Source organism: Mesocricetus auratus, unplaced genomic scaffold (genome assembly GCF_017639785.1).
Source record: "Mesocricetus auratus isolate SY011 unplaced genomic scaffold, BCM_Maur_2.0 Super-Scaffold_100020, whole genome shotgun sequence".
Taxonomy (NCBI): domain Eukaryota; kingdom Metazoa; phylum Chordata; class Mammalia; order Rodentia; family Cricetidae; genus Mesocricetus; species Mesocricetus auratus.
Genome location: NW_024429201.1, coordinates 1,005,734 through 1,149,912, shown reverse-complemented (window position 1 = coordinate 1,149,912; position 144,179 = coordinate 1,005,734). Strand labels below are relative to the sequence as shown.

Genomic DNA, 144,179 nt, shown 5'->3' with positions numbered 1-144,179 from the left:
ATGATAGCGCTTACAAGTTACTTAAGCATGAAAGGAAGGCACTGGTTACAAAACAAAACAACATGCATTTACTCAAGAGCCAAACAAAATTTCAGTGACTCATTCTATATAGATTATTGAACAACAGTGGAAAATTAACCCTTGGGGAATTCCAATGTGCTTTTGGTTTGGAATGAATCACAGTAGATAGATAGGACTTTTGCCAGCAATAGACCTAGGAATGAGCAGGATGTCAAGAGCTGAAACCACAACATTCACTTGGTACTATTAGTAACACAAAGCAAAGTTCTGGCTGCTGTAGATTGAGCTCACCAAATTCCAGGACAATTTCAATCTTTCCAAAAGAAGATTTTTCTGTTTGGCCCTACTTCCTACCCTAAATGAGTTGTATGCCTCAGATGTAAAAGAATTTAACACAGTATAACATGAATTGTTTGAAGTTATCACCAAAATATGTTTTCTAAAAGCTGATAAACACTTCTAATACTATCAAAACCAAGGATGAACCTCTGAGAATAACCACATCATCAAAATAAACTGTTGCTATAGGGATGGATGGTAGTATCAAATTATAAACTTGTTTCAATGTTACAAACATTGTTACAATGATGTATCAGTCTATCTTTCACTAGTTTGGATACACAAGTCCTCTGCAAACTATGTTTAGTTACAATGTATATCTAGAGGCTAGGGTAATGGCTCCGGGGTAAGAGGACAAGCTGGTTTTGCAGAAGAGCCAAGTTCAGTTCACAGCACCCATGTCAGATGGCTCACAACTGCCTGTAGCAGCAGCTGTGGGGAATCCAGTGCTCTTTGCGGGTTGGAAGGTTTTTGTATTACTAAATAGCAATAAATGCTCAAATGAAGAAACCATGACCTTTTTCAATACCCAAGATTATATATATATATTTGCATTAAACCATTCTATCAATGTTCCACAGTTCCACTGAACTTTAAGCAGAAAGTGTTATAATCATATATGCCTAAAAAGTGTATTTTATTAACAAAGGAGATTTCATTTAAACACAACTCTATTATACTTAATTTACATAATGGATTGGGAATAAATTAGTAACAGACACAGATTTGTTTTGGAACACTTAATGCTCCCCCTTCATAATAAAACCATGACCTTTATTATATTCATTTATGCACATATTTAATTTTGGGGGAGGGGGCACATATGATCAAAATACATGGTATATATACATTAAATTCTCAAAGAATAATAAATAAAACAAAATAAAATGCAACTAAAATGTATGCCCTGAATAAGCTTAAATTATATTTAATCTCACATTTTAATTGAATTCACTTGAAGTATTTACATGTAAGATAATGTTTTTTTATAATAGATTTTTTCCCCTACAGAAACGATAGTTGGAGGGAAATGGATGGCTCATGAGATAGAAGGGTGAACTAAAATAAATAAATAAAATAAAATAGGTCACTAAGTAGCAATCCACAACAAATTTTATTGCTTGAATAAACTTAAGCCTAGAAAAGAAAATCTGAGGCAATTGTTCAATGCAGCAGAGATAACCACACAACCCTTAATTTTTCAAATCCTTACTGTGGTAGCAAGTCTTTTGAAGTTGGCAAACTGAAATTGTAGATGGGTCTTGTATTATTTATACTTATGTTATCTCAACAAAATATAAGACTCAAAGTTAAAAGTTATTTAAAATTTTTAGAAATAAAATGTAAATGGCATCATTTCTTAAATCAAATAATTACCTAAATTCTCTGGACATTGTTTTTAGAGAGAATTTAAATACGATATTATGGCTACACAGTCAAAACTATTCTTTCTCATTCAATTTCAAAAATGGTAAACATAGATATATTGGAAGTAGGGACAGAATTTCAGACCTTTACAAGAACTTAGAAACATCTAATAAAAGTCAAAGATTTTATAAACTATTGTACTACATACATACTGGCCAGAATATTCCTTTAGCATATACACTTGAACACTGATAAACTATTACAATGCCCTCTGTCTCCTATTCTAACCCTTGAGAAGAAAAAAGGACAAGAAGAAGAGGAGAAGAAGAAAAACAAAACAATGAATTTGTTCCATAGCCTTCTCAAATTCTTATAATCAGTGTTATCCTAAATGTTTTGCAGACTGGGGTGTACTTATGCTTGACCTACCAAATGTATTATCCAACATTCATGTCTTTACCCTTATTTTCTCCACCTAGAGTCATAATACATGTTTGATGATAGTATTTTATAGTCTACAGAGATCATTATCACAAGACCTATCAGAGACAGATAGGTGTACACTAATTTGTAAAGGGCAACAGAGCAAGAACAGAAAGGAGTAATTGCTATGATGAAATCACAAGTAGACACCATCCCTAACTGCTCCAGTCAAATTACTAAAAACAAAACTGCAGCACTAAACCAACATGATGCCAGCTTCATTCAGGTCAGTGGCTGCCATGTTACAATTTTTAGTCGCCATCACTGTTTCTAGACACTAGTTACCCAATAGATTGACCACATAAATAAAAACAAAATACTATTGTGCAACTCAGTCTTCCCCCAGAAAGCTAGATAAAATGATCCAGTGTGGTTCTCATGGAATAAATATTTTTTAACTACTTCTTTAGGTGATAATTCTGTCAAAGTTGAAAACCTCTGATATAAATAAAGATATGTGAATACTGTCATATGCAAATGATTTGTTTTCCCTACTAAAAGCAAATAGATAATGGTGAGGAACAGGCTACTAGTTGAGAGATATACCAAAGGCAAATCACTCAGGTGTTTTTCAAGTGCTTATACTACTTTGGGTCAGGTATTTACTTGTGAGAAAAAGTGGGGCATACAAGTTAATTTTAGAGCTTAACATTTATAACTATATGTGTTAAAGATTTTAAAAAGACAATAGCAAAATCAACTATGTGTGTATGTGTGTGTGTGTACACGTATGTGTGTATCTATTCAAAGAGGTGAAATCTGTAACTGTGAGAGCAGGTATGTTCAAATGCTTCAAGGTAGACCATCAGTCTGGAGACCTAGGACAAGAGTGACATGGTAGTTTCAGTCTAAGGTCTGTCTGGAGGCAGAATTTCCTCCTTCCCACAAGATTTCCTTCTTTCTTCTCTTAAATTCTTCAACTGACTGGATTATTGTCATTCACATTGTTAAGAGTTTAAGGGGTGTCTACTGATTTAAATTTTAATCTCACCTTAAGAATTACAGAAATATGGGGAGAAATGCCTATTTATTTGTCCCATGTTCTTAGGGCAGTCTAGATGAGAAGATTGAACTTGTGGCAGGGATTCTGAGCATCTCCCAGAGTCCTCAGAGCTATTACTCCTCTACTCCATATAGCATATTGGATGAAGAATACAGCAACCAGAAAAAAAGAGGGAGATCATCAAAAGATGATTACTAGGTGTGTCTCCTGACCCTTAACTATGGAATGGAGAAGCCCATTACAAAAGTGAATATACCCAGGCTTATCACAGAAGACTACAAGAAACAACTTCCTGTGACCTTTGGGAGTGTCGTTGACATAAAGGGAAATCATTCAGTAAGCAATATTTCCTTATTTATCAACTCACTGAACCTCACCTATGATGGCATGATGACTACAAATCAGAGAAGTCTGGAAGACAGCTTCTTGAGAACTATTCCTGGAATCATATCCATAGAAAGAAGCTGTGTCTCTGGTAAGCATGTGAGAATTCCTGAACATAATGGAAATGCATGATGGTAAGTACCACTTCATCTATGGGGAACCTGGGGAATTTCTCACCAGAAATTTGACTAACAAAATTACCTGAAGTATCATCACATTCCTGAGAATCATCCTCCATGCTATGAATTCTTGTAGGGTCCAAGAACCTACTCTAAAATCACCAGGATGAAAGTTGCTGGATTTTTGGTCAAGGTTACATGAAAGGATCCAATTTATTTTGCTCTCTTCTGTGGTGAGGTTCTCAGAAACAAGGAAGAGAAAACCTGGGTCAGAAGGGTCTCGTGAATTAGTACCATGCTGACAGAAGACTAGGGGAAGCAGCTTTTCTGACACAGAAGGCCTCTGTTAGAATCCATCTACTTGTCCTAGGAGGGTGGTCAAAATTCTAAGGTTATGCTGGGAGAACACAGTGTATGGCAGCTTTGTGTTCTGTATCTAGATGATGCTAAGCTGTTTCATCATTTTCCTTTTGGGTAATTTCTCCATTGTTGATCTTTGGAATTGAAGGTGTATTACTGTCACAATATAAGTTTATGATTACTTGTGTATTTTTTTTCTGTCTCATCAGGATTTTGGGAAATTTAGGGAGAGTATTCAGTGTTTAATTATTGGATTCCTTTAGTCTCATTAGTTAGATCTGCAATGCATGCCTAGATTGGTTTGGTTAATTTAAGAAAATAGGAAATTGTAGTAAATCTTAATTATTTAAAAATATTGCAACATCAGAATGATAATTCTAACTCTATAGAAGCTGATTTATATGTGTAGACTTTGATTCTGACTAAACATGCTGAGTAATGTTTTTATTTGAAAGTTCTTTATAATAAAAGTTATATTTAACAAAATACAGCAATATTTAGGCTATCATATTAATTATTTAAGTTTGATGATCTGACAAAGTTGATACACAAAGCTAACATTATAATCTACTAGCTACCACCCAATCAAAGGATGCCTGTGCCATTTGTCTTTTATGAAACAATACTTAATTCTCTTACTTATCAATTAAAACTCCTACCTGCCTATATTTTATTAGTTAAACTAAAGACCTTAAAATATTCTGTTTTATGAATGACCTACTCCATACCATGAAGAGAAGATTTTAGTTTCACTTGGATTTCTCATCTACAGAAACCCATACCATTATTTTAACATAGTCAGTTTGGAGACAGCTGACCCAATAAAATTAGACCAGTTAGTAGTCAAGACAAAAGTCTTTTACCTTTAATTAAGTGTGAGAGTGAATATGAGCAAAGCTAATGTATAATAAAGGCTGTCTTAGAAAGAAATCTTCTCTAAAAAGGCCTGCAGGTTGGCGATCAACATCATATTCTGATACCTACTTAACAGGTCTGCTTTGAAGTAAGGGAGACATTTCATGAAATAAATGTTCAAAGAACTTTTTTGTGTTAATCATGGTCCATTCCCAAGTTGTGATGCCATAAACTGAGGGTGTCCCTGTCTTCTGCCACTTCAGCAGAAGGGGTGGGGGGGCACTACTTGGCTCATCTGGGTTACTTGTTTGGTATCTTGTGAGTAATTTCTACAATAAATACTTAGTTTTACTTTCAGTAAGTGTGTCGCTTATCGTTACAGCATCATTTGGAGCATCACTGGAAGAGAATAAAGCGCATAGCCATCTGAACTAGCTAGGGTAGATTCATAGTTACACCAAGTAGAGCTCAAAGTGTGTTTTTTATTATGTGACATTATAAGGTCAGAGTATAGGTTAGTATGGTAGCCATCCCCTAAACTGATTGTGGCTTTATCATCTTCACCATTAACTTATAAAGTTACTTGGGAGAAGTTTGCAATATAAGCAACAAAACATAAAAGAAAGCATTGAAAGTTGGGTAGGAATTTAAGAGGATGGCTGTGGAAGGTCACCATCTGTTCCTATCATGCTACTAAAGGAGCTCAGCCACATGCTAACAGCCCAGAAATGTATGCAACACCCACCTAGGAAATCATTTCCCAATGAAAGTTGACAGACTATTGCTGCACATTTGCCTGTGCCTGCCATGGCTGTCAAACAATTCACGTGCAGACTTTGTGTCCCCAGATCTTCACGTTTCTAGAAAAGATGTATTTGTGCAGATTCTGAGACTTGCCACCACACTATGCCCAGGATTGCCATCCCATCTCATTATCACTCACCATGCCTTGAATTCCCATTCATTGCTATCATTACTCGGTGCTGCTGAATCTGCAAACTTCTGCAAGAATTCACCACTCTCCTGTTTGTGGCTCAATTAGCACATCTGTGGCATCTCAGCTGTTGCATCTCAGTCTTATATCACCATGGAAACTCTTCACCTAAAAAAATTACTGGGAGAAAGCATACTTCCCAATAGCAATGTTCTCCCTTAAACCACCTGTCAGTTCCACCGATACTTCATTTTAAACCATCCTGGTGTCCTTGTTATGAATTTCAGATGAGCCAGGATAGTCTATGTAATTTATGTTAGCTGTACTGAAAAATAAAAAAAAACAAGAATTTCAGCAAGGTAAAATTTGAGCAAAGGCAAACATGAAATAATTCACTCATCATATACACACACATATAAAATTGAGATTCAGCAAAAGAAAATGACTTTCTGAGTTATTGCCAGTTAAACTATCATACATCGTATGCTGTTTGGTCTTTTAGTGATCTTACTTGGAATGATTACAAGTCTTAGTTAACTAAATTTTAACACACTCCTTGAGTTCAAATACCTGGATGCTTCATATCCTGATTTTATTAATAATCTTTTAACATAGATCTCAGGTCACATTAGAATAAGTGAAATAGGTCATAAGCATTTTCTTTTTTAAAATTATATTTTATTTATTCTCTCATCTTCCTCTGTGTGTGTGTGTGTGTGTGTGTGTGTGTGTGTGTGTGTGTGTATACCATGGCATGTGGGTGCAGGTCAGAGGGAGATCTGCAGGAGATAGTTCTCTCCTTCCAAAGTGGGCTCCCAAGAAACTCAGGCTGTCACATTTGGTGGCAGGTGCCTTTACCCACTGAGGCATCTTTCTGGCCCCTATAGGTACTTTAAAGATAACAGCAGGAAGAAGCAGCTAAAACTAAGGCCAATAGTAAATACATTTAAGAACAGGTCAATTGTCAGAGATTAAGATTTAGGAGCATTCCATCCTAAATGTGATGGCTTTATCAAGTCCCTCTCCTATAGGCTCAAATAATCTGTGTGGAAGAGGAGGGGGAAATTAGTGTAAGAGCCAGAGGCTGTGAAGGAAACAGTGTCTTCCAGACACAACAGGACCAATGTAGATAAGAATTTGTGGAGAGTGTAAGAAGATGTGCAAGACCTGTGCGTGTTCGAGTCTAACAGAATCCAGGCACTGAAAATGGGATGGGAAAACCAAACCCCAACCCTGAACAGGAAGTTGTTTGCAATTGATATCTCCTGGGAGATAGTTTTCTTCAGTGGAGTGTCATTTGGTATATCAACCACACTCAAGGGCAGGCTCCATGCCCAGAAATAGCCAACACAAAGTGAATTCTTGATTTTTTTGGAGGGGAGATTAGTTTCATTTTTGTGAGCTTTTTTTTTTTTTGAGTTTTTCTTGTTTTTTATTTTCATCTTTTTTGGGGGGGTTTATATGGGAGGAGAGAGGGAGGAGGGGGAGGGAGAGAAAAGAAGGTTGAGTAAATAGGGAGGTGGGGAGGATCTGAGGGAAGTTGGGAGAGGGAGAAACACGATCAAAATATATTTCATGCAGGAGAAAATAATACAAGACTTTGAACAGGAAAGAATCCAGTTTTCATAAAGCTTGTCTTCAAAACACTCAGTAATTAGTGACATTGAGAAAGTCAGTAAGCAGCAACTCTCCAATCCTCAGTTCCTGAAGGAAAGTTGGAGTATGTGGCCTCAGTGGCTGGAGTTTTAAGGCCAGCTGTCTCACAAGGTAGAAGCACTTCTTGTTGCATCTATAATGCACAGCGCCAGAGTTTAAATACCGCTGCATATTCCAAAGAGAGGTGCCAAGGGTCAACTTGCAGAAATGTGTCCAAATGTGCTGTTGAAACCCTGGGAACCAAAACAAAGACAGCCCTGATCCAGGAAAGCACACAGAGAAACCATGGGTCAGAACTTGGAACTGGGAGGTAGTGAGCACGAATCTCTCTCCTTTCAATACTTTCAAATAAACAATTTAAGTTGCTGGTTTTTATTTTTAATATCTCTACCCATATTTGATAAAAATTCTTACATAAATAACACACTAAAATATTACTAATTCATATTAAAATTTGTACTTGTATTCCTGTGTTCTTTTCTTTCCTGTCTTAGCACATTTTTATTAACCAAGGAGAGAGTTTTATTTATAGCACAAATTGTCTGGAAACTTACAGCCATCCTCCTATCTCAGCCTTCTAAGTGCTGGGAAGGCAGGTCTAAGCAATCACTCCTGAATGTCAGTGTCTTCTTCCTAAAGGATGGCTTCCTAGAACTTGAACTTCTGGGGTAAACATATAAATTTTTAAATTTTAAGAAGGTAAAAAGAAATGTAGCCAATGGCCCAGTTTTCCATTTTATTACAAAGACAGGTGCAACCAGAATCAAGGTTTTTTTGTTTTGTTATTTTGTTTTATTTTTAAAATTAAATTAGAAACAAGGTTGCTTTACATGTCAATCCCAGGTTTCTCTCCTTTTCCCTCCCCTCCTCCCATGCCCTCCTACCAACCTCCCTAACTCCGCCTCCCCCAAACCCCACTCCTTTCCCCAGCCCTGCATGGGGGATTTCCAGTGTGTCTTTTCATCCAGGGCAGGGCCTAGTCCCTCCCCCAAGACTCCAGGCTGAGAGTGCATCTCTCATTGTGGGATGGGCACCCAAAATCCATTTGTATGCCAGGGATAAATACTGATCTACTACCCAAGGCCCCATAGATTGCCTAGGCCTCCTCACTTGCACCCACATTCAGGGGTTCTGCATCAGTCCCATACTGCCCTCCCAGCCATCAGTCTGGGATTCTAGAGCTCCCTCTTGTTCAGGTCAGCAATTTCTGAGGGTTAAACAAGCCCAGTCTTGACCCCTATGCTCATCAGTCCTCTGTCTCTGGGTTCCTTGAGTTCAGCTCAGTGTTTAGCTGTGGATGTCTGTCTCTGCTTCCAGCAGTCATTGGTTGAAGGTTCTGTTTCCCAGACTCTCTGGCAGTGGGATTATAGGCTGGCACTCCCCTGATCCATTTCTAAAATCCATATATGAGTGAGTACATACCATGTTTGTCTTTTTTGTGACTGGGTTACTTCACTCAGGATAGTTTCTTCTAGTACTGTCCATTTGCCTGCAAATTTCAAGATTCCATTTTTTTTTACGCTGAATAGTACTCCATTGTGTAAATGTACCACATTTTCTCTATCCACTCTTCAGTTGAGGGGCATCTAGGTTGATTCCAGGTTCTGTCTATTACAAATAATGCTGCTATGAACATAGTGGAACAGATGTCCTTGTTTTATGAATCTTTTGAATATACACCTAAGAGTGGAATTGCTGGGTCTTGTGGTGGGCTGATTCCCATTTTCCTGAGGAATCTCCGCACTGCTTTCCAAAGTTGCTGTACGAGTTGGCACTCCCACCAGCAGTGGAAGAGTGTTCCCCTTTCTTCATATCCTCTCCAGCATAAACTGTCATTGGTGTTTTTTATTTTAGCCATTCTGACAGGCGTAAGATGGTATCTCAGAGCTGTTTTGATTTGCATTTCCCTGATGGCTAGGGATATTAAGCACTTTCTCAAGTGCCTCTGAGCCATTTTAGACTCCTCTATTGAGCATTCGCTATTTAGTTCTGTAGCCCACTTGCCAATCAGATCCTTTGGTGTTTTGGAGACTTGCTTCATGAGTTCTTTGTAAATTATGGAGATCAGCCCTCTGTCAGATGTGGGGCTAGTGAATATCTTTTCCCAATCTGTGGGGAGACTTTTCATCTTGATGACTGTGTCCCTTGCCTTACAGAAGCTTCTCAGTTTCAGGAGGTCCCATGTATTAATTGTTGAACTGAGTGTCTGTGCTACTGGTGTTATGTTCAGGAAGCTGTCTCCTGTACCAATTCTTTCAAGGATATCTCTCCCTTTCTCTTCTAAGAGGTTCAGTGGGGCTGGATTTATGTTGAGGTCTTTGATCCATTTGAACTTAAGTTTTGTGCATGGAAATAGACATGGATCTATCTGCATTCTTCTACATGCCAGCATCCAGTTAGGCCAGCACCATTTGTTGAAGATGCTTTCTTTTTTCCATTGTATATTTTTAGCTTCTTTGTCAAAGATCAGATGTTTATACTTATATGGGTTCAATTTTTAAGTTTCCAGAATCTATAACCACATGCTAAGGCCTCTTGTGCACTGTAATTATCTCTCTGCTGATCCAATATCTCCATCTCTGTAATTGCCTCACCACCTCTGCCCGCTCAGGGACATCTCAACTTCAGCTTTTTCCTACTCTTTCTTAGTATCTTAAGGTAATTCAGTTGTTACAGTTCTCCAAGACAAAACCCAGTGCTGTTCCGGCCCTGATTCTTGCATACAAACAGCTCATCAGCACACCAAGCTCTTGACACTTTTATGGGTACCAAGGGTACAGGCACTCTCTAACACCTTTAGCGCCATCACCCCACCCTTTTTCTGCAGTGTGACTTGTTTTGTCAAAAATGATCTCTCTGTTTTTGTGCTTTATTCCCTTCAAGTCTGGCTTCCATACAATAGCCACGAAGACTCCATTTACCTTAAAATGGGTGCTGTCACTCTTCTGCGAAAAAATCGCATTAGTTTTGCTGACAGGAGATATCAGGTGTAATTCACATTTCCCTGATGGCTAATGATGTTGAACACCTTTTCATGTGTTTACTACCCTCTAATACTTTTAATCTCTTTCACAGCAATATAATAATTTTAATAGTTTTGTTTTTTGCTTATTAAGACATGAAACTCCTTCACATACCTACGTAACAATTTTTTTTCCAGATAAATAGCTTCAGTCTCTTTGCTCCGTATCTATACCCAGCCTCTTCTTTCCTTTAATTATTGTCTTGATAGGCCAAAAGTTTTAGTTTGGAAAAAAACTAAACATGATCACTTTTATACTTATCATTTATGAACCTAAGAAACACTCCCTTTTCTGAGCATCATGAGAAAGTCTTCCCATGCTTTTTTACAAAATATTTCATTATTTGAATTTTTACATTTAAATATTTGATTCATCGTCAGTTACTTTATAATAGTGACAGATAAAAGGTAAGCTTTTATATAATCAATTGAAATATGTTTTCTTTGTACACCACTTTCTGACAGTATTTGTAAGGGATTATCAGGATACCATTGTTTGATAATACTTGAAATATTAGAAACAACTCACCATTGAGGACATTGGCCTTGCAATTTTCTTTGAAGGTAAGGTTTATTAATTAAAATACAGTTTTTTTCACATAAGGACTTCCAAATTTTCTACTGGGGTGTAGCATTTACTTTATTTTGGTAAATTCACTCATTTTGTCTAAGTTGTCAAACTTATGCGATTGTACATGTTAATACTGTTACTATTTTTTTAAAGATTTATTTATTTCTTATGAATACAACATCCTGCCTCTATGTATGCACACCAGGAGAGGACAGCAGATCTCATTATGGATGGTTGTGAGCCACCATGTGGTTGCTGGGAATTGAACTCAGGACCTCTGGAAGAGCAGTCAGTGCTCTTAACTTGTGAGCCACCTCTCCAGCCTCTGTTACTAGTTTTTAATGTCCAAAATTCTCTTTGTCTATTCATAAATTTCATTTTTAGAAAGCTTTTAGATTCATACTAAATGAGGAGAAAACTCAGAGTTCCCATACGTCACATACACCTTTGCCCACTATCATCATCCCCCACCAGAAAACTATATCTATAATCATCAGTCAACCTGTACTGATGTATCATCACCCAATCCCAGTACCTACATAATGGCTACCTTCAGGGTTTTGTACTCTGTGGGTGTTTACAGATTAATAATGACATGTAACAACAGTTCTACTCTTATATACATTGCCCTAAAAATCTTCTGTACTCTGCCTATTTAACACCTACATCTCTTCCTAAGCCCGGGAATCCACTGCTTGTTAATGTCTCCATGGTTGTGCCTTTTCTGGAATGTCACATACTTGGAATCATGCAGGGTCTCCTCCTTTCCAATTGGCTTCATTCAGTTACTCATATTCATTATATCCTTCCCATCCTCACTGTCGCTTATTAGCTCGTTTAATTTTAGCACTGATTAACCTTCAAAAACTGAATGCAACAGTTTATTTATCCACTCATCTAATGAAGTATATCTTAGTTACTTCCAAGTTTTGGCAATTATGAATAAAGTTGCTATAACTATTTATGTAGAGCCTTTCGAGAAAGCATGGCTTTCTTGTTGATTTGAGACTCTTCCAAGGAGTGATTGCTGAATTATATGCTAGGAGTGTTGTTGCTTTTGTAAAAACCTGTCAAACTCTTCCAAAGTGAGTAATTTTCTATTCCTATCAGTGATGAAAAGACTATCTCTTCTTCCCATAATGCATTGTTCCTCATGAAAGTAGAGTTGTGAAAAATGATGTAAGTCTATTTCTGGAATCTGTATTTGCTATATTGATGCATTTTTCTGCTTTTTTTTTAACCAATACCATATTGTTTTAAATATTGTAACATTATAGGAAGCCTTGTTTTTTTTCTTTGGATGGTTGTTGCGTTTCTCTATAAAAAACTAAAGAATCAAGTTGAGAATATCGAAGGAACTATTTTGGAGGGGATATTGATTGAATTGCTTCGAAAATATACATTAAGTTGACAAGAACTGTCATCTTGATAATTTAGACTCCAAATCCTTGACTTTTGAATACCCTCCAGTTCAATTTCTATTTGTCTATTGCTCCCATATAGGGATTTTGTGGACTCACATTGTAGTCTACAACATTTGTGGACTCACATTGTAGTCTACAACATTTGTTGCAGTTGCCTATTATTGCGTTTGTCAGTTCCTAAGTATCTACATAGATGATCACATCATTTACAAAGACAGTTTATCTGCTTTGCATGCGTGCATGTGTGTGTGCGTGTGTGCGTGCGTGTGTGTGTGTATATGTGTGTGCAATTTTATCTTATTTTTGTCTGAGTTTGGACTTCCATAATAGTGTTTGAAAGCAGTGGTTAAAGAAGACACACTCATCTTGTTTCTAGTGCTAGTGGGAAAATTTCAAAAATTTCAATAGTACATTATGTCACCTGTAGTTGCCTTATCCAAGACTGGTTTTATCAAGATCACAGTTCATCTCTATTCCTAGTTTCATTAGAGTATTCATTGATCATGAATGAGTTTGAAACTTAGACCAGTGCTTGTGTCTTTATCTACTGGTTTGATGATGTGTTTTTTTTCCTTGCCTTCTTGATATAATTATTATGTTTATCTATTTAAAATACTGACTAGCCTTGAAGATCTGGGATAGATTCAATTTGGTCATGTTGTATAAATTTACTTGTGCATTGTTAGATTCAATTTGCAAAATTTATAGACGATATTTATGTCTATGTTAATGAGGTATACTGGTCTATAGTTTCATTGCTTTTAATATCATTACTGTGTTTTGTTATGTGATTAGTGATGGTGTTGTAGGAGCTAAGAAACATCCCTAATGTTTCTATCTTTTGAAGGAGAGTATGGACTACTAGTATAATTTTTTATTATTAAATACTTGATAGATCTGACCATTGAATACATCTGATCCTGCAATTTATATTTTGGAATGTTATTAGTTATTAATTAAGTTTCTTTAATAGAGGTAGGTCAATTCATATTGCCCTATTTGCCTTTGCCTGAGTTTTGACAGGTGATATCATTCAAAGAATTGACTTATTTCCATATAGGTTATCAAACTTATGAGCAAAACATTCTCTTACAGCTACTTTATTATCCTTGTGATATCCATATTACCTTTAATGATTCTTTTTTATTTCTGCTGTTAATAAAATACAGTTTTTCTTTTTCTTAGGCTTTTAGACACTTATCAATTTCATTAACTTTTTCAATGAATGATCTTTATATTTTATTGATTTCTTCGTTGATTTCCCTACTTTGATTTTACCAGTTTCTGCTGATGCTTCTTTTTCTGTGCTCACTCCGAATCCCACTTTCTTGAGATACATAATTTTAAGTGTTTTTTTCTAATATGTGTACTCAGTGCTTACAAATATTAACATGTTTTCATTTTTCATCATGCACAGGCTATAAAATTTTTATCTCTGTGTGTTATCTGATTTTAAAAAAATAGCATGGCATGCTGGATGAGGAGGACAGAGCCAAAGTCTCTTCCAAACATACATGTTTCAGTGGTTAGCCACATAATGGTCTAGAACACATGAAGGGAAACTGGAATTCCCATTCTCCAACTCATTTTTTTCTAAGATGAACTTCCAAATCCCAGCAGTCACAGCAGTTGCTGTGTTGTTTTGTGTATGAGGCCCCAAAAGTTATGATTGTTCAGTATAAGCTTCTCATGCTGCCTGGTCACTATCAGCATCTTCCTCAGGCAGTGCTAGGAAAAAAAATGCTTGAGGTACAGGAGGCCCTGAGTTTGATTCCCAGCCAAAAAACAGAGGGAGGAAAGAAGAGTGAGGTGATAGGGAAAGAGAAGCAAGGAAGGATGAAGGGAGAGAGAGGGGAAGAAGAAAATTGCAAATATATTTCTGGGATATAATATGCTCAGTTAGATTTAACAGATTTAATGTGATTTTTTTAAATCTGAGAACTCACATCTCTTTTTAAATATTTATTTATTTGCTATGTATACAGTCTTCTGCCTACATGCCAGCAGAGGGCACCAGATTTCATTCAAGGTGGTTGCAAGCCACCATGTGGTTGCTGGGAATTGAACTCAGGATGTCTGGAAGAACAGTCAGTGCTCTTAACATCTGAGCCATCTCTCCAGCCCTAATGTGATTTTTAATATGTTTTAAAATATTGTTACATATGACATTCTAGCTATTTTGGTCTCAGAAAAGATGTTGGTCTTTAGTATTTTTTTGTAATATCTTTTTCACACGTTCTCTTCATTTTATAACATAAAATGAGAAGTTCTCTATCTTCTTCATATTGAAATACACAGTATTGGGTTTTTTTCTTTATCAGTGTTAGAACTTGTCAGTGAAACAAGTAGGGACTACAGTTTTCTTCTGGTGAAATTTTCTATAAAATTTTGATTTCTTTAAGAAATACAGGACTTATTTACACAACTTTAAGTGTTAGTACACTTACACATGTCTATAAATTTTGTCTCTCACCTTGTTGCTATTGCCACAGATTGGTATTTTTCTCCTTTTGTTTATTATGAGTTATACTATTATGCCACAGGTCTTAAAAGTTTCTCTTCATTATTAAAGCCTTGTTCTCTCTATTTTTTAATTTTTATTTTCTATTTATTTATTTATTTATTTTTCTGTGTAACAGCCTTGGCTGTCCTGGAACTCACTATTTAGACCAGGCTGGCCTTGAACAGAGATCCACCCATCTCTGTTTCCCAGGTGCTGGGATTAAAGATATGTGCCACCACTAAAATGTATAATGGCCATTGAGTATTGAGTAAAGTTCAGTTTATAGACTCTTTCCTTTGAATGGTACTTTCTTTTTTTTTAAGATTTATTTATTTATTATGTATACAGTGTTCTGTTGGCATGTATTCCTGCAGGTCATAAGAGGCCACAGATGGTTGTGAGCCACCATGTGGTTGCTGGGAATTGAACTCAGGACCTCAGGAAGAGCAGCCAGTGCTCTTAACCTCTGAGCCATCTCTCCAGCCCCTGAACTCTGCTTTCTATTAAGAAAAATTTTAGGACACTGTATTTTTTTTCAGTGTTCTGTCATCCCTGCTCAATACTCAGTAGATATTGTGATCACATTTGCCTCAATACATCTGAATGAGCACAGCTTTTTAAAGTCTTTCTATGCTCACTCTTATAATGGGGTCATGTTGATGCTGGTATCAGTTGAATGTCCTGCTCTTGAGAAAGGGCCATGCATTCTTCTCCCTCATTTTTTATTTGTTGGGAACTTTCAGCTGCATTCTAGACATATCAAATGAATTTGTATATTCTATTGCAGTCCTCTAGTTGGTTAATTCGGCTGAACTCCCATCGTCAGCTTTGCATTCGCTCAAACCTCAGCTCAGGCTTTTCTTCTGCAGCTCAGGTCTCCTCTGCATACACACATCTCAGTGCTTAGCTAAAGAACTGTCTAGAGTGTATGGGGAGATATTGGAGAGCTCACTCTCTCTCTGGCTGTCTTCTTGCAAGATAGCCCCTTACTTTAAGTGTTCTGTGTTGCCATTCTGTCATTTTGTGTTGTAGACCAGAAAGCTGTGGTATTTCATCACAGATTTGCCATGCCACATGGCCTCTAACTGTGCTTGCCCTCAGGCTTCTCCCTTTATAGCCACAAACTCTCCCCAGCTCCATGGACCACATCTGCATATGACAATGGCTGGCATAAGAAAATAGGCATGTCTTTTGACTTATCAGTGAGGTTGCCAGAAACCTTCTTGTATGCCAGACCTGTGTCATATGTCTACCCTAAGACCAATCACCAGCAAAGACAAACAATGGTATGTTGTGTTTGGCTTATTGAGTTCTATGCATGAGAAGAAAAGCGGGGTTTCCAAATAAGTCAGTGGCTCTACCACAAAGGAAAAAGCTAGTAATGGGTCTGAGATAGACAGCCAACTGTGTCTGCTACAGAAACTGCTGCATTGCAAAATTTCAGGAGATGCTTTTCACACAGACCAGCACAGGGATTGTGGGACCCGAATTGTGCAACGTGGTGCAGCTAAAATTAATTATTAGATAATTTTATAAAAGTTGAGAAATTCATGAAGTGATGAATCAGTTTTAATTCCATCTAACGGTGGAATCTCTTAAAGAGGGTTATGAACAGAATTGTTCAAGAATTCATAAAGTCTATGACTAAGTGTGTGGCTAAGTTGGTAGAGAGCTTGTCAGCACCACATTAACCAGGTATGGTGACACAGGCCTGTAACTTCAGCATTCAGAAGGTGAATGTAGAAGGATAGGAAGTTAAAGGTCATTTGTATAGTTTAGTTGAAGAGCAGTCTGAAACACACTAGATCCTGTCTTTAAAAAAACCCACAGAAATTCAAGCTATAAATTCTCTAAGAATATGGATATATACATTCATGTATATCTGTGATGGCTTGAATGACAATGGCTCCCATAGGCTCACATATTTGAACATTTAGTTCTCAGTGGTTGGAAATATTCGAAAAGATTAGAGAAACATAACTTTGTTACACTTAGTGTGTTCCTGGGTTTGGACTTTGAAGTATCAAAATCCCATGTCATTCTCATTAATATGTGTAACATATATTAATTCTGACTAGTATAAAAGTAAGTTGTCTACATATTGAGCATGTCTGTGTGTGTGTGTGTGTGTGTGTGTGTGTATGTGTGTGTGTGTGTTGCTGAAGGTTGATCCAGGGCCTTCCCATGCTAGATAAGTGTTCTATCATTGACCTATATCTTCAGCCCTTATTATTTTCCACCAATTCCTGTTGATCTATAAGGCTGGTTTCTATTTGCTAGTTTGCTTGCTTTTTGCAGTACCAGAGGCTGAACCTAGAGTCTTGTACATGTTAGACATGTACTCTGCCACTTAGGACTGTGCCATTAGCCATGTGGTGCTCTAGATGTGCATATGGATGTGGTAATGAAAGGGCGGAACCGCGCCGCTAACCACACCCACTTTTGGCATGACTGGAGACAGGGCAGTGAACTACGCCACTAGCCAGGCCCACTTTTGGGCGTGGCTAGAGGCATGTACAGAGGTTCTTATAAAAGACTGCAGCAGAACCACAATCGGTCTCTTCTCCGCTTCAGGTTTGGTAGCAAAGGCTACTTGACTAATCTGGGTTGCCCGTTTTCTCTTGTAAGTAATTTCTACAATAAACAGTTCCTGGGCATTGGTAGCACACGCTTTTAATCAATCCCAGCACTAGGGAGACAGAGGCAGGTGGATCTCTGTGAGTTCGAGGCCAGCCTGTTCTATAGAGTGAGTTCCATGATGACCTCCAAAGCCACTGAGAAACCCTGTCTCGAAAAACCAAAAAAAAAAAAAAAGTAACCTATACCCTCAACAAGAAGTGTGCCGTTTATCGTTACAGCGACACAATATATGAGACAGGATCTTACTATCTTTCACAAGTTGACTTTAAACTTGTTCTTAACGCCACATAGGGCTTGAGCTTGTAATCTTCTTGCCACAGTCTATTCCTATTAACTGAAATTACAGATCAATGCCACCAGATCCAGCTTTAAAAGCCCACATATTAACAAGGCTCAAAGCAGGACTAGATGTCTAACTAGATATCATTGGAAGATTATATTGTATACGAAGTCTGTGTGTACACATTAGTGTATTGATAACTGGAATAAGAGAAATTCCCACAGTAAGCTTTTAATATGAAAAATAGAAATAAAATAGTACTCATGCATATTTTTTTACCCATAGCAAGTATAGTTGAAGTGGGGGGGCAGCTAAGTAAATTCTGCACTAATCCATTTACAAACGGACATGATTTCATTAGTTAAAGGCAAGAGTGCTTCTTTCTCATCAATGAACCAAAGGAACTAAAAGGAACTAAGGCCATTTTCCCTCACCAACAGAAATCTAGCATAGTGTCGCAACCCCCCACTAATTGCAATGGGAACACAGAAGCCAGGATTTACTAAAAATAATTATATATATACATATATTATATATGTATGTATATATATATACTCTCTCAGGCTACTGAAGCCTCCACTAACTTTAGTGGGAACATCGACCAAGGGTTTGTATTTAGTGGTGAAGGCAACAAAAAACCACTGAGCAGGTTCTTCAGCAGAAATGGGTTACAAAACCCACAGTTTTGAATTTCTGGGCTAATTGGGATACAAGAAACTCATCAAATTCCTAATTTAGTGATGGTTTAGTATATTCTCAGTCACAAAGCATGATCTTCTAAAGGTATGTACTTCCAAACTGGTATGGATTGGAACTTCCAAACTGGTGTGGTAAATCCTGGGTGGTGTCACATGTTCAAGCCCCTGAATTCTGGTGTGCCTTTCCTTTTGGCCTGCTTAGGAGCTCTGAAAGAGCATCTGCTATTCTGCAAGTGGATTCTGTCTTTGGTATGTGGAAGGCTGAAACCCTTTCCTGTTTGCTTATCTGGAATACACGAAGAAGAAGATTGCCACCAACCTGACTGCCTCAGACAATGCACTCACCTTTCCCAGACCCACCCTTTTTTTTATCCTGTAAAGTAGGGAGGGGCTGGAGGACAACAGGAAGTCAGTCCAGTCTTAAGCTGGCAGGGTGCTGGATGCATCTTTGTCTAGGACGGTAAAGCGAAAGCACAAATGCAAAGCATCATCTGCTCTGGGTTGTATCAGTTTCTGCGGACTCATTGGCTTGTGGAATTCCTGGAAGGACAATGACCAACAGCAATTATCTCCACGTGTTTTTCTTCTTGAGAGTTTTCCATGTGGAAACAGCTTTGCACCTATCCTTAAAAATCTAGATGTTACTACTTCTCCATCTTAAAGTAATTGTCTTCAGTTGAAAACCAAATATTCAAACAATAACCCCAAGTGTCCCAGAAAAGGACATAATTAGTTCCTATCCTTATTTTCTACAATAAACTATAGCTACATATTTTTAATTGCAAAAACAATTGCTTTAAAGATTTGTGTATTCATGCTAGCTATGAAATTTTTAAGATTTTCATAGTTAACTGGAAAGGAAACTAGTTTTTAAATATATATATATATATATTATTCTTTGACAGTTTCATACATAAACTGAATTTTACTTCACACACATGCACACACACACACACACACACACAACCACAGCAAAAGTAGAGCTTATTTTGTTTTGTTTTGTTTTGTTTGCAAGGCAGGGTTTTTGATACCTGTCCTGGAACTTGCTCTGTAGACCAGACTGGCCTCGAACTCACAGTTCTGTCTCTGCTGGGATTAAAGGCATGCATCACCACCTCCTAGAGGAAAAGCAGTTTTAATGTGGAGCATTTAACTACAGCTTTCTAGAAATGCATTTTGCTTACAGACATAACTTTAACTTTACTAAGCTGCTTTCATTTATATGAAAGTATTTTATCAAACCTGCAACAATCAAATAATTGGTCCTTTGAACCTTAAAGAAGCCTGGTAGTCCTCAATCTAAATGGAACCCACTACTACATATTTCACTAGGGTAAATGTCCCATATCATTATCTCTTCCTACAAAGAGTTCAGCACATCCCTGAGCAAACACTAGCTGTTTTACAATGGGCTTTGTGTTAAATTGATTTCCTTATAATCTCAAATAAACACAAAAACACATTATCGTAGACTGATTACTTACTGTGGAAGATGTGTATTCCAGTCTACAGTCTGCTTTTTCCTAACAAAGAAAAAAGTCATGTCAGAGGATTCACAGGAAGAGACCTTTAAACCCAGTTTTGTTTACCCACAGAGGTGTAGTACAATTGAAGGAGCAGCAAGAGCTGATGTTGACAAACCACAAATGAAGATTAAGAATATAACTCCTTGAGCTTAAATAGCAAGAGAAGGAAACATTATCCTCGGGATTCTATGAATAAGTAACTCAAGATGGGGAGGAAGAGTGCTTTGAAAAGAAGTCTACATCTGCAAGGATGCACATCTGGTCAGATTCAGGACAATGACATAAAATGAAAGATAGGAAGAAAGACTATGAGCTTTCTGTGTGGATGCCTATCTACCCACTGACAAAGTCAAATGCAAGTCACCTGTCGGAGAAACACTGAAGAGGTACAGATATCAGCCCAGAGCTGGCCAGAGAAGGGATGAGAATGGATTCCCAGGGATAATTCAAGAAAACTTGGCACAACAAGGATTGCATTTATTACAACACAAGAACGTCTTTGTTATCACTAATTCACAGAATGAACATTTTCTGTGCCTAATTCTATTGAATGGGGGAAACTTATAAAATTTCGAATGGGTGTTAGGTCAAGTTGAGTTCGGTAAGATGTATGTTTTAGTAGTAGGCACGTTGGGGCTGGAGAGATGGCTCAGTGATCATAATAACACCTATTGCTCTTACAAAGGATTTGGTTCAGTTTCCAGCACTCTCTCAGCCACTCACAACTGCCTGTAACTCCATTTCCAGGGCATACTCTTCTGACTTCCATTGGTTCCTGCATGTAGGTAGTACATGTATACTCAAGGCAGGCACTCTCTCATACAACATACACAAATAAAGAATGATGAATAAATCTAACCAAAACTTAGAACGTTTAACAGATGGCTTAGGGGATTTTTATCAGAAAACAGCTAACAGAATTATTTACAACACACATGCTATCCATTCATGATTCTGGAAAAAGAAACAAAGGAGAGAACATCAGGGCTAGCTGGCAGAGATTTTGTTCACATCCTAAGCCTGTAGGAGGAATCTAGAGTAGAGGGTTATGCCATAACCACAGAGGAGGAGATGATCAAACCATACTCCTTCATGAAGCCAGTGAGCAGAAGCCACAGTTTCCCTTGGCTCTTTTGTAAAACAACATAAATGATTGTCAGGATCCAACTCTCTTCAAACGCTTTCTAGGTCCTGAGAAAATCCTAGTTTCCCTATCCCTAATGACAAAGACAAAAATCATAGGTTCATTCACATATCCATGTATGCACATTCTTTAATAGCTAAATCACTGTATCTTTTTTGTTAGACACAATAAAACTGACAGTGGACTAGTACCCCATAGTAGATACTCAATAAACATCATTGGAATAAAAATAGTTAAGAAAATGTATGAAAAAATGACGACACTGTAAATATTTCGATGCCAATGAACCAAGACGATAAGGAAAATATTGTAATTTCCAAACAAAACATAGACAAGTGTCACACAACTAGGAAATCTATTGGGCTTGGCTTGGCAGAAGCACAGATCTGCAAAGGGACAGCTGGAAGCACCACACCGAGCTCTTTGGAGACTTCACAACTTTGTCAAGAGGAGGCTCTGTCTGCCAGCAGGCAGGGGAAAAACAGCAGCTTTGTGAAAATATGTTCTCTGTGTTTGGTTTCAAGATGCAGAGTTCAGCTTTCTGGAACTGCGCTGATTTATTGTGAGAATATTTCAAATATTCCCATATAGATATTTTTCTTACAAAAGATCCTTTATGCTTCTATCTTAGCCTTATTTTGTTTTCAATAGGAGATCATTGGATCTTTGAAGATAAGTCAACAGAAAATCCAACTTAGTTTCAAATAAAAAAAAAAAGAATGTTGGGGCTGGAGAGATGGCTCAGAGGTTAAGAGCACTGACTGCTCTTCTAGGGATCCTGAGTTGAATTCCCAGCAACCACATGGTGGCTCACAACCATCTACAATTCAATCTGGTGTCCTCTTCTGGCATGTAGGCAGAACACTGTATATGTAATAAATAAATGAATCTTTAAAAAAAAGAATGTTTATATAAATGTTTATGCTTTAAAGGGTATACTGTTTCAGGAAAATCTAACATGATGGCATAAATAACTGACTCAAATTAATAGATTACTTTTCTAGATGATAGGAATTGTTTGGGGGAAACAATTTAAAAATGTTTATTAAGCTCTACATAACTCATGAATATCCTGAAACTTTGTAGTGTAAGTCACAATGAAATGTGTTCATTTCACTTAAGAGTCTCCTTTTCCCAAACCACAAAAACATTTATTTTATTTTGTCTAATCAACTGATAGTTAATAATTCAACACTAAGCTATTTTATTGCTTTTCTCTGGCTAATCAATTGCAGTAAAGTTGTGCTGGTTTTCCATAACCAAAGACTTCTAAGCTTTCTTATCTCTTCCGTTCTGAGACTCAGGCATATGAGAGTGAGTGGGGGATGATAAGGAGAAAAACAGAGGAGGAAGAAAAAGAAAACAGGTAGATGGATATGGCTAAACCCAGGGTCACATGTAAGGTCTGTTGTTGGCACTCCTAACTAATCAATCACTGAGGGACTTCAGTCATTCTATAAAATGCTAAAGCCATACTCAGTTTCTGACTGACCATCTTTCTTTCAAAACCCAAAAATCCAAACAGATCTTTCAGTCATCCACACTTTGTGAGGGTCACCATGCCACCACAAAAGGAAAATTCTACATCTGACCTCCAAATCTATGTTGCAATTGAAGCAGACACACACCTTAAACAAACAAACAAATGAATAAATAGGTAGATTTGGTGTGTGTATGTTTTGTAAGGATATGTGAGCGGGCTATGTGTAGTGTAGCGTGAAGGGAAGGACTTTGTGCCAGTGAGGCTCTTCTTTCTACAGCCGCAGCATCAAGATAATCGGTGTCCAGAGCAATGCCTGCCTTTTCATGTGTGTGTAGCTGCCAGGGATTCAAACTTGGGTCCTTGTACTTACAGGACAAGTACTGTTACCCACTGAGTCACCTCCCCAGTTCCCTAAAATTCCAAAGAAAATTACCTTCAGACTATATTATGAAATACATCTGAAACATGATTTTCACTCCTTGACTACTCTTGCCATGCCGACTACTGGCTTTTAAGTGTTGCACTTCTACTCTCTATAAGGTAAAAATGTTTTTTTCCAATTCATTTGAAGCTCTTATTTTGAAATCAACAATTATAAACTTAATTATAAACTATCACTTGTGAACTTCCTCAAACATCATTGACCGTACATCATTTCTAGCCATAGCTTTGGAAGGAAACAAGCAGGGGGTAGGGGAACCTTCCTGCTAGCATTTCCTACATGTAAATAGTAAAACAGGCTCATGCTCCTAAGGGCTACAGAACATGCTTTAAAAAAAATGAGGCCTGCACATGTCATAATTGTCAAACTGCCTGGCTGACTTTTGACCTAATTTAGCATTATTTGAAGCAGCTTACTGACACTGCCAATAATATCTCACATAATAGAACACACATCTTATAACTGAACCACAGACAGTGCTGAACAACCTAAAGAACCCAGGAAATACATGTTTCAATTGTAAACTGCTCAAAGAGAAAAGCTACTGAAGAGTCTGGGGGGAAGCCCTCGTGATGCCTCCTTTACACGGTCGTAATACATTTTTGTAGTCTTTTTTTGTGATCTTGCTTTTTAAAAGTCTATGATTTTTCGAATCATCATATTTAACAAACGCCTCCCTTTCTTTCGATAAACATTTAGTCTAATAGCACTGGATATGCTTAGGCCCTAGAAACAGAGCATACCTTCCAAAGACTGGATGAAAGAGACAGACAGTCTTTTAGAATAGCAGGTACCACTCTAATCTGAAGCTTGTACTGTCCTTTCAATCTGAGCAGAGAAACAATTAATAAAGGAACCCATTAAGACCTGATTATTGCAGCTAAGAAAGGAAGGTAGAATTTCAGTCCTTTGAAGTAACTGAGAATGATTCAGGCCTCATTACAGAGATATAATCTACATTCATACATTTATGTTAGTGATTCAAATCTATTGGGAGAGATTGGATTCCGTTAAATAGTGCATCTCTCCTGTGGAACTTTTCTCAGGCTTTCTGGGGCTAAGCTGAGGGGTGACTTACAATACAAAGCGGTGGGGGATTTGGGGACTCTACTGTGCTGTAAAAGAAAGGCAGTGCAGAAAAGAAAAAGACTGAGATATAATCTAAAAAGCCATGTCAGTCTCTCCTTTGGGCAGTTTAATAAATGCCCTCCCTGTCATCAACGCTGGACAGAGGAGAGGCGAAAGGACTCCAGAAGTCTCAGACATTGCACCTGCTGCAGGCGAGTTTTCATATGAACATTTTGGGGATAGCTTTTCCCTCATTTCAGATAAAACTAAGGTCAAACTTTTAGTTAGAAGATCTGAATAGCTCCTACTAGAATAGAAAACCGATTGTGTGTGTGTGTGTGTGTGTGTGAGAGAGAGAGAGAGAGAGAGAGAGAGAGAGAGAGAGAGAGAGAGAGAGAGAGAGAGAGGGAGGGAGAGAGAGAGGTGTTGAGCTGAATGAGTGTCTGATGTGGATTAAAAAACACACACACACACAAATGACATCAATAGTGTTGGTGCTCAGTGTAAAGAAACCCCAAACTAATTACTTCCTGTGTTTCATATTTTTCACAAAAGCATCTTTGTTATATGGCTCCATCAAACATATTTTTAAACGTAGTTTCAATGAGCTGTCAATTCAAACATGTGAATTCTTCTTTCTATGAGGATGCAACTTATCTCCCTTAGAAACTGTCTGCTCCTTCACTCATTTGTCTGTTCAGGTAAAAGCTGTGAAACAGGAAATTGAAATTAGCACTGTGGGCTCATTTTTCAATATCCATACTTTAATTAAAGAAGCAAGACTTCTTTGACGCATGCTCTTTATTTGCTTAACTTTTCAATTAATAGCTACAGAAATCAGCTAATTGTATTAAAGTTAGAAATCTGCTGTGATGTTCGTCACATTGTTGAAATCTTTTGAATAAGCAATGCAATGAGTTATAAATAATGCAATTAAAATCCCAATTCTGGTATTGAATAGTTCTATTTCAAAGGCACTGAACACACAGAAAAATATAAGACAATGCATTCAAGCCATTCTTCAAGCCATTAAAATGTATTTGGGCAATCATTAACAATGTCTATCTCTAGAACTTTTAAAATTTTAATTTTTTTTCTCCAGTTCCCAATGAAGATTGAAACCGAATGCTCATGACAGTGTTCCTGGGTTGTAGGTACAAACTCCTTTTGTTAATTCTTTCTGTTGTAGTTGTCTTAACTCTCAAGTTCACCTTGAAATGCCTGTATCTTACTCAGCCTATTAGGTTGAACCATGTGAAACTGCCACTTTCCTAAATGGAAAGCTGCAAGATATTGACAATTTGTTTTGCTTAGACAGAACACAGATGTCTAACTGCCTTTCACAACAGAGTAATATATGTTCATGCATTCCTTCCCGTCCCTCCCTAGTTTAGCTATTTTCTAAAAGAAGTGGACCACTGGAACTCAGAACTAACTCTATCACAGTAGGCAGGAGTGGGTTATCACGGTATTTCCTTCTGTGTGTGTGCCTTTTGATTCTGAGCAACAGCTTCCTGATCTTCTACTGACTTCTGTCTGCCTCTAGGTTAAGAGCTGGTTTCTGTGAACAGCAGTAGAGTTGGGGGTTGGTGTGTGCTGGAGTGTGGGTGGAAGATTTGTAGGTAGTGAAGTTGCATTGTAAAATAGAGCCCTTTAAACATTAAATTTGAAGATGGGGGGACCTCCTCTTTATGGCAAAATGCAAAGGAAATTGCATAGAGAAGAAAACAGGCAGCAGGGGATTCGGTGAAATTGTGTGATAAAATCTGCGATTTCAGGGAAGTGCCTAGGCTTTGAAGTCCGTGCGTGATTCTGTAAAGGACTCATGTTAGCAATTAGAAATCAGTAACTCGGGTCCCTGATTTCATTTACGCCAAGAGAGAGGCGATGTTTAAGGGTGACGATAAATCTCCCTGAGCTTAAAAAGACAGAGAGGGCCAAAGTGTGAACTTTTTACTTCAGCAACGGAAGCGAGAAATCAATGATTCATTAAAACCCGAGACCTCCTTGGAAGCTGGCAGGAGAGGAGGAAACGAAGCAGCTCATTATGTCTCCCTTTTCTACTCTAGCTCCTATCAGTTTATAATCTGCTGTTGGGGGAGAATTTGCCCTGAGCATCCTCTACTGCCCTCTCTCCCCAGCCCTCTTCCCTGCTTCTGGGACCTGGAGGGGGAGAAACGCACACACACACACAAAAGCCAGGCTCCAAACTCCATTTTCACAGCCAAAGAGTGGAAAAAAGAAAGAAAAAGAAAAAGAAAACGACACTGGAAAACAAGTGAGCAAGGGGGCTCCCGGGAGGGGAGTGGTTCCCGCCGGAGGGCAGCAAATTTCGGAAAGCACGCGGACAGCTCGCGCTGGTGGCCAGCACCGCTAGCACAGGACGCTGGAGCAGCAATTAGTTCGAACTGCAGGCTGCGGGGTGGCTGGCCCTCGGAGGCTGCGAGGAAGGGACCCGCAGCCCCCAGCTCAGAGCAAAGGCATCGCGCACTAAACTCTCGCCCAGGCTCTCCCCCCTCTCGGCCCCTTCCCCCCTCCCTTTTCCCTGGCGTTCCCAGCAGCTTAGGGTTTCAGATGTCCCACCGCCGTTTGACCCCCTCCCCCCGCCTTCTCCACCCCTGCAAATGAGGTTTGACCAGCAGACTTAGAGCCCACCTCTGGCTGAAAAGCACTGACATTTAGACTCCAGGCTTCAACCTGTTTACAAGCAGCTTTCCAAGGGACTTGGAGGTGGAGGGTAGAGCCAAACAAAACACCAGCCGCCAGCCGCCAGCCGCCCCCCAAACAAGAAGTGGCTTTCGGGAGACTTCGCATCAACAGGCACCACCAAAAAGAGAAAGGAAGAAGAAAACAACAGCGCCTGGGCAGCTGCCTCCGGTTCTGACAACTCCAAAGAGACACACTTTTTAAGTGGCCAGCAGGCTGGGACTCTGCAGAGAAGGACCAGAAGGTGCCAACCGCAGAGGGGCGCAGATGTCTTCCTGCACCCCCACCCCACCCACTTTGGGTTTTGTTCACCGCGCTGTCATCTGTTTTTCAGACCTCTTTTGCATCTAGCATGGTGAAGAAAGGAGTGAAGAAGAGAACAAAGTAACCCCCGGGGGGGGGGGGAGCGGAGCGCTGGTGACCGACACCACAAGTTCCTGCCACCCACGTCCACTGTTCACCCGCAGACTGGAGAGACACAGGCAGCGGATCTGAGAACGGAGCGAGGACAGGCAGCCGGCCCTTCCGAGGAGTTATGGATGTTGGTGTATTCGCTTCTGGCCAGATCCGTACCCGGAGGGAGCTAACCAGTAGCCACCACCTCCAGCTGTCTCTTTGCCTCGCACCAGGTCTTACCCTTCCAGTATGTTCCTTCTGATGAGACAATTTCCAGCGCCGAGAGTTTCAGTACAATGTGGAAATGGATACTGACACATTGTGCCTCAGCCTTTCCCCACCTGCCGAGCTGCTGTTGCTGCTTCTTGTTGCTCTTCTTGGTGTCTTCCGTCCCTGTCACCTGCCAAGCTCCTGGTCAGGACATGGTGTCACCGGAGGCCACCAACTCCTCTTCCTCCTCCTCCTCTTCCTCCTCCTCGTCCTCCTCCTTGTCCTCTCCTTCCAGTGCAGGGAGGCATGTGCGGAGCTACAATCACCTCCAAGGAGATGTCCGCTGGAGAAAGCTGTTCTCCTTCACCAAGTACTTTCTCAAGATTGAGAAGAACGGAAAGGTCAGCGGTACCAAGAAGGAAAACTGTCCGTACAGTAAGTAACAAATGCGTGCTCCTCTCTTTCCAATTATCCACCCCCACCCCACGCGGGAAGGGGGGGCAGAATCTGTTCCAGATGTGGCCAGCTAAATATTTATGTCCCCAACCCCTGTAAAATGATGAAGTGGAATACTTTCACACTAAATCAGCCCCCTCCCGAGTATACATTGTGCTGCAGGATTCCCTCCACCATACAACTCTCCTCCACATCCCTTGCACCCTATTCTCCATCTCGTTTTTCACTCGCAGGACCACTCCCGGTGCCCTAGGGTTGTTGCTGCTAGGAGATGCCGCATTCTGTGTCCAGTACCTTCCCCCATCTCATGCAAAGGTCTCCTTTCCCTCCCTTTTGGAAATGGCTCAAGTAAACACATTTTGTTTCCTCTTGCTGGCAACCTTAAGAGTTTTGGGACAAACTCCTAAAGCTGAAAATAATTATCCACTGTCAATTACAGGGGCTTTATGGGACATTTAAGGAAGAAGACTCACTTCCACTGTCCCCTGGCCCCCATCTTTTGTCCCACTACTTCTAGATAGAAGCCAAAAGAGTTTTTTTTTCCTAGTTTTTCCTCGTTTTGGTTTGAGTGACTGCAGTCCGTGCAGTTAGCTTTTCGGGCAACACCACTGCTGTTTGTGCCTTGCCTGCCTTCTCTCTCGGTAACATGATGCTCATGCCTGCATTGTCAATAGCATATGGGCTGCTGCTTTGTGGTGTCTTGTTGTACTGTTTCTTCTGAAACCTCTCATATTGCAGAGGCATAGTACTACAGCATTGTAAACATCTGGGACTGGATTCGCACAGACCTCACACAAATTTCATTGTCATTCTTTTATTTTCAAAGTAAAAGACTAAGTCTGTTTCCAAGCCTGTATCCCATAGGGCGAGGTTAGTCTCCACATTCTGCAGGGGAACCTTGGAGCTCTTTCTTTCCCCTTTCTCACTGGTCTTTCTTTCAATCCTTCTGTCTTGTGCGTGCAGAGTGGTGGTGGGGGAGTGCTGAATAAGGGGAGGAAAAAGGAGGAGGGAAGGGGTGGATACCACCTCTCATCTTGAACCAACCCAGGCAAGCCAGATTATTCTATTGGCTTCCCTTCCTGATTACTTTCAAGTGCTGAGACTTATTCATCCTCCATTGATTGTTATTAGAAGGGATTCCCAAGGCTACGTAATGGTACACTGAAGGCAGTAGACAATGACATTTAAACATCTTTAATGACCAAATGGCTCTATCTCTTTGGTAAATTCCAAGTCACCTTTGAAGGGGAACGTTTTGAGTTAGTTCTTTGGGATTCCCAGCATACACTGGCCAGCATGCTGAAATATGAGTCCCTCAATTTAGATTTGTTTTTTGGTGGTTTTGTTGTTTTTGGTTTTTGACTCAGAGTATATCAGGGACTAATGAAAATGACAAACTGACCAGAATTTAGCATTTCTTTCTTCAATAAATATTACATGAATTAAGACTTAGTTTTCTTCTTGGGGGACTCACAAACATCCAGCATTAACTTTATTCATCTTCAGTTGCTTTCAACCTAGTTGCTCATTAAAATTAGCAATATGTTTATAAACAATAGCTCTGCAGAAGTGTTTGAAGTATGCTAGGTTAAGCATTGGAACTATTAAATACCTTATTACATATGCAAATATATTCAGTCTGATGCTTAAAAAAGAGCTGAAATAGTATCTTTAATGGTAGTATCTTAAGTCTCTTGCCACTTGAGTACTTTACATACTGTACTATAGATAGTCTTTATGGTTTGCAGATTCTAATTTAGTATTCTTGACTACTTGTAAAACAAAATCCAGCAGTGGTGCCCAGTTAAATGAAGAATCTGCCTCCATACTGTGCTCTAGTGTTTTCTCTTTTTAAATTCTCATAGGCTGATTTCCTTTAGTTCATATGGAAAACATGAAGAAAATGTCTGAGTTTTAACCTTGAGCTTACTTTCTTCTTTTTAACGTTTTGATAATAACTCAATCTTGCTATTATGTTGTGTTTTTTTAATGTAGTGTAATGATCAACCTGTAGATATTTTAGTTTATGATACTCAGATGGCTGTTTTGTAAAATAATGATCCCTGTGCCATGAACTACTTAGTAAAATGACTCCCAGGGAACACACTGAGTTTTATTTTTACAATATGAACTATCCCAAATGAGAAAATTATGCAACTTTTATTGCATAAACAAGTACAACAAATTTCCATTCTAACAAAAAAGGTCATTATATCTTTTGTGGGATTAAATATGGCATTTACTAATAGTCTCTTGAAATTAAAAGCTAAATATATAACATAAGAAGACTGTCTCAATTAATGGTTTAAAAGTGAAGGAGGATAATCATATTGCTAAATATTGTCAAACCATAACTAATTTAAGCTTTCCAAGAACATGAGTATCAAAACATAGCAAGTGAAAAGAACAGTTTGAAAGGGCCTTAATTTTTCCTGGAGCCCAGTAATTAGAATGCAGCTAACATTCCCAGCTGGACTTATTCACCTGAAATACACAGTATCATTTAGATATTCTTTAAATGTTGCATAATTGCACATAAAAAACTTTTGCCACACCCACAGGGTAGCCAGCCATCCAGCAACCAAGTAGTAGCCTGTTAAATATTAGGATATCTAACCTCTGAAGAGTGTCAGTTCCTTGTCCAAAAGCTACATTTTGGGACCATTTTCCTAAACAACATATTAATTAGTCCCAATACACAAAGATGTTATGTTGAGACTTGCTTATTTGAAGATTCATTTTCTTTGCTACCTTTGACCCTGGTATTATTTGCTGCTAGAATACCATCACAGCTTACCTAAGGGGTTGTATGTTTGTGATGCTTTGGGTAATTAAACAGCTGTTTCACTGGCTCATTGCCAGCAAAATGTTAACAATAAGGAAGAAAGGAACTCACTCATAAGTATTGCAAAATGATTCTTTTTTAACTTCATCCTCCAAAGCTAACACCTTGTTTTGAATAGATCTGAATGTTCGGCATGTGTTAAAGAAACTCTTCTCAACTTGAGTGAATACTAAAGACTTTTTCTTTAGAAGGGGGTGGGGCGGGGTGGAGTGGGGCAGGGGTGTGTGTTTTCTTTGCTCTTTGCTATTATATGGGAGTAGAATAAAGAGAGTAGGAGTGAATTATGTTTCTCCTGCTAGAAGACTAAGGAAGCTTGAATAATTGAGACTAGCTATGGTATATCTGTCACTAGATATGTGCAGGCTCATTTAGGTTTTGTTTTATCATGCCTTACATCTAGAGCTTTGCCCTTGAAACATTACCACTCAGCTTTGGTTCTGACCTCCTAGAAAGGCTGGATACAGCTGTTAGGTCCCCTTGCAAATGGGACTGCTTGACTTATTCCTGGACACGAGTAAAACAGCTGTGAGCTTCTCCCATGGTTGTCATTTGAAGAAAAGAAGAATCTAGCGAAAGGAAAATGTATCCCCAAACTACAGACAACTAAATAGATGATCCCAATACAGGCTCCCGGAGCTTATGGGCCTTTCTGCGAAAAGCATATGAGAGACAAGGAATATGTAGCACGCAATCCCTCTCTTTAAATATTTATCTCACTTAGTACTCATAATAGTCACATGGCTTTGATAAAACTATATACATTTTAAAGTATGAAAATTAAGGTTAGAGGAGGTAAAGTTTCCAATCACTCAAGTGGAAAGCGACAAAAGTATATTACAAATCTAACCCTATCTGGCTATCTCTCCTTGTAGGTTATAGCTCTTGGCTAATCTGAACATGGATACCAGTTTATTAGATCAAGCCACTCCCAACCTCCTAAAAATTAGTCACTTAAAACTTGTGTTGCCTTTTGCTGTGAACATTAATAGGCTTCAGTCTTAATTGGAAGAGAAGTAAAATGACCGTGGGAAGAAAATAAAATGCCAGCGATAATAAGTGCAGGTGGCCATATGGTACCAGACAATGTCTGTCCGTGTATCATCCAGGTCAGGCCTCTCTCTTGATATTCAGTTTGGGAATATAATTGCTCGTGGACACACACAAAGTACACATGCATCAATCTCACTTACGTGAACAGGGGTCATTAGGAATACATGACTATTTAAGAAAATCCATGAATGTCATTGTATATAGTAATTGTTTACAGCTGAGGGCCAAATGCTTAATTGTTCCCACGTGCAATAAAATAATTTGATTGTAAATACCTGTGGGAGCTTAGGCTGTTGTAGGAACTTCTAACACATGACTACAAAAAGTGACATTATAGAGACCTACAGCTAGAGACAGAAATGATGCAAAATGAATGGGTAAATCAAAGAGATATTTTGCTACATAAAAATAATGGATTGTAATGCTAGACTTAGCACTAAGTGTTTGCATTATTATTTTCTAATCAGGAATTCAGTTTAGTATTGAAGGGAATTTTAAAAAGTTGTTGAGGAAAGAACTACAGTATTGTCTCATGCCAAATACTCAAGAGTCTTCTGGAGCATGGTGGGACTCCTATGGGCAATTTATGGCTTCCGCTGGTGTCTTATTTACAATTGTGGTTCTCTCTAGAATTTGCTTGCAAAATTTATAACCAGAAGCATTTAATCATCAGCCTTGAGGATTTATGAAGGTGGAAGGCACTGTATTTAATGTTTACATGACACTGTCCTATTGCATCTGTACCATGTGGACCCTCCACTTTGATGGCTTCATCATAAATCCATTAAAATGCACAATTTGAGAGTTTCCTCTTCATAAACGTGATTTATAACCACGTATTAGAAGAACCCAACAAACCAGTTGGCTGGAATAGCATGCTGATATTGGAGGGGGAGAATTCAGGCACCAAACTCTAGATCTCGGCAATGTCAGTAACCTGGTACCTGAAGGTACAGTCCATTCTTTGAAAGCATGTGTTTCCAAAATGATGTTTAAACATATAATTTTTGAAAAAGAAGGGTCCTGTTAAACCAAAGTCCATTGCACATTTTCTTGTACATTGTCACTAACAGCTTATAACATAAACTCTTATTCTAGTGTGTTTCCTTAGAAATTAAATAGCTTGCAATGAACATGGATACTTTAAATTCCTATACAATTACTTTAATGTTAAGAGGCAAACCCCATTTATTATCCAAATGTCTACCTTCCCACAAACCAAAATGCTGGGAAAAGGGTTGACAGCTCATTTAGAATGGATCTAATGTTCCTTACAATTATGAGCTGCCTATGGCTATCTTTCTACATCTTTTCCAAGCCTTAATCTCCATATGCTTATCAAAAATTATAGTGCAAATGATATTTATTATCCTTCCAAAGGAAGGGACTACATGCATACTTAAGGTGATTTTAATCTTTTTTAACATTAATTCTCTGAACTTTGCAATGAATAATTGTATAGATGACAGCTTTACTATGACTGTTCCAACATTTGTCAACATTAATAGTTGATGTTTGCTTAATATAAGTAAGTAAAATATTAGCATTTCCCTTGAAGAAGTTAAAAACCTCTTGCAGTTTTACAGTGAGATGGAATATGGATCCCTGTTCATGCAATATTCACACAGTTTTCTAACAGTTTAGAGATATAACACTCTATTTTGTCTCAAGTCCTTTGTAAAAATGTATCATAACCTGACAAGGTATATCACGATTACTTAAGTTCTTTTATATTTTCCACTTGACAATTTTTTAAACTTGTTTTGTTCCAGATTTAAGATGCTGACTTTCTAACATCAGCATGTTCTCCCAATGTTACTTTTACCTGTAACAGTCAATGGGTACAAAAAAGAACAATATAAAGATGTGCCTTCCAAGTTAGGAAAATACAGTGGATCTTAGGATCTATCTGATACTGAATTGATGAATACAAAATCTTGACATTGCATAGAATTATTTTTTAAAAGTAAGACCTTAATTTTAACAGTTTTTTTATTAATAGAAGTATTCACAATACCTACCAGGTCACCCACAAAATAATGGCTGTCAAGGCTCCTTGCCTTTAAATCAGGCCACTAGTGTTCCTTCTTTGAACATTGTGTTCTAATTGGAACAATAAATCAAAGAAGACACTCAGAGTAGATTCCCATGTAAGGTGGATAACTGGACAGTGACTTTTTACTGCTGCTAACACGTGCATCCAATTACCATTTGATAGATTCATAGTGCTGGCAGTACAGCATTACCTCATTGTATAGTTCACCTAATAATTCTTGTGCCTAAATCTGTCTACCTTTACCTATACCTAACCTGTCAGTATTTGTATTACCAATAATGAAGAACTTTCAGATGTTTGGCATGCTTCCTGCAATGAATGCTGTGATGAATATGTTAATATATTACCTGACTAAGCCTAATAGAAGGGAATGTCTTGATTCAGTTGAAGTACCCTAAACTTTAAATGATTAAATTAACTAAGCAAACCTAACAAGTCCACTATAATTATAACCTAATTCTGAAGTTTGGGTTAACTAAAAGATAAAGGACGTGTTTTTAAAGTTGTATTATACCTCAGATAAATTATTGCTCTTTTTCAGGTTCCTTTTAGAATGTTCACTGTCTTGATAAGCATAATTGTTGGTTTTGTAATTTTTCATAAGTTCTCACTCCCGTGTTGGGAACAATTTACCATCTGTAGTATTGCAACTAAACTCAAGGTTCAATTACCTTCTAGAAGTTCTGTTCTGAGGAGCCCTATGACAACTCTATTTTAGAAACACCACGAACCCTAAATGGTTTATTGCCTCCCCCATTATTTTCTCTTTTGTCTATGTTTGTTTGCTTTTAATTTATTTTTTCTAGGCTTTTAAACCTACTGCATGTCTTTGAAGCCAAATAAATTATCACTTAGCACCACAGGTAGTATGCAGGGCCAGAAGCACAGATAGATAGTTTGGAATGTTAGATAGTTTTTATTGACCACACAAGAACTTCATCAGTTTAAATTGGACACAGTCCACCAGGAACCTTATTCTATTGAATCACCAGCTAACCCTGCATCTCAGCCTCCAGGCCAGGGTTTTTAAGCTCTACCTATACTGAAGAGGACAAAGCCCTAAAAAGACATCATTCTCTATTTGATTTCCAGCTTAAACTTTGTACCCATATGCATTTCTGTAGTATTTTGTTTATGATTCTTTTAACTTTGTTTGCAAACAAAGTACCATTCCCTAGGTGCTTTGATACCTTTCCTCTCTTCATTTCTTCTCCTAATCTTGTATAAGAGAAAGCAAAGATAATTTAACAATAAATGGTTGTTTTCCCTATATTGTAGGTTCAGAACTATTTGGTAATCCCAACTTTCAGAATGTCACAAAGATTATCATACTCCTTTGTATAGCTTTGGTATATGGCTTTTAACAAACAAACTTCATGCCTTTGTTAATTCTGGTTATCAGGAAGGGGAATACACACACACACACACACGTGCGCACACTCACACTTGTACTTCTGCTTAATCAAATACGGGCATATAGATCTCTATTAGCAATATTTGAGACACACACAATAGAATCTCCAGCAATATGTAGTTCTATTCATATTCTTTGTTCAAGAAAACACCTTTGTAGACAACCTGCTAAATTAGAGTTATTTGCTTTATAAACAGATTCTGCTGTCTATTTGCATTTAATTTATCTGTTACTGTAATAATAACTGAATGTAGAGCTTCTTTTTTCAAATGTTTCCAAATGTGAAGCTACCTACTTGCCAGAAGAATTAAAGGAACAGTTAATAATCTATAATTTGGCAAATGCAACAGCACATGACATATTTGTATCTAAAGAGAGATATTTTGTAAAAATATTAGTAACGACACTTATGAGATTTCCTGGGCACTTTTTTTTACTGTATCTCTAGAAGGATATGATTGCAAAGATGTGGAGGGAGTGATGAAGATGACCATCAGATTACAATATAAAAGACAGACAAACAAAAATACAGGAGAGCTTTCTATTTATAAAGCAGACATCCAATCAATGAGAAAGCCAGTGTAAAATGTGTAATGAAAATTCTAGGAGATGGAAAAAATGGACAAGAGGACAAGAGTACCAAGAGCATTAAGATATACACTCAGAAGGAGGTAGGGAGTTTTACTGAGTGATGAAGTCAAGAGTTTTAATTCCCAGATAGAATTCAGACAAATGAGTAGCACTGAACTGCAAAAGGGCTGACCTGACAAGAAAATATAACCCAACTCCAGGCATCCAACTGGATGTTAAATGAACTGAAATGAGAACCTGTGACCTAAGAGGAATCCCACAGAGGTCATCAATAGTCTGTGTATCAGCAGAAAGAAAGTTTAGATCCAAGTCTTGCTAAAGAAGCTATGCCTTAATGGTGGAATGAGAAAAGCGTGACTTTTGCTTCAAAGTAATTAAATATGTGTATAGAGTGAAAGTAGACTTAGAAGTCACAGGTTTGGGTGCAAATTGCAAGACAAGAGTGTGTATCCTGGTGCAAGATATCATCAGTAAAATAAGGATATTAATTGTCCCTTTTTCCTACCTTATGAAGATGAAAATAAAAAAATCCCCTCATTATTTAATCCAATAGAAATATAAACTAATTATTTTGTGCAGATACTTTGTCAAGTACTGAAAAGATTCCATATTTGAGAACGTCGAGAAATGTTTCTGCTCTCCTGGGACTAACACTGTACTGACAGAGTCAAGCAGACAACTATATCAAGACACTGAGAATGCTAGAGTGAGAGTTAAGAGAGATAAGTAGGTGTAGAGCGAAGCCTTTTCCTTGGCAGCCGCTTTGGTTTTTCCTCACCAGTCGCCTGGGCTCTGCCACGTTGTAGTCCCCAAATAACACACAAGATGCTGTATTAATTATGAAGCTGTTGGCCTTGCTTGTTTCTTACTGGCTAGCTCTGACTTAAGTATTTAACCCATCTAAGTATTTCTCTTACCGGATGGACATCTTACTTCTCTGGCGGGCTACATGATGACTCCCTGTGTTTCTCCTACCCAGAGTCCTCCTGGACTCCTAGTCCCACCTATCTTGCTTCCCTATTGGCTAACAGTGCTTTATTGACATATACACAGGACTTCCCCATCAAGTAGGTACAGAAAACACAGAAACTTTCCTGATCCTTGTGGCTAGGGAAGGACCTGGAAAGGTGGGGGTAATGGAAGTGTAGAAAGCTAGGAGAAGATACACTGAGGCTGGGCTTGACCAAAGGTCACAGGAATGGGAGTTGATACACAGACACAGCTTGATATTATGTGGTATATATTAAGTCTCCATCAAGCAGGTAGAGTTTTTTAAAATGAATATAACACTTGCATCTTTTTCAAGGAAAACAACTAATTATTACTTGTTAAAATGGAAATTAACCATACTAACCTTGAAGAAAGATGATTTGAGGCAGCAAAGGAATTTCCTAAAATTTGATTGGAATTGTCATGTTCATTATGCTTGAGTTTGAGGAAAGAGTAGAGGCTTTTCAAGAGACTATTAGCAGGTATTTTCATGTAAAAGCATGGCTTAGGAGGAGAACTAAGAATAATGAATAGATGATAATAAATATCTTCAATGACTCAAGCTACAGCAGAAAAACCATAGGCACAAAAGAAGTAGCATGGAGCAATAAATTGGGTGAAAGGCAAGAAGGAAAAAGAAACAGTTTCTTCTGAAACTGTGTATTTTAAGCCACAGTATATGTCATTGTGGTTTGGTTTTGTATAGGATTATCATAGATATTGTGCTCTGGCTTTCATTTGTTGTCCCTTGACTTTAATCTTTTGGGCTCCTCCATTACAAGTTTTCATTCTGGAGGCAAGAGCTCATCACAGGGAACTGAAAGATGATAGAACACAAATTATACTCAGAGTCGAGAAGCAGCAAAGAATTACAAGGGTAGCAAATACTAGCTCAAAGAAAGAATGATGACATCAGATCACAGTAAGAAAGACTCCAGCAGGACATGACAGAAAAACAGGCAAGAGTAAAATCCCCGAAAAGATGACACTGGAGCATGCACATTCACAACCAAAGCAATAAGGTATTCAGGAAGCTGTCTAGCAACAGAGTGGAATGGTGCACAGGCTAGTTGGCACAGAAATCATTAGAACTTGTTGACACATAAGAAGCCAGTGTAAGACCGGCGGTGGTGGCGCATGCCTTTAATCCCAACACTCGGGAGGCAGAGGCAGGCAGATCTCTGTGAGTTCGAGACCGGGCTGGACCGATAGCCTCCAAAACAATACAGAGAAACCCTGTCTCGTAAAAACCAAAGGGAAAAAAAGAAGCCAATGTAAAATATTCCTACATTTTAGGGTTTCCATGTTTTCCTGTCAAAATATCTCCTGAAATGTGGTTTTTGTTTAAAACTGACTGTCTTCATTTTTAACCTCATCCCCAGTTAGTTTTAGGTTTGTTTGATGTACATGGGTGTCTTGCATGCCTGTATGTGTGTTATGTGCATACCTGGTGCCTAAAGGGATCAGAAGATGGTGTTGGATTTCTTGGAGTTGGAGTTATAGTGAGACACCATGTGGGTGCTAGGATCTGAATCCAGGTCCTCTGCAATATCAGCAAGTGCTGTTAATCGCTAAGTCATCTCTCCAGACCTCTTATTTACTTCACCAAGCAAGAAAAACACAGAAAGCTAAGAAAAAATTGAAAAAATCTTTATACAGGATTATAATTGGCACAATGAAAATATAGTTAGTAGTAAAAACATTCTAGCTATATTTAAAAAGAAAAAAGAACTCAATTAAAAAAAACTTGGAGACACAGAACAGGTCTTGATATGTCAGGTGGTCTTTAGCTTAAAATGTAAAATAGGCCGGCTTTAGAAGTTCTTGATGTGTGGAACACTGGGAAGCAGTTGTATACTTAGGAACAGATTCCACAGTAGAACTACCGGGATGTCACTCTACACTGCCAGGCTGTGTCTTTGTTCTTCTCCCAAATCGTCTTAGACTTATTTGATAGAGGCAATTAGAAAAAGAAATAGAGTAGGCTACAGTTCATTATCCTGCAAACGAAATACTTCAGTATTTTTAAACAAACAGAGAGATGGGTTATCATATTGGATGATATCCAGCAATGAACCTGTCTGCACTAGAGTCAAATTTTTGGGTAAAGAATTGGAATCCTGAAATTTCACGGCAGTGTAATCTTGGCCAAGTTACTATTCAAGGCCTCATTTCTGCATCTATGCAAAATATGTTACTAATAATCTACCTCGTTATTGATACAAAGGTGTGTTCATAGATTCACAAAGGTGGCTGAAAATATAAACTGTAAATATAGGACCCTGCACAGAGCTCAGAGGTGTTAGCTTTCATCAGTATTTGAGATGACTAACTTGTATTCATACTAATTATCCATTGCATAGAAAGATTCCTGGATTAGGTAAGATTTTTAAAATAGGTGTACTATTGACATTATGGTATCTAACTTCATTTTATAGTTTACAAAACATTTTAGTGTTTTCCTCAGCTGATCATCAAAATAGTAATAATAGTATAATTAGGCTTTGTTATCCTGTAATATTCTTGAATGAGAAAATTAAGCCTGGAAGTTGTGTCTGTCTTGAAGATACATGAGTTAGCATGAGTTAATATGAAACTTCACCTGGTCCTGGGTAGAGTAGTCTACCTGAAAAATATTGGTTTTCCTGAAATAGTCCCAATATTTACCTTTTCTTCTGGACTACTAATAACCTTATTCTATTTTAAAAGTATTTTATTACAAAACCCTCACCATCTTTGCCAGTTTTTGACTATGGAAGGTGGACATCCACAAAAGTAAGCTGTCTAATAGACATTTGATACCTTTCCAGTGTCCTTTGCTCAGCATTTCACTTAGAGTGGTCACACTTTCTCCCCGATCATCCCCAGTCTCATACATTTCTATGCCCCCATGACAGACATCTCAGATTGGTTTTGCTCCTGAAGATCCCACTCTCTGTGTTCACACTTTAAAATGGTATGAGATGTTCCTGAAAGGATGTCCCTTGCTCTCATCACCAGCTCGCCTTCCTTCCCAATATAGACCAGGTGCCGTCTCTAGGATGTCTTTCTCACCACTCTGATGCCTACAAAACCCTATTTCATGTGTCATAATACAATTTTACATCTGATTGTTCACTGTTCACATGTAGTTTCATTCTGGCTGGGAAAGCTGTTGTGGGTGCACAACGATGTCTCACCAACCCTTGATGTAAGCTCTTAACTCAGTACCTGTCGTATATTATCAGTTTCTTTGCAAATGTGAAGAAATTAATCATTCTAACTTTATAGCCTTGGTCAAGGCATTGAGACATTTCTGGGGTCAGTCATGTGCTATAGAAAGCATGACTAACTTTCTTCGGACATTGGTCTTTGCAAAGAAGGGATTGATGTGAATGGTCTCATACATTTCCATTCAATTCTCATTTTCCAATTCTGAGAAATGGGAAAATACATTAGAAGAATCATTGTTAGTTATTTGACTCTGAAATTCTTAAGTTCATTCAACCCTCTGAATTAAAACTGTGATAGTATGAAATTAATAATTTTTCATATTGTCACACTTTTTAAGAGCTTTTGATGATATTCTATGGATATTAATAATAAATTCGTCCCCTTTAAAATTCTTGCCGATGATGAGATTTTTTGATTTCAAGTTATTTATTTTTATTCTTGGATAATATGGTGGCTCTTACGAAATGAGAAAATCTTAGTAATTCCTTTGGAGGAAAGAATAATGTACTACAAACAGTGGGAGTAAAGGGATGTGACGTGTAGTCTTGATTGTGTCAAAACGTTTACTGTGAGATCTTACACAGGTCATTTACTTTATCTTGGCCTCAGAGAATTATTTATAAAATGAGTGCCACTGAACTGAGCTAAATCATCATTAAACTACTTTAGTTTGGTACACTCATGGATTAATGAACAGAATTCAGAAGCAAGCCTGTAGATGAGCATGTGAAATAATAGTTATTTGTAGACATCAGGTCCGAATCCTTAGGTTCTATGGATGCACCTTTATATTGTAGAGTTTCAGTAGAATTTTTACAGAAGATGGGACATTACCTCTCTTTATTCATGTGAACCCTATATGCTGTCACCAATGTTCTGATGTGGAAGTGCAGAGGATCCTGTAGCTGGACCTCGGGAAGAGCAGATCCCCTTTGAGAAACCACAAGAGAGCTTGATTCCTTGCTGTAGACCCTCTGAAACTCATACTGATATTAAGCATCTGCTCCCCATGACAGTGAAATAATACATTTATACTAAAACCACCATCTCTGTAGTCTCTTGTTACAGAAACCATCGGTTTTTGACATGCAAAACAGAAAGCTGCTACAAGAAGTGACTAAAAATGTAAAGGTGACTTTGAAATTGGACACTGGGAATAAAATCCAAGAATTTTCAGAAACGTATTTGAAAATGTCTAGATTTTTCTGAAACAGATAACTGATAGAAACACGGGCATTAAAGACGTTTTGGTTGGAATATGGAAGACAAGGGCACAGTAAAGCCTAAGTCATGTAGGAATACCCATCCCTTAATCAACTCTCATTGTCAGTGAGAATAGGAGTTACAGGTCCTCCTGGTGAATGCCTGGAAGAAACAATGAGGGGTATGTTGTTGGAAACTAAAGGACAGGTGATTGTTGAGTGTGGAAGGCTCAATTTGTAAGTGGTAAAGTTGATTATTCAGTAACATCCCCAAGGCCAATATTGAAGGACAGCCTACTTTCTTGTTGCTATAATAAAATTCACTTGAGAAAGGGAATAAAGTGAAGGGAGAACTTCCAAGTAGAGAAAGCATTTGATGACTTGTAAAATATTTTAAGCTAGGAGACTCACTTTTAGAAAGAACAGGCCCAAAGAGCTGCTGAACAGCCTTAGGGTATTCTTAGAGGTGACATGTGTGCCATTTCAATAGTCACTAGGGATAGTAATGAGATTGACCACGACCAAGTTATGTTCATGAGGATTCCCTATGATGTATGTGCAAGGCCCACAATGGTTTTAAGAATGCTAAATTTCTAGAAACTGCCACTTTGGATTAAGATGGAGAAAACTAGGCAAGATAAAGCAAGATTGTCAAGTGCCCCACAAATTCTAGGAACCGGAAAGGGCATAAACTGAATAAAACTTCTTTACATGCTATCTTAAAAACAAAGGGAAAGGTCACTGTGATAACAGAGTCTTGTGTACAAACTCAAGTCTTTGGGCACACAGGGGAAAATCCTCTAACTGTGGGACCAAAAGCCAAACCTGCAAGTCAAAGAGAATTGTTTCCAAACTTAAATATATACAAAAATAAATTGCTCTGCTGGGTCTGAAATTTCTTGGGACTGTGAAGGACCCCTTTCTTGCCTACATTGTCCTCTTTGGGGAATTGTACTGTCCATAGCTGCTGTTCCATGCCCTTTTTAACCAATGCATTTGAGAACAAATTACTTATATTCTGGTTTTATAGAAACATTGGTAGAGAATAATTTTATCATGGAGTGGATCATGTTTCTTAAAGTATGAAGCTGGAGGTATTTGAACTACTAGCACTTGAAAACATTATGTTATAATTGTATAATTAATGGAAACTCTGGAGGGACGTTGAGGGGTTATTATCTCATGCACATGGAATACATGTACATTTTGGAGGGGAGCAGAGTCTTTGACAGTTTAGATGATGGGCACCCAGATAAGATATTGTAGTCTCGGTTAGGTGTGAATGTTACCTTATATGGTAAAGTTTTGCTGACATGATTAAAAATATTAAGATGATATTATTAAGATTGTTCAGGTGGACTCCAAGTGGCACCAGAAATAAGAGAGGAAGCTGAGTGTAGGTTCTGTGATGACAATTAGGGTAGTCACTAATCTGATTAAAGAATAAGGCCTGTTCAGACACCCTCTCCACTATTGCTACGAGTGGTCTTAGCTGGGGTCATCTTTGTGGATTCCTGAGAATTTATGATGGAAGCAGATGCAGTGACCCACAGTCAAGCACTGGGCTGATCTCCTGGAGTTCATTTGAACTAGGGAGGAGGGATCATATGAACAAGGGGGTTCAAGAGAATGATGGGAAAAACTACAGAGAAAGTTGACCCTAGCTAGTGAGAGCTCATGGACTATGGACTGTCAGCTACGGAACCTATGAGGGACCGAACTAGACCCTCTGATTGTGGGTGACAGTTATGTGGCTTGATCTATTGGGGGGAGGGTGTTAGCAGTGGCACCAGATCCCAGGGGCTTGAACTGGCTTTTGGGAGCCCATTCCTTGCTCAGCCTTGATGTAGGGGGTAGGGACTTGGTCCTGCCTCAATTTGCGATACCAGACTTTGTTGATTCCCCAAGGAAGATCGTACCCACTCTGAGGAGTGGATGAGGTGGGAAGGGGGAAGGTGCAGTGTGGGAGAAGGGGAGGGAGGGAGAACTGGGGTTGGTATGTAAAATGAAAATTATTTTTTAAATGAAAAATTACAAAGAAGAGAAAGCTGAAGGAGATGAGATACATACATGCAAGGCAGGAGCGTAGGGAGTTGAAGATTGTGCACTGTAGTCTTTGAACAATATAGCAGAGGGGGCAGGAGGGAAAAATAATTATGTATCCAGAGGCTGCAAGCGACATTGAATGGAACCTCCTCTGGAAGGCTTGGAGCAGGAGTGTAGTCTGCCAACACCATTTCAGCCCAGGGAACGTGACACTCTGATACTGTAAATACAGTCCCCAAAACTGTGAGATAACAAATTGCTGTTTTAGGTTACCAAATGTATTGCAATTTATTACAGTCAACTATAGCAGCCTTATATGGCCAAATTAAGAACAAACAAACAAACAAAGCTGTATCTTATGGTAGATAGCACTAAGCCTGGAGTCAAATACATGTAAATTACAATAGTTCATCTACGTCTCAATTGGATGAGTGGATGCCTGGATGTTTCTGCTTCATCAGCCCTTCTGTAAATATTCAATGAAATAATACATGTAAAAATACCTAGCAAAGCACTGGGTTCAGAATGGTACCTCAAATCTGCCTACATATAAATGCATAAGTTTAAATGATTACATTTTTAAGACATTGTTTAAAATACTGTTTTTGCTTGTCTTTTATGATCTTATGGCCCTTATGTTACTACAATTGCTTGTTCAATGAAGATTTTGACTACTCAGGTGATCTGTTTTTGCAGCAATGTAAACTCAGGTTGGCTGGGTTGAAGGGTTTCCCTTGAATGGTTGCAAGATCAGTTCTCTTAAGATGCTTGCTAACTCCACGGAAACTGTTCCTATTGAAAAATTCCCCTTTGTAACTGGAGGATGTAGGCAGAGTATTCTGTTCCACCTGCCAGATTCCCAGCTCTGAAATAACCACATGCATGCTTCTTATTAATTGTAAAAGCTAGGCCGATAGCTTAGGCTTGTTTTTAGTTATCTCTCTTTTTTAGAATCCTTTTTAAAATTTTTAAATTAGAAACAAGCTTGATTCACTTGTCAATCCCAGCTCCCTCTCCCCTCCTCCCCTGCCCTCCACCAGACCCCCAGCCCTCCACCCAATCCCCAGTATGCTCCCCAGCAAGGGTGAGTCTGTCATTTCATCCAGGGCAGGGCCTAGGCCCTCCCCCAATAGTCTAGGCTGAGAGAGCATCCCTCAATGTGGGATGGGCACCCACAATCCATTTGTATGCCAGGAATAAATACTGATCTACTACCCAAGGCCCCATAGATTGCCTAGGCCTCCTCACTGACACCCACATTCAGGGGGTCTTGATCAGTCCCATGCTGGCCTCTCAGCCATAAGTCTGGAGTCCAAAAGCTCCCTCGTCTCTTTTAGTTTTTACCAGCCTGGTCTTGACCCCTTTGCTCATCACTCTTTCCTCTCTGCCACTGGGTTCCATGGATTCAGATCAGTGTTGGGCTGTGGGTATCTGCCTCTGCTTCCATCAGTCTCTGGATGAAGGCTCTAGGATGGCATATAAGGTAGTCGTCAAACTCATTATTGGGGAGGGGCATTTAAGGTAGCTTCTCCACTATTGCTCAGTTTGCCAGTTGGTGTCATCCTGTAGATCTCTGGAGATCTCACTAGTGCCAGATCTCTCCTCAAACCTATAATGACACCCTCTATTATAGTATCTCTCATCCTGCTCTCCTCTATTCTTTCCTTGACTCAACTTTCTTGTTCCCCCATGTTCTCCCCTCCCCTCCTCTTCTCCCCCTCTCTTTTTCCTAGCTCCCTCCCCCCATGGCCCCAATCTGTGCAGGAGATCTTGCCCCATTACCCTCTTCTGGGATACCATGCATATCTCTCTTAGAGTCCTTACTGTTTCCTAGACACTTTGACTGTGGGATTTTAGGCTGGCACTCCCCTGATCCATGTCTAAAATCCATACATGAATGAGTATATACTATGTTTGTCTTTTTGTGACTGGGTTACCTCATTTAGGATGGTTTCTTCTAGTGCTATTGATTTGCCTGCAGGTTTTAGCTATCTCTTATAACTTGAATTAACCCATTTCTATTAATTTGCTGTCTCATGGCTTTATTACCTTTGTTCTGTCCTGCCCATGCTGCTTTCCTGCTTCCTACATAACTGGTTGACAACTCTCTATGTCTCTGCCCATCTTCTTCCCAAAGTTCTCTCTGCCCAGAAACTCTTGCCCAGCTGTTGTCCATTCAGCTTTTTATTAAAACAATCCAAATGAGAAATCTTCACAGTGTGCAAAAAGATTATTCCACAACAGGAGGTGGAAGACCAAATTATAAAAGCAGGTAAATGCTGCTAGAGAAATGGCTTAGTGATTAAATACCCTTGTTTCTCTACTAAAGGATCTGAGTTCAATACCCAGCACTCACATGGTGGCAAATAACCATCTATAATATCAGTTCCAGGGCACTGGATGCTGTCTTATTGTCTCCTGTAAACCACGTATACATACCGTACACAGACATATAGGCAGGCAAAACGCTTATTCACATAAAATAAAGAAAACTGTTTTAAAATAGGAAATTAATGTAATTAAAATGCCAGTAAGTAGTACTTTTTGAAGAATGTCCTCAATGTTAAAAGTAGTTGAAGTAACTATGCATTTTTTCTTGTTTTAAAAGTTGCATATATCATCTACATCATCCCTCCTCAATATGCCAAAATGCATAAAACTCAAGTGATGGATAACATTCAACTTTGACCTATTCCAAGACGCTTTCATAATCCCACAGTTCTTCTGAAACTTATCAGATACATTCATATTACTTGCCAGACTTGTTCACATTACTTGAAATTTTAGGGTCTAGAAAAGCAGTATGATTCAACAACATTCCCTCTTAAAAGAATTAGTTTCTCTCATTACAGTAGAAGCTGTGGAATTTACAGACAGAAGACAATCATTTTGTTATCCAACCTCAAGACAACAGGGTTTTCACCAAGCGGGGGCTGATTGCCACAGCTCCTACCTTGCCTCTTTAACACCCCTTATTAAGCAGAGTTTCCTGTAGGAATTTGAGATAAGAGATAATGGGAGAGAGAGTTGGAATGGTGACTACAATTACGAATAACATGACGGTACAAAAGAATTAGGTAAGAGATGCAATCCGTAATTACTTTTAACACAGCATTTCAGTTTTATGCTGTAAAACTACTCATACAGTATGAGGTAGTTCAAATCTCTAGGACATTTTCTAAATTTTCACAGCGTTAAAATGGCTATATGGGTCAGTTGGCCATTTTCTTTTAAATCTAGTCTTTACTTATCACTCTTAAAAATATATATAAGATTCCTTCTTTTTTTCTCTTCCTTTTTTAAAATTTAAGTTAGAAACAAGTTTGTTTCACATGTCAATCCCAGCTCCCTCTCCCTCCCCTCCTCCCCATCCCTCCCCACCAGGCCCCCCTGTCCTCCACCCAATCTCTATGGTGGATCTCCAGAGTCTGTCATGTCATCCAGGGCAAGGTCCAGGCCTTCCTTCAAGAGTCCAGGCTGAGTTTAGGATAACTGGAAAAATTGGCAGAAAAATCTTCATGCATGCTTCCCATGTCGGCCCACTTTCCATTTTTACGTATATTCTAGAGAGAGAGAGAGAGGGAGAGAGAGGGAGAGAGGGAAAGTGCCAGTATGTTCTATAAAAGGGAAGCAATTCCCAAAGTAAGTTAAAACAGATGCTTGTGTTCCACTGCTTCTAGCTTCCTGAAGGAGGTTTTCTGATAGACCTGAGATTAGGTCTGTTTTCAGTTCACTCTAGTCTGAGTGTGTGTGTGCGAGAGCTGGGAGAAGGGAGAAGAAACTGTGATCCTCCTCGTCTTGAACTGTCTGTATCCACGCCGTGTCTGTGCGCTCTGCCATGGATATTTATGAGGGAGAACTGGAGATGCTGCAGCAGATGACACTGTAAACATACTTTAGAGGTTTGGGGCTTTTCCCTACTTTGACTTTGAGGCCACAGGAATCTCTGTGCATGGGCCTCTGACATTGAAACTTCTTCCAGAACCTTAGCTCTTCAAGTGACCATTTGAGATTGAAGTACAACTTCCAAAGGTCTAAGTATTTAAGGAGGAGTACCAGGGAGAAGCTGTGGCTTCTCCATGTGTGCTATCTTTGAAACTTAGTCATGTTTTGGCCTTGTAGACTGTTTGTAGAATGCCTCTGTGCTGTGAGAAATTCTTCCTTTTCACTGTGAGAAGTTAAGCTAACTTCCTGTATACAACCTCGTCCTCAAATAAATAGGATTGGCACTGTGGTTAAAGAAAAGTTACTCTGTTCATCTGTCCATCTGGGGTGTTTCATGAGTATACTAATGATAGCTTCACTTCTAATATATATGGCATTTCTTTTTAATGACAAAGTCAACCTCATACAAGACTAAATAAAACCCTGTGTTCCTCATGGGAAACCTTTGGCAAAGTCACAAAGAATATGAATTCAAGAATGCTCATAAAGAATTAACAATAGGCAGCACCCCTCAGATGCATCTCTTTATTTTACTTTATGTATTTACAAACATTTTTTCTCTGTCTATAGGCCATAAAGTAATTTAATAAGAATAATTAGAATTTATTCAGCTGAGGTATATAGCAACTGACATTGACCATAATTCATTAGTCTCACAAGCCTAAAGAAGGGTTGGGTTTTTCACAATTCCCACAGACTTCATGGGAGATTCATTATTTTTTATAGCTTGTTATGTTGTCTTACAAGGCATTTGGCCAATAGTACTGGGATTACAGGCATATATTACCAAGCTGAGTATATATAGTGTTAGGGATCAAACCCAGAGCTTCATGCATGTTAGACAAGCATTCTCCCTGTTGAACTACAGTAATAGTGATGTTTTGCCTTGAAGAGTTTGCTCAACATATAAAAGCTGTTGGCACTTAAGCCCTGGGATCTAAAGGAGAAAATCTACCTCTGAAAGATGTCTTCTGTTTTCTGACCTCCACAGGTATATACACACACTTGTACAAGCATATGAGATTTTTATTGGGAAAGTGAATGGGAAAATGGGGAGGGAAGAGGGGAGCCAGGCTTCTGGGGATAGCAGAAGAGAAGAGAGACGCAGAGAGAGCAAGGGAGAGAGAAGGAGAGACAGAGAGACAGGCAGAGAAGCAGAGAGGGAGATAAAGAGAGAAAGATGAAATGTGGGCAGGGCCCTTTTAAAGGGGAATGTGGTGAATGTGCACAGGTGGTACTCTTAGTGGCTGCAGCTGAGGGTGTATCCTGTCAGAACCCCAAGGGCAGGCCAGTACAGATGCCTGAATCCTAACATTACCAACTCCAGAGTGTTGTCCTTTGACCTACATACATGTTCTGTGGCGCATATGTCCCTCCCATCATTTACACACTTACGTACAAACAGTAATAGTAATAAATAAACAAATATTTTTGAGACAGGGTTTCACTGTGTATCCCTGGCTGTCCTAGAACCCCCTCTCAAGACCAGACTGACCTCAAACTCAACTCATAGAGATCTGCCTGCCTCTTACCCACCGCCCCCAGTGCTGGTAAAAATATTGACTTTTAATGAAGTGGAATAAGAGATAAATAGAAAACTTGCAATAAGTTACTAAATTCTTATTTTGTAGTCAAAACAAATGAAGAACACAGTAATATAACTGTGTTCACTTAGATTGGACAGACAATTGTGGCTTCTTTAAGGCTGTCATGGAACACTGTGCAAGCTCTATACCCTACTTCAGTTTTAATCAACACATGGATTCTTCATGTGCCATTTTAACTTTTTGTTTTATCTTCATGGATGTAGTATCAATTTGTCAAGAAGGTCAGTTTTGAGAACGTTTTTGTATGTGATTTTTATTAGCTAGCACTGAATGGATTCAAACTAGCTGCAGGTTTTGAGTATTGATATGTATCATCTCCCCACTTTAAATATTTCTTCAGCTGTTTATAGATTTGGAAAAATTGTAATAATAGCATCGTATTTGATACTTAATTCCATTTATATCACATTGGTACTCATTTCGTTTTTTAAAAATAAATGTAGATACCAGGAAATCCCATTTTATAGATGGGAACATTTATGATCACTGATTAATGTCACTGAAGTTTTATATTTAATCAGTAGAGGCCCTAGGATTTGAGCCCATTTAGTATGGCTCTTGTTCCTATGCACTTAATGACTAAGCGATCTTAAATAAGACACAACTAGTATATTTTTAAACTCTTTATCCACACATCAACCAAGGATTGTAGAGTACACCCAGAAATTGAACACTATAGCTCATGGACCTTAGGCTGTACTCAATTTTCTTGATTAAATTTTTCCTACATAGAGACCCCAGAATATTTCTTCCTGTTGTCTAGATATTTTTACCTGCAACTAAAAAACTCTAGCTCCTTTTTTAATCTTCATATTCTCAAAAAAGAAACACACTAGAAAAACATCTATGTATTTCTCACATAGTCTCCTTTCAATGCATGATAAATGTGGTATTTTAAAAGATGGTTTTATAGTGTAAATTCTTTTTCATATATCAGTCGTTTCAGCCTGAAATTTTTATGTCATTCCTCTAATATAAAAGATTGTTTTACTTAGTCACAAATGAGGGAAATATTTACTTTGTTATTTTCAGTTTAAGAAATTTTTATCTTGATGACAGACTACCTGAAGACCTATTCTTTAAGAGCAACTTTTTATGGCCAGAAGTAGTGACACACACTTTTGATCTTAGCACTTGAGAGATAGAGGCAGACAGATCTCCGTGTGTCTGAGGCCAGTCAGGTCTAGAGCACAACAGCCATAGCGGCATAGTGAGACCTAGTGTCAAAAAAGAAAGAAAAAGAAAGAAAGAAAGAGGGAGGGAAGGAGAGAGGGAGGGAGAGAAGAAGGGAGGAAGGAAGGAAGAGAAGGAAGGAAGGGAGAGAGAAGGAAGGAAGAAAGAAAGGCAGAGAAAGAGCGAGGGAGGGAGAGAAGGAAGGAAGGAAGAAAAAAAGGAAAGGAAGGAAGGAAGAAAGAAAGAAAGAAAGGAAAAGAAAGGAAGGAAGGAAGAAAGGAAGGAAGGGAGATAGGGAGGGAAGGTAGGAAGGAAGAAAGAAAGAAAACTTGAAGAAATCCTATCTTTTTGGTATTGCTCATAATCTCCCTCTAATTTAAGTCTCCTATAGTTCTCTAGTTCAATTCCCCAAACACTCTTTTTATAAAAAATATTTATTCTTAGTTAATCCCCAAATCTACACATGGCCATTTCTAAAAGCAAAGGATAATTGAAAAATTATCAGGACACTGGATCAAATGAGCAATTTATTCCCCTATTTTAGGAAATGAATTTTCTAATGAATTTCAACCAAACACAAAATCAGCTTTTGGCAAACTTCATGCTAATGATAGATTTGCTTTTTGCTTTTGAAGGAGAATTGATATTCACAAATCATATGTCACAAGCCACTAAAAGTGTCAGAATCCCACAGCAGGCCCTTGGTGGCTTGTTAATCTCCCCTGTTTAAAGGAAACAGACTAATTCACTTACATATAATGAAAGCCATGCCTGTTCAGCCCAGCCCCTCAAAAAGCATCAGCTTGTGCAAGTACTGCCTTCTCTCTTCACCTTCTCCTTCCTGGCTCTGACAATTAAACATGGAATTAAGACACAGTGATCTCCTTAATGTTGTCATGCCTGAGTCCTTTCAGATGTCACACATGTTTAAAGGTAAAAAGAAAAGAATGTTTCCTGTTTTTCTAGCATCAAAAGTGAATAGAAGGGTACCCCTGCCCACCTTTCACCATTGTTTTACACAAAGCATAAAAGATAAACCAGGATGTTAAATACCAGGGCCAGATGTATATATAACCTTTTGCCCTCATTATTCTAATTGGTTTCCATCAGAGAGAGGGTGGGTAAAATAAAATTGCACAAAATAGTAATTAATTAATGCAAAGCTGAGATAGTAAACTTAGCTTAGCTAAAATCCAGGACTTTAAAAACCATAATGATAAGAAGTTACAAGAGATTAAATGATAATATACATAATCCTGAAGGAGGAAGGGAAATGATTTATCTTTATTGTTGGCACTCAGATATTATATAACTTCCATGTATTGTTCTCAGGCAGTATTATTTTTAATGCTTCTTATATTTATAGTTATTTTTATTTTTATACTTTGAAAGACACACCAAATGTTCTAACACTTGTGGCTAACTATATCTGTAGTTGGATCTTTGCTTTCCGACTTTCTGTGTTTTTTCTTTTTGGTAGCATTATCTATTTTTGGCAACTAAATATAGTTGAGTTACATCACTCTCAAAAGTGTCTTAATGACTAAAGGAGAAACATGGGGCTGGGATGAAAACAGGTTTGTGCTTTCAATGTATGTCTTCATCAAAGCTTAGAATCATAAGAGTGAATATCTGCAGTTAGGACATTTAGGAGGGAAATTTTTTCATTGCAGGCATACTGTATATGTTAGTCATGGCTCAGAGTGGAGTAGGAATTTTATGGAGTAAGAAGGGGGAGGTGCAAGAAGGTTTTGAATTTCCTTCCAAATGTATTTTTTAAATAACATTATAGAATCTATGAAAAGGGGAACAATAAAAGAGAAAGAATTTTGTTGTTTTCGTCAAATGATTTAAGAATGGGGTTGACTATCAGGAATAAGGTATGAAGAGACCTGAAGAGACATTGCTTAAAGAATTTTTTAATGTGGCAATGTCTGGAATCCTACAAGATACTCCCTAAAGTGTGTTGACAGCAAATTTTGGAGTATAAAGTCAGAATTGAGGTTCTGTGGTATGGAAGAAACTTCCAGAGGTCACTTAGGTTACACAGCCGTTCTGCAAATCATACCGATCATTCTAGACATCTCCCTCCCACTCTTAACAATAATAATCACTATTGGATATTCTACTGTGTTTCTTTAGTAGCCAGTTCTAGTATTTGGTTAAGTATCTGGATATACATAGATACACATTAATGAATACATTCATTATGCATGCATACTGCATTACCTGTTTTCACTTTTCAGCATGCATACCCATTGGGGTAAATAAGGCAGGTCATATCAGATCACACACACATGCACATGATGAGTCTTAGTTAGAAATTATGTTTTTTAAAATATAAATTGAGGATGCTGGGATAATGGCTCAATCTATAAAGTGCTCAAAGAGCTTGTCTGCCACAAGCATGTAGCCTGGACCTGAGTTCAGATTTCGAGGACCCATATTAAAAAGGGTAGGTGTGGAGTGGGCAGGGTAGAGACAGGCAGATAGATCTCCTGAAGTCACTGGCCACCTGTTTCAGAAGAATTGGTGAGCTCCAGACTCAGGGACAGACATTATCTCAAAATTTAAATTAGAGAGTAATAAATGAGGACAACCAATGTCAATCACTGGTTTTCACAGTACATACACACCTTTGCACACTCATATACATACACGTACACAAACACATATGCATTAAATTATATAAATATATATGTAGACACACACACATATATAATTTAGATGATTTTGGGAGTCCCTTAGGCACCAAGCTTCGGCATGTAACTAGGATCTGAATCCAGAAGCTTTACTGTACATCTTGGAGTTATAACTTTCTGAAATACATATTGAAAATTCAAGATGTACATTAAATATAAAACCTCATGTTTACTATAGTCATTAGTTTGCTGACTTAATACATGGGTAATTTTATTTGTATAGTTGGTGTTATATAAGAGACAAAGTCTAAAGAAAAATGTGCCTTTGGTAAATCATACCTAGAGAAAGGAAAGAATGAATATTTCCATAGACAAAAATGCATATAAAACTGTAAGTAATTTCAAGTGCAGGATATAGTCAGTGGCAGTCCACTAACTGAAACATAAGTGTCCTAATGACACAATACAAATATGAGGTTGCTAAGAATATTTTGTTCACTTGGTAAAGAAAACCTTTCAATGGGGAAAGTTGCTGTCAATGACCTAACTGAAAAGTCTAATTAAAATTGATTGAATGTTTCATTCTCTGAGTCTACTTTTCAACACGCATTTGTCAACATTCAACATTTATTTTATTTCCTGTGGTTTAAGAAGGTAATTTATGTGAAATCAGAAACTGTGACATGTTCTTGGTTCAAAGAACTCCCAGAAATCTGATAGAAGTCAAGGATCATGTAATTATTCCAATTTTTATTTTATATATATACTTTATTTTTAAATTTAAATTAGAAACAAGGTTGCTTCACATGTCAATTTCAGGTCCCTCTCCGTTTCCCTTCCCTCCTCCCGTGCCCTCCCACCGACCCCCCCCCAATATCCTCTCATTTCCCCAGGGAGGGCGAGGCCCTCCATGGGGGTGTCCATAGTCTGTCATTTCATCCAGGGCAGGGCCTAGACTCTCCCCCAAGAGTTCAGGGTGAAAGTGCATCTCTCATTGTTGGATGGGAGTCCAAAGTCCATTTGTATACCCGGAATTAATACTGATCTACTACCCAAGGCTCAATAGATTATCTAGGCCTCCTCACTGACACCCACATTCAGGGGGTCTTGATGAGTCCCATGCTGGATTCCCAGGAATCAGTCTGGGATTCAAGAGCTAACCCTTGTCAGCTCAGCTGTTTCTGTTTTTTTTTTTTTAATTGCTATTGCTTTCAAGAATGTGCAGCAGCTAAGTCTTGCTGGTTCCCTGCTGGTATGATCATACTTTTATTAAACTTTAAATTTTCCATTTCATTACTTCGGTTTATCAAAATGGCCAGGTGATTAGTCACACATAGTCATTAAGAGAGCATCCTGTAAAGTTCACCAATTCCTTAACTGCAAATTTTCTCTTAAAGAGCTGTTGGTTTTTGAACTGAAAGTTGAAAACTATATTCATAGTTCATTAAATAATGAAATTTCAGAGATCTCATATAAGGAGACATTTTAAAATGACATACAATTATGGTCAATTAGACTCTCTGCTGTTTAGCCCAAATTAAACTACAAATAAAAATAATGCTATGGGATGATGGGGATATCGCAGTGCCTATAATTCAGAAGTGTGTTCATCATTCAGAAAATACACACTAAGCCGGGTGGTGGTGGTACACCCCTTTAATCCCAGCACTCGGGAGGCAGAGGCAGGCGGATCTCTGTGAGTTTGAGGCCGGGCTGGGCCGACAGCCTCCAAAACAATACAGAGAAACCCTGCTCGTAAAACCGAAAAAAGAAAATACATGCTACGTGTGTATACTCCATCCTTTTTGAAGTAGTTTAGGACAGTAAGATGAGTAGTTGCTATCTCTTACATGCTGCAACTGAAAACAGAGAAAATCATATGTATTCATTCACACAGACCACTGATTGTCTGAATAATAGATAAGCCAAGAACAAAGAAGAGTAAAATTTAACCCTAACAAGGTCTGAGATGAATGATACCAGCTCAAGTTTCTCCAAACAGGGCTTCTCTTAATCAGGGAATTAAAGGATATTAAGGCTACCTGCAAGGCGTTAGGGAGATTGTGAATACAGTATGGTGGAACATATTATATCAGAAATAATTAAAACAATTTGTCATGGTAGGGCAATATAAGAAAGCAAAGTGTTTGTTATTTAACCGATAATATCTTGTTATACTTTGTGAGATATCTGTATTTGGCATACTGCCAAAGTACATCTATGAACTCATAGCATGATACACTATGAGGAATATTAGTTCTGTCAAATGTGGGAAAATGTAAAGAAATACTGTGTATTACATGCGAGATTGTAGGAGCTGTCTATATGCCCTAATTAAATCAATCAAAATTATTATGTAGCAAGGAATGGTATTTCCAATTTTCAGGAAAACTAAAGCAAACTTAAGCTAGTTGGCAAGTACAATGATTAACAGAACAATGGTCCCAAGCTAGGTCTACTTGAATCCAATCATTACAGAATATGAATTTGGTATGTTTTTTTAGATTTCATGTTCTCTTCAAAAGACCTTCAGAGTTGAAAAGCAGAAGGACAAATGTGGAGGATGTTGTTTGCCAAAATAATTAAGGTCACCTTTCCAGGAAAAGTAGCAATGTGGAGAGAGGTGAGAGAGGCTTTATGTAGGTGTGTGTTTAAGAGGCTTCATAAATGCAGACAAATGGGAAAAGTAATGGTATCTAGGTGCTATGGAAATTGTGACTATAAACGTGCTGAGCAGACAAAATAAAATTGGTTAAAAAATCTCAAAGCAACCTATACACAACATCAAATGCAGATTTATTAAGTGCAATGTAATAATGAGTTTGTAAGGCACAAAGAGTCTGTAGAAGTCCAATGTGTCGAAGCCTTGCCAGACTATGCAAGCAGATTTCTCTTGCCTCCCTGGCTCAGCTCCTAAACAGAGCTTTTATCTGGAGAGATAATTCCAGATGTTCTGACCCTTTCCAAATTCTTATTTCATGATCCATCATCTGGAGTGGAGCTCTTACTCCCCATTGAGTTTTCAGAGTGACACACTGAGGTTTGCTCTCCTAATTAACACAGTGGGCCATCCTGGGCACCTAGTAGTTCTTACAGATCGAAATGTCAGATTCTCAAATCTGTGACATTGCCCCTGGGGAAAAGACAAGAGTATCCCTTAAGTGGCCTTCACATGCCTCTGCAGAGAAGGCTCCCATGAGTGTCTGAGAAATCTCAGCTGTTACTTCTCCAACTAATTTTTTTTATCACAGAGAGCAATAAACCAGCAGCTAAGAACACTCGGGGAGCTTCCGTGGAGCAGCAGAAGCTGCTTTCAGCGGAACTAGCAAACCCTCCGATTGTCACTATTCCAGTCAAGATGTCAACACTGAAGAATGATCTTGACATAGAGTTGCTTCTGAGAGCCACTCTTTCATTAAAATTTTATTATTGCTTCTAAGGACCCAGAGACACTTTTGATATAGATATTTCTGGATATTTTTGTTTGTATTCTATATGGAATGAAAGAGATAATTAAAATAACATTGATTCACAAATGTTAAAAGTTTAAATTAGGAAATATGAGGAACTCATCCATGGTTTTAGCCACCATAGGCCTTCTTAAAAGATTCAAATCTTAAAATATCATTGAGGCAGAATATATTATTGACTACATAATGACAATACTATTGTTGACAATAATTCAATTGTCAATTGTATTGCTAAACATCTTGCTTCTTTTTACAGAGTAATAATAATGGCTTCCATCATACTATACAAATGTTTATTGATTACTTGTTGTCATAAAGTAAAGATATGGGTGTCTGTGTGGTAGTGCCTGAATCTCAATACTTAGGATGCTGGGGTAAATACAGAATGAGTTGCAGACCTATTTAACCTGTATAGAAAGATTTCAGCCCTATACTTCAAACTCCTACAACCACCTAATTTAGAATCTAAGGAAGTTAATATAATGGGATCTATAAATACCTATAATTTTTGAGTGCAAATGGAATAGTCAGTACAATGGTGTGTATAATAAAGTCTTGGTGAAAACACAGGAGATGGTTTTTCAAGGAAGCATACATTTTAGAGTTGGACTTAAGGGAATTCAAAGCAATAGCATGTTCTAATTTGAAATGTAGTTTGTATTTGGATTAAGCACTCAAAGCATGTGACTGAAAAACAATGGTGCCGGGGAAGACAGTGTTTGAGATAATTGGTGAACTCACATTTTGATAGAACTATAGAAAGCTATCATACGATTTCAAACACAGGAAAAATAGGAGAGTTCAATTGGCACATATTCTTGCTCTGAAAAAGCTACTTTTCTTGGTAGACTAGATTTTAAACAATTAAATGCTATCTTTTATTTAAATATGGCTGCTATAGGATTACATCTCATTTGGTTTTCAAAATTATCCAAATTTTGAGTCTTGGCAAAAGTCATGTATGAAGTCATGAGATGTCACAATGCACTAAAATATTAAAAAGATACTGGTCAATTGGCCAATTTGTTTTACATTTTTTTTCAAGACTGTGATGACTGCATTTGTGTGAAGGGTAATTCTAAAGCTCATAAAAGAATATATGTTCTCTATGAAAGAGTTTCAATCAAGGAAAAGTATTTTTCTAAACAATCACATTATTTTTTTAGTAGAGAACTGAAGAATCTAAACCAAATTACACCAACCACCTAGCCAGCACAAAGCTACCTGTCAGGGAAAGTAAGGTACCACTAAAGGATGTCTCATGTGCAAATTATTTTCAAATGCTGTTGTATGTGTATCTAAAATGGGGGGATGTCATCATCTCCACTTTGCAATCAGAAAATCTTATGACCTTAAGATGCTCCATCAGTCTGCTGAAGTCTCCAAACTAAATAAATTTAAACCATTAACCCAGTCTCTTTGAAAAATCCAACACATAATACTGTCTCTCTAATTCAGTCTGTAGGATTGATCTGAAAAGGATGTGAATCCCAGGCATCTTTTAGGTAATATGGATGGTTTTACGATACACTTATTTCCTCTTTAAAAACTTCACAACAACTGATGGCTGGTAGAGAAACTAGCAACTGTATTCTCTGTGACAGATATATCATATCATTGTCTGTCTAAGCATTAATTTTTTCATGCTGTATCCAGGCAATGGGTATCAGTATTGTTTTTTTTCTTACTAACCTCCTGTATACCAAAAAGTGAGTTCAGAGCACGCATAAGAGCAGGAAGAAAAGTCTCAAACCTTTATTATCACATTCAGTCTGCTACGAAGTTTTTATGAATGGTTCAAAAACAGGTACAAAATGGGGCCCTACACCATGGGCCTTACAGTCTTGGTAGGAGCATCTCAGAGGATGTAAGACTGTATATAATCTACTACTGAAATGTTTGAGGCTTTGTGTCCATGAGGGGTTGAGGTGTGTGTGTGTGTGTGTGTGTGTGTGTGTGTGTGTGTGTGTGTGTGTTGCACCATACAGGGAACAAACACAACACAGAAACAGAACTTGTCTTAGAGACTGCTATTCTGTGATTTTTAATTTTGGAGGCTAATCCTATTAATTATATAATTTCTATTTTCTTAGCTTTTAAACTAGATATCTCAATTTAACATATAACACACTGACTTTTAGTGTTGTCATGGGTAGAACATGTACTATTAAACTGATGTGTGGAGATAATACACACCACATGGTTCCTTACTGTCTATATGTCTGGATTTAATCACAGATTTCATGAAATGTCACAATCCTAGGGTGAGTTAGCTATTAGATTCTTCTGGGTTTGAGCTGGGCTGTGTATTATAGGTGAAACTGCATTACAAGGCTACTGAGGTTAATTATGTCTGAAAGTTTCCAGTACAATCTACATCAGTTGACACTCTGTGCATACTACATAAACAGTCTGGAGGGAGACCTTTATTAGCAGAGCAAGAAGGCAGCTAGCTGTCTGTACTCTGTAATGTCCTTTTGTTTTTCAGAACCTCTGAGTCAAATAGTCACTCTGTTTTATTTAACGTATAGTTAATCAAATGCATGCTTACAATAGTAAATAATTAATAGCAAATTAGATCCAATCTTGAATTTAAACAATCTAAATGTAGGAATAGTTCATAATTGGAGATCATATGTCCCAGTACAGCCCCCATTGCACTCAAGAAAAGCATGGCATCATATTCTCCAAATTACAAAGTACATGGTATAACTTTAGAAAACAGCCTAATCTGCAAAGAGAGCATGAAGAAATTATCCAATAAGCTTAAATTAAAGATCTAGTCTCTTGAATGTCTATTAGTCTTTCTGCCATGTAAAAGTCTTCCTTATTCTCAACAAACCATAATCTTCTTGTCTGTACTACCTTTCTGTTTTTAAACAATTAAAAAAAAAGATTGAAGCTAGATAACTAGGAGGTTCTGGGAAGATCTTTACTTCCATCAATACTCCCAATCTAATGTCATTAATTCCAATGTTATACAAGGCCCAGGTTTCTTCATGGAAGTTCTGTTTCACTCTCTTCAATGTGGTCCATGTTAGAGACTTAGGAAGATATAATTCCTGCAGGTATCCTATGACTTCCTGGGAAAAAACACGTAGGAAGTTTTCAGGATCCTACTACCCCTGCATTATGGTACTTACTAACCATACAGAAAAATCTATATTCACTGAAATGTTGAAGAAAAGACAACAAAACACAGGAGAATTTTGGCATAAATTGGCATATGTGTCAGAACAGGAGAACACAAGTTTTACCACGTATGTAGGTTACTGACTATCATATACCTGCCACCTCGCAATAAAATGGAAATGGTGGTAGAATTCTGCTCAGGGTTCCTAAAGTGACTGGATAAGTGGCACCTGTTAAATACTAAACAACATCCCAACTGAGAATTCTCAGTTCCACCCAATTGTCTGTTAATAACTTCACAGTTAGTACATATATACAAAACAGGTTTTGCAACTGCAAAGTAATAAGAAAATAAAAATGCAAACCGACAAGAGACAGTTTGCCTTGATTCCCAGAACTAGAAAGATGTGACTTTGTGCAATTCCCTGAACTTTGAGTGTTCAAGTCTCCTCAGCTGTAAAATGAGATTGGAGACAACTTGCATGATGTTGTTTAGGTACAGCATCCAATTTCTTCAACTTTAGAGTTTTGTTGTGGCTATGGCAAGGTAGCTTGTCGTGATTCCAGTTTTTTCTTTTTTGCAATCCCTGGAAACTTCAGGTAGTGTCAATGACCTAAACATCATCTGCTTACACAGGCATATATATATTTTTTGGAACAATCTTTTTTTTAACTAACAGTTTTGGCATCTGAAACAGGAAGAAGTGAAACATTAGATTTTTTTCTTTTCAAAGCAAAATATATTGGGGGGGAAAAGGGATACAAGGTCACCCAGTTAGACTGAAGTATATAATTCTTTTCTCTCTCACCTCATTCCTGCTCCTCCAAAATGGCAGTTGGGTAATACTGCATCAGTTTGATAAGACTGCCTTGCCTCTCACAACAACTAAAACCATCCTAGACACCTTTTCATGGACACTCTTCCATTAAAGCTTCAGAGAACTTTCGAACTGCTTTTAAAAATAGATAAATTGATGACTTTCTTGAGTAACACTCTTCATAGAAAACGTCTCACTGCTGAAAACAGTTGATAGTGCAATATAATATGATCCTTGCCTTGACTACAGACACGGAGTCTTTTCTGCCTCCAGAAATATAGTCACGAACGAGTGTGGGCCATAGACATTAGGAAGGAACAGACTCAAAGTCTACTGCATTTGGCTGCCAGTACACAGTTCATTGTGTTTACATTATTATTCTCCAAAGCAGACAAGATGAGATTGTCATTATCCAAATGTTGTCCAGGGTTTTCCAAGTCAGTTCCTGAGCTCAAGTAACAGATTGCCAAAAAGCATGTTTACGACATCGAATTCATTGTGTAATAAAGTGTTAGGTAGATCAGCTAATAAAATTACTTATTTTGGACTTCAATCTAAGTTGAATTCGGGTTTAATTCACCATCAGGGACAAAGAGAGTTGATTTTGTGATAAACTGAAACATACCCAACATTTTGTTGTTAATAAGGAGTGTGCTCTTTCATCTAGATTTTGCCCATGGGAACCACTCCCTTTCAGTGGAAGAAGTTGGCCAATATTAACTGTATTGCTAATGGTCTTCTAATTGATCTTGATTCCCAAATTTGTTAAAGCATAGTTGGCAAAGAATACCTTGTATTGTCCCTTTTGGCTGACTGTGGACTCGTGAGATGGGATGGAGTTGGTTAACGTTTAGGAATGGAACTGATGTCAAACCCTGCTATTCCCATCATTGATTTCCTTGGGGAAATTTTTAGCAATTTCACCTCTCTCCTTTTCCTGACATAGGGATTTTTATGATCAACATTCTATTGTTTAAACATTAATGAATTAAGTCTCCTGGGAAAGGCAGTGATGCTCTTCAAATATTTGGCTCAAAGTACCACTTAAGATAATTTATCTCACTTTATGCTACTTATCAAATACAGAATAGGAAAAGTGAATCATGGTGCTTGAAGTATAAATAATACATCTTATCGTCAAAATAGCTAGCATCAAGATAGCTGAACTTTGTATTCTGTGGTGCGTTTTCATTGTTATGATTTAGATTTGCAAAAGCATTGTGAAAAGTATGGGCCATTCATTGTTTTCCTTGTTTCTATACCTCATGTACACTAACACCTGATTTGTCTGCCTTTGCTTTACATTAAGAACACTGAGGTGGTTGATTGTTCATTCTCTGCCTTCTTAGTTAACATTATCACACTAAAATAAATTGCATGTATATATAATGAATATGTGATATATATGTTTATATTTCCTCTCTTTGAGTTTTGTTTTCATATCAGAACTTTGTAAGTAATGTTTTCTATCATGTCTACAAAAAGCACATTATGCCAGAAAAAGAATGATAGTGTGTTTGGATTTCACATAGCCTCTGTAGTGTTAGATGGGACCACATTTCTCAGAGGGCTTTGGTACGACGGAGGTTTAACACATTCTGTGTAGGTCAGGAGATAATGGCCTTGCTCAGTGAATTGTTTGATTGTTTTCATATTCAGTTTTCCTAACTGTAGATGCAAATAAAATAAATATTCTTTTATGTTTTCTTCCTCATTGATGCCATTTAGATCACAGTTAAAACTCTATGGACACATCATTTAGAGATTGGCGTCATGCAAAGAGAATGAAAATGACTTATTTGCACAGGCCCAAACTTACATTAACACCGCTCTGTCGGCTAGAAAGCCTAATGAGTTGAAAAGAAACTGGTGTTAGAATGGTAGTGAATCATGCATGCTAATAAAACCAACATCCCACCAAAGCAGCATCTGGGAGTGAGGTTTTAAGGAGCAGGCAGGAATGTGCACTAATTATCGGACTGTTAATATGTTACATATGTTTTGGAGAGGAGATAGTGTGACTCAGGGCAGGCAGTAGCTGAACTGGTAGCCCTGGGTTTTATCCATCACAGATTCAGTATTAAAACTCCAGCTGCACTACAGCTTCCTAATGGACCAAATTCCCACACATGACCTGTCATTTCAGCCTGACATTCCACCACATTCGGAGACTTTTAACATGTGAGAACTGATGACTATGCGGCATTTTCTCCCATAGCATAGAAATTTTAACATCTATAAAGATAACATGTGTAACTGTACTGTAGCAAAATAACCCCAGCATTTGAGACTGCCAAGGTCTTCATATGCAACTAATTTATTATTACTTTTCTATTTCTTGAAGTTATAATAAAATAACACCATCTCCCTCTCCTTTCTACCTCATAACCATTCCCATGTACAACCCCTCCTTGCTTTCTTTCAAATTCAAGGCCTCTATTTTATTAAATTGTTGTTACGGGAATATATGTATATGGATATATATTTCTAAATACAACCTGTTTGGTCAGTATAATATTACCTGTATGTATGTTTTCAGGGCTGACCATTTGGTATTAGATAACCAGTTACTGTACTTTTTCCTAAGGAAGACTGTTTCTTCCAGTCTTAACATTTCTTAGTTGCCTGTGGTCTTTTTCTATAGAGTCAAGGCCTCATAAGCCCCTTTCCACATTAGTGTCCTTCAGGTCTTGTTTAGATAGCCATGTGACATTATGGGAGTAGCTTCTCTGATATTTCTAGAAGAACTAATCTCACTGCAAACTCCCTGTTCCTTTGGCTCTTACAGTCTTTGAACCTCCTCTTTCCAAATGATACTAAAACCTTAGGTGGAGGGATTGTGTTGTACATGTACCAGTAGGGACTGGGCTCTACATTGACTCTACAAGCACTTAAACTTACGAGTTAATTATTTGACTTAAAAATACATCATACTTTTCCTTTGTTATGTAGTAGCCAGAGTCCCTGAGCTCCTACTTGCTCAGGTCAGCTGTTTCTGTGTGTTTTCCCAACATGCTCTTGACCCCCTTTGTTCCTCATTCCTCCATCTCTACAACTGAACTCCAGGAGTTCATCTTAGTGCTTAGCTGTGAATCTCTGCTTCTGCTTCCATCAGCTACTGGCTGAAGGCTCTATGATGGCATTTAAGGTAGTCATCAATCTCATTATAGAGAAAGGGTATTTAATGTACCCTTTCCACTATTGCTTAGATTCTTAGTTGGGATCATCTTTGTGGACTCCTAGGAAACTCAACCAAAAGTTATTAAAAATCATATTCTAAAACACAAAACAAATTCAAACTGTAGTGCCATGAAATATGTGGTACAGAAATCAATAATGAACCACAGTAATTTGATGAGGTTGTTGCTAACATCAACTAATTTTTTCATGAAATAAATTACAGCTAAAATAAAAATCTCATTTCTAAAAATCCTTTTGGAAATCTTAAAGTGAATACATTTCTTAAATTTTATACCTGAATCACATATTCTATATAACTAAAGAGCATATATTGTACATTTACCCATAAGTGGTATATATTCCATTTGCATGATTATGTATATATAAGCATTACTTTCTTATTAATAATTTTAATTCATGTACATTATTGCAAATGTGCAAGATAAAAGAGGTGCTATAATAATAATTACTCATAATTCTACTACAGAGACACCTGATTTTATATTTTGCTGAATTTCTCTTCACTTTTTTCTCTGTATCTATGATTATGTAATTAATAGTTTTTATTTCCACATATTAATTGCACAAAATGAAGAGCTTCATAATAATATTTTATTCAAATATTTCATGTACTTTGACCATATTAAACCCTCACACCCAATCTTGCCTCCCCATTCCTTGCACCTGCTAGTCTCCTTGTTCTCCCTAAATAGTGTCTTACCTGACTTCATGCCATATGTATATTATAGATATGATGTGTGTGTGTGTGTGTGTGTGTGAGAGAGAGAGAGAGAGAGAGAGAGAGAGAGAGAGAGAGAGAGAGAGAGGGCAAGAGGGAGGGAGGAAGAAGGAGAGAGAAAGAATGCATGGAATATTTGTCTATTTGTGTTTCTGGGTTTGACTTATTTTACTCAGTACAATAACCTATTTCCTCCACTTTTCTACAAGTGACATAAGCTTGTCCTTTTATGGCTGAACAAATCTTGCTTGCATCTATTTATTGCCCATTCATCTGTTGATAGACACCTAAGCTGATTCTGTAACTTAGCTATCATGATAGCGACAATAAACGTGGATGAGCATGATCTGTGTAGTATTTTGGCTTCTCACCAGTACATAACTTACCTGACCATTACTGCATACCATAGATTTATACTTAAGGGATAAATTTATCAATGGTTTATACATTCACAGTAAAAGACTGTAGAGGGAAGGGAATAATTAAAAATTTACAGATCAGAGGATAAAAAGGAATAATGAATAGGACCAAACTATTGTGGGAGAAAAAACCACACAATTTCCCTTCCTTTCTTCCTTCCTTTCTTCCTTCCTTTCTTCCTTCCTTCCTTCCTTCCTTCCTTTCTTCCTTCCTTCTTTTCTTCTTTCTTATTTATACTTGCATAATGCACGTGTCATTCCTACTCACAGATGTTTGTCTAAGTCAGTTCATACACAACTGTCTTGGATGAGTTTGTGGGAAACTGAAGAAAGTTGCCTGCTTCCACAAGGCAACTGACACATTGCCTAACGAATGAAATAAACATGAAAACTGGGAATGTTACTAGCAAGGATAAGATGACCAACAGCCTGCCAGTACCTTTTTCCTGAACAAAATTACCAGATTTTCATCAGTTAGTACCTTTCTTTTAAGAGATGTTCTATCTCAAGATTTCAGTTAAACAACAAATAAGTTTAATGTAAATAGACACGTGCAAATCATCACACAAAATACCCACACACTAAGTAAAGATTCCTATGATGTTTATGTAAAGTTCAGCTCTAACTGGGTAGTCCACATTTTGTTCACTGATCCCAGCAACTTGCTTCTGAGAAGAGATAACGAGAAGGGTCACAGGTTTCATCTTATCTACAATGGGAGTGGGAGAAAATTGCACTGAACTTTTGCTGCAGCTCCAAGGGTTGAGTGAGCACAAATATGCACAATTAGTGTCAGAATGATTATGAAGTCCAGATCCCAAGTCAAGTGCCCTTTCTTCTGTTCCTGGTTCTGCTTCCATTTATGGCAAGACGATTCCATTAGTAAGTTTTATTAGTGTTAACTTTGTTTAATACTTATAGATTATTTTATTCTATTATTGTCAGTGGTTTCAAAAATGCATTTTTAATAATTCACTGCTGGCACTCGTTGAAATACATAACTCTTTTTAAAGAAATGTTGCATTGACACATAATCCACTTCATCTATGGTATTGTTAGAAGGCAGACAGAGTCTTTGTGGGACTTCTTCGGGCCAGTCTCATATTTGTCAAAACTTTTCATTCAAACATTTTCTATTTATATATTTTTGCCAAATTATGACATTCTCAAGAAAACCATTACACTGTAGAATGATTTTCTGGAATGATTATATATTTGCCTTTTAAACTAAATGAAAACATATCATCTTCCAAACATAAAATTGTGTTACCAAAACAAAAGTGTTTTTCCTATATTACACATATTACAAAAACAAAAGAATGAGTCATATTGTTTCATGCCTGAAATAATAGTTTTTGAAAGGCTGAGGCAAGAGGCCTGCTAACAATTCAAGACTAGTCTGGACTATGAAATGAAATGAGTAGTAGGCGAGCCAAGGCTACAATGTGACATTCTATCTCAAAAACAAATTAAAGAATTATGTGTCTATAGTAATAATACAAACCTTAAGGCAGAGTTACTAGGTGACAACCACTACTACAGTGGACTCCTCCTATATGAACATCTACCATGTTCTATATCCAGAACCTTTGCTCTGGGCTAACATCTTGAAAGAAGCTACAATCTCTGTATCAGTTTTAATTTATTCACAGAACAACCAGTATATGGCCAAGGTATGACAAATCTCTACACATAGACACACAAATGAATCTTCTCAAGCTACTGAAGACTTGATAGGAAAGAATACTGTATAATGCAGACCTCTAAGTTTCTTTATGAAGAGTGACTATAAATTTATAAAGGAAATATTGCTAGTAACAGCCTAACCAAGAGTTGAGACTTGATCTAATGAAATCACTCAAACTAATGAGCTTGTTAGTTTTCAGTATTTTATTTCTTTTGTGTGCAAGTGATCACAGAGATGTAACTCGGGTCATCAGAATTGGTGACTGGCATATTTACCTAGTGAGCCCTCTCATGTATACCATGTAGAAGTAAAAGAGTTCTTTCAAAAGTAGGTAAATAAACGTAAAATGAATATGAATGATTTTTAAATTATTTTTAAAATAGAAGATGCTAATGAGCTAGTTCTATGCTATTCAACAGTGGTAGCCATTAGTCATATGCAGTTATTAAATTTAAATTAATTAACTTAATGAAACTCAATAAAACTATTCAGTTTTCCCAGTGTAACTATATACAATTTTAAAAGTCACTTATTAGATAGCATAAGCCATCAAAAATTTGTATTATTGTAAGAAGTTTGAGATAGAGATACTGGAAGGTATTATTGGTATCAGTTTCCATATATGAGGGAATAAATAGTGTTTGCACTGAGATCTGGATAATGGAATAAAGCAATCCCATGCTGGTTTCCTTTTCAGCTTGACACAAACTAGTCACCTTGGAAAAAGGAACATCAATTAAAGAATTGCCTTTGACTTTCTAGGTATTTTCTAGATTAATTCTGATGTGTCAGGTAGCCCTGGGCTGTACAAGAAAGCAAGCTGAGCAAGCCTTGAAAATAATGCCAGCAAGCGGCATTCCTCCATCATTTCTGCTTCATTTCCTGCCTTCAGGTTCCTGCTTCCTACCTTGGCTTCCATCAGTGATGGACTGTTACAGGATGGAAGTGTAAAATGAAATAAACCCTTTCCTCTCCAAGTTATTTTTGGTCAGTGTCTTTATCATAGTAACATTGTAGCAAATACAGTACCATATAAGTATCAGGGAAATGATTCTCAGAAGCCTTGAAAAGTAAGATCATTGAGTGTTAGAAAAATCAAGAATAAAAACTGAGACAGATAACTTTTGAAAGTAAAAACAAAGAAGTTAAGGAGTAGGTTTTGATTACACAGCCCATTAAAGTATGAAGTTAGTTCAGGAATAAATAGAGGTGAACAATGCTACTTTGGAGATAAGAAACTAGAGGAAAACAGTGAAAGCCTTATGCAAGTGAGATCATGGCCTTAGACGCTAGCATTGGAGCTGTAAGAAAGAGATGGCATCTAGAAGCACATTGGAGGTAGAAGAGGTTTACTGCAGTCTTCAGTTTTACTGCAAATGGGAGTGGGAGGTACAAATATGTGAAAAGTGAATTTGTGTTCCTTTGTACTGAGAGGCACCTTGGGTCAAGGAACAACTTCAGGAGGACCACTCTGCTAATTTCAGAGATATTAAGATCAACATTAAAATTTCAGTGGCTGTTAAGTAGAGGTTTATGAACTTACAAAAGTTGTCACAGTTAAAGATGTCTGTTTGAGCATCATTGACATATGTTTGGGATTTAAACACATGAAACAGATCCCTGTGAAAACAACATAGAGTGTCTGGGCCTGAGTCCAAAGTCAGCATAGCATTTCCACAATGAGTAGAGAATTGGAAAAGATAGAGAAAGAAAGGAGTGGTTTCAGAGATTCCTCTAACAGTCATGGTGTTATCACAGACAACAGGTGAGAAAACTGTTTCCATGGAAGGTTTGAGATAAGAGCTTTGAAGTAATGTGGGCATTACTGGTGGTGATTAGAACAAGTAGAGACCCAACTGAGCTGATGAGGAGAAGGAGGGTAAAACAATGAAGTGCTAACCTACAGAAAATCCCAGATTTTACTGAGAAAGGGAACATAAAGCAAAAATGGAGAGAAATGCAAAAAGCATTTGGTCAGTCAAAGAAAGGATGTTCTTAATGTAAGAGGGATGAGACATACTGCTGCCAAAGCCCAACATACAGACAGATATTAATGAAAGAAATAGTCATCGTCTTAGGCAAAAGTAATTAGAAGTGGGGTAATAATGGAAACCTTTATTACATTAATATTCTTGTGAATGGATGAATACAAATTTGGTGGAATCTGATACGTTATAGAAATAGCATTTTAGTTTTTTAAGCTTATATTTCCCTACAGTATTTGCTCAAATCAGATTATCCTATTCTTTCATCCTATCATTTATTATTTTACAGTATAAAAGTTTTACCATTGACCCTCAACTTTTAGCATTTGGGGACTCTTTTTTTGAGGTGAAGTCAAGCCTGGAACTCACTGTGAAGTGAAGCACAACCTTGAACTTCTGGTGCCCGTCTCTACTTCCCAACTACTGAGATTACAGCCATATGCCACCATGCTTAGCAAAGATATCTTTTAATATGAAGGTACTTTCGACCCTCTACTTAGAATATTTAAACTTACATCATGATGACAAGTTAGTTTTTGTGTTTTAAAATAACTTTATTATTTCATGGTTAAGAGCACGAAATTAAATGAAAAATGATGCATACACACACAACATGCTTCTTTTGAACCTAGACAATGTGTTGTGTAATTATGGACTAAACTAGCTGAAACTTTTGGCACTCAAAAGCCAAAGATCAATGGCCCATACACAATAAAAAGAAAAAAATGAAGAAATGCCTATTGTATGCAGTCTAAATTGGAGATGTTACTAAGAATAGACAAGTGGGTTTTAAATCCAAATTCGGGGTTATTTTTTCAAGTGAAATCCTTTGAAAGTCCAAAAACTTCCTTTCCTTTACTGACCCATAGAATTCACTGACCCAGTACATACCATAAAATCAGAACAATGTTGAAATACTGTTATTATTATCATTAGGCCACGGAAAATCCTCTTGAAGGGAACAGCACTCACTTCATCTCGAGTATTGGAAACACAAAGTATTTGTTCCTCATAGCAGAAGTAGGCCAGGCAGCTGGGGCAGGGAGGAAGCCAGAAAAATCCAATTTAAAACTTTTGCTAAATTTTACTGATTGACATATATAAAAAATAAGCATTCAAGTAATATTTAAAACAATTTGCAAATTACGTTTTCTATGTGTTTAAAGTACTCTACTGAGAGATCCAAACACGCAAATGCTGTCAACCTAATTGCCTGTCTCTAAGCAAACTTGGTTCCATCATATGCCTGAATATTTTTTTTTGGTTTTTTGAGACAGGGTTTCTCTGTATTGTTTTGCAGGCTGCTCTATAGACCAGGCTGGCCTCAAACTCACAGAGATTTGCCTGCCTCTGCCTCTCACATATGCCTAAATTTACCCCTGTAGTATGATGGGATCCAGTATTCTCTAGAACTGAACTATGGAGATGGGATTTCTTAAACTTGAGTAAGGAACGCAGTGAACCTTAGTCTTGAAGCTGTTGTCTGTCCAGTCAGTTCAGTCTTAACGGACTCATTGTCACTGGGGACACATTTTGTCAACACTGTGACACATTCAACATAGCTTGCCCTCACCATCTCTGTGTGTGGCTTTATCTCCATCTGCCTCTTTGGTTGGTTAGTTGTCTGTCAGTAGATAGCAGGTGGTTTTCCATTGCTGGGTTGTTTTGCCACCGTTAGTATTGTTTCTTCAACAGTTATTTCAAAGTGTACTGCTACAAACTTGGCCACATCTGTTAGACCTCTATATTATTACCTATTAGATATTTCCTTTAAACTGATTTGTTGTGTGTACTAACATAATATATCTTTTTAAAGAAATTGTCTCTCATATCATGCTCCTAAAGGAAATGTACTATCTATTCCCATAAACAAAAGTAGTAAATAATATGAACAAAGTTGTGTGTTAATTCATCCTTATATGGTTTGTTTTGCAGAATAATCTAAGTATGGGAGTAAAGGTTTCATCTATTAAAATGAGAGAAGTCAACAATCTTTCCAGAGATCTTAAAGACATTGTTACTAAACTCAGAATCACAGATTCTGCTTGACATATCACAAGGAATGGAAAGCTGTCATTTTATGACTCTGTGATATTTCATATCATGTCTATGTCGCCTCAGAAATGCCTGTTTCCTCAACAAGTTATGTGACTACTAGAAAGTTATGCATGTCACACCTCAGTAGATTGTGCTTACATATGAAACTTTCAGACAGGTTGCACTAAACAATAACATAACTGGCTAAACCTCTGGCTAATTCATGACCTCTAACCACATTTTCTACTTTTGAGCTGTAACATTAGAACAAGACTTGAAAGACATTTATACTTCGAGAATCCAGTGAAAGTTATGATGGTACTGATTTCTCCTGCCCTTGTCAATTGCAAAAAAACTTCTTTTATACAGAGTTAATGCTTTATACTGAGTTTGGATATCAAGGGCAGCTTTAAATGGAAAAGCCCATTGTAAATAGTGCCATTAATTGAAAAACAAAATCTTCTAATAGTGAATAATCATACTTTTGCATAGAATGATCAGATTAATTGTATTTGCTTGTGCAAATGCACCCCTCACTATTTACACACATGCATATAAACAAGCATGAGCACATGCGTGCGCGTGCGCACACACACACACACACACACACACACATACTCACCAATTGTGGAGATATTTCATCATTGCAATACAGAACCTGTCAGATGATAAGTAGATTGTCATAATGATACTGATAAATAATCAGTCTTCTCCAGGGATTAGTAAGTTATCTAATGCCATATGATCAGCCCTAAACACATGTACATAAGAGGAACATTAAATGGAGTCATTGTTTATGTCTGTCTGTGTGCAGCAGGGGGAGTGTGTATGAATAATAATTATAGAGGAAGAGGTCATGAGTTTGAGATAAGGTGGAGGCACATGGGGGAAAGGAGTTAGAGGTGGTAGAGACATGTCTTAAAATGACTTAGTATAGTACTCTTTTTGTAAACTATTTTTTACTTTTTGATTTCATTTACATTCCAACCACAGTTCTCCCTCCCACCCCTCCTCACACCCCCAAAGTTAGTGAGTTATCACAATTGATTACTGACAGTCACTTACATATGATGATAGAGTACTCTTTTATGAAAATGATGCAGTACTCTTATATAAAATTCTGATAAAAAGTAGATAATAATACCTAATGAAATCGTACCAAGTTTTGTGACGCAATTTGAAGAGAAGGTTCATGCTGTGAAACTAGTACACAATGTACATAATTCCATAACATCTTAACACTGTCACTGTTTTAGTGTTATAGAATCCATCGAGTAATTTAAAAGAGAAATTGACATCCTCAAATTTGGCAGTGTTACCATTCAATGCCGTTGCTTAAGTTACTGCTCCTTGGAGAGGGTAAGGCCTCCCCTAGAAAGTCTACTAAGTCTGTTCCATCATCTCATTGAAGAAGGACCAAGGCATCTCTCCACCCCCACACCCTTGTGTCTAGGCTGAGCAAGGTATCTCTCCATACAGAATGGGCTCCAGTAAGTCAGTTTGAGCATTAGAGTTAGAACTTGGACCCACTGTGAGTGTGCTAATTTTTTAAAAAGTTATAAGAAATAGTAGGCAATAATGTATTTCAGTCCTTGTCTTCCATCACTACTAAGTGTAATTTTGGTAAAGTCTACTCTACTAACTACAACATGAAGATAAGTATAGCCATTTTAATGCTTTCTGTACATTATTTATCATTTATATTCTATGAATTGCATTCAATATCATTAAAAGTGTGTTAATCAAACCTGGGCTCTGATTTTAAATACCATCATTAATCCAGAATCACAGATTCTTTCTCAGTTACCACAGATTATATTCAAGGATGTGTCTGTTCTCCTAGCTCATCCCAAGAGCAGTGTTGAATACTCATAAAAGTTTTCTAGTTGATGTGGGTCTTTCAATATGGTTATGAAAGCCCTATCTTCCATATAATAGATTGGACTGAACGTGGACATTTCACACCTTCCATTATTTTTCCCTTAAGAATAAACCTCTTCTATTTAAAGACTTTAAGTTTTGTGTTCTCCCCCCATTATGTAAAGCAAGGAACAGAAATGTCTGTGTCTATCTGCACATCCATGTTGTTAACTATCTACCCAAAAATGTACAATAATGAAGCATATTCTGTTAATTCTTCACTGTATTCACTAAATCTAATCCCAGGCCCCAGCAATGTAGAACTGAATGGTGCTGTTTTAAATTATGCTTTTAATTTTTCTCTATGTCTTTCAAGGTTTAACTTAACCATTTTTACTAAACTGAATATAGGTTTCATATATTAAATCTCCAAAAACATAAGTGGGAAAAAGAATTCAAGACAGACTGCTATGGTAGGACAATCACTTGATCAAGAAGCATCTCCAACTTTATTTCCCTTTGAACTCCCAGGCAAACTTTATTTTAAAGCCAGAGACTAGGGAAAACAGCAACAAATGAAGACCTCATTAGAATATTTTTCTGATTAACTAGAAAATGTATTTGAAGGCAAAATATAAACCAATTCTTAGAGTACTTTTAACATTAATTTCTCAGATAATGTATTTATTTTCTTCTTTGCCTGACATTATTTTCCTTTTAGGGAAAGAAGAATAAATAATTTTTCTTTTTTTTCTCTATATGTCTGACTTTATCTGAGGTCACAGATTCTAAATCCTAGAAAGGAATCTGTGACAGAAAAAATCTCCTACCCCAATGTAGCTTAAATACTGTTTCTTTTTATGGAAAATATTTTTCCTACAATATATTCTGTCATGATTTCCCCTCCCCATCTCCTTCCAGATCCTCCCCATCTCCCCACCCATCCAATTCCAAAGCTTCCTTCTCTCTCTCCTTAGGAAACAAATAAGCAAATAAAAAGACAAAAACACCAGAGTGAAACAAAATAAGCAAAAACAAAGAAGCAAAGAAGCACATACATATACACAAAACCTTTAAAAGCAAAAAATCAGAAACAATACTATAAGCCAAAGACCGATAAGTAACAAATACCCAAACAAAACAATACGAGGGAAGAAAATCTCCAAAAATACCATTGAGTTTGTTTGTGGTGTATTTTAAATTCTCTTTTTCTTTTTATTTATTTTACATACCAACCAGTTTCCCCTCCCTCCTCCCTTCCGGTTCCCTCCCCAACCTCCTTTCTACCCCCCACCCCACACACACACATCTACTCTTCAGAAAGAGTTAGGCCTCCCATGTGAGTCAACAAAGCATGTCATAACAAGTGGAGACAGGGCCAAGTTCCTCCTCCCTGCATCAAGGCTGAGCAAGGCATCCCACCATAAGAAATAGGTTCCAAAAAGCCATTTCATGCACCAGAGATAGATACTGGTCCCACTGCTAGGAGCCCTACAAACAGACTACACTACACAACTATCACCCACATGCAGAAGGCCTAGGTCTGTTCCATGCAGGCTCCCCAGCTGTCCATCTAGAGTCTGTGAGCTATCTCTATGGTTTTTCCTATCACCATCTTGAACCCCCTTGGCCATATAATCCCTCCTCCCTCTCTTCAGTTAGACTCCTGGAGCGCTGCTCCGTGCTTGGCTGTGGATCTCTGCATCTGCTTTCTTCAATTACTGGGTGAAGGTTCTAAGATGGCAATTAGGGTAGTCACCAATCTGATTACAGAAAAAGGCATTTTCTTTTAGAAGTTTTTGTCTAGTGTATGCTATGTAGTCCAATATGAAAGATATGAACTACAAATTAATTTCGTCAATACTAACAAAATAATGAAAAGTAATATTTCACCTTATGACAAGAAAGTCTGGAATTATGCCTTGATCTTGATTAGCCTTGGTGTAATGTTGAAATGCATACGCTTATAGCGTATTCTTAAACTTCTATACTTTTGTTATGCTGCAATATGGTTTTTTCTTAAGTCTATGATGAGTGTTTTAAGAAGTCCAAGGATAACACCAAAGATCTGAGAGTTGTCTCCTTATGGATACAGGTTTGACACAAAGGTTTTCCATACTCACTTGCATTTAAAACTCATTCCTTAGCTTGTTTTGTTTTTCCTGGAGACAGTCTTACTTTGTAGAGCAGATTAGCTTCTTAATAACTTTGTAACCCCAAAAGACTTCTAAGTAACTATATATCCCAGACTGGTCTTGATTTCAAGGCTGCTACTCTCCTGCCTTATACCGAGAGGAACTGTGATTACAGACATGTGCCACATACCTGGGTAACTCTTGTATTCATGGAGACTGAGAAAGAATCAAGCCCAAAAAACATAATTACTCTTGTTCATTTCACCTTCCAAATTCTGGTAATTCAAATATTTGCATTTCTGTCTGCACTCACAACTTTTTTTCTTACCCATGGATGCCCTTTTTACTTATGCCTCTCTTCTTTAGCATCACCCTTCACTAACTACCCGCAATTGTAGATACACAGATACATAAAATAGAACAGCAGTGATAGAATGAAAGCAAAAGACACAAATGCATCCCCATATTCCTCCTTCTTGGTTTCCCATAAATGCTATTTTATGGTTTTCCCTACCACTGACCAAACAGTAGAGAAAGTAATTGAAAGGCAAGAGAAATGTGCAAGGCAGTACTTTATTTGGAAGCCCTGTGTAAGAATAGAGATCCAAGTCTTCCAGTGTGAGAGACTGGTGTTGATAGGACAGAAAAAGAATGAAGGCAGATGGCCTAAAGTGATGACCCTTTGTTTGAGATAACAAGGAGCCTGAAGGGGAGGGAGACTATAACCCAAAGTGGCAAGGTGAAGAGCTGAAGAGCAAAGAGCAGGAAGCCTGACATTACAGATAGGGGTCAAATGTCCAGAGGAAATCTGTGAGATAAGGAGACACCAGTCAAAGAATCTCCAAGTGGAGAAAGAAGAGAGTGGACAGTTCTCAGCATGGGCCTAATAGGTTACTGTTCTCACATACAGAGTGTTGGTGGGAGGTTGTCATTGTGGTTCAGATAATTTGCAGACAAATAAGGAAATTGTCTTCGCATAACAGAGCAAAGCTGACTCTCACAAACAAAGAAAATTTCCCTGATATACTGACTGCCTTACTATTAAGATTTAAATTTTTGTGCTTTTTTCCTAAAGTCTTCTTAGTTCTGAAAACCATATAATATAGTATAAAAAAACACCGTAGTCCACTTAAAAGTTAGAATAAATTATAATATGGGTAATATATTTGAGTGGTAGATTAATCTTGTATCAGTAGATTGAACATTATTATTATTTAAAAGTAGTGTTACAGATTCTAAAATAATTAATTCTGATCATTTTATAACACTGAGAACCTAAGATATACAAATAAAAATCCATAAATCCATTGAAAAATGTTCTCTGGAGAGATTTGATACTTTGAGTGTTTTCATAGCTTACTTTCTTTAAATCATATTCATAGTAGGCTTAGATCACTTTTAGAAAGAAAAATAATAAGAGGAAAGGGCTTCTTCTTTTTAAATTAAACAGAGTTCATTCTAAATAAACAGGAAATTAGATTCATTGTTTTGGCTTTGCAGGAACATCTATCCACATTCTGACTAACATTTTTAACATGCTTCAAATTCATTATTAAGTACCTGGTTGAAGAATCTTCAAATGGATATTACTTGATTTCCTACACTAATCCTTTCACCTAGTAACTGTGACTCTGTTCTCTTGTCTTTGATCCTAGAAGCAGAAGCTATTGATCACAACAGCGGTGAAAACTGACAGAGAACTTTAATAATTGGTAAATTTCTGATAATTAGGGAGAAATAAATAAAATAAAAGTAAGGAGGAGGCGTTTGTTGCAGTTTCACGCCTTCATAATAAAAGTCTCTTTGAACTTGTGTGCTGAGAGGGAAGAACAGGGGAAAGCTCTGATGAACTTTAAAACACATCAAAGCCCAAGAGCCTAGAAGGATGCTTTTATCAGCCTGAATGGGAGTGGGGAGTCATCTTTCAGTGTAGACAGCCATTTATATCTTATGAATAGCAGAAAGGAGTTCGGCTCACTACAGGGACTCAGAACCAGAAGGCCTACACAGAGCATAACTCCTCTTTGGTTTGGTATTTGTCGACTTTGATTATCAAGTCATGTTTTCTCAGAATCAATTTTGTATTACAGGGAAAAAAGTTGAGTACCAGTTCTAGAAAATACTGAATAATACAAAAAATAAATTAAAACAGAAATAATGTCATCCCTCACTGGAGTCACTATCATTTTGGATCATCTTCCTCCTTTCTTGTATATCAAAACCACAAGTATCACATAAACTAAATTATATCTTTCATAGAATTACTGAAATCTAGTTTACATTATGAGCAATTATTGAAATCATTACTGCCATTTACCACACTTTTTACCATTATTATGACCATGACTCATACATTAGGATAACAATTATACATTAGCATACATTAGGATAACAATTTATCCAGCACATGCCCTTAGTTGGACACTTAGACTTTCTCAATTTGTCATCACCATTCATAATGATTTCATCATTACTTAATAAATAATTCTATTGTTTTAACCACCTACCCTTTGATTTCCGAATAGTGTTGGCACCTAGAATAAAAATCCTGATTTAAAATAACTTGTAATGAACAAAACTCAAGAACTCTTACTGATTTGTGTAGGTAGGTTACCTTGTCTTGTAGCTGGGTTGTCCTATCACCTCATGATAATGGTAGTCTGGTTTTCTCTCCTTACCCCTTAGCCTCCACAATTTTCTCTGCTGTTGCATTTCTCAGGCCTGAACTTTTGATTAATGTTGAAAACTATATGTGTTAATTGACATGGCTTATCTAAATAGAGACTATATTGTAATTTTTTTAGTCTAAATCTTATTATTATGGTTATTCTCTACAATTCTGATTCTGTTCAGTTCAATTGATTACCCATTTATTTAGGATTCAATAATATTGTTCCTTGGGTATTATCTTTGTTATATTTCAATATAATAGCTGTGTTATATTTTTTAATTGGTGGAGATCACTGATAAAGCCTAGAATTATCAGTTTAGAAACTTTAATAATATTTATGAGACAAATCACTAGATAATTCTATTCATGAAGATTCAAAAAACTTTTGCAGTGGTGTGGTGAGGATGAAACTGCAGTTTACCTGTGACCGTCATTTTTCTTGTTTGAATTAAGTGCTGAAGAATATAGTAGGGGAGAGAATCTGTAGTCATCTTGACTACTTTCCAAGTGTTCCAACCAGGTTTGCCCTGTTCCCAACAAACAGATTGGGGAGCACTTGTTTTGTTCTGTTTTTGTTGCTTTTTGTTTGTTTTTCCCTATATCACCTTTTTCTCTCTGGACTTCAGGTTAGATGGAACATAACTGGAATGAAAACTTTGCCTCCTGGAATAAGTAAAATACATTAATTAACAACATTTTTGCCACACAAGTATTATCTTTGTTCCAAATGCTTAGAAGGTATCATGTCATTTAATTCTCAGCAGAGTTCTAAATCCTATTATTATCTCTGATAACAGCGGAATGACTTTAGGTTTATCAAGATTACACAATCTACACAAAGTCACAGAGACAATACGTGGATAAAGAGGAATTTAATCCAACAAGTTGGGAACTTTCAAAGCCATTGCTCCATAGTCTTCCTCAAATCCATAACTCAGGAAGAAGTCCTCTGTCACCTTTCTTTAGAGGGAGAGGGCCTGGGTAGACGAAGAGATATGCTTAACCACAAATGAAGGAATCTGCTTCTCTGTGTTAATTTTATCTTATTAAGTATTTTAGGCTAATTTTTCAATATGATTGAATCAAAATAAATAAAAGAAATACATTTAACATGCCTAATGTTAAGGCCAGAAATATAAAATGTTGCAAAATATGTACTCTCAGATACTAATATAATACCAGAAGTAGAAATTTTCATACCTGATTTCAAGTGACAGGATTCTGTCAAGGCATAGGCACACTAAAAACTGTATATAAAATAATATTTGAAAATTGTATATGAGGAATACTAAAACATTAGGTATGAGTAAGGGTTAATACACCTATACATGTACACATACATATATATACATATTATAAATATGCATATATAAACAGTTACATTATATATAAAATGGTTAAATTAACTACAAATAATAAATGAAAGATATAAGGAACTCAATTCACAATCATAAGACATAACTGGGAGCAATGGAATCACAGCTTTCAAAGAACATTACTGAAATAAATGCTAAAGAAACCTGCTTTCAAAATTTTTGGAAAGCATATGGGGACAGTAACATGAACAGATAAGTCTTCTACAATTTTATCTAATATCCAGAGAAATGAAACACATTTTACCATCTTGTTTGTATTTTCCAGGCTGTAAGATGTGAAGTCATAGGACAGAGTTCTTGTTTTTCCATTCTCTGATAAAGTCGCTTTCATAATTAGTATTCAAGATTATGTTCTAATGTTTACATATTCAAGATTTGAATAATTATAGGGTTATTAAGATGAGTGTGCTTATAGTAAATATCAAGTTAGGTACAGAATATTTTCTCTCATTATAGATATATATGTGTGTATATATATGTATATATAAAGCATTATTGACTGGAAAAAACACAATAAATTAAATCCAGACAAGCAATATATGTATACCATAGATTACTGTAGTGTGGGATGAATTGCTTTATACAATCAGTTTATTGCAATAAAAAATAATAAAAATGCTAACCTAAATAGATGGAAATTTTTATCTTCACGAACAACATTCCAATCACAAATCAATGAATATTTAGAATGACATAATTTGATTTGGCAGGGAGTTTGGTGATCATACATTTCCCAGAAGGTAAATTTGAATTTTCTTTTCTCTTCATAAACTATCTTTATTAAAATAAGTTTTTTGGGGGATTTAATTCTCAGATCACGAGCTGTGAACAGGACTGAAAACACAACTAAAATTGAATCTTAACATGGTAGAAAAATCTAAAGGGCTTTCCCAGTCTCCTTGAACTTTTAGGAAAAACAGATGTAGCCCTTGTTTTGCATTGTTAAGACAGGATGTTTGAAGGCCTGGTTGACTCTTGGCGAACAATTTTTAGATCATCTGGGAGTTAGAAATGTAGACATTGAGACTTTATTTCAGACAATCTGAAATTTTTTGAGAGGAAATACCCAACCAAGCTCGTGGGTAATTTAAGCAATACATGGTTTTACCCACTAGAGGGCAGAGGGACATATGCATCACCCAAGACTGCCTTTATTTCCAAAATAGACTTAAAAGTTCTTGTAAAAAAAAATCACTTATTGCTGGGTGTGGTGGTGCACCCCTTGAATTCCATCATTTGGGAGGCAGATGCAGGCAGATCTCCGTGAATTTGAGGCCAGCCTGGTCTACAGAACGAGTTACAGGATAGCCAAGGCTATACAGGTGTCTCATAAAAACAAACCAAACAAACAAACAAACAAAAAAATCACCTACTGTTGTCAACATGTATAAGCATAGTTCCTTGAAAATATAAACGATGAACTAGGCTAACATGGGAAAATTCAACATGTGAGGTTATTGAAGTAAGCAGTACCATGGCAGTAGCAGTGTAAAATCAGACGCCAAATCCTAAATCGTTAACTTCAGCTCTTGGCCAGAGATCACAGAACTAAAAAGATGGAAAAAGCTGTGATACTCACCTCTGGGGCAACCTCCGTAGTTTAGAGACGAGAAGGAGGACCATGAGAAGTTAACCAGCTTTTCTAAAACTAGAGTTACAGTTTGCTAAGACAAAGCTGAAACTGTTGTCAACTGAGGTCTGATCAAAGGAAAAAGAAGGATTTAAAATATGTTAAACTTAGTTTAATTCCATTGGTAAAATGAGGTTCACACCTAGGATTGGCATTTGTCGTGGGCATAGTTCCAGTAGCTGTTTTGGAGGACTTGAAGCTGCAGAGGAATTTGTAATTTTTTTCTTTCTTTCTTGAGTTATTTATTTTCATCTGCGCTACATTCAGAAGACAGCTTGGATGTCTCCAGATCAAGCCTAAAAGCGTCCACATGTAAATATCAACCAAACACTAAGTATTGGGTAACCATAATATGGCACTCTGTTACATTCCTTTTAGCATGATGCTTGCATGAATGTTGTTGGTGGTCCTTGTTCTGTGTAGCTTGGCTAGTAGCCACTTCTCATCCCGAGTTCCACATGGGTTTTGCAAGCAAGATGGGATCAATAACATTGTGTAAGACCCACAGATAGAAAAGGTGTTGAAAACTGGGCTGGTAGATGTTCATTCATCTGAGAAACTGGCAAGACTTCACAAAGAAAAGAGCGCTAATTGCACATATAACACCCCCAGTACAACGTATGTGTCTACAAAGTGACCTTTGAAAAGAATGTTTTTTAAATGTCAGTGCTTTTTAGAAAAAATAAATCAATGAACCAAAAAAATGGAAATTTCTTGAAAAAAAAGTTCTGCTTGTTTTTTTGTTCAATAAATGTTAAATTAGGTAAAATGTATGAGCATAATCACTTGGGTGTTATTAGAAATTTTACAGATTCTATGACTTAGATTTTTGAGTAAGGCTCCAAAAACACTATAGTAAAGTATTTACAGAGTGATCACCACAACAGATAAACTCTTCAAAGAAGTTCCTGAAAATCTGAAGGTCTATCTGGTCTACCTGAATTTCTATCCTTATGAAGGGAACAGGTCTGTCCAAAAATGCAAATTCAGATCCAAAGTAAATCTTTAAGTTATTTCTTCAAATTAAACAAACAGTACAAACACCATTTGTCTGCTTCTCCTTTGACCATTAATTCTAGAGTATGAAAGAAATTACAGTTATCATAATTTGAACAAGAAGCAATTATACAAGCTCACTTCTAATTACCAACACCAGGAATATAAAGCAGTTGATTGGAGACTAAAGAAAACAGCTAAATAAAAACTTAAAAAACTAACAAAAAACTTACAAAGAATTAAAACTGTCTGATTAATTGATTTAATTCCTATTTCATAATTTTAACAGATTATAACATTTTAGGAGTTTAAAATATAATTTGGATATTTTCCCAAGAGTTAGATGAGCTCTTATGCCATTATATAAGGCATGCATTTTTCTTTTAATAAAAGTACACTATCCTTGAAGAAAAACAGTAGTATCCACTGTGTGTTGATTGCAGAACTCACAGATATACATTCTCAGATATTTTAGGAGAACAAACCTTCTAGACTGATTCTACAAGTTTCATCTAACAGTTCCTTTTCTCTGGCCCTCTTATAATAAAGCAATGTGTCTTGCAACCATTACAAGTAATGTTAGTGGTACACTTGTGTTTATATTTCAAATATGCCTTTCATTTTCTGAAACAGAGGCAAATTCCTGGTGATATCTTAATGTTTTATGGTAGTTAATGCCAAAACGCTTGGGCTTCTTCTAAAACTGAATCCTTCCCAGATGTGAAGTAGGGTTAAAGGTGGAATAGTTAACAAAAAACAACTTCCTATCTATGTTAAACTTACTTAAATGAATTTTAAGTGAGGATTAATTAGACAGCAGGATCTATAAGCAGCTGAAGCTGCAGAGGTAAAGAAAGAGGCTTTAATTGTAACATAAGCATGCTGCTAAGAAAGGCAAGCATTGCCTGCCAGTGTCTCCTAATAACCTTGTTTATATTACTCCTCTAACTCACTTGCTTTTGAAAATGCAACACTTTTAGAAATTTTGAATGGTTATTTTCTGATACATTAAACAATTTATAGTTCTAGAACAAACTACCAGAAGAAGAGTGGAATAGCAAAATTACATTTAAAATATTTAACTCATGGGCAAGTTGCTACATCTAAAAGGCCAATTTATGACTCACAAGAGGAAGCTATATCATAGACAAGCTTTACAGTGCAGCATACTCTGTGATGGTGATGGTTCTGGAAACGCTGTGTGTTGGTTTCTATAAGGATAGAAATTCAGGGAAGCCAAGATGTCTATTGTACGAGGATACACTGTCTACTCATAGGTTCAGTACATCTAAAGATGATTTGGAACAAGGATCTTCTGTCTTGCAATTGTTAAGACTTAGGTACTGTCACCTGGGATGCCATTGAAAACAGCTGTTTTGTATTGGAGACTGGTAAATTTTACTGAACCACTTAAGTCTAATCCATATATTTTAAATCAAATGTTTCTGGTATTGGAAGCATATTTATTTGGTGATATTTTCATTCAGATTATCATGTGAATATGAGTTCTACTTGAGGTAAAAAAAATGGTACAAACTTAAAAGGCTAGCATCAAACATGTCAACCACATAAGACATAAATCTACTTTGATAGATATAATAAAAACTAGAGTGAACAAACCCAAAAGAAATCAATGACTTGAATCTTTTTGCTAGTATATGACCAAAATCTACAGCTATAAATTTTCAAATATATCAACCAGTTATTTTATATAGGAATCTACTTGAATACTTCTCCTTATGGGCATCCTAGTCTTTGATTTATGAGTGTTTTATGTACATAGATGATGCTGTCAGTGAGGGTTAGCGTCTCACAGATGGGAGCATGGTAAGAGTTAAGGGAGATATATAAAATCTGTCTGAGAAAGTTATGTCATTAGAAAATAACTGGTTATTTTTTTTACTCCTATAAGTTGGACAACAAAATTTGTTAGCATGAGTTTCAGTGTCAATATATCTCTCACTTCCAAGTGTGATTGTGTTATGTAGTAGTCAGGTAGCAAAGACAAACGAAAAGGAAAAACTATCAGATTCCCCTGTGCAGGCCAGTATTTTTGGAAGAGGTTAGTTGAAGGTGAAAACAAATCTAACAGTATAACATACACAATCCTTGAAGACCGAGCAAGAAGAACCTAAGGAAATGTCTTTCAAACTCTTTCTGCAAATCAAGTTTGTGTAACTGGACAATACATGTGGCAGAAACCAGTGCTATTAGATCACAGAGTCCAGGACCACAAATGTAATCATTAGCGGCTGCCTTTGTGGACTGGCAAATTGAAGAAACAATAAAAAGAGGAGATGGTGATAATGAAAGAAGCAGGGTGTTAAATGGCTCTATTTTTTCCCTCATGTCTTTTAAGTCTACATAAAGGAAAGACTTTGTCATCCTCTTCAGAGTTAAAGTGTTGAATGACTCTGAAGGCAAAGAGGGATGAGGAGGCTGTTTGTTCGCTAGAGGAAGAAAGATAGGATCTGCCACCATGTCAGAAAGCTGTTAAGCACTCAAGATGAAAACACTCATCAGGGGTTTTAGAGTCAACAAACAATTGTTTATATTTGGATATTTGCACCAGGCTTCCTTACCTTCGCAACTGGGCAGGCTTCTTAGACAAAGGACATCAAGGGCTAGGGCTGGGACACTGGCCTTTTGTGCTTAGGTGACCTCTTTAAGAATTCCTTTTTTTAAATGTTCCCATGACTAGACACTATGCCAAAGAAAGAGAGAAGTGGTCCTTGACTCCTGTGAGTGAAACAAGTGGATTTATTAAGAAAGGCGGAAGTACAATAATTCTCATTTAAATTTGAAGTTCTTTTTTTTCTTTCCTTTTTTATTTAAATTAGCAACAAGCTTGTTTCACATGTCATGAAGTTCTTTTTTATCTTTTATTTTTCTAGAGCATGAAGCTGACAGTAGTTCTTTTGTTTCCTATAAGGGTCCTAAGCACTAAACATCAAAGATTGTCAACACAGTTTTCTTAAAGTCGCATTGGGCCATTAGTGGTTCAAGGTACCAGATTGTGGCTTTTGAGTAAAATATATTTATATAAACTCATGTGAGGATTTGGTCCACAGCTGGAGACTGTGTTAAGTGGAGAAAACAGACATGGGTCTTCTGATTTCAACCTGAGTACCACACTTAGATTTGCAGAAAGTTAAAGAAGGAATATCTGGCTTCTGTTTCCACATAGTATCATCATGGAACTTCAGAACTGAAAAATGGAGGACAGAAACCAAGAGCTCCTATTTCTCTTCTTTCTTCTTTCCAAGGAAAATGCATTTCACAGATACATTGGCCATGAGTATTTTTTCGATGAATGCATTTTTCCCACGGCTATATTTGGGCATCGGACGTGAGCCTGCCCTGCCATTCCAGCATAGAACAAGGGTGACAGATGCAGCCCAGAAGAAGACACAAAAGGACTGTTCTTTCAAAAACAAGTTAGATCTCTTTCTACCCTCAGTCAAACTATCTTCTTGCTTCATTCCAGCTCTCACCTCTGCTGTGTGGCCAAAGATCAGAGATTTGAAAATAGCTTGAAGCCTGCATACTAAGCATTTCTCCATGACAGTTTACACTTTAAAGAAAGACATTTTGTTACACAATAGCTGTAATCTACCCATAGTAAAAGTCTCTTAATTATTTGTTCCTTCTATGTCTTTTATCAGCCATGCTTTAAATTGTTATGTTTTTAGAGGGCAGCTCATTCTTAATTAATTCTGTTTTGGTTAGGTCATTTTTCATTTTAATTTGAAGTTGTTTTTTAGCTGTTCTTTTGTGTAAGACAGATGTGCATGTATCTATTCATCAATATCTATCCCTCTGCTGAATAACAACAACTGTGGAAATAATGCCTTGCTGCTCTTTCTAAGATGTAGATTAGAACCTTTACTTTTCATCCATCTAAATATCATTTGTAAGCTCTTTTGAGAAAACACAATTACTTTGAGTCTTAAGCAAGGACAATGCTCACTGAGATCCTTCAGTGTTTGAGTAGGTGCTGAAGTTTTTATTCTGATCTAGAATTAGCAAGAGAAGTAGAGAAAATTGTAACAGAAATGGTGCATTATGGGGTTGTTGGTGCCTGAAAACTCTCTCTATATATATATGTATTTTTTCAAAGTTATAATATAATTACTGTGTTTCTTCTTTCCCTTTTCTTACTCCAGATCCTTCATTGTATCCCTCGTGATTCTCCTTCTAATTCTTGGACCCTTTAAAAAATTGTTATTGCATACATTTGTAAGTGCATATATACTCCTAAATCTAACCTGTTCAGTATGTATAACATTACACACACACACACACACACACACACACACACACACACTCATTCAGGGGTAGTCATTGGCACTCTGAACAACCCATTCTTCTTTATTGATGTTTTCAATAATTTGTAACCTAGCCTACAAAGCCTGCCCCGTTACCTAGAAACGTGTGTTGGCATTTTATTGAAATTTGAAGAGACTTTTCAAACATTTTTGGTCTTCCGAGCTAGTGATGAAACTGTTAATCACACACATCACAATAGACTGATGCCTCTCATTTGTAACTGCCTGACAATACTTCAGTCAGGAAAGACTGAGCAAATCAACCCAAATTCTTCATTGCAATGTACTATGAACTGTAAATAATATTAATAAGTCTTCTGAAAATAAAGGCATTAGAAAGTTTACAGCTGAATGTAAATTGAAGCATTTTTTCATGATTTAATATTGTAATTCTTTACTTGTATCCTGTGAGCATGTACATACTAGTAACTTAACCCAGGACCTTGGACATGCTAGATGGGTGCTCAAGCGTGGAGCTACAGCTCAGGCCAATGCTATAGGTTATTAAACACACAGCTGAGTTAGATATACCCAAATGAAATTTAAGATAATTTTATCTTGTATACTTTTCTAAGTTTTAACATTCTTGAAATAAGGTACAAATTGAGTAAAGTCAAGTGTTTAAATTTAGCGCGCGTGTGTGTATGCATATATTTCTTTAAGCTACAATATAGTGAATTTTAATGTGTGTAAACATAGTCAATGTATAAATATGATTTATGTCTTTGCATTTTGAAATCCTCTCTAAGCTTTCCTACTGATATTTGTAACCAACAAATCATAAACCCTTCCTCTTATCCATTAGTTTTCATTTGAAATCTTGGATTTTTCTGAAAAGGCAGCTCTATTTATCAAGAATATATAGTTTTCAACCAATGTCAGCATTGGTTTTCTGATAAATGGTGATACTAACATAATTTATTTACTTTGTCCACCCGAGGAGCTCAAAATATGACAGGCAGTATTCACAATTTCTAGTAATTCCTTTACAGAGTGTTAACCCAAGATTAAATGACAACAAAAGTATGTTTAATTAGGACTTTAACACTTTTATTCAACACTTTATATGCCATATAAATAACAGGACTGAATCATAAATTTATATTCTTCTCCTAGTCTTCTTGTTGAAGGAGCAGTCCTCTCTCTTTTTGTGTTTTCATGGGAACTGTGTTTATTCCTAGAATTCTTCCCAGCCAGGTGTTACTCTTTTGATCTGTCTAATCTAGAACATCAAACTCACAACGCTTTAACTTTGGTCTTTATATGATTTCAAACTACTGCACCAATCAAGCACTTTACATTAATTTACACGAAAGTACCTTCTCCAGCCTACTAGATACTCACTGGCTAAACTTTGATTATGAATAATCAGAAATAAACCCTTAGTTCTGTACAGAGAGCCCTGTTTTCTTCATTGTGCTAGTTGTGCAAATACAGAGCATTTTCATGGACTTTGGGAATATCACATCTACCCTTGGTCAAACTCATCCCTGGTAGTCTCTAGTAGAGACACGAACTTCCTAAGTATTAGGAGCATAATTTCTCATGGCCGATTGCCATGAATCACCAAAATATGCTATTTAATTATAGAGATGAGTAAATATAGTTTGTCAAGTCCTAGTTATAATTTGAAATTTTTATATTAACAAATTTCACAATCAAATCAAAATTCACATTTCTAAGTACACATGGAAAGAGTTTAGTGCTAACATATTATTGTGACAGTTTGTCAAACTTGTAAACACGTGTGTTTGAACCATAAGCTTGTTCCATATTATGTATCTTACTATTTAGAGACATCCATGCTTACCTGATTTATGAACTATTCAACACGTCAAATAAGACTTTGTGGTGAGGAAGAAAAGCATTAGCAAGTGCTTCAATGACTCATTTTCAAGAAGAAAAAAAATGCTACATTATAATTAGGTATATTAGAAAATTTTACTTTGAAAATTAACAAAAATGGTATTTCATTAGACTATTTTTAAGATAACTATCTAAGTCAACATAATGATAGCTTATTGGAAAATTCCATGTACCAATTCATCTAGCCCTTTGTATTAACTTTAATTTTTTTCTCCATTTATAAACAGAAAGCAATGCTTGGAGTCAAATAGACTGAACTGTTTCTGGGTAATGAAGAAGACGAACTAGTCTATAAAACATAAAGTCGATAAAAAGTCTTTGCCTGGCTGCCAACTGTTTATAAATGTTTACAGGAGCTCAGGAAGAATATAGGCACAGGATTTACTTCTTGTCCTTAGTGACCTTTCTACAGGTGCTTGGATAAGCTTTTCAGCCTCTCTGGATCCCCTGGTGTCATCTCTTGTAGAAGAGAAGGGATATGAAGCAGACATTTTCTACATTTCTTCAAGCTCTTCTCTGAACTTACAATGTGCTAAACCATAGCCTTCCTTAGGTTTGAAATGATCTCACTTTAAAAAGGAAAACAAAAAGCTAGTCTTTTTTATTTAGTGGTGTTTTACTCATTTTGAGACTTTGAAGTTCATGCTTTAAATTAGACTGATCACAGATTTCTGAAATAATTTATAACTTAATTTTAGGACATGAAAAATATATAAGAATCAATGTTTGCCAACACCTCCTTACTGCAGTAGACCTAACTTAAGGAGTTCGTTGGCTTCTAGTAATGCACAGCACAGCAATGAGACCATAAATCACTTACTGATTTCTCTGGAAGCCATAGTGTTGTGGTGATTGCTAATGAGGAAATCACTCCTTCACAGAATAGCAGACTTTTTCTTCTTTCAGTGTTCAGTATAGATATGCATTACACATGAATTCACTCGGACTATTTTTCCACACAGTGAAATACAAGAACAGGAGGTAAAGTCACTTACAAGAAGTATCTAGAATACCATAGTTTGAAAAAAATGAAAAGAGTCAAGATTTCTGACTTTGTAGAATTGTTTGAAGTTATTTATCTAATAAAATTAGAAGATTAATATAGTTTTATTTGACTTTACATAATATAGCTTTTGGTATCAAAGTAAAACTTGTCTAGGAAAAATACTACTCACTTCCTTGTTCATAGTTTTGTTGACACCATTTGAATGGGCCCTTCTGGCAGTACCTGCAGCTCTAAACACCTGTGTTTTGTGTACCAGCACTGCCACATTTTATGTGATGTTATTTCAAACTAGGACCAACTGTCAATCATATACAAGCATTTGTAGGCATCCAATACTCTCCTGGTTGTGAGGCAAATTTATATCCAAATTTACTTAGATGATTATGAAGAGCCCACAGAAAATCCTAGGTCCAGAAACACACCATTTATGTCTTTCTGGGAATATGTGCTAATAGAAGGTAATGTTTCAAAACATAACACTTGAAAAATTGATGAATTGTGTTTCCTAACATATTGAGATAAGGTTAGTTTTGACTTTGTTTTCATCTTTACCAGGGAGAGAGACTTAATATAAATGATTACCTAGATGATGCTGTGTTATGGACAAGTATATCTTGATTGATAATTGATATAGGAAGACTCAGTCTATTGTGCTATTGTGAAAGTCATCATTCCCTAGACAAAGCATCCTGAACAGTAAAAGAGAAGAGAGAGGAAGATGAGAGCAGGCAGGCAAAGATGCATTCATTTACTTTCTTTGCTCCTGACTGTGGATGTGATGTGACAATCTGCTTGACTTCCTGCCTTGAGGTCTCTGAAATCATAGCCTATGACTTAGAATCATAAGCCAAATAAAAGCCTTTTCCTCAAACTTGTTTTCTATAAGTGTATTTATCACAACCACAAAAAGGAAATTAGAACACCCATTGAGAAAAAACAGCTAGACAGTATTAAGCTGATACTGAAAAGACACATTAGATTGCTAATTCAAAGCATTTGTTTATTATTGATAAGTATGAAAGACCTGGTGTCACATTTTGTTTGTAATAAAATGCAGTAAGAAATGTCTTAAAGGGGATTCAAGACGTCAGTAGAAGTTTTAAAAAAATTGTATTTGGATTCTATTGCAAATTTCTGACACTTGAAAATATTAGGTTATTGCCAATGGGTTAACTAATTAAGGGTGTGTATGTGTGTGTGTGTGTGTATGTGTATGTGTGTGTGTGTGTGTGTGTGTGTGTGTGTGTGTGTGTGATGATGGGTATGGAACATAAAACCTTGAACATACTAAGTAAATTTTCTACCACTGAACTATATCCACAGACCAAATGCTTAATTTTCTTTTAGATTATCAGCTAATTAAATTTATAATTACTTTAGGATTGGCCTTCATTCTCATCCATGAGATCAAGCTGATTGTGAGTTTATCTTGATTTACTAAGTGAGAATGTGAAAGCTCATTTAGTCTTTACCAAATTAAGAAATATATGTCTGCTCGTGGAACACTGGTAATGATTTTTCTCATTTGGGATTAATTTCTATGTGTAATTCTAAGTGAATGTCAAGAGTCTCTGAAGGAACTGTAGCTGAAAAAGAAGGTAATAGTTGTCCTGCATTGTGCTAAAAAGGAGGCTTGATCTATAACTAAACCAGATAGACCAAACTTAGACCAACCATTAGCCCACTGTGTTGTCTTTCTTCGAAAGACAAGATCATTCCAGGAAAAGGATATTCCTTCAACCTTGGATTGCCCCTTACCCTAGGCCAGCTTCACAGCCAGGAGCAAGGCCTTTAATCTCTCACGTCAATACAAATAATCACTTCAGAGTGTCAATAAAAGTTGCTAAAATCTCCTAAAAATCACTTAACATTTATACAGTCATACTTAGGAGAAAGAAATTTGAAAATAATGTCTTTAATAAAATATTTATTTTATATTGTGTATATGCATGTGTCATCTGCATGTATGTAAGTGCACTATGTATGTGTCTGGTGCCCACAGAGGCCCAAAGAAGGAATTTGGACCCTCTTGACCTCGGCAAGAGCAGTACATAACTTTAACTACTGAGATGTTCTCTAACTCCTCTGATAATAATAGAGGAAATAAATGATCCAGATGTAGCACATAGACCCCAAATTCATGCTTTGACAGTTCTGTGGATGTCAAGATTCCCACACCTGTTATGCAGAAGAAAATACTCTTCTATCCACATCTATCGCAGCTTTTGCGGGGGATGCTAATGCTGCCTCTCTTCCTGTTGTGGCTGTGCTTCTCTACACATGTTTCTGCCATGGCTTCCCTGCATCAAAGCTGTTCCCAGCCTCTGAGTTGTAATGTATAGAGCAGTGGGTGGTCCTCATGCTAGCAGACCAACACTGGCTGAAAATTAACATGCTGGAAAATCTAATTCCAAGGTCCCAGCCTAGACCTACAGAGTGAAAAATCCAGCCAATGGATGTTTCAATGCCGCTTCCAGATAGTTGCGAGGCAGATTTGGGTTTGGGAACCACTGGTGTAAGTTTAGTTAACTTGCCACTCCAGTGACTGAGCTGACAGGACACAGATTTAATGTCCCCCTTCCCTGAAATGCCACACAACCCTGTGAGCTATGAGCAATTTGTCCCAATTTACAAATAAAAATACTAAGACTCCCTGAGTGTAACTAACTTATCTGCATCAATTAACCATCCAGTATTAGAGATGGAACACCTAGGTCTTCTGCACTTTCACATCTAATACTAATTCACTCCCTGAACACTAAGTGTCTTTCCAAATTCTTGAAAACAGGACTTTGCAATTCTCTTTAAAACATGTGGTAAATAAAAAAGTGAATTAAAGGAAGAAGCTAATAAAAAATTAATAAATAAATAAAATCAATATCACACATTTTGCATTATTCTAGCTAAGCTCTCAATGTAGGGATTACTTACACAGAAATTCTTTCAAAAGAAATCAAGATAATTGCCAAATTAACCAAATATACTATCTCAGACAGGTAAAAAAATGTGTTCTCATTGCAATTGTTAGGAGATAAATTTTGAGTGCCCGCACTTTAGATGGGAGTCCAAGATAAATGGAATTTTATTTCCATTAAAACCCAGATAGGTTTAAACTGGTTATACACTAACAGACACTGACATGCCTATCTCCTCTCCTTAAGCAGATTGCAATAATCCTTTTTGATCTTTTTTTAAATCAAATACTTATGGAGTATTTTGGTGACATATAACACCTATGTTTTTGGTAACAGATTTTTACTCTATAGTCTCTGAATGATCTTTTAATATCATGGGATTATCAAAGGGAAAATAAAAACAAGTAGAAAAAAACAACACTAGATACTGAATTCAGATGTTCTGACAGTCACAAGAAAAAGAGAAGCATCGTGGAAACTGAGCTCAACTCTAACATAAAAATAACAGAATTTTAAATGAAGAACAGATAGAGGGTGACTTACCACCATTTCTATTGCTGTTAGGAAATACCTGTGACTGCATACCATGTAAGGAATACAGGTTTATTTGACTCACCATTCCAGAGGACAGAAAGTTGATCATCAAGATGCAAACATCTGGTAAACCCTCCTTGTGGCATCAACACAGCAGATGGCATTACATGGTGAGGAAGGACAGGTTAGCTGAAGTCTCACTACTTATTTAGTCATGATTGCCACCATAGAAACCTACCTCACCCTCACAACTCTATCAAAGACTTCGTTATATTACTAATAGCAGTTTTACTCAGTAAAGCTCAACAATGTAGAAAGAGCAGAGGCTTTGGGTCCAAACATCAAATCAACCACACTCAATACGAGATATGTCTACTAATTCATAAATAGTAAATTCTCCAAGTTGTTTTTGTATGTAAAAGGCATAATGCTTAATTTTAATATACTTTGGTAAATTAATTGGGAATTTTAGTCATATATGAAAGTATATGACACAAGAGGGTCCTTTATAACAGTCTTATTTGTGGTACATTTTTAAAAATCATTTAAGGAACTGGAGATGGTTCAATGATTAAATACAGATATATTATTTTTTATCTTCTGTTTACAGAAAATCAATATTGCTTAAATCAAGGGCCCTATACCAAAAATAACCTTTCAGAATCATTTCAAAACTCCTCTACTTACATTAACCAATAGTTGAAGATTATTTCAAAGCTAGGAGAAACTTTCACATTAGCAATAATTTACCTATAACTGACATCAAATACATCTTATAATTCACTAACATTTCCTTTTAATTCATTTTGACTTTTTCATTTACTTTTATTTTCATTATATTTAGATATGAACTTATTAATTCACGATCTCACAAGTATAACTACTATCAAAAACAAATTTACATTTCAGAAATGCTCTAGTTTGCCTTGCACAGTCATTGATTCTTTTATGTTGTTCAATGGCTATGTATCAAGCATATATAATGAACATCACTGTGGTTATTATGATTCTTTAATGAAGATTAATTATGAAAGAGAAAGACTCAAAGTGGGAATTCTTAGATGAAATGCATAGCCATGCAGAGTGTCTCGCACAACTGAGGCTTTTTAAGCCCTGACTCATATAGTTTAAAAGTGATGGCTACCCAAGATATTTTTCCCTACAGCAGATCAGTTTGGGGCTCTATGACTCCTGTGAAGGAGTGAGAGATTTAACTTTAAAAGATTAAAATTCTAATTCCATTATACTAAACATGATACATTCTAACATGTTGGTTAAAATTATTAGAGTAACTTGTACTATAATTGCCCTCAGACTTGGGAATAGATATCTTTACCACTGAGCCATCTCTTTGACTCTCAAAACTTTTAGCTGCTTTTAATTTTTTAAATAATTGTAGCATCATATAAGTTTCAAGAAATCTAGAGAGATCCCGTGTACTCCCTCTACAACACAAGGTCTTTCAACTGGCATTGCATTGTTTGTTAAAGTGGACGCATACAAATTTAATAGGTGATGATCTAATGAACTTCAAAAAATTATGGAGTTTCTTTCCAAAAATAATTGGAATAAGGCAAACTTGATAATTTTCACCAAATACATGAAACTATAGAGATTACATATGAAAAAGCAGAGATGTCCTGAAGGTTTGGTTCTGAACAAAGAAGCCTCCACAACCACAGATGCTTGCAATAAATGCAGTCATTGCCTGTGGCCTACAAAGCTTTTAAATTATGATTTAGTGACCTGTGGCACAACCAAAATTTATTTTTAGAACTGAAAAGGATATTAAATAACCTTAGTCTTTCCTTTTTTATTTTGAAAGTATAGTATACCTCTTTTAAAGGGATAGTCAAACTTATTCTGATATGAACATCAAGCTACACATACACATGGTAGAGCATCATATGATGACCCTTAGATACGCATTGTAATGTCTCAGTCTAAAAATGGTTAAAAATAAATATTTTACATGCTTACCCAAACTGGCAATAAAGTAAAAAAGGATGTTTGATCAATCCTTCAAATTCTGAGTCCCCATTTGAGATAAAATACAAAGGCTTTGAGTGTATCTTAGCGAATCCATTGTATGCCATAAAGTCTCCAAAATAACCAGCCAAGAATTTGATGATATTCATATCATGTTGTTTCCTTTGTTCAGCTTAGTCTCATTACCATAGCTCCACTCTACTGCTTCTCCTTCAGAAATTTTGTTTTATTGTTTGTGAGAACCATTATTCATGCTTCTCTTTTCTATTGGTTTCCTGTCTCTGTAGAATACATGTGGAATATCTCACAGTTTACTGACACTGAGCACTCCTCTTCTGCAGCTTACATACTTTTACATTACATCAGAAAGTCACTTCCTGTCTAGTTGGCATCCTCTTGTCACTAAGTTTATCAGTTTTTTTCCCTCTGAAACTCAGTTATTTCCCGTGTGGCCGACCAACATCCTTGGGAAAATGACATGTTGTCATTAAATAAGAGATTTAATGAACTATGTTGCTAAGTGCTTCCTACAGAATCTCCCTGTAGGCAAGAGAAAGAGGGAAAAAAATGAAGATATTCAGTAGTGGAGAGGAAGGAAATGGGAAAGCCCCAGGACTGGGTGTATAGAGCCATCATGATTGACCTAAATTACCTTGTTGTGTGTGAGCTGTATGACTTTATCTTCTATTTTCTAATCTATAATTGACAATGAGAAAGAAAATACCTCATTGAGGAACAGCTATCGAAATTAAAGTAACAAACTGTAAGAGAGTACTTCTTATACCATTGAAGATAGTGCTTGCCATCTTAGGTGACACACAACTCATGGTAGCTTATGTTTCCTTCCACATCAGCTGGCTAAGACAACGGGGGGTTGTCTGATCTATGGAAATCTTCTGTAGCCTCTTGAAGAAGTTTCACAACTCAGGGGAAAAATGTCTCTAATAATAACTGAAGTTCTGACACCTGGGCAAATTTCAATCCTTTTGTGTATATGGTCTTGTGTGCACAGCAAGATTCTGGGAGAGATATTGTTATGCTGCCCAGTTCTCAAATGACACTGAGACACGGAGCAGTCTGATGACTTCTGTGGTCATTTCCCAGTAGATGCAGAGCCAGGAGGCAAAAGTACATATACTCTCCTCACTGTGCTGTTCATCCTGCCTGAGCAAGCTCTATTAAAAATAATGAAATAAGTTTTAGTTTGAGGTAGTCTTAGGTGGAAATGCCTTTTTGCGGTCTACATCTAATGTTTTCCCCACAGCAACTTACAAACTTTTCTAAGAGTATCATCTTTACATACACCAAACTAAACACTTCTTATTGGAGGAAATGGTCTTGTTTCTCAGTCACTATTACCCTCCACATTATTTCTAGAAAAAAAGAGAAAACCCCTTAATGTGGAATATTGCATCTGCTATTGTAAGGCAGTGTGGATGCTGAGAAAAGTCTCCCTGTGCCTCAGCATGTCAACACATTGCTCAAAAATGAATTTATCAGTTAAATGCAGCCAAGGGATTTAGTTTATCTAAATGTGCTACAAAGAAAAAAATAGTTTACTATTGTTTTTACAGATAGAGGTAAATCTGACATATCATTGACATATGCTATGGATTTAATTTAATACCACAGTACAGATGTGGGCTCTGATAAGTTTTTGTGAAATCTAGGCTGAGATGAGTAAAGTAGTTTCAATATTTATGGGGTTGAAAATGCAGAGGTTGCAAAGGAAGCATTTTAATTAAAACAACATTTGCCTGTACATGCTCAGAGTAAGAATGGAGGGGAAACCTCCCAAAGCCTTACTACTGGTTTCCTATACTCACTGGAGTTTTCAACATATTCACACAGTTTTGACTCAGTTTGGCTGCCTCATTACTTGCCTTTTTCTTTGAGATAATACAAATGTACTGTATCGTTTCTTTTGAATTTTTTTACCTTCTCCCAACTAAGCACAGATGACTCTTTACAGCTTGCCTTTGTAATTGTGTGTTTTAGGTATCCTAGAGATAACATCAGTGGAAATCGGAGTTGTTGCCGTCAAAGCCATTAACAGCAACTATTACTTAGCCATGAACAAGAAGGGGAAACTCTATGGTTCAGTAAGTAGCTGGCTTTTGTTTTTAAAACACACTGCACTAAGTTAATACCAGAGACTCGAATGGTTTCCTAGAGGAGACACTGAATGGCTTCCTTGTCATTTGATCACTACTAATAGGATTCACAGGGGGAAGGGGTTGGTCACCAGCATCTCAATGGCCAGCAAAGCCGCTTGTTCAACTCTATAATCTACTGAGTTGTTTGCCCTTGAATCCACTACACAGGCCATTACAGGCATTTGTGAATGTTCAGAACTGCAAGCCAATCAGACTCTCACTGAAACAACTAGATGAAGTAGCATGGGGACTGAACACAACTTAGAGAAGAATTACTTAAAACAGAAAACTTAGATGTAATGGAACCTCATATATTATGAATATCTGCCATAGCTGAAGAGAAAGCTTGGGCTCAGATGTCATGTGATCATAAATGGAGAAACACATCAAGAGATTCATGACTTTTTCCAAGTTATTCAGTGAACCTTGGAATTGTACTTACCCAGTAATAGTTATTAATTCTAATTATGCATGAACATATAGACATTATGTAAAAACAAAGGAGTGTCTTCACAGTAGGGTACACTATCTACAAAAGTACAGGTACTGAAATAGGACACTCTTTCAGTATGGTCCTCTTGAGACCTTGGGTAGATCAATATTTACAATTTACAATTACAATTACAGTGTTAAGTATTTTGAATATCACCTCAAATCAAATTGATTTAGAACAGCTCTTAGACTAAATCTCATATAAATAATAGTTGTTTATAATTAAAGTTGCAATCGTAATTAAAACAGAATTATATACAGTATATCAATTATGCTATTTAGATTTTTTAGAAGAAATGTTACTTAAACATATGGCTGTCTGCCAGATATTATTTGGTCTACTTCCCAAAGATGCATAAGGAAGAAGTATATAGTCACATATTGTAATGTACAGTTGTGATCACAGCAGTTGGAAGGCTGAGGTAAGAGGATCACAAGTCCATACTAACCTGGGACATGTAGGAGAACCTGACCCAAACAAAGCAAACCAACACCTAAATATATGTGCGTGCACACACACACACGAGAGAGAGAGAGAGAGAGAGAGAGAGAGAGAGAGAGAGAGAGAGAGAGAGAGAGAGAGAGAGTTTTGACTTCAAACATTTTGCAATATGTAAGAAAAACGTCAACAGCCGGGAGGTGGTGGCGCATGCCTTTAATCCCAGCACTCAGGAGGCAGAGGCAGGCGGGTCTCTGTGAGTTCGAGGCCGGGCTGGACCGATAGTCTCCGAAACAATACAGAGAAACTCTGTCTCGTAAAAAAAAAGAAAAAAGAAAAAGAAAAAAAAGAAAAATGTCAACAATTATGAAATTGCTATAGAACAATTAGTAGCTATAAGAGAAGACCATTATAGTAAGTAGCCTTGTGATAATGTTAGAACCCCTCTTCAATCTCTTAGTTGCCTTTTGAAGGATAATACAAGCAGATAAATTGATGACTATGGATATGTTTCACAGTTTTAATCTTCAAACTACACCAAAGAAATACTAAATGAATTTAAATTTTTCTGAAATCCATTCTAGAAGAGAACATGTAATATAGCTATATAAAATTTCAATTGTATATTTGGAGGATTTATAGTAATATCAATGGACAGAAATAAAACATCTAACAGTTACTTTAAATAATCTTATTTTTTTCTGACTAGATACTGTCTACTTTTACATTTTTTCATAGCATCAAAAATAATTTAACTTCAAATATGCAAATAAATTTGCTTTCTTGATTAGCATAAGGGTTGCTGGTAGCTCTTAAACCTCAATAAGGCTCAAAAATCAATGTGAGACATTGTTAAAAGACATAAAGATGGGACCTGGGCAGACCCACACTGTGTGATTCAGAATCTAAGATAAGGTTCAAGAATTTACACATTCAATGTGGTGCCAGGTGCTGTCCATGCTGCTAGTTTAATTACTGATAGATGAGAACCAGCAGTCTAGAGATGGCCTAGTTTTGTATTTTATTCATATCAGGTCTACTGATAAGTGACAAGCCAACCATACCAGAATAAATACTTGAAATATGAGGTCAACAGGAATTTTAATTCAATTTTTTCATTGCATATTATTCCACCAAGAATCCTAAAAAGGGAATAGAACATTTTAAAAAATAGTTCCATTTAGGACTTTAAATTCTTACCACTTTTGGGAAAATACTGTTTTTGCCTTTGTTTTCATTAAACATGTGTGAACATTCCAGATAGCCCAGAAAGTAGATGTGCATGCTCCCAAGGCTAGCAACTTGAGTGAAATCTTCAGAACTCAAATGGTAGAAGAGAGACGACTCTCACAAGTTGTTCTCTGATTTCCATCTGTATGCCCTAGTACACACACAAGTGCCTGAACACACACACACACACACACACACACACACCATTACCACCATCACCAACAACAAACATTTATTTTAAAAATGTCCAAGGCATGGAGAGATGGTGGCTCAGGGGTTAAGAGAACTTGCTGCTCTTGAAGAGGATGCAAGTTTGGTTCCCAGCACCCACATGATGTTTCACAACCATGGACAACTCATATTCCAGGGGATATAATACTCTACTAACCTCCTCAGAAGTATACAGAAAAAACACATGGTCAAAACATCCATACACATGAAATAAATATTTTTTAAAGTAAAAAGCAAAACAAACAAAAATATATCTGAATCCAGGCAGTGGTCTGTACGTTTATTCCCAGCTACTGAAGACTGGAAGAGGAGGATAACTGGAAACTACAGTCCATGAGCTCAAAGCTATTTGGCCAACAAAGAAAAATATCTTGGTCTTTTAAAAAAACCAACTAAACTTGTCCAGGTCCTTTCTTGATCCATTGTTTCAGAGCCAGTTCATAAGAGGACCATTTATATTTGTGTATTTTTTGAAAAGGGACTCTAATATACAAATAGCCAAAGTCAACATAATATAGAGGTAGAGCCAGCTAATGTAATTTAGCATAAGAAAGTAAATGTATACAATTCAAGTTGTGAGGAAAGACTACACCAATTTTAATGATAAAGCATGTTCATTTTAAAATGGGGTTTCAAGAGATGAACTGTGACATAAAAATGTGCATTACTTTCTTATTCTTTCCCCCATTTCTTTCTGTGCTGACACACCTCATGTGCTGTGCAGATGCCTCGTCTGCGAGTCTCTTCATTCACTCTGTCTGAACTCTTTGCCAGGGTACCTCTGCCGTGTTACTTTAGGCTCACTATCTGAAATGTTCAGCCTTCTACTATCAGGCTGTGGCCTTCAGGAAGGTGGTATGAGCCGTCTCTCCCCCTATACACATAGCATGTAGACCCACTCAGTTTCCAGAGCCTTTATGATACATAAACCATTCTATATCCCCTAGAGGTCCCCATTAGAAAGAGCTCTCTGCTTTTTGTCCATCCAACAGCTATGTATCTAAAAAGTGTACTGTCAGAAATCCTGATTACACACCTAGTATAAGTCTGGATCTTTCCATTTCAGGAGCCATTTTTTGAACAATACTATCCTATGCTCCAAGTTTACGTTTGAATGTTAGAACTGAGCAAGACTTGAAGACGAATTAGCATTGTCCTCAAGCACCATGATTAAAAATCAAATGTCCCAAACAAGCATGGAAAATCCAAAACCTTTTTTTATTCCCCAAATTCACTTTGTGTTCTTTTTCAGCTAATTCTTTTTTTATTTTTTATTTAAATTAGACACAAGCTTGTTTCACATATCAATCCCAGCTCCCTCTCCTTCCCCTCCTCCCTTGCACCTCCACCAACTCCCCCAAACCCCCACCCAATCCTCACTCCATTCCCCAGGGAGTGTGAGGCCCTCCATGGGAGATCTGCAGAGTCTATCATCTCATCCAGGAAAGGGCCTAGGCCCTCTTCCATGTGTCCAGGATGAGAAAGCATCCCTCCATGTGGAATGGGCTCCCACCAAAGTCCATTCGTATGCCAGAGATAAATACTGATCTAATACCCAAGGCTCCATAGATTTCCAAGGCCTCCTAACTGACACCCACATTTAGGGGGTCTGGATGAGTCCCATGCTGGCCTCTCAACCATCAGTTTGTGGTTCATGAGCTCCCCCTTGTTCAGGTCAGCTGTTTCTGTGGGTTTCACCAGCCTGGTCTTGACCCCTTTGCTCATCACTCCTACCTCTCAGCAACTGGATTCCAGGAGTTAAGTTCAGTGTTTAGCTGTGGGTGTTTGTCTCTGCTTCCATCAGCCACTGGATGAAGGCTATATGATGGGGTATAATCTCATTATTGGGGAAGGGCTTTTATGGTAGCTTCTCCACTATTGCTTAGTTTGCCAGTTGGTGTCATCCTTGCCAGTAGCACAGACACTGAGATTGACAATTAATAAATGGGACCTCCTGAAACTGACAAGGTTCTGTAAGGTAAAGGATATAGTCAACAAGACAAAAAGGCAGCCCACAGAATGGGAAACATATTTACTAACCCCATATCTGACAGAGTGTTGATCTTCAAAATTTACAAAGAACTCAAGAAGCAAGTCTCCAAAACACCAAAGGATCCAGTTAAAAAGTGGGGTACAGAACTAAATAGAAAATTTTCAATAGAGAAGTCTAAAATGGCTGAGAGACACTTAAGAAAGTGCTCAACATCCTTAAGCATTAGGAAAATGCAAATCAAAACAACTCTGAGATACCATTTTACTCCTTTCAGAATGACTAAAATCAAAAACACAGCTTATGCTGGAGAGGATGTGGAGAAAGGGGAACACTCCTCCACTGCTGGTGGAAGTGCCAACTGGTACAGATAATTCTTTTATGTAACACGAATAATTAAAACCCAGAGACAGATATTGGGGTTCAAGCTTCAAACTGAAGATCAGAGAAGCAAAGCAGCCAAGCCAGTAGATCTTACCTCTACCAAGATGAAATGGCATCCTTTTCTCCACAAATCCTCAGAGGCAAAAACTCTGAATTCCTGTTTTCTCCTGCCTTATATTCCTTTCTCCACCTAGCCATATCACTCCTGCCTCTACCTCCCTAGTGCTTGGATTAAATGTGTGTGATCCCAAGTGCTGGGATCAAAGGCATTAGCTTGCTAGTATGGCTGCTGGGATTAAAGGTGTGTATCACTATTGCTTGACCTTTATGGCTTGTGGCTATCTTTGCATTCTGAACCCTCAGGCAAGCTTTAATAAATCATAAATAATATGCCATCACATTTTAAAAATACTTTAATTATTTAAGAATTTCATACGTTGTATTTTTAGCATATTCATCACTAGATCCTTCCCCTGTCTCCTTCAAGATATACCTCCTTACCTTCTCCCTCCAATTTGGGTACGCCTCTCTTTTAAAATAACCGTGGATTCAAATTTCTGCTGTTTATACATTCCTAGATGTGGGGTCATCCGCTAAAGAGATAGACTGACTGGAATCTACAACTTCAAAAAAACCTGACCCTTCTTCCTTGAAACCATCAGCTGTCCATAGTGCCTCAGTTAGGGGTGGGAGCCCATGAACTCCTTCCTACTTCATGCTAGAATACTGACTGTCTTGATCTTGCACAGTTCTATAGACAACCACAGTTTCTGTGGCTTCTTGACTGCAGTAGTCCTGTCATGTCCAGAAGTCACTGTTTTCTCCAACTCTCTCTGACCTCCGGCTTTTTATACTCTTTCTCCCTACTCTAACATGATAGATAGTGCCTAAGCCTTAAGGAGATAGGTGTAAAATATAGTTGGATGATCAGTTTGAAGACATTTATTCTCCACATTTTGAATAGTTGCCAGTTTCTGCATTAACCATAATCCACTACAAAAATAAACTTCTCTGATGAGTTCTAAAAGGTGTGCTAATCTACCATTAAAGAGACAGAGATTTAGAGGGCAACCTGATGCTCCCTATTTAGCAAAATAATGGCAGTAGGTTCACTCCTAGGGCCTGTGAGCTCCCCAACCACGAATTCGTGGCCAGATTTGTAGCACAAGGCATTTGTTTCCTCCTGTGGCATGGGTCTTATATATATTAAGAAAGTGGTGGCTATTCCCATAATGTTTGCACCACTATTTCACCCACGGAAATCTCTTGCCACACCAGTCATTATTGCAATTCACAGGGCTCACCACAGACCAGTTAGACCAATGACTGATTTTTCCAGCAGCCTGCATAATACTTTCAATATGAAATCTAGCCAGCAGGGAGGAATGTCCCTATTACTACAACCTAGATTTCTTAAACATTAGTATACTTATGTTTTGCCTACATCTCATGAATGTCTAGACTGTCCTCCAGAGATTATAGCTTTGGCACATCTCAGTTACATCCCAAGTGTCAAAACACCTACAATGAGAATGCTGACTCACACACACTTCTTTTTAAAAATATATTAAGGCACACTTCCTTTTTTTAAAAAAATATATTGTTCTTTAAATTAATTTTGGGGAGGAGAAATTAGCATCCATTAAGGATTCTCCAATATGAGATTACCTGAAATAGTTCCAATCTTCCTTTCAGAAGAATTGTTGCATTTTTCTTGTCTTTATGTATATGTGTGTACTTGAGACAGTAAGCACATACCACAATGTACATGTAGAGGACAAAATACAACTTGAAAGAGTAGGTTCTCGCTTTCCACCTTGTGGTTCCTGGGTATGGAACTCAGGCCATTTAGCCTTTGAGACAAGTGTTTAACCAATGAACTGTCTTTCTGGCCTCTTCCTTTACTCGTTAAACTGCATACCCTTTTAACAAGTGTGAAAAACAACTATATTGCTTGAAACCTGCATAGTTTTAGACAGACAGATGAGTAAGAATAAAAATTAAACAAGTTCATAAAATATTTAGGTTTTTTCCAGTGCAAATTTTTTTGTATTATTATAAAAATTATAGTACTTTACAAACGCACACTACTACTCAGTCTCAGGAATGTAGAAATAAACTGGCCATCTGAATGTACATAGGTAATGTTTCAATATTATGTTCTGAATTATTATCTATACAACAGAAACCTGATAATTTGTAATCCAGAATTTAACCCTGAGACCTGGATCAATGGCTCAGTGACTAGAAAGAGCACTTCCTGGTATTTGCAGAGGACCCAGTTTCAGTTACCAGCACCATCGAGGTGACTCACAACAGCCTATTAAGTTTCAGGGGACCAGATGCCCTCTTCTGACCTAAGTGGGTTCCTGCTAGAATGCAGCACACTCAATCTAATACATGCCTATACATGAATTTTAAAAGTAAATAAATCCTTTACAAATTGAAATTGGAAAATACAAAGATTCACGAGGTGAAAAACATTGCCCAATTGAAGATTCCATCAAAAGATGCTCACTATGCCTTTATGGTAGATAAAGATAGTGAAAACCCAGAAGCTATGGGTCCTTAGTTTCTGGACTATTCGAATTTGCATCAAGAGCAAAGGGACATTTGGTTTTTTTTTTAATGTCTGCTATTAACTTTAGAATAAGACACTGAATTTGGGAAGCAGATGAGAGAAAATTCTTGACACATCAAAGCTCCCTAAAACCACTTGGCTACTTGGCACAATGCCAAAATGCTGTAGATATAGATGAACATTCCAGTAAGAATATCTGAATGCATTTTATATGACTATATTCATAATTACTTTACGTGAAGAGACAAAACAAGGCAATTTTTTTTCATGAAACACAGTCTTACACAGCAAAGTCTGGCTTGGAACTCACTATGTAGCTTTACTTTGGATCTGCTTGCCTCCACATTCCAAGTGTTTGGATTATAGGTGTATGACACCATGCCTGGTATACAGAGTACTAGCAATAGAGTCCAGGGTCTCATGCATCCTATGTAAGAACTCTATTAAGTGAGCCACGTTTCCCCTAAACAAGGCATTTCTATATCTTACTTTTAAAACATTCCTTGAGTTGATCTTTAGGTAGATAATGTTTGTAAATGTGATGAGCCCATATTTCTGGTGATTCTGTCTTTCCTATGGAACCTATAATTAACACCATGAAAGACAAGACTGTAGCACTGTCTCCTATAGCTGGTCCATCATAAATAGTATTATTACGATATCTACTTCCTAACAATCATTCTAGGCATTTAAAACATGTTATATTCAAATCATGTCTACTTTTTAAAGGGACAGAAAATGCAGCTGTGGTGATTAATCAAAGATGAGTCACATGTTTTCAAACACAGAATCTGTTTTGTGGTTAGGAATTTTGACTATTTTGTTATTGGCATTGTATATGAAGTGAGCAATTTATGTAAAAATGGCAGCAATAAACAAGACAATGGACTGTACTGTAGCTCATCAGATGGTATATATCATATGGAATCAAGTATCATCACCATACAGATAAATATGTTTCTCCTTTGCAGAAAGAATTTAACAATGACTGTAAGCTGAAAGAGAGGATAGAGGAAAATGGATACAACACCTATGCATCCTTTAACTGGCAACACAATGGAAGGCAGATGTATGTAGCATTAAATGGAAAAGGAGCTCCCAGGAGAGGACAAAAAACACGAAGGAAAAACACCTCTGCTCACTTCCTCCCGATGGTGGTTCACTCATAGAAGAAGGAACTGTTGGTGGATGTAGCACAACCAAAGACTCTTTAACCAGGAAGAGGTGGAGTTGGTATCCTCACAGAAGACTGCAGTGGAAAAGGCAAAGACATATCCGAGTTTGGCTTGCTTAAAGAAGGAAGGCTTTGGAGGTTTCTGTACTCACTGCTGACATGTGAAGTTCTTTTCATTAGCTCTGTGTCATGTCTTATACCCAAGATAGAGGCAAATCAAATGAGATGGAAGTTATCCCTAAGTGAACAACTTTGTGGCTGGGGTGTTTTCTTCTTTGTTTGTTTTTTAAGTTTATGTTTTTGAACTTCTGAGATAGAACTTAAAGGACATGGGACAATCTGTTGAATGATCTTTGGGAAAGTTATTTATGGAATATGAACATGTATCAAAGACTTTCATTGCTCATTCAAGCCTGATGATTCAATGGGCAGGAAGACACGCAGGCATTTACTGGAAAGCTCTTGGGTCATATCGTATGCACAACCAAAGGAGCTTTGGGTGTGGCACCATGGAAGAATTGGATCAGACTTACAAATATAAACATATTAGTGTGAAACTGTTCTAACAATACAAATAGTATGGTATGCTTGTGCATTCTGCCTTCATCCTTTACTATTCCTTTCTAAGTTATTTATTTAATAGGATGTTAAATATCTTTTTGAGGTTTTAAAGAGTATACTCAGCGCTGCCCTCTGATTTGCCTTCTCATTTTTTGGCACCCTATTCATATTCATGACAAAGTGTTTTAAAAACTTAGCCAACACTTCAGAAATAGGAGGTGAGATCAAGGGAGCAGTACAAGTGCCCCACCAGTTGACTTAATTTGCACTTCTGCAATAAGAACCACCAGTGATGACTATGGCAGAGTTCTGCTATATTTTAAGGAACAGATACCTCATCATTTGCCAACATGTATCAGTCCTGAAGCTTCCTAACCTAAAACCATAGAAGGCCAAATTCTCTTTCGTTGCCTTATTTCATCTCCATGACTATACCAAAAGAAGGAAAATGAGTTGCTAGATTTTAGGCTAACCTTTTCTTTTCTTTCTTTCTCTTTCCTTTCCTTTCCTGTCCTTTCCTTTTCTTTTTTCCATGATGTCTTGCTATAGGTCACAGTGGCAAATGATGTAAAGGTTATCTGCCTATTCAAGAACCTTTTAAGTCCCACAGAATGCTTTTCCCCAAAAGGAACCAAAAGGAAATTTGGACTGAAGTGCAACTCTCCCAGGGGCTAAAACTGAGCAAATATAACCTGGTATATGTGTAACCACATACTGAAACCTGTTCAAGCTGTATGATCTAGTCTTTACAAAACCAAATAAAGCTTGTTTTCCGTACATTTAAAGTGTTCTAGAAGGTTCCATAACATAAACACATCGAAGTTCATTTTCTTAGAGCAGGTATAGAAAGCAATATGTAAGTGTACCATTCACTGTCACTTTGTATTTCAGTAAATAAACACATAAGCCTTATTTGCAGTGTCTGTAGTGATTTAAAAATGTAAAAACCACTATTTGTTCTAAATATTTTAATGGATAACTCTAGACTATATTGATGCTGCAGTTTTATCTCCTTATTTCTTGTTTGGAAAAGTCTGTTTGTTTTTTTATTGTTTGGATATAGTATTTTGGTATGAACGAAAGACTCACCAAATGTTCTTTTTACTAAAAATTTAACTTCTACAAAGGCTGGTTATTTGGGGACCTCTTCTAACATATTTGTGCTGAGGCTTAGCCAGTGCAAATCAATTATTTAAAATATTAAGTTAAATATTAATCAGTTATTCAAAAATCAGCTTTTTTGATAATGTTCCCACAGAGTAATCCAACAAAGGTCATATTTTATGATTTTTTCAAAAAGCTGTTATTTCAAGAGAAATGAACAGAGGCACAGTGCTTTGGTTTATGGGTGTAGTTGCATTTCATGGTACTTTTCTTTCAACTTGTTTTGTGACAAATGGGATTTTTAAAATGTATACTTTTGTGGTTGGATTCTGTATGTTAAAATTTAATAGGTAACGAGTCTGAGATCTCTAATGTAATGCATCTCTAGAAAAACTAGGTATCTCTTTTTTCTTTTATTTTAAAATAATAATTATACCTGACACATGAACACGGACCACCCACAACCAAAATTAAATGTTTGGGGAGACAAACTATAGTATTCAATGACCAGAGTTACAGCAAATAGGGCAGATGTTGGATTCTTATTTCACATTGCCATTTAGATTACTAAAGAGACTACATGTAAACAGTCATCATTATAGTACTCAAGACATTAAACAGCTTCTAGCAAAATGTATCAAAGCTTGCAGAGTCCAAAAATAGGAAACATCTTTCCCCTCCCCCACCCTCCATCTTTCTCTGTATACATCCTAACACAGATAAATACAGAAACAATTTGATATGGAGTTTGGATTCTTCCGCATTAAAAAACTGTATCTTTGTTTGATATTGATATTCACTTTTACAACTACTGAAAGAAAATATGTTCAGTCCTAAATGTTGTGTGCTTAGAAAAAAAAAAGCTTCAGGACTTTGGGAACTCTGCCTCTGTGGGAAGGATGGGCACTGGTCCACCATGCTCAAGTGTATCAGCCACCAATACAAGGCCCTGTGAGCTGTGAGTGCTGGCACTGAGATTCCTGAAAGATATAGAGTCATTCTCTCCTTCTACCCCAAAAGGCTGAACAGTGTATATTATGTTACATTTAAATAAAGGCAATAAAGATGCTGGGAAAGAAAAGAAAAATACTGTCCTTGTTTTTTGTTTGTTTGTTTTTGGTTTTTTTATTAGCTTAAATCTATACCTGGTAAGGAGAGAATCTCCAGAGTTGTGTGCATGGCAGGATGTGGTTAAATGCCCCACAGCCCCAAACAACAACAACAGAAAAAAATTACTCAAACATTTGTAAGGTTTCTTTAATGTCTTACATGTGTGAGTCGGCTATCCTTACTCTAATAACAACCAAATGCTTTTGGTTTTCCTAACTATTCAGGTCCACCTAGTTTACACAGTGGATAAAGAAGAATGAATTGAAAACAAGGATGGCTTGTGCAACAATGAAAGGCTTTTGGAGGAAAGCCAGGAGCTGCAAAATCAGACTTCCAGGGGATGGAAAAGACCAATGAATTTGATTTGAAAAGTAGGCAGAAAAAAAAACATAATAATGCAACTTGATTCCAGGGTCCAAGCAAGTTTGTGGACATATTTCTAGCGGATCAGTTTTTTATGACCCAGTTCTAATAATTACAATGCTGTTAATTCTTGGCTTGAGTATTTAGTAATGTAGACAAAATTTTCAGATCAGTAAGTTGCTAGCCCTGAGTTTGTTTAAATATATATATTTAATACATATATATATATAAATTTCCATATATATATGGAAAGTTAGAATTATTTAAGGGATGATCTGTATTTTAGAATAGCATGTATGGATGTAAACAAATCCTGTGATAAGAGCTCTGTCTATCTTGACAGATGACACTTTTGCAATTTAAACTAAGGTATAAAAATGATTTCTCTTGGAGGAGTGATGGGGGAAAACATCAGAATTCTTCCAGAATTGGAACACCAAGCTCTAAGCATTTGTTCTCTCCTTCATTTCCTCTCAGCTGATTGAGTATAGACTGCTTAGGGGCTGCATGCTTCCAAGTTGTTTCTTTCCAACTCCAGAACCCCAGATTTCTTCTTGTCAAGATAAAAACTTGAAGTATCCTAGGCATGACTCTTACTGTTCTGTTTTGAATAAGTTATCAATCAACTTCAGGAGCAGTCTACTGGCATGTCAAAGGATTTAGCCATTGTCAAGAGGCAGTCTTCATTCATGGAACCACAAAGAGGCAGGGTACAGTTTTTAGAAGTCCACACACAAGAGTGAAGAACAAGCCACTAAACTGAGGAGAAAGAAAGGAAGGAGAATAGTAAAAAAAATTCAGTGTTAAGTAGTACAAAACTGGATAATTTCTAGTTATGTGTGCTTAAAATAAACTATATCTTTTCCCCCATATAATTGTAATCAATTCCAATCATTTGTCATTTAATTATGTAAATTAACTTGTATGGATGTAAAGATCATCCTCTTTTGTGCAGTTTTTAAATGAAAGTAATACGCTTGTTTTGTTTTAAGCCAAGAATAAGGCCCTGAATGCAGCCAGGTTGTCCATAGTTTTGCATACCTTAGAGAATGATTTGTGGAATGAATTACAAATTTGCAGTGAAAAGACACTGGCTCACTAATAAGCATCAACTTGTATTATAATGAGGCTGTAAATACTTCTTTAAAACATCTCCCATGAACATGTGCTCGTGTTTTTGAATGCCCAATATCATTAATTGTTTTGATTGTAGAATAAAAATGGGAAAAAATGTTACCTCTTTTAATGTATCGTGTGTACATTTAACAGGAGACACAAAACTTTACAACCTGCTTCCCTCTTCCTTTTTTACAGATTAGGGAAAAACATCAGAAATTTCCCTTGTAAGTAAACAATATACTAAAACACATCTATAAACACCATGTATTAGTTAAAACAGAATAATCATGATCAAACTAGCAGGATCAAAGGAGCTGGTCTTATTTCTAAGTGGATAATAACGAACATTTCCATGAGTCTGCATCATGATAGCAGCTAAAGACAACAATTCCAAACTCTGAAAAAAGCCATATGCCTACTGCACATGCATGTGACATGTATTATTGGCACAATTTTATTACCCTCCACAAAAGAGCCTATATGCATTTTTTAAAACTCAGGCAATTGCATCCTCTAGAGATGAGCACAGCAAATGAAGAATCAAAACACCCCATGTTCCTCATTACAACTGTAAATTGAACATATGCCTTTGTACAACATAGGCAATGACCCCAGCTGCAGGATAACCAACTGCAGTGTGGCCTTAACCCTCCTAAGGTTTGGTTTTAATTACCTTATACACATCTTAAATGCCTAAATCATCTTACAATTTTCTAAATTATTTAGTTATCATTTCTGTGGTCAATTTAAGCTGCTGACAATGCAAATACCCTCAAAGAGGTCTTTCAAGGAGAAGTAAATTAAAACCAGTTTTCCATGAGGTATTATACATTTTGAAAGGATTGTGTTTTATGGTTATGGGAAGCTTTAAGGTTAGGGGGTCAATTATTAATTCAATTTAACATTAAAATCTTTTAACATATGGTCTTTAAACCAGAATCCTTAGCAGATATTTTTTTCTGTGACACAAGTTAATACTTTCAGACACCAATGGTATTTAAGTCAATATGTATATAATATGTGTGAGAGCTGTATGTGTTATTATGGAGCTTTCCAGTAAGAAACACTGAAGGATGATGGCAAGAGATGTGAGTAAAAGTTGCTATCTCATGGACTTTTCCAGATAATTTGAGTTCTGGATGCAAAATGGATTTTATATCTCCAGCTTATGCTCATGTAGAAATCAAATGAAACTAAACTGTAGTTTTAAACTGATGTTTGCAGTCATTCCTCTGCATCTCACCCAGAAAAGTTCTGCATTCAGCCCCCTACTTCCCCTGGGAAATAGTCAAGCCAGCCCATCTCCACAGGAACAGTGCACTTACCTTTCTCCTTCTTTTCTGTTTCCATGCAGCATGATATTAAATAGCTTTCCACCACGTGTTTCCTTATTAGGCTCACAAGAAAATTATGGCTTTTATTGGAACCAATAACGTACTCTACTTCCAATGGACAGTAACACTATACTGCTGTTAGGAGAGATTTTTAATGGCCATTAGCATAAGGAACCTGAGTTATTATTTGATTTGTCCTTATTGTTAAATTATTTACTTTATTAAAGTTATGTTTTTCAATCATTTACGTAATTCAGTACTAATGGGAAAGCAAAACAAATTTTAAACACAGGATCTATATTATTGGTTAAATTCTTAATCCACAGTCCCTAGAATGTGTTCCTATTTAGAAACAAGGTCATTTCATGGATGTGAATAGGAGAAATTTAGACACAGACATACACAAGCCAAAACAACCTTAGTTTCTTCAGGCTGTTGAAACAAAACATCACAACCTGTGTGAATTCTTTAGACAAATGAATAGAATATATCTTTTAATAATCATTTTTGCAAAAAAGATTTGAAAACACATATTCAAAAGGACATGGCTATAAAATAGAGTTGCATAATAGAGTTTATATATTCAAGTGAATATTGCGCATTTCAAATACAACATCAAAAGATTGTGCTTATATTAATAGACTTCATCATTGGAATTAGATGCTGTTGGGTGACTGCTTGGGAAAAAGTGGAGAAACATCCATTCAACCTAGATTGGAAACTAATGACAAACCAAAGAAGCCATTCCATCCAAGTCTATTTTGATGAACCATTGAGTATTTTTTAGAGTTGCCTATAAAAGATCTGATGTCTCAGAGACTGCAATGACACACTGAAAAGCCAACTTCAGCATGAAAGCTGAACCCCAGAGCACCCTATCCAATCTGCAAGCAGTTACACCAGAGAGTCTCCTGTCTCTCAGCAACCATCCATTGCTTAGATAACTTTAAGGACTGACCTTGTAAGTGCTGTAAATTCCAGGTTGTAGTGAGTGGTTGTGTTACAGTGCTACAACACTTCACCAATCCAGGTGAAGGGCTAAGGATGTAAATGAAGACAAACACAGCAGCTCATTCTTGCAAAGAGAATGGCATTTATTGTAACAAGAGCGGAGGAGCATTAAATACTGGTCAGGCACTGTGGAAAAAACCACCAAAGTCAGAAGCCTCTGGCAACGGATGGGCCAGTAACATGAATTAGCATTTAGACAATAAGGATGGACAGAAAACAGGAACTTGCATTCAGGCTATACTGGGAGGAGGGGACAAGAGGTGTTTTGCTAGAAGCTCCTAGTCACAAGCTGGTCAGCAGAACCCCATGGGGGAAGGGTGCAACACTGGTGCTTCTTGAGCCTTGTACATAACACTTTCCTGAGTCCCACGAAGCCCACTACTATCTTAGGGAGTGAATGGTTGTGTTCCAATGAAGCAATTATACAACACATTCTGCTAGATTTTCTCTCCTCAAAGTTGATTTCACACCCTATGCACAGCTCTTTGAACTAGGGATAAGTATTTGGTTTAAATATTTCATCATCTTATAATTAATTTTTTCATCTTTTAGGCTTACAAATTTGTTATATAGTTTTTGTGAATATGTCTTGAGAAACAATATATGAAACAAATACTTTTGGTAGTATCCCCCAACAAGGAGGATATTTTGTAAAAAATAATCCATATTGCCTGGTGTTGGTGGTGCACATCTTTAATCCCAGCACTCAGGAGGCAGAGGCAGGTGGGTCACTGTGAGTTCAAGGTTAGCCTTATCTACAGAGCAAGTTCCAGGACAGGCTCAATACAGAGAAACTCTGTCTTGAAAAAACAAAGCAAAACAAAAACAAAAACAAAAAACAAAACAAAACAAAAAACACGAAAACAAAACAACAAAAAAATCTGCCTAGCATGTTTACTAATTTATTCTTAACAATATTTTATTAATTACTTGAGAATTTTATGTAACTATAGAACTATATAATTACATATTCATTCCCTCTCCAAACTCCCCCAATAACATCTGTCTATACCCTCTTATCCCTTTCCATCAAACTTTGAGACTTAGTTTTTTTCCTTTTTCCCATTGAATCAATTTTGAGTTTCCGAACTTATCTCAGGAGTTTGATTCATCTTTGTATGTGGTTAGCCTACCAGGGATCACTCCTTAAAGAAAACTAGCTCTCCCTTCCCCCAGCCCATATCAAATGATAACAGCTCCTTAGCTAGCATTTGATCTTTGGACCCACCATCTTCACCCTATGTTGAGAATTTTCTGATAGATTGTGAACAGGTCATTTGCCTGTTAGCATAATTGATATGAGTGCATATGTACAAATGCCCTGTTGTGTCTGGAAAATATTGTTTCCTTGATGTTATCAACCACCTTTGGCTCTTACAATCTTTTTCCCTCTTCCTTGATGATTTCTGAGCCTTGTAGGAAGGAGTATGATATGTATGTTCCAATTAGGACTGAGAAGTCTCCAGTCTTTTATTCTATGCATGTTACCCAGTTGGGTGTCTCTGTATTAGTTGACATCTATTACAAGAGATGCTCTTTTTATTTTTATTTTTAAATTTAAATTTAAATTAGAAACAAGGTTGCTTCACATGTCAATCCCAGGTCCCTCTCCCTTTCCCTTCCATCCTCCCATGCCCTCCCACCAACCCCCCCAATACTCCCTCCTTTTCCCAGGGAGGATGAGGCCCTCCATGGGGGTGTCCATAGTCTGTCATTTCATCCAGAGCCAGGGCCTAGACCCTCCCCCAAGAGTCCAGGGTGAGAATGCATCTCTCATTGTGGGATGGGCACCCAAATTCCATTTGTATGCCAGGGATAAATACTGATCTACTACCCAAGGCCCCATAGATTGCCTAGGCTGCCTCACTGACATCCACATTCAAGAGGTCTTGATCAGTCCCATGCTGGATTCCCAGCAATCAGTCTCGGATTCAACCCCTAGTCAGGTCAGCTGTTTCTGGGGGTTAAACCAGCTCAGTCTTAACCCCTTTGCTCATCAGTCCTCCCTCTTTGTCACTGGGTTCCTTGAATTCAGCTGAGTGTTTAGCTGTGGGAGTCTGCCTCTGTTTCCATTAGCCATTGGATGAAGGTTCTGTTCCCCAGACTCTCTGGCTATGGGATTGTAGGCTGGCACTCCCCAGATCTATGTCTAAAATTCATATATGAGAGAGTACATACCATGTTTGTCTTTTTGTGACTGGATTACCTCACTTCTAGTGACATCCATTTGCCTGCAAATTTCAGGATTCCACTGTTTTTTAATGCTGAATAGTACTCCATTGTGTAAATGTACCATATTTTCTCTATCCACTCTTCAGTTGAGTGGCATCTATGTTGCTTCTAAGTTATGGTTATAAATAATTCTGCTATGAACATAGTGGAACAGATGTCCTTGTTGCATGAATGTGCATCTTTTGGATATATGCCTAAGAGTGGAATTGTGGTAGGCTGATTCCCATTTTTTCTGAGGCATCTTCATACTGATTTGCAAAGTGGCTGAACAAGTTGGCACTCCCACCAGTAGTGGAGAAGTGTTCCCCTTTCTCCACAACCTCTCCAGCACAAACTGTCCTTTGTGTTTTTGATTTTAGCCATTCTGACAGGAGTAAGATGGTATCTCAGAGTTGTTTTGATTTGCATTTCCCTGATGGCTAGGGATGTTGAGCACTTTCTCAAGTGCCACAAGAGATGCTCTTATTTATGGATATAGCAGTAAGTCATTAGGAGTCCTTTTAATACTGTGTCTATTTTGCAGAATAATAGTATTGAGCCATCCCTTAGAGCCCGTGACCACAGGTTCTCTGCCTCTTAAATAGTGCCATGTATGGATTCCGTATCATGGAGTGGGCCTTAGATATACTTGGAAAGTGGTTGGTTGCTTCCATGACATCTGTGCCACAATTAAACTATATATTTTAAGGCCAGTTGTTGCAGGGTTCACAATTAAGTGAGACTGAAAACTACCTTTCTCTCTAGCAATGTACTTAGAATCATCCAGCACCATGAACCCTTGATGGTAGTGCTAAAACTTCCAGGTAACAGCAACAAAATTTGTCCATGTTTTATGACACAATTATGTGATATATCAAGCAAATGGTTTTCCCATCTACTTCTTAAGGATAGGTATGAATGTCTGTAATAGCTTATAATTCCTGGGCTGTATGTGACCTCATTGGCCAACAGGACAATAAAATATTCTATAGAGGATGAAACAGGAGAATTATGAGTTCAGAGATCATCCTAAAATTTTTCTTTTATGTTACTGAAAATTTAGCAGCAATTTAGGTATGGAGACAACACCATAGTTTTTAAATTATAACTCCGTGTTTCACAGATTTTTTTTTAGTTCACCATCCTCTTTGATGAACACTAAATTCTATAACCCTGTTAAGTGTTATAGCGTATAAAGAATAAACGTAGTCGCATCCATTTGCCTGAAAATTTCATGAGGGCATCATGTCTTACAGCTAAGTAGTACTCCACTGTATTTTCCTTATCTGTTCTTTGCTTGAAGGGCATCTAAGTTGTTTCCAAGTTCTGGCAATTATGAGGGAGGAGTAGACTGGCAGTGGGCTGGGGGCGGGGACCGTTGGGGGACCAGAAGGGGGTGGGAGGAAGAACTGTGGTTGGAATGTAAAATGAAATTAAAAATAATAAATAATTTATATATAAAAAGAATAAATATAATATATTGACTAAAATTCTGAACAGCAAAAAAGTACAATGTTTTCCAAAGCTGACTATTTTTTATTAATGGTTTCTGTCTGTTGATTGCTTTGTTCAGCAAATGGGTTTTTAGCCTTTATGCTTTCAAAATGTTATGCTGGATTGCTTTGTGCATTACACTGTTTGGATGATACTAATGTCTCACCAATTGTGATAGGAAAAAAAACTTATAATAAAAAGGTTGAATTTTGTTTTCTATCTCTCAATTCATTGTTAGGTAGTGAAGAAGGTATCCCAACTCCAAAACCTCTCTCTGCTTCCTATATATGTGTTCTATGATAGAAAAAGTAGTATGTCCTTTCAATCCTGCTTTACAAGTTTCAGAAGTACAATTTTAAAGACAATCAAGGTGTTCCATTTTAATAACATACCTCTTTGTTGACACTGTTTTGCAGGAAATACCATGTACTTTTGAATTACAGAAACAATTATTTTAACTCTTGTTGGGGGAAGTCCTGTGCATTTGTCAATAAAGTACTGTTGAGCCAATAGAAAACCTAGATAGGAGGGACTAGGAGTCGAGGAGGATTCTGGGAAGGAAACAAAGAGAGTCGACATGTAACGCCATGGGGTAGGAGCCTGGAACTATTCTCCGGTAAGAGACATACTTAGATTAACAATTATGGGGTAATTACTTAAGGCAGAGCTAGCCAGTAAGAGACAAGCAAGGCCAACAGCTTCATAATTAATACAGCGTCTTGTGTGTTATTTGGGGACTACAACACGGCAGAGCCCAGGCGACTGGCGGGTGATAAACCAAAGCGGCTAGCAAAGAAAAAGCTTCTCTTAACAAAATGGTGTCAGGAGTGGGATTGAATTTCCACGCAAAACAACAAAAGATTTAAAGGAATTTTAGAAACAGAAGAACGGAGAGAAGCACAGTTTCGTAGCAGCATTTTTCTCAGGTGTGCTCTGTTTTGCTAGCAACAAGCTGAGATTCACGTGGCTGGCTTACCAGAGTCTTCCTGACAGGGCATAAAAAGAAAAAAAAAATCAGCCAGCAAGGTTGTTTTAAGAGACTCTGCTAACGATTAAAAGGTGTGTACGTACAGCTGGAAGTGGCAGCTTTTGCTGGATGTTAGCATGGACTGAGGCGGTAAGCTGGAATCACACTTATGCCCGCCATCTTGAAAAAAAAAAAGAGGCAGTTTAAACTGCCGCGGTTTTACAGATAAGACACGTGGCCAGAAAAATGTAAAGCTTTACAGTAAAGTCAGACTTGGATGAACAAAATCTCTAAAGGTTTACAGTGTGTTTAAAAATATATGTGAGATTGAGAGAGAAAATGAAACGACAAAGTGGTAAATAAATACAAAAGCTGGCTGTGGTGGCACACGCCGGTAGGAATTGCTCCAGAGGCAGAGGCAGGCAGGTTTCCAAAGAGAAACCCTGTCTCAGAGAAAAATAAATAAAAGTGAAAGAAATAAAGTAATAATAGATAAATAAATGAGCCACATAAAGATGGAAAATACACAGAGAGTCTGGATACTATACACCATTGTGTTTTTCAGTTTTTTGCTTGCTCAAGAAGGAACTGCTACTAAAGTACACTTGATTATAAATGCTGCTAAATTAATCCAACTTCTATCTTTTGAAAATACCTTGACTTCAAAATTTAAGTATAAGGATATGTTACTTGGAAAAGGAGATATTGCTTATGTTTCTACAGAAAATGAAAAGCTGAGGATTCCTTCCAGGCTTCTGTGGTTTGACGAACCAAGACCCCCGGAAGCAGTGGGTCAGATGTCCCAAAACTGAAACAGCTAAGATGATACAGCTTTACAGACCACGAAAATAAGGACTTAAACAGGTTTCTGAGTTTTGTCATGATCCCCATGGTGTCAACAGCGCCCCCTTCCATCAGGAAGCAGTTTGGAATGAGCGACGTCCCAATTCCCATCTTGTTTATAAATCTTTGTTTTCATTTAATTGGGATTGTTTATAATGGGTTAATGATCACAACCAATCTCTTTTTAATGGTAAAAAGGGGATTTATGGTATGGGTATTGTTTTTCATTTATTAATACAAATTCAAGGTCAATTTTGTGATATGTATATATTTCTCCTCTTGATTAAGTATTGTGCTTATACTGATCTTTTAAAATGTAATGCATAATTGAATGCAGACTATAGATAGTTACTTATAATAGTCAGAATTTATAGTTAGGTAAGTTAGGTTTTCTAGATATACAGAAAAATATTTGAGATAAATAGATAGAGATATATTTCAGACAGATAAACAGTCTTCAAACCTCTCAAAGACCTTCAGAAAATGGCATTTAAAATGATTTAGGGTTTTTCTTGACAACGAGAAATGTCTACTCCTGGCAGCACCAATTATGTCTGAGAGGAAGATGCGCATCGAAGAAACTCGTTATGGAGTTTGCTTTCAACATGGCAAGATTAGCCATTTGGACAAGAAACTGCTCTTGCCTAGACTGTTTGACTGTTGCTGTATAAACTGAACATGCAGGACCCACAGGAAAGTGACAGCTGAACTCAGTCTTACAGGGTTCCTGCTTCATGGAAGAGTCTCCGAGACCTTCTGCAGGACAAAGAAAAATGACTGATAGACTGCCAGTGCAGATGGACAGTTTTGAAATTTCCTGCTTTGCTGAGAAATCTTCTGGATACATTGTGGCCTATGGGCTGAAGATGGATGCCCCAACATTATAGAGGAACTTTGTGTGACTGTCCAGGCAGTAAGATATCTCTGTCAATCCTAGTGTTTGCATATTATCCTTCTGTGGTCTTTGATGGAGTTGAAGACAGATAGTTATAATTATAGTTTTCCTTAGTTATGATAAAAGATAAGCTACATATAGAACTTTGGACTCACAAGGATGGGATGGATGATATTTTCTTTAAATCTTGCTAAAATATTATAACTATGTTCTTACTTGATAACTGTTCTGTTATATACAATTTGACTGTGTTAAAGTTAAGACCTTTCTTTTGTTTAAACAGAAAAGAGGAGATACAATTTGACTGTTAAAGTTAAGACCTTTCTTTTTGTTTAAACAGAAAAGAGGAGATGTTGGGGAAGTCCTGTGCATTTGTCAAAAAAGTACTGTTGAGCCAATAGAAAACCTAGATAGGAGGGACTAGGAGTCGAGGAGGATTCTGGGAAGGAAACAAAGAGAGTCGACATGTAACGCCATGGGATAGGAGCCTGGAACTATTCTCCAGTAAGAGACATACTTAGATTAACAATTATGGGGTAATTACTTAAGACAGAGCTAGCCAGTAAGAGACAAGCAAGGCCAACAGCTTCATAATTAATACAGCGTCTTGTGTGTTATTTGGGGACTACAACACGGCAGAGCCCAGGCGACTGGCGGGTAATAAACCAAAGCGGCTAGCAAAGAAAAAGCTTCTCTTAACAAACTCTGGCTGCTTCTAGCAGTACACATGGGAAAGGCACTCCACATAAAGTAAAGATAAATAACTATAAATGTTGTAATAATTACTAATACTTAGATGGGGAATAGGGTTAAATAATGTTTTTTTCTGAGAGTTTTGTATAAAGCAGGGCAACAGTGGATGGTCAAAACATCCTGAAGTTCCCCATATACTTGGTTTCTTAAGTCAAAGTTCCTGGTGATTGTGTTACTACCATATCTGAAGTAAGAACATTTATAGAAATTTTCTTGATATGGTAAAGCAGTGAGGAGTAATCCTCCCTCAAATTTTTCTTTAAGAGACGGACATACAGAGCAAGTAGGAAGGGTTTTAGAAAAAGCACAAGTGTTCATTTGCTGGAATGCTGACAATTCATCCAACTCTGCTGAAGATACCTTGTAAATTCACTCTGGCAGCCACATCCAATGAACTCTCCCTGTGTAGTACACAAAACTGAGAATAATCACCTTTGGGATCAGACAAAACAGTTACTGACACTTGATATCATATCAGTTGTTCCTGCTTCTCAACATTGCTTCCTTTGCCTAGTCACAAACATTCTTAAGGGTACTACCCACAAAGTTCCTACATGTTCCTTGCCATCATAATCGGTTTTCTGTGGAAACAGCCCCAAGAGGTCATGTAAGATAAGTTTATTTGCTTTTCAGGTAGAAAATGGGTCTGTTTCATGCAGTTACAAGAACATGACTAAAACTAGGTAATTTATATAGAAAAGAAAATAATTTGTTACTTGGGAGAGTGGGAAGGTCAAGGTCAAGGGCATGCACCAGGGGAGAGCCTTCTTATTCTGTCATTCTGTGATGGAAGGCAGAAGGGAGACTATCGATAGCAAGAGTTCTAACTCACAGCCTCAAGACTAATTGGAATTGGAACTAGGTTTTTCATGAAAGCAGACCCTCATGACATTAATGTCTTCTATTCAGCCTAACCTCACAGTACTATTGCAATGGGGATTAAGTTTCTGACACATGAATTTTAGATGGACAATTTCAAACCATACCAAAGACTGTTAAAGAAAACTGCAGCAAAGAATTAGGTACTTTCTCATTTGAATGCTAGTCTCCATTTTCACTTATATGGCAAGTGAGTTTAATAAGTCTACTAGAGCTAGTCAATACTTTCTTGGAACCAAATGATAAGGGGAAATGTTTTTAGGATTAACTTGGAAATAGGTGGCAGCATAAGAATAAGGAGTAAAAGGACTTCCCTGTCCAGCTCCAGGAATGAACTAGAGACACATGGGTATTTAAGGTTATGTGCTGATATTAGGAAAAGGAAAAATATGTCTCCTCCAAGTTCCTTCCCTCTTTATTTTATTGAGGAACTGTCAGAGAGGCTCCATCATAATCACAGTTGAGTCAGAAGCCTCAAGTTTCCAAACGTATGCTCAGTCTTAAAAAAAAAAAAACCCTTTACCAGTACAGCCTTACAGAACACGTATGTGCTATGAAAAGAAAATGAGAGGTGTGGAGAAGATACATGAACGTCAATACGAGAGAAACAAAACACAAAGAATAACATCACCAGAAATGACAAATGTCTCCTTTTATCACCCAAAATAGTTGCTGAGACTTGTCCATGTACTCACATTTTTGTAAAGAAAGTCACTGATAACAATTTCCTATTATTGTTTTCCAATGTGCTATGTTGAAATGTCTTACCAAGAACCCCAAACATCATTATTGAAGACAATCCCCTATTATTAAGCTAGGAATGGAACTTAGTTTTAGGTTTCCAACTCCAAGTCCCAAGTGGGAACTAAATGTCACAGAACAAAATGTCATGCAATGAGATCGGATACTAAAATATGTGACAATAACCAGATGCCTCCCAAACAGTCACCACACAGCAAAACCCAGTCAAACAAATGAAGTGCCACACATCTCACAACTCAAGTGACACTCCATGTTGTTATTTTGTATGTTAATGTTTGCCAGTTTCTGTTTTAATGAACACAGCCTGGATGCCTCTGGAGAAACCAAGGCTAAATTGTTAAATACCATTGCTTCTTTGAAAGATTATAGTTTTTACAGTTTGGAGATTGAACTCAAAATCTTGGACAAGCTAACAGAATGTTTTGTCACTGAAATATAGCAAGATACCCAAAAATGCATAATAAATAAATTATAAGCCCTCACTAAGCAACTCACATCAACAATGAAATCCAGCTCCTCATTAAAACACGAACCAGAAAGAATGAGGACAGCTTGGTTCACTTGCATCATAGCTCTATCCTCCTTCCTTTCGTATTAACCCCTTTTCTAAATATTGAATGTACACATGGGTCTCAAAGAGGAGAACAAAGAAATAGTAAACAGGTCCAACTGAAAGGCATAAAACCAAAGCCAAACAGAGTAGAGAACTAGAGTGACAACAATCTTCCAATTGTGGATATTATGTTTTGTGTTGGTTGGTTTTTAAATTTAATTTTAGTTTGAAGAACTTCATACATGAACACTGATTCCGTATCTTTCCCAATGGTTTCTCCTCATTCAAATTCTTTTGTGCCCCCTCCCAAATCCATGGTCTTTTAAAAAATTATCATTATAACACACACACACACACACACACACACACACACACACACACACACACACATATATATATGGATGTATGTAAATGTGTATATGCAACCTAGTGAGTCTGTTTATGACACAGATCTGAGTAGATTCCTCAGCTTGAAAAATCACATGGTAAATCAGAGAGAATCAATAACAAATTAGAGGATAGATATACATCTTTCCTTTTTAATATCCACTTCATGAATAGAAGCCAGGATGCAAAATTCCTTAGGAAAAGAAGAAAATTTAGATTAAAACAAGTGTTAGATGTAACTGGTTGAGGAATGCACATAGTAGTTTGACCCAAGCAAACTAAAAATAATTCATATTTATTCCCCTTACATGTGTAATCTTTCTTTTCTGGGAGTTTTAAAGCTCCTGGAAACTCATAAATTTGTGAAATAGTGTAGGTAGGTTTAATATAGAACAAGATGACAACTTTAAGTGTCTTAAGTTCTCAAATGTGTCTGGGTCTTTCCTTTCTGACCACACTTAATGCTCTAGATATGATGATATACAACATCTTGTTGGGTTGGACTAGATGCTTTTCTTGTGGTGATAAAAATAACTGATAGAAGCAACTTACATTGAAGTACATATTTTTGATGATATTTTTATGGGATTTCAATCAATAAAGGCAGAGAGGGGAGGGCATGAAACAGCTGGCACATCATAACAGCTACCAGCAAGCTAAGAACAGAACCAGAAAGGCGGCTGGGCTCAAGTTGTCAAAGCCAGCCTCAGGTGTCCTTTCTCACCCCATAAGGTTCCTTCTCTTAAAGATCACCCAGTCTTCCCAAACAGTTCAGCCTGCTGGGGACCAGGTATGTAAACACCTGAGACTACATAGGGCCTTTCAGATTCAAGCCATAGCACTGAATATATTTTTAATACTGAATTTGGTAAGACATCTTAAAATAGAAAAATGTCTATGCTTCTCTCCTTTCTACTCCCCAGCTTTTTTTTTTAATTGAATGTGAATATACGTTCAGCACCCTTGGTGCACAAAAACATAGGAAACAGCCCACCAAGTCACACTGGAGAGAAAACAACAAAGATCTGCCTCCATTAATTAGTATATTACATTACACTTTAGGAACATTTTACAGATCTACTTTTCCTCCCTCAAAATGATGCATAGAAAGGCTGTTCTTAAAGTTTTTATGAATTCTAAGGTAGGTAATGGCTTATACCAATGCTATGATGAGCAAAGTCAAAAGCTCTACTAAATGTCTAACTAAATATTAATTTTAGAATTTGAACATTTTAAATATTTTCTATATATTACCTAACTTATTTTCAAAGTACATCCAAAACAAAAGTGATAATTTTTAGTATGCTTTCTGTTTCCATGTCATTAAAAATTTTTCCGTCTCCAGTGAGATCGGGATGCATGATGTGAAATACACAGAGATCAATAAAAGTTAAAAAAAATCCTCATCCTTTGTTGTAGAATATTTCTTTGTAATTACTCCTGAAAGATTTAAAAAATAATTTTCACTTTTAGATTTTCTATTAGAAACTTAACTTGCTAATTGAATTTAACTTACTGAGTATAGGACTGATTTTTAGTCCTTTGAGTATAAATAGAAGATAGAATTACTGTGTATTTTTATATTAGTTTCATCCATGTATAAAATAACATATGATGTTTTTTCAACCAAACCCAAATCCTTTGATGTTGAGTGGGGGCATTTTTAATAACTGCGCTTGGCAAATAGGACCTGTCTGAGGAAATGAGGGCCACGTTGTTTATCTTAAACCATGGTCTATATGCATTCAAAACTGTGTTTTGATGCTCTTGTCTCTTCCATTAAATCTTCCAAGTGCTTCTATTATTGTGCATACAAGATTATTGATGAAAGGCTATGCCAGAGATTTACATTTTAATTAGGATGAACCATATATAGTAGAAACTCATTAAATGCTTACACTTAGAAATTATATTTTCAGTACATATTCTCGAGAACAAATGTTATGACAGACTATCACATACCTATCAGGTGAGAAAAGTTTAGAAATTATAATACCAAGTACAAGAAAACTTGGTGAAATGGAAAACCTCGTGTCTTGGGAACAAAGGTCAAAAAGAATGTTAGTCAGTGTGTTAGTCTCAGTTCTCTAGAGGAACAAAACCAACAGAATAAATATACTTTACGAAGTATTTTTATTAGGTTGGCTTGCACAGTTTGGACTGTGTTGGGCTGCCTTACACTAGAGACACAGAGAACATAGTTACTGCTCACTCCATCGGGCTGGTTGCCTCAGCAGTGCCTGTTTGATGATGAAAGAGTAGGAGGATCTCTGGAGAGCCACAGGTCCATGGAAGAAGGCCCAAGAATCTGGTGTGCAATGTCTGTAAAGGACGGTAGCAGCAACAGCAGAATAGAGACGCTAGAAAGCAAGATAGAAAGCAAGATAGAAAGCAGAATAGAGACGCTAGAAAGCAAGCTAGAAAGCAGATGGATGGCAAGCAGCACTTCTTTCTTTTCAGATCTCCTCATGATTGTTCAGAAGGCACCAACCCCCGTGGGAAAGGATATGTCCCCTTCAGTTAATCCTTCCAAGAAATACCTTCCCAGTTCTGCTCAGTGGCATGCACCGTTGTTGAGAGCAGATTCCAACCAAGCTGACAACCAATACCAATAATCACTGTCAATTTCACTTCTTCATCACCAAAAACATCCTAAATGACACTTTCATACGAATCTTTTATTTTCCATAAATTTTAATCAAAATAGAATCATATAACTTTCTTACTTCCCTTTCTTCCCTCCAGACATTCCCATGTACATGGTCTGGGTTCAAGTTATCTTTTCTCTCTGAAAACTGTTTCTGTTCACTGGCTATACCCACCAGCTTCAATACACAAAGGTCATTCATTACAAAATCACAGTTTACTTGTTTAAGAGAAAACGAGTGAGTTTACATTATTGTTAATATTGGTTTATTATACCAGGAATAGATATACAAGAGAATTTTTGGTGTCAAAAATAAGAAATGACAGGTAAAATTTGTTGTGAGGAAAGGGGCCAGATTCTTAATTGTATCCTCGAAGATGACTTAATATTTTAAAATAAATCTTCATTCTAATGTACTTTAAAATTCAAACTCTTTTAATAAATAATACAGAGAGGTCTTGTGTACCCCCAACTGATTTACACCAATGGTGTCATCTTAAAAAGCTGTGGTATGGCATCCCAGAACATAAGAATATCACTGTGATATAAGATGCTTTCACAGTTACGAGATTCCTAGTTGATGCCTTATCCAACTCTGCCCCTGCCCAGCTCCACCTGGAAGCTGCTAATTTATCTATTTGTATAGTCTTGTCATCTTGAGAATATTATGTGAATGAAATCACACAGCATATAAACTATAAGGAGAAGAGAACAGAAACGAAGGAAGGAAAAGGGGTTAAAAAGAAAGAAAAGCAAAAAAGGAGGGTAAATGTCAAGGCAAGATGAGGAGAGTGGAAATAAGGCATAGGAATCCTCATTTTGAGATTTTAATTGATTTATTTGAAATGCATAGATTAATTAAGGCTTAATTTTTTCAAATTTATCTCCTTTCATTTAAATAAGTTTTTTAACCTTTTCTTGTATGCATGGATTTTATGTTTCTAAAGTTGTATCTGCCAATTGCCTTGACGAATTAGGTGAAGGATAAATTACAAACTCAGGTGGCAAAGCCTTTCAGTTGTATTCTTCAATCACAGTAGAAAGCAGCTGTTTGGTGGAGCGTGCTCTCGCTGTTGTATTCACATATGGACATGCATTGGAGGCTTGGGAACTGTGTTTGCTCCCTGCCCATCTTCTGTGCATGTGTTTTAAGCCATCTCTGTGCTAACTCCCGTGCAGCCACACAATTTCCATTGCTTTTCTCACCCATGAGAAAGGAAGTTCCTGGACCTGCCTTGTGCTACCTTCCTGCTGGATATCCTAAATGCTAATTTTAGGCAAGCCAGTGGTAATTTTACTGTTTTAAAAAATTCTCACATGGATTCATTTTTCCACACATCACTTAACACAGTCTAACACAGCCCGTGTTTACGTCTGAAATATAAGATCCACAAAGGCAGGGATGTTTTGTTGATGGTTATATGTGATCACAGCTTATCCTGACACAGGTGTTGTCAAGCAAGTGTTTCTTGAGTAGATGAAAAAAATAAATAAATAAAGGAATGTTTGCATTTCACTAGTGATCAGACACAGTGTACATTTTAACACACAGATGAGGCCAGGAAGAACATTTGAAAATAATCACATAGTTGAGATCAGAACATAGGTGAGAACCCAGGCTGACTGGGTCCCTTCACCACAAAGGTTTCCATAATGGCCTTCTCCATTGTGAACTTGCTTTTGCTTTGTTATCTGAGATTCTTCTATCTTTTCAACCCAGCCGAAATTTCACAAGCAGAAATCTTATAACATAAAACATACAGAAACATTTTGTAACCCCCCCTCCCAATCAGGTCTAAATTACCCCAAGAGCAAGCTTTCCCTATAGAATTTCAGCATTTCCCCCTCCTGGCTCCAATCAGATCCCAAGGCCTAAAGGTGTTCCAAGCAAAAATGGAACAGGAAGGAGAAATTAACTGAAATCCCGAAGCTTCCAGAATGATTCGTTTCAAGTTGCAATTGCGTCTTGGTATGGATTAGTCATGAGAGGCGAAGGGGAAGGGTTATTACTCAAATCAATCTAAGCCTCAAGGTTCGAGGTATTTCTCTTTGTTTTATTTTCTTTGGGGTTTCTTTCTGTGTTTAAATCTCTCCTGTTTCTTGCTGACAACTCATTTTTAGCAATCTCTCCTTCGTGTGTATTTAGAGAATTTTAACGGGAGCCAGGACACATTTAACACAATCAGGATGGTCTTCATTATAGAGGGGGACAGATGGCGATCTTTCCATAATACATAGGAATCGTGTAAGATTTCTTTTTAATTGAGCATGAAATATGTAACAGGTTTATTGCCACCTAGATAGAATTACAGGCTTGAGAGTAAATATACATGATGGGGTACATACACACAGAAGTTTTTAAACACCCAGGAAAACAAAAAATCAAACACCTAAAAGAAATGTTTTACATGTTACTTGTCATGTGGCCATGGCCAAGAGTCTGAGGAATCAATGAAAATCACAAGCATCTTTTACTTTTTAAAATTATTGTCCTGTACCCTAGTTAAAGTTACACACCACATTTCTATAATTTATTTCACAGGCCTGTTAGAGGCCATCTCACTGTGGAGAAAATGTGGACATTGGAGTCATGTATTTCTTCATTCTCATCTGGCTCAGACATTTCATAACTAAATTGAAATTCAGTTTACATGATAAGTTATAATTATTATTTGTTTTTTTTCGGCACGGATTTTCTTTGTATAGCTTTGAAGCCTCCCCTGGAACTCATTCTGTAGACCAGGCTCCCTTGGAACTCACAGAGATCTGCCTGTCTCTGCCTCCTGACTGTTGGAATTAAAGGTGAGAGCCACCACTGCACGGCTTGACATGGTAAAATTCTATGATCATAATTATTATTTGTTCTTAAAGGGTTCTGTAAACATTTGAAACATTGTATATCAGCAGGTTTCTATCACAGTTCTAGGCATATAGAAAATGCCTAACAAACACAAAGCAAGCTGTACTAAGAATACATATCTGATAGGTTGTGAAACAATAATTCTGTTTCAAATGAAAATTCAATTTGTCCCCTAAAATCTCCAGAAATATATACATTGTATGGTGGTTGAGTTGGAAGGGGTCCTAGAGGTCAACTAGATCAAAAGACAACAGATTGCCTCGTATAAACTCAAATCTAGTTTGATGAATTAGTTATGGTTCACTGATAGTCTCAGAAGTTAATCAACACAATTTCTGATTCTTGTCTCTGTTCACATAGTTCATCTGTGTGTGAGATGATAGCTGAAAACTGCAGATTCTAAGAAACTGTTTCATACCTTAAAGGAGTGGAAGAAGGAGAAATGGAGTTAAATGAATGATTATCCTATGGGAGAAATCCTGTTGTTTGACAGTCCTAAATTTTGGACCCTCAATTATCTTTTCACTGATTCCCATTCAAGTGAACTTTGTTATCTTTCTGTCAGAAGCCTTATCTTCCAAGTTCCTTTACAGAGACCCATTAATCTGTTTCCAACATTCAACAGCTTTTCCACTCACACTTCCAAATTCTTCCACAAAATACTCCAAGGACATAAAAGACGAATGGTCATTTTATCACATGAGTGAGTATCTTACTCCTGGTACCAATTTATACTGTCTTACTTTTTGTTGTTGGTATAAAATACCCAACTTAGACAGGAAAGAGTTCTTTTTGTCTTATGGTTCTAGAGAGATAGAGTACCTGATAATGGGAAGACCTGGAAATAGCTGAGCACAGTTTCGTTCACTTACAGGAGGTAGAGACAGAGAACATGAAGGCCAACTAATCCATAGAACCTCAAAACCTGCCCCTACTGAGGTGCTTCCTTCAGCCAGCAAGGTTCTTCCTCATAAAGATTCCATAACCTCTCCAGATAGCACCAACTGGACACTAAATGTTCAAACACATGAACCTATGGTGACCATTTCTCATAAAATCACCATACAATACAAAAAATTGGAAACCAAACTTTTAAGGAAAAAGATGATGCTAAAAAAATTTGTGGCAATTGGTTTAATTAAGACAAACTACTTGCATGCTAATTTTTATCCTTTCTCTTACCAGCTGAACTGAATTTATAAAAATATTTGCTTTCAGTTAAACTAATTCTACAATTATTATTGACTTGCTTGCCTTAAAAATTTTAAAACTATTCAATAACAATCTAGCATTAAATTACTGATCATTAAGATGCATACATATTATATATGAATATTCACAATGACAGCATATGCACTGTAATTACCTACTCTATAGCCATTCTAGAAGTATGATGAATGTTTTTTAAATCAAGTCTACATTCCAACCATATTTCTATTTAAATAAGAAACAAGCTTGCTTCACATGTCAATCCCAGCTCTCTCTCCCCTTCTCTCCCCCAACTCCCACCAGCCCCCCCCCCAGTCACCCATCCCATTCCCCCTGCTCCCCAGGGAGGGTGAGACCCTCCATGGGGGAATCTCCAAAGTCTGTCATATCATCCAGGGGAAGGCCTAGGCACTCCCCTGTGTGTCCAGGCTGAGAGACCTCCAACCATATTTTATTCATTCTAGGCTTCTTAAAGTGACTTTTTTGTCAGCAATTCTTTAAGTATGCTAATTTCCTGATAGTTTGGACTTGCAGCTTTTGTGAACTCTGCACATCAAAACTTGAACATAGGTATTAAACAACTGAGGTGGATGATTACAATTATTTTCCTTCCCTTTCCCCCTAAATCATATTTTATTTGTCACCTAATCCTAATTACTGTTTGAGTAGACAAAATTCATGCAAAACTATATTTTGAAACTAAGATTTTAAACATGATCTTCATATTTTAACATTATCACAGAGTCCAAGATACCAGTAGATAGTTTTCTAATTAAAGACATACTATAATCATGTCAATAGTGGAGTCATCCAAATCTTTTGTTTGTTTTTGACACCTCTAACATTTGGAAAGTTATATTATTTCCAGTGCAGCTTCTATATTTTAAAGGAAGACCACTTTCATGAAATTTTATATAATACTAAGCATATTTGCTTAATATCAAACAGAATAGGTTTCACTATGTTGTTTCAATGCAGGTAGTATAAGCAAACTGTAACTCCTCCCAGAAAAGAACTTAAAAATACAGCCAATTCAATTATACAGCACAAAATTAAATATTTTTACTAGTCCAAGTATGACCACACCAGTCTTTACAAATGAATGAATAGTCCCTTCTGAGGACAAAGAAATCTCAGAAAATGAGCCCGTCCTCTCCATAAAACTCGGTAGAAATACAACTCTTTAATCTGGGAAACCATGATAGATGCTGCAAGGCAACCATGCTCCTACTCTCTGAAAAAGAAAAATGCTACTCAAAAATTGTCTTCAGGTTTATTTTAGTGAAGAATAGTTTCAATCTAGTATTAGCATTCTTCTTTAAAAGATGCTTTTTACAGTTTCTAAAGTTTAGTGTTTTACCCACAATTACATAAGACTACTAATTAATAGTGAATGCAAAATTATTTACTGATTTGAAATGATTTTTAAAATAACACAAAATTATCTAAAAATATTCTGCATCATTTTATTCTACTTATTTTAGTACAAGAAACTAGAAAATGTTTTATTTCATGATTTGATTTTTAAATATATAAATCACTGTTCATCAATACTATTGTTTAGAAAAAACTAATCATGTTAAATAATGTAATTTCTTCTTAAATAAGTTTTACACATAAAAGGTTTTAATTATTTATTGCAGTTTTATCATTTTGTCATATTTTATTTTTAATTTTGTATGCTGTTAAGGAATTTTATTGTGTTAAGTCACCAACTAACTTTTCCAACTAGCAAATACATTTTGGATCATTTATCATTCACTGATAGCCTGGGAAGTGGATCTGAAATCTCTCAACTAAAAATCAGCTAAATCTGGGGGTAAATAATTTAATTGCACCTCACTAGCTAGAGATGCAATAAGGGACCTGAGGCATTTAAATCTCACTGGGCCCATCCCATTGTATAGTTACAGTTCAGTAATGCCATTTTTCTCACATTATGGTAGGTATGTGGGGACAACTATGACCAAAAATTAAGGGAACCCACTATTCTGGTGGGTATAAAAATGAAGTAAGCTATTAGTACCTGATAGTGTATTTTATTCTTATTACTAGATAAATTATCCCTTGAGAGTTTCCCCAACCATTCCCATTGGCGAATATGTCTATTTGATCCACTTCTACTTCCTGAAATCAGTGTGAGTAGGTCAACAGTAACGTGTTAAGACTGAAATAATGAATACAAAAGCTACATTTTCATCCAAGACTCCAGTTTTTTGTTTTGTTTTCATTCCTTTTTTAATATAAGCAAGTGATAATTGTGTGGGGAAATGCATGATAATTTTCTCTCTGTGTCTCTGTCTGTCTGTCCACGTCTCTCTCTCTCTCTCTCTCTCTCTCTCTCTCTCTCTCTCTGCGTGTGTGTGTGTGTGTGTGTGTGTGTGTGTGTGTGTGTGTGTGTTTCTTGAACACATTAGGAGCCTTCCTTCATCACCCTTTATATCTTATATTTTTGATATAAGGCCTCTCACTGAATGTTAATTCGAGCTTTTTGGTTAGGCTAGGCTGCTGAGGACCTAGATGCCTTCACCAGTCTTGCCAGTAATGCATATATGGGCACATATGACCATGCCCATCTTTTCCAAGGATGCTGGAGGTTTTATCTCAGGTCTTTCTATTTTCACTGAAAGTCCTTCACCCACTGAGCCATCTCCCTAACCCCATTTCCTTTATTTAAGAGTAACCATTTCTCTTAATGTGAACAGAAATCACAAAGATAAGATTTATGCATGAGAGCTACAAAATTTGATAGCAACAAGATCTCAGAGTAGAATAGAAAGCCAACTGTACTCTAAGCTCCACAGAAACTAAGACCTAGTTTGTCCTTTTCTGCTCTCTCCCCCGGGCATAGGACAGAGCTTCCAATGTTACAGCAACAATATCTGTTTCTACTGGACATTCACTTACCACAATTATCACATGTACCGTGCACGACAGAAAATCAAAAGAGGACCACTTATTTGACCTCAAGAAATCAAGAGTACTTTCAGGAACTTTTTATTCATTCAGAGCTTCTGAAACTATTAGTTTTTTTGATCAATGGACAGTTCTTCCCCAAATACTGCTGGCTCTCAAATCTTCATTTCATCCTAAATTCTGATTCTTTTTCAAGTAATGTTACCATAGTAATAATGCTATTAATGTTTAAATAGTGTTCAACGCATTTATTGATATGAAATATTTCTCTTCACAATCTTCGTATACAATCATTTACTAATTTGAACTCCATTATCATGTGCCGTATGATAGGAGCTAAAACATGAATATTAATGATTCCCTGTTCAGTTCTCAATGACTGTAAAGTTCATTATGCTTGAGATATAATTTCCATGGTAAATGACAAATGAAGGGGCATGCTTTTGCAGGGAATTGTTGCTTACTTTCTGTCACTGTGGACAACATGACTGACATAGAAAACTTAAGAAGACTTTATTTTGGCTCACATTTTAAGGGTTCAGTCCATAGGAGTTTGTGCAAAGGCACACAGAGAGGACACCACGGCAGTGGAAGTCTATAACAGCGAAAATTCTACTCATATCAGGAAGGAAACAGAGAAAAAGACTGAGAGACAGAGAAAGAATGACAGAGACAGAGTAGGAGGGTGGCAAGGGGAAAAGGATATTGTATTTCTAGAGACAAATCTCCCTTCCTCTCTCCCCTGCTACTGACCTTTCTCCAGCAAAGCTGAGAAACCAGCCAAGAAACCTTTCAATGCATTAGTCTTTGGATTCTCACTTCATTATAAAGAACATATCTGAAACCTACTGCAGCCCAAGCTGAGGATCAAACAATATGGTACTGTTCCCCATATCTTGCAAGGTAGGTTCTATAAGCACGTTAAACTTAGCATTCTGTATTTACAGAGGCAGTATATTTTCTTAAAGCAAGAGCATGTACTGGTGTAATGCACACTTCACTGTCTGACTACTTTATATTATGACATTTATTTCTATAACTCAAACCCCATTAATCTTACTGTGCCACAAGGTGCTACCTAGTCTGTCTGTTCCAGTTTTGTTTTCCTTCTGTCTCCATGTTCTGGGAATCAGAAAAGCACAATACCCTAAAATTCAATATAGATGATTTTATTTTTCTAATATCCTCAAAGCTTCTTCTTAAATTCAACAAAATCTCCAATTTGATATTGTGACCTCATGTGTTTTAACAAATAAAGAATGCCTATTGCATCGTGAAAGGTTTAGGGCATAACTCAAGCTAAATCAAATAGTCTTTTTACTGGATTTGAAAGACTTTTTGGAGCTTAAATATTTATCTGTTGGTCACATTAGAGCCTTCACTATTGAATAGCAACATCAAAGAGTTCTTCTATTCTTCACATATACCAGGAAAGTTTAAATATCTAAATTTAGCTCTAAAATCCTATTAATGATTTGCATGTATAATTGGCTTTATATGAGTAGAGATCACTGGATTGGATAGCAGGCCTTTAACAATGTCTTCTGCTAACTAGATCCCAAAAGTTAAACTGTGAGTTCAAAACAACCTTGTAAAACCTAATAGATGCCATTTATATGTACTATCCTTCCCCTAATTTTATAAAACTCTTTTTCCAATGGCATCATTCATATAAAAGAAATGTTTTTGTTTTCTTTCTTTTTATTCTCTTTTCCACATTTGTGGTAACTATTCACTATTTATTAATATTATAAAACTGAGAGTATACTACTATGAACAATGGTGTGGCTACTGTGGCTGGAAAAACATGAGATTTTACTTAAAAAGAGTAGCCACCAGAGCAAATAAACTAGTTTTGAACTACACGACCTTCCCAAGAAATGTTTCTGGGTTATTTGACCTTGTATTTCCTTTGGGTAAACAGAATTCCAGGACATGAATACCAACCATTGCTGACAACTGCTTAGAGTTTGCCTATTGGACCCTCTTTCTCCTTGTTTCTGAGCTGAAACTTCTGAAGGGAAAAAACCAATACTCTCATGAAATGTTCAGCACTGAGATCTTCCCCTTCAGTTACATTTTAAAGCTATTTTGACAGAATCAACAGAAGGATACAGTTCCTTTTACCTGCTTAACCTCATTTTGTCTTCCAAAGGTTTTATTTATTTGATTTTTCATTTTCCTTGAAACCAAGAAAAATACAATTGGGCATGAAATTCAAAGCCATAGAATATAACTACAATAGTCTTAGGCCATGTGCCAGCTGATTTTCTACAGTGTCTGCAGCAGATAGCAGAAAGATGAGTTGAATCTTCATTACAGATTCAGGAAATGAGTCTGAGAATTCCAAGTACTTTATCACCTATGGTTTTGTATGGTTTTGAGTGTTTTGGTTCTTCTACACTGACTACCTCTTAGAAAAGGTTTCTATGCAATTTCCAAGTACGTTCCTTCATAATTATTTAATGATCTTGGTTCACTGCATGAAATACACAAAAATTCTGATGTATTTGAGAAGATTAATAACAATGTATATAGGAAAACATACGAAAAAATCAAGGTATGACATTGTAAAATATATAATGGTCCTATAAAATGACAATTTTAACAGCAACTAGATAGTTTTTTATGAGTATAAGATTTTTTATTACTATAATTTTAAATAGCTTGCTTCATATGTCAATCCCAGTTCCCTCTCCCTCCCCTCCTCCTGAACCCCCCCCCACCATTCCCCCTAGCCTCCCACCCTATCCCCACTTCCTTCCAGGGGGGATATCCAGAGTCTGTCATTTCACTCAGGGCAGGGTCCAGGCACTGCCCTAAGAGTCCAGGCTGAGAGAACATCCCTCTTTGTGTTATGGACACACGAAGTCCGTTTGTATGCCAGGGATAAACATTGATCTACTGCCCAGGGCCCCATAGGTTGCCCAGGCCTCCTCACTGACTCTCACACTCAGGGGATCTGGATCAGTCCCATGCTGACCACCCAGCTGTCAGTCTGGGGTCCAAGAGCTCCCCCCTTGTTCAGATCAGCTGTCTCTGCTGGTTTAGCCAACCCATTCTTTGCCAATTTGCTCATGGCTCCTCTCTCTCTGTCACTGGGTTCAATGGGTTCAGTTCAGTGTTTAATTGTGGGTGTTTGCCTCTGCTTCCATCAGTCACTGGATGAAGGTTCTAGGATGGCATATAGTGTAGACATCAAGTTCATTATCAGGAATGGGCATTTAAGGTGGTCTCTCCACTATTGCTTAGCTTGGCAGTTGGTGTCATCCGTTTAGATCACTAGAGGTCTCACTGGTGCCAGACCTGTCTTCTAACCTATGACTCCCTCTTTTATGGTATTTCTCATCCTGTTCTCCCCTTATTCTACCCCTCACACAACCTTCCTGTTCCACCATGACCTACTCTCTCTTCCTCTTCTCCCCTTCTCTTCTTCCCAGCTCCCACTTCCCCCAACCCCTCACCGTGTTCCCAAACTGTTCAGAAGATCTTGCCTCATTCTTCTTCTCTGGGGTACCATGCATATCTCTCTTAGGTTCTTTCCTGTTTCCCAGACTCTCTGTCAGTGGAAATGCAGACTGGCACTATCCCGATCCATGTCTAAAATCCATATATGACTGAGTGCATACAGTGTTTGTCTTTGTGTGACTGGGTTACCTCACTCAGGATGGTTTCTTCTAGTGCCATCCATTTACCTGAAAATTTCAAGATTCCATTGTTTTTTTAGGCTGAGTAGTACTCCATCGTGTAAATGTTTCCTTTATCCACTCTTCAGTTGAGGGACATCTAGGTTGCTTCCAGGTTCTGGCTATTACAAATAATGCTGCTATAAACATAGTGGAACATGTCCTTGGTGTATGAATTTGCATCTTTTGGATATATGCCTAGGAATGCAATTGCTGGGTCTTGTGGTAGATCGATTCTCATTTCCCTGAGGAATTTCCATACTGATTTCAAAAGTGGGTGTACGAGTTGGCACTCCCACCAGCAGTGGAGGAGTGTTCCCCTCTCTCCGCATCCTCTCCAGCATAAATTGTCGATCTCAGTGTTTGTGCTACTAGTGTTATGTTCAGGAAGCATAGTTTTTAACGTGGCTGGTATTCTACAATAATAATAGATATAGATGTAGAGGATATTTTTCAATGTCTCAAAGCTCTAACAATGATAGATAGATAGATAGATAGATAGATAGATAGATAGATAGATAGATAGGTGTTAGATAGAGATACATTTATCATGAAGGCATCTTGTGGAAAACACCTTGGCAGTTCATGAGTGTGGCCATACAAACTTGTATAGTATACCTTGAAAAAATACAGCTTGCTCATAAAGAGTTACAAATATCATATTATATATATATATACATACATAATATTAAAGACATACCTACTATGATTCAATTTGATAGTTTGAAATACATATTTTAGTTAAAACTAAAACAAAACTGTTAAAATACACCAGTCTCCTGAATTATTGGTTTGCAAGTTATTATCTACTCATAAGTGTACCTCATGAATAATCTAGAAAGACAGGTAGTTTTGTCAAATGAATGTTGACATGTTAGGTGCTAAGAAATCTGACGTTTTTTTTAACTGCCACATTCAACAGTTCTATTATGAACATCATTAATTTTCTTTGTCTTCCCCATAACTCTAGCTATTGAGTGATGAGATGCTATGATGCAAATCAGAAATATTCTCTGTCCATAAATTATTGTAAGTTCAACATAGCTATTTCAGCCCGTTTTTGAAAGAGTTCTCATCAGTCTGTGTAGCATACAGTAGCTGATGAACTGTGATTACTTTGTGAACATTGAATTGAGATTGAAAAGGAGGAACTAATTAAATAAAAACTCTAAACTATAGATAACTATTTCCTTTAAATATCATTGAAAATCTAAGTGAGGCTCTGAGCAAGTTTCTTATTTATATCCCATACAGTAAAAACTAAGTTAATTGATTTAATGACTATACAGACTTACATTCTTTTCTAGACTTTTATGACATAACAATTCAACTGCTTTGATATTTTATATAATTTCTGTGATTTTGCAAAATTCAATTCCAAGTTCTAATATGTTTCTTGGTAGACACTTCATAATCAATTAGGAATTACATTAGAGACTACTGGCTCCATTTCTCTCAAATCTGTGTGGATTAATAAATTCACTACCATTTTATATGGCTCATTGCTCTGAATAAGACCCCTAGTTTAATGTTAAAGGTGGTGGTAAGACAAACCTTTCTTCTTTCCCACTCTTAGAAGATAATTCAGATTTTTTACAATTATAAATTATGCTAATTACTTTTAAAATACTAGCTAGATTTTGTTTATTTGTGTTGTTTTTTCTAGTTTTCTACATCCAAAGTTGAATCTTCTTGTTTCTTGTCAAGATTTATTTTTTATAATAGCTATTTCTACATTCATCAATCAATATTGAATTCTATTAAGTAAATATTAGACTCTATAAGTGATGAAAAATAGTTTTTCTCCTTTATAGGCTTCTTGAATTATGCTGACTTTGAATCAGTCAGCCTTTCTCATGTTAGATATTCCTGATTGTTGCTAAAACCTTTTAAATTCTGCTGAATTTATTTATCTCCTTGTAACCATCCACTGCTTTGGTATAACAGGCTTCGCACAGCATCATGTGATGATCCCTGAGTCTTTTTTAAATATATTTTTATTATTAAATTTAAATTTAAATTAGAAACAAGGTTGCTTCACATGTCCATTCCAGGTCCCTTTCCGTTTTCCTCCCCTCGTCCCGTGCCCTCCCACCAACCCACCCAATATCCCCACATTTCCCCAGGGAGGATGAGGCCCTCCATGGGGGTGTCCATAGTCTGTCATTTCATCCAGGGCAGGGCCTAGACCCTGTTCCAAGAGTTCAGGGTGAGAGTGCGTCTCTCATTGTTGGATGAGAGTCCAAAGTCCATTTGTATACCCGGGATAAATACTGATCTACTACCCAAGGTCCCATAGATTGCCTAGGACTCCTCACTGACACCCACATTCAGGGAGTCTTGATCAGTCCCACGCTGGATTCCTAGGCATCAGTCTGGGATTCAAGAGCTAACCCTTGTCAGGTCAGCTGTTTCTGGCGTTTAAACCTGAGTCTTAAGAGAAAGAATGTACAGTCCATACATCTCTCTTAGGTATGAAAATTCGATACTATCTTACTCTCTACATCTTAAGACAGAATTCGTATTGCTGCTTATAAAGAAGTTCAATATATATGGAAACTAAAGTGAGGACTATGATGGATAAGAGATGCCAGAGTCAACCGCAGCCATTGGAAGGGCCTTTGAGGATGTTTCATAAAGAGCTTTAATGGACTCCTGTAAGATCAAATTCCCAAACTCATGCTGATGCTTATATTAATTGAGTCACTAAAGTCAAACATACAAATTTTGATATATTTCATAATCTTATGTTTTTGAAATGTTTATCACTTAGTTTGACAACAAAGTGAACATTTCTTAGATATCAGAAATAGTAGTAGTTTCATTACAATATAACTTTTACAATATTAATGTACTCATTTTATCTTCAAATAATATACTCAGAGTATATTATAACCTTTAAATTGTGCACTTATGTTGGAGATAAACAGTAATTTAAAAATGATTATGTCTTAATAACTATTTTCTGACTTCCTATAATATTAATGATAGCATATATCATTTTCATCAGGTAAATCATATGAATATTAAAGATTTCAAATTAAAAAAATGTCAGTGTTATAAATTAATTAGAGTTTTCCTTTCCAAACCACTTATAAATTTTACTTCAAAATCAATGCACATATAAAGGTGATAATTTTCAAGAGGTGATGGAATTCTTTTTCAGAATGGCTAAAATCAAAAACACCAATGACAATTTATGCTGGAGAGGATGTGGTAAAAGGGGAACACTCCTCCATTGCTGGTGGGAGTGCCAACTTGTTCAGCCACTTTGGAAATCAGTATGGAGATTCCTCAGAAAAATGGGAATAAACCTACCACAAGACCCAGCAACTCCACTCTTAGGCATATATCCAAAAGATGCCCATTCATACAACAAGGATGTCTGTTCCACTATGTTCATAGCAGCATTATTTGTAATAGCCAGAACTTGGAAGCAACCTAGATGGCCCTCAACCGAAGAGTGGATAGAGAAAATGTGGTACATTTACACAATGGAGTACTATTCAGCAGAAAAAACACAATGGAATCTTGAGATTTGCAGGCGAATGGATGACACTAGAAGAAACCATCCTGAGTGAGGTAATCCAGTCACAAAAAGAGAAACATGGCATTTAGACATAAATCTGGGGAGTGCCAGCCTACAATCCCATGGCCAGAGAGTCTGGGAAACAGAAACTTCATTCAGTGGGTGATGGAAAAAGAGGCAGACTCCCACGGCTAAGCACTGAGCTGAACTCAAGAAAGCCAGTAACAGAGAGGGAAAACTGATGACCAAAGGGGTTAAGACTGGCTGGTTTAACCCCCAGAAACAGCTGACCTGACAAGGGTTCGCTCTTGAATCCCAGGCTGATGCCTGGGAATCCAGCATGGGACTGATCAAGACCCCCTGAATGTAGGTGTCAGTGAGGAGGCCTAGGTAATCTATTGAGCCTTGGGCAGTAGATCAGTATTTATCCCGGGTATACAAATGGACTTTGGGCTCCCATCCAACAATGAGACATGCACTCTCACCCTGAACTCTTGGGGGAGGGTCTAGGCCCTGCCCTGGATGAAATGACAGACTATGGACAACCCCATGGAGCGCCTAACCCTCCTTGGGGAAATGAGGGGATATGGGGGGGGTTGGGGGGAAGGGCACAAGAGTAGGGGAGGGAAACGGAGAGGGACCTGGAACTGACTTTTGAAGCAACCTTGTTTCTAATTTAAATTTAAACATAAATAATAAAAAATGTGAAAGAAAAATGTTCTTTAAGGGTTTCAAGCATCTATTTAATATGTTCTAGTTAATATGCACCTCTTTTCCTTATGTCCCCTTCTCATCAACCCTCTTCTTCCCACTATAATCTACTTTCATCTATCTTTGCTCTGTGATTGTTTTAACTTTGTGATCCAGGACCATTCCAACAAACTTCGGTGTGGAGCTGTCCTGGGGGACACGGGTAACACAACATAGTAATTTTCAAATTCCATTAGCTCCCTTGGTTGGGTTACGCCCCCTTGAGTCCTTCTCTGATATATGACAAGATGTTTAGGGACTCTGTAATGCGAAGATTCCATGTGAAGAATTGCATCTTCTGTGAGTTCATGAGTGTCATGGACTTGTCAAATACATAGAAAATATATTGTGAATCTTTTCTCCATCATCCAATGTTGTTGTTGTTATTTTTGATGTTGTTATTATTATTGTCTCTTGTAATGTTCTATGAGCCTCGCAGGGTAAGAGATATGTGTCCTGTAACACGGATTCTTAAAAGACTCAGAGACAGATACTGGTGTTCAAGCTTCAAACTGAAGATCAGAAAAGCAAAAGAGCTGGGCACCAGCTCTCACTCTACTTCAGACTGAAATGCAAGCCTGGCTCCACCAAACCTCAAACTGAAGCCTCTCCTCAGTGTGGTTGGAGAATGCTGAGACTTCTATGTCTTCCTATCCTCAATGTGGCTGAAGTATGAATATGTGATATTCACTACTGAAGACCCTGATCCTATCTTTTATACCCCTCTTGTGCTGGGATTAAAGGCATGTGATCCCAGGTGCTGAGATCTTCTTTGTGTGAGCTGTTTCTCTTCAAGACCATATCAATCTTGTGTAGATCTGCGTGGCCTTGGACTCACAAAGAACCATCTACCTCTTAATTCTGAGTCCTAGAATTAAAGGTGTGCATCACCATTGCCTGACCTCCATATGTTGAGACAGACTTTGCTTTCTGAATCCTCAGGCAAGCTTTAATAAACCATAAATAATATATCACCACAGTGTCCAGTTCAAAGCTGAACCTTCAACCTTCACTTTTTCTCATCGCACTGATCAGCCATGAGTCTCTGCCTTAATAGTCTTTATCTGCAGAAAGAATCTCCTTTCATCAGGGTTGAGAGCAGCACTAGTTTGGAGGTATTTAAAAATATTTAGAAGGCAGATTGACAGTGTGTCCGTTTAGCAGAGTAAAGCATTAGGTTCACTTCTATGGTCTATGACCTACCCAAGTCACAGGCTTTTGACAAAGTCCATGATCAAAGGGCACGAACTAGTCATGAACTCCTTACTGTGTAGTAGACCTCGGATCCAATCACAATCCATAACATCCATATCACTGCTACCCACAGCCACATATTATCTAACAAGTCAATACTGTAGCATAAAAGGTCTAAATCTGGGAAAGGCTAGTGTTTTATTTTTTCTCTAATTTCTCTATTCATAGTAGTTTGAGTTGGTTATCAGAATATGCTGTATGAAAAAAATCTACCTTCAATCAAATATTATTTGAGTTGAGAACTAACTAGGATAAACTGATTAAAATTGATATTATCCCTCGACATTCATGATGAAAGAGGCTTATATTACAATATACAAGTATATAGTCAACTAGTTTTAAAATAGTGACTGGTTTTTAATAAAGTCACATTTTGTAATAGTAAAGTGACTTAACCATAGTAATTCAGCTTATGTATCATGTAATCTATAATCACTGGTTCAAGAGCTTCTTTCCATTATTTGTTAAATAAGTGCTCACATATTCATTATTAAAATGTGATTCATTCGTAGTTGTATGAGACAAAATTATTTCAAATACTTCAGAGCAGAAAATATAAATTCTACCACCAATCATACATAAGCTGAGTTTATTCTTAGGACTTATGGTCAGTGAGTAAGGATGTGACCTTAGTTTTAAGCTCTTAGTTTAAGTATGGGAAGATATTTCCTAGGTTATTATTCTCACAGCTTATCAGCATGGCTAGCTTGGACTTGTTTTCTTTATAAGGAACATTTTATTCACTCTGTAAAAATTGTTTGCCTCCTCATTTCTTTAAGTAGGGGTTGATGGTTAGAAGTTGAGGTTTAATGACTGTAAATATCCTTGTTCACTGGAATTATAAGCTTTCCTTTGCAAGTCCTTGATTTAGCTTCAGGAAACCTTGCCTAACACTCTCCAGGAGAATATATTGCCACTGCTTTGAATTTCATTCACTAAACAACCTCATCAATTATTGGTAACCAGACTTTACTTCCTTGCAGCTTTGTGTGCACCTGGCTTGCAGGCGGGATGTGGTAATAGAGGCTGAGGAAGCATACCCGGTCCTCACTGCAGGCTAGAGTATTGGCTGTTCGTAGCTCATTTTATGTGTCTGTGGAAAACAGAGCTTTGCACGTGGACCAGTTGAAGTTACTGTTCACCAGTTTTCTGTTTAATACCAATGTCCTTATACAAAAAATCCCAAACAAGAAAACACATTTTCAAAAGGCTAGCCACACCAGCATTTACTTGCAGTCCCACTCAAATAACTAAGAATTCATAAGTTGGAATCATCATAAATTAACATCTTCTATCAGTTTTGAGAACTGTTATTGAGTTTTAATATTTATAGAATAATATCCTTGTGGAAATAATTTGGCAATAAACTTTAAAGTCTCCTTTGGAAAAATAAGGAAATACTTCAACATTCTTCTTTCCTATTCATCATATATATATGTACATATATATATGGATTTGATCCACAGCACCCCATAAAAACTGATGTAGAGATATTCATGTATGATCTCAGCAAAGGAGGTGGAATTAAGAAGATCTTAAACGCAAAGTCATTCTCATCTTCATAGAGGGTTCAAAACAATGAGCCTGAAACACATGAGGCACTATTACAAAAGCACTATAAAAATAAAAGGTGGAATAAATCTTGTCAGTATCTTCCCTGAATGTGGATAAGCTATATGTCTATGCTGCAATAAATATTTGGGAGAAATCAAAGTCCCCATGTCCATGCTTTTTCTCTGTCAGTAAGTTTTGGTACATTCGGGAGAAATCCTGACAAGGGAGTGGCTACTATTGCAGCCTTTTCAGGTGATCCCTTTACTAACATCTCCAGGTAAAGGTACCTATGGTGTTGGGAAGAGCTGCAAAGCCAGATTTGACATACGATGAAAAGCGAGCTTTCAGAAACAGTGAAGGCAAATTTGGTGCACCCCTCCACTTTAACTCAGGATTAGCTCTGGGGTAAAGATGCAGACATAAGAGAAAAAGTGAACATATTAAAGATGATGACTACACGCTGCTTTTGAGTAGTTTTTAAATCACAACAATAATTTAAGAGTTCCCATATTAAACACAAAAAATGAGATAAACCATCCCAAACATGCTTTCAGTCTCTATACTGTGCTCAAGGGAACTGCTAGACTACTTCCATAATAATAAAATGTATAATTTGACCCACTTTTATTTTACTTTTTATAATATCATAAATAAAAATGGAGTGATAGTTCCTAAAATGATTGATATTGTGGGAGGGGATAGGGGACAAAATAGAGATGGTGGAAGCTGAAGCAAAGTAGAAATTAAAAAAATTTTTTTGGAGATAGAACTACTTTGTTCTTAAGCCAAATAGTTTAACTCAAATAAAAGATCTAAAATTAGTTTAATTTTTTTCACCTAAAATAGGTATAGAAATAATGGTAAGAATGATGCTTGCGTGCAAGAATGAAATCTATGGCGTTTCCTCCAATATCGGGTTAATTGCTGAAGAAATAAAATTTTTCTTACAGTGGACAGACTTTAATAGGAATGTCACAAGACTTTTGCAAACTTTATCTTTTGATTGTAGTCTTTGTGACAATTATTCCCAGACCAAACTGTGGTTTCCTGCACAAAATTATAGCCTTAAGCACCGCAGTCTAGTGTTTACTATAGCTCAGAACAATAAAAAATCAACAGCAGGAGAAAATATTTTATGCATTTAGTTAAGTTTACACAGAACTGGAAAATATCAACAAGCAGTATTTAAAATTGTGTTATCCTAGTTTCTTTCCTACAACTTGGAAATTGACAACCTGATTAGAAATTATTATTGGTCCTACTTGTTGAGAAGTAAAAATAGCAGTTTCTGTAACTATTAAAGATCTTCAAATAATAATTTATGTACTAGAATTGAAATTCCTTCTTCTCTTCCATTTATATAATTATCTTTAAAATATTTAACTTAGGCTGTTTTTAAATGCAAAATAAAGAAAAAGTCATTTTTATCTGAGACAACGACAAAATAACTTAAACATGGGCAAACCTAATTTTTTTAGTAGTTCGATTTAGGACTTCTATTTGTTTAATATGTTTCAGATCCAAGAGCTGCCCGTGGGTGCTAGAGTACTACCAGTGCATTGGCTATACATAAATAGTCTTACTTGGTTGCTTAAGAAAGCAAAGTTATTGTCTCAGTTTCTGTGGGGCAGGAGTCCATGGACACCCTTGCTAAATGGTTCTAGCTGAGGTCCTCTCAAGGGATGAACTTCAAGAAGGCAGCCAGAGATGCAGACTTTTTGTTTGTTTTGTTTTTGTTTTTGTTTTGTTTTAGTGTAGGCTACCAATTCTGTACCCTGTTCAGTCTCACTCCTCACCTCAAGACCTCAGTCCCTACCTGTCGGGAAGCCCTTGCCACACAAATTTCTCCACACAGCATTTTGATTGTCTTCACAATGGAACACTGGTTTTCCCAAGTTCAGTGATCTAAGAAAGTGAAAGAAAGCTACAGTGATTTTGATCACCCAGTTCCTGAAGCCACATTCCCTGATTTCTACAACACTCTTCGGTCCCTGCATAGGAGGGAAATATGCCAAAGTAATCACATATCTGTAAAGAGATGATCTACACTGAGATGACCTACAATAATCCAGTCTAAGCATGAAAGAAACTGCAGGGTCATTTACAGTAAGAATTATAGATTATGATGAGTCAGCACCTCAGTTACTTTTGAAATAGTCCTGGGAAATACAGCACAGAGTAGTCAAACACAATTTGTCACCTTGAACATGTCAAAGAAACCAAAGAGGTTGTTAAAAAAAAAACCCTCGCTGGTATCTGTGTCCAGAGCCTAGAAGCTTCAGCTACTAGGTGGATTAGTAGTTCCATGGCTCTAGAGAGCAGTGGTATTATGAAGAAGAAAGACACAGTTGGAAGAAACAGATGACTCCGGGAAGGCCTTTGGGGACAATATATCATGATGGTTTACTCTTACAGTTTGCTTTGTCCAGACCTCCCAACTGCCACGGATTGACCCTTCTCTATCATGTCCTCTTCCCTGATGAACTGACACTTCTAAAATCAGTAAAGAAAAAAATGTTTTCTCCCTGATGTCACAACCGATAAAAATAATATATCCCTCAGCCACACAACTGTCACCCACATCTGTGAGGTCACTGGCAGTAGGACCAGGATTTATCCCTAGTGCTTGAATTGGTTTTTTTTTTTGGAGCCCAGTTTTTGGAGAGATGCCTTGCTCAGAGTAGATAGGAATGCCTTGGTCCTGCCTCAAAGAGATGCCAGATTTCCTTTACTCCCCATGGTAAGCCTTACCCTCTTGAGAAGTGAATGGAGTGTGGTGGGGGGAAGGTGGGGAGAGCAGGAGGAAGGGAGGGAGTGGGAACTGGTATGTAAAATGAGAAAAATACACGCCTATTTAAAAAGAAGCCCAAAAGCAAATGACATCAGGTGTTCGTAATAAAGTTAAGACTGTGGGCGGAAGGATTCATAGATGAGCTATGAAGATCAAATTTGCTTGTTTTTCACACATTAGTGGCAAAGCTCTGTTACAAAATTCACCTTAGTGGCACAGAACTGCTCACCATCAGATCACCGGCTAACGGCTAACGTGAACTTCATATTAACAAGCCAAGAAGACAAACAGTATGGGAACCATGAGGTCATGACTGTTGATA

At 37.1% G+C, this 144,179-nt stretch overlaps 1 protein-coding gene across 1 annotated transcript; it reads left to right on the top strand.

The window, feature by feature from the left end:
* Positions 1-27,721: 27,721 nt before the first annotated feature.
* On the top strand, positions 27,722-107,056 carry Fgf10 (fibroblast growth factor 10). Its single transcript, XM_005082782.4, has 3 exons — positions 27,722-28,070; positions 95,637-95,740; positions 104,113-107,056. Exons 1-3 carry the CDS (start codon positions 27,722-27,724, stop codon positions 104,308-104,310), a joined length of 651 nt encoding a protein of 216 aa, XP_005082839.1. The 3' UTR covers positions 104,311-107,056.
* Positions 107,057-144,179: the final 37,123 nt, after the last annotated feature.

Coding starts and splice junctions, on each gene's coding strand:
- Fgf10 (XM_005082782.4), top strand. CDS start 27,722: ATGTGGAAATGGATACTGACACATTGTGCCTCAGCCTTTCCCCACCTG. Junction 28,071..95,636: donor GAAGGAAAACTGTCCGTACA/GTAAGTAACAAA, acceptor TGTGTGTTTTAG/GTATCCTAGAGATAACATCA. Junction 95,741..104,112: donor AGGGGAAACTCTATGGTTCA/GTAAGTAGCTGG, acceptor TCTCCTTTGCAG/AAAGAATTTAACAATGACTG.